Raw genomic sequence first — 116,204 nt, forward strand, 5'->3', positions numbered from 1 at the left:
AGAAAGCAACAGCATACATGACATGCAGGTCATGTTGCTTTTCTTTTACAAACTAGTCCACATATCTTTATATATCAGTTATTTAATCAAGAACTATATTCATGCCAAAGTTATTGGGAACGCTGTTTTTAGGATGATAGTTGAATTTCTATTTTTGGAACTATTTTGATTATTGTGAAATATCACATTTCAATAAAAGTGTATTATTTTCTGTTACAAGCTCTGTCCTCCATAGCTGTATGGTACTGCCTTTTATTGTAGAGAACGGTGTACTACAGGGATTTTTGCAGTATTTTCATCTTGGGTGGGATGGAGGGTAGGAAAATCCCTGCTGTACTACAATGGTTTCAGCTCTGTGCCACAAAGGTGTCCTGAAAAATGCACCAAGATATGTTAGGGTTTCAGACTTAATACCATTTTAACCTCTTTAAAGGGACCATTGCATCCATCTAGGTAGACTCAAAAGCTACAGTGCTGTTTTACTCCGCGTTCATTACTGATAATAATGCAAAAAATCCGACACAAATTGGTGGCGTTGTTCCTGTGCAGTTTGATGTAACACATGGCAAGAGCAGACGACGCATATTGGGAGTATTCCGGGATTCCCTCTCAGTAAACGTCACCTGGACAAAGCCAATCAGTGAGTGCCCTTTGGCACGTACGCGACCAATCAGGGAGTGGCTGGAGGGACCTTGGTAGCCTTGGCGGCTGACCGACCGACAGGCGACGGGTGTTGAGCCAGAATGCTAGGGGATGGCGTCTGCACTGTGGTCGGCTTGCGAAATGTTGTTTCTGATCAGTGGCGGACATGATCGTACAGCCAGGGGCCTAACACTGTGTTCCACGCAACATGGTCAAGTCAGAACTCACACTGGTAAGCGAGTCAGCGTATTTACCGAGGACTTTCCACTGCGCATATTGCGATCCGAATGCCAAGCAGACGACCTCGGAGACAATTGTCTGTGCTGCGCTCCCATTTGTGTGTCTGGCTTATGTCATCATAGTGTTAGCTGCAGAGGGAGAGCGAAGGAGAGGGAGGGAGGGGAGAGGGAGAGAGAAACATGGCAAAGTTGACTGTGAAGCAGTCAAGAACATTACCGTATCAGTCTCATACATACGTTCCCAGATGCGATAGTCCTTTTAAGAGTTAGTTGTCATCAGGTCAATTATCCAGAATCGCAAGCACAGAAATGGAGTTCACTAATATAGTCCCACTGAAGTTTTAGGATGTGTATTCTATCATTGCCGACTTATGTCTGAAGCTGAACGAACAAACCCCCTCAACTTCTGTAGGGGAAAGTAAGGGAGAGCCCAACATTTGGGTGGTCGAAAGAAGTGACAGGGCGCTGACAAGCTGGTGCATGATGAGAGAGGCGGTACCCGAGACGGGGAGGGAGAGGGACGACACAACAAAAATTCTTGTTGTGTCGTCCCTCTCCCTCCCCGTCTCGGGTACCGCCTCTCTCATTTGGGTGGTGTAGGGGTGTTCTGGACAAATCACCACGTCCGGTGCCCATTTTTGTGCAGTGTAATTTTTGTTCCGATATTTTTGCATGCTGTTGTTTTTGCTCCGATTTACCTTATGTTTGTGTGTTTGAACAGAAACAGTAAGGCTCCACGTGGCCATTACGTAAAGTACCATATTTTCTGGCTGATAACACGCACGTTATATGCCGGAATCTGACCTCTGGTCCCTTCCTCCATGTTATCATTGGTGCACGTAATATGCAGTGTTTCTGTCTTGACCAAGCCACTGTTTCATAGACACAACCTGTGGTTACTGGCAGAGTCATTCCAATGGGGGGCAAGAGGGGCAGCTGCCCCTGGTGCCATCGCCAGAGGGGTCGCCGCACAGCGGGTTCCGGGAGCCCGTCTGAACAATAAAATGAAAATCGAGAGATTTTTATTCCCGGAACTGCATATGAGTTTTCTCTTCTTTTTCTTTTTCGAGAGCGCCTATAGGGGGGTGGGGGGCTTCACGTAATTGTGCCCCAGGCAGGGGCTTACCTCGGGACGGCTCTGGTTACTAGCAGACATTCCAGTTTCGGATGACTGATGTTGGTGATGACCTTTAGCTCGTATCCAAAACAAGGGGAACAGTTGTGATTCGTAAGGGACCAGTTGAAGGGCAGCGTCTCCTAACCTCTTTTTGACAGCTGGAGGCCCTAAGTCAGGGGACATCTCTTACCTGTTCCAGTCTGCTGTGCTTTGTGATGCCCACAACAACATAGTGAGATGAAAAGGCCACACTGCAGAATTCAAGTTTATGATATCATGGAGCACTCGAAGGAGATCGGAAATTGAGCGGCGACGAGGGAGCTTGTTGGGAGCGAAGTTGCAGAGGTGTTCGTCGCTGAGCAGAAACTGGCTGAGTTGTCACTGAGAAAAGTGAATGAGAAACAGTGAGCCGAGAGGTCCAGAAAGCCCCTGTACCCCGACTTATAGAAAAGAACCTTGCTGAACGGGAACGTAGCATTCACTGTAGTGTGGCAGCAATCTCAACATGTAGGCTACGGTTGTGCACGTGTGCCTGGCAAATGAAACAGGACTGGAGAATCTTGTTGGAGGACCTCGCCACCGACAAGAGCTGTGGACGACCACTGGTCATGAGAAAAGCTGTTTTATGGTTGTGTTAGGTTGCACTGCAATTGGTGAAAAACTGATGCCATTGATTATCTTCAAGAAGAAGCTCATGCCCAAAGATCCGTTCCCTAAAGAAGTGGTTCTTGCCTGTAATAAGAGAGGCTGGATGAACAAAGCCATCATGTTGTCTTCAGACGAAAGGTATACATGGCACATTTCTTTCAGCTCGATGAAGTCTCACTTAGTCAAATCTGTGTACTGGGTGTGCTACAGCGATCACTGCGGGAGGACTGACAAAGAAGGTGCAGGCTGACGTCGCAATCAAAGAGTCGTTTAGAGCTGGTGTTCGTCACTGTTGGAAGCACCGGATGACAACAGGTCAACATTCTTACACAGCGTCTGGACGGATGCGAAGGGCAACATATTCAGAAGTGGCCCAGTGCATCCTGGATGCATGAGCGAATGTTTCCCAAGCAGTTGTGCATACTGACGTCAAGCATATTCCAGGCAGCGAAGGTAGAGCTGCAGATGACGAAGTAATAACAACGTCACACAAATAGGGTTCTTCGTTTTCGGGTTACACCCGATTTTTCACACTAGTTCCCCCCCGAACAAGTTTTCAAGAATTTGGGTAAAACCCGATATCTACCCGAAATTCTTGAGGTCCTTCAACTTGTCGTTCTACGTAAACCGTCCGAAAAGTGAATCAGAATGTCAGCAAAGAGAGCTATTTTCGGCAACCTATTTGTACTCTTTTTATAATCCCCTCCTGCAGGAGTTAAAGACGAGCTTTTATGGAACTCGGGCAAGCGTTTGAATACCGCAATCATTCACTGCCCCAGTTCCGAGAGGAAATATAAAGATTCCTGTTTCTCGTCCCAGTGCCACAGCAGTGGCTTGTTTCATATGCCTTTCGTTTCACTCGAAAATTCCCTGATGACGTATCAAACAGAGATCGTAGCGCTTGATTTCTCCCTGAATTGTCATGTGTAAATAGCACCCGATCTTTCCCTCCCGAATTTGAAAAATCATAAAACCCGAAAACGAAGAACCCTACACACAAAGTATCAGTGGTGATGGGTCACATGCGGCAACTTTTCCGCAGTGGTGGTGAGCAGTAAGATTTTGAAGGATTTTCCTAGGTGGTAGCACCCAACTACTCCAGCAGTTGTTTTATGTGCGTTACCAATAAACACCTTTTCATGGTAACTAATCTCAGTCGATGCTTCTTCGTTTTGCCACATTGTACGCGTCACTTTTATTTTTAAATTCGCAGTTTTAGTTTGTGTGCGTTGTTGGCCAGAAAATGTGGTAAAAAGAAAAAAAGAGTACACCACTACCACACCAGCAAACAAAAAGGACCTCTGTCATTCAGATTCATCCAGCTGGATACTCTCACTGTGAACCGCAACGTTTTTGTACCGAAAGCAGGACCTTGTGTTTGCACTTTTTTCTTTCGTGTGAGCACTGTGAAGCAACTGTAGTGTTGAGCAGCGTACAGATGTGGCCATACGGAGAGAAGACAGCAGGAAGGAGTGGGGGAGAGGGGGTTATTAGTATGCGTCCTGGGACGACTTCAGGGAGAACCGTGCCGACATTCGTCTGGAAGGGCTTCGGAAAACCCAGGCACAACCTCAGACACCACAGCCAGCCAGTGGTAGGATTCGAACCCATCACCTCCCAGTCTTCAGCACGACATTGGCTATCACCAACGAGCGGGACGCCTTAACCCCTTAACCCGCTCGGCCATGCCGCTGGTTTCACGTTTTTATGCATGTTTCCTATCTCGATGTTTTTATGTCGACCGTGGCACTCTTTTGCGTGGACCTTCCTGCAGCTGCCCGGGGTAAATGACGTCATGCGCCTCTGTCACGATCCCATGGTGATTGGCGCGAGAGGGAACACAATCGAAAAGAAATCACTACACTACTGCTCCCGCCGCTACTAATCTTATTTGGAACAGCTGGAAGGGTACTCATGGTAATTCTGACTGCTACCCTCTTTGTGCCCTTTGTAAAAAAAAAAGAGAAGAAAAAAAAAGAACTTTGGCGGCTTCGCATATGCAGCTTCGTCTTCCCTTTTGCACATTTGACTAACGTTCTGATGGAAAACGAAAATCTGATGGAAATGATAATAGTTAGGCCTGTCTAGTCTAACCTCTAGAGTTAGTATTAGCAGTACTGTCTAATGTCAGCATGTCAGCGTAGCTTTCGTTGCCATGGCATTAACACCAACAGAAGAAGAAAGAAGAAAAGAAGAAGCTGTTGTCGCCCCACCTCTGTGTTCATAAACATCTCTTCAAGATTACATTGAAATTTGTCATTCCTATTTATTTTTGCAGCAGTCAATGTTAAAGTTCGAAGAGGAGTCGGTGTTCATGAATGTTCATCATAACCGTCATAACCTCATCCCTTTACGGAGCCCTCCAAGCTCCCGCCATGTTGATTGGCAGCCATAATGTGTTTATACTGGAAGTAACGCTTTGATTTGAAGAAAAAAATACTTGCAATATATATTTTATCCTTCTCGATCACCTTTTGAGGATATGAGGAAAAATGTACACACGCTTGTATCGCGTGCCCTGCGCACGGGAGTGTATTTCTGTTACTGTGGATACACATGAAAAAGGTGAGTAAACCTTGTTTGCATCGGAGCAATAGCAGCCCTAAGTCAAGGGCGAATTTGCCGATAATCTGATTGATAAAACTCTCTTATTGGCTGTATGTATGTTACGAGTTCCGATCATCTGAAATGCGCGAGCGGGAGCAGTTCATAAGAGTTCGTTTAACCGTTGTAACGTGCCTTCACTTACTCAATTTTTCCTTCGGACAGTCTCCCAGTCAAAGCCGTTAAAAGGTTGCTCGTAGAGCGTTCCCTCAGGTTGATATACAAACAGAGCCCTTAACGGCCGCTCTATGTCTTCGGTAACGTTAGTACAGCGAGACAGACACGAGAGTTTTCACAGAAGAGGCCCCGTCGTCATCTAGCGCGATTCGTGAAATGGGTTCAACAATGTTGAGTTAGAATTTCGTGCTACTTATTGCACTGTACTTGCGAGCTTTCGCTACCTCGTTCTGACAGTGTTTTGTTGAATCAATTAAATCCACTTCGTCAACTTTAATTTGCCGCGAGCGCGGTTCGTTGTGAGTAAAGTTGGTGCATAGAATCAGCTCTATACTTTTTACAGCCATGTAGCCTCATTCTACACAGAAAGAAATGGTTGCTCTCTCTCGTAATCTAACTTTGAGGGCCAAATAGGAAATTGCCGAATACTTTCTTTTTGATATTGGGCTTAGACGTGGCTTATCAACGACGTTAGTTCTTAAAGGCAAGCAGCGGTTAGTTTATCAGATGACTACACATTATTTTTTCTTATATTTTATCCTTCCACGCGCTAATAGAGGGATGAGTGCGCACACTCAGCAAGCATAAGAGCAAAACTTATGTTGCCACCATGTCAAAGAGAAGCACCTTTTTGGGACAATTTCCACCTGATATGCATTCCAGTCTGTACAGGTACACATTATGCTCCTTTCAAATGGTAATACATTCGCATTAACTTGGACCAATTCGTGAACCTAGGACATCACAGGCACATATACCACTTGCCCTCAGCAGATTTCACATAATGCAATTAACCGTACCACGAGATTTGCCACTGTGTGTCAAACCTTCAGTGTGGTCGCTATTGAAGTCTGAAAGATTTACCGTGCCATTTACCATTTTTGTCCCAGTGTCGCATTGAAGCAGTGGAGGTACAGGAGAATGGCAGTGGCCAAGAGTGGCTAGTGCAGGCTGTGGTGTGAGCCTCTGATGGCGCAGAGCAGCTTTAGTGCACAGCAGCAAGACTCGGGCGGAGGAATATCCTTCCTGGGGCAGAGATCACCACCAGCTAAGCAACTTGGGCCAGGCAGTGTTTCTGACCTGGTAAGTTTTTGTTGCAGTTTTTCTGAAAAGTGCTCATCCAGGGGCACACAAATGAGAAAACCTTTATCCAAGAAGAGAAGAAAAAAGAAGTTTAAATTTAAACTCAGTTTTATTTGTGCTACGTATCTACATAAAGATATATACAGGTGAAAGAGCCAGTGGGATTAAGTTTCCACTTAAAGGTTCCTCCATAATGAATGCACGAGGATATAAGTGGGACAGTGCTGGCATCTACAGGGCGCCCAGCATGTACCGCATGAAGGGGCGCCAAAAAAGACACTTTTCAGGCAGAAAGAAGCCGCTCTAGGACGACGGAAGAGAGATGGAAAGTCAAGAATGCAGGGGGGCGGCACAGATTTCCCGGTTGTCCTCTGGAGGCGAAAAGTAGATGCCGGCTCTGACAGTTTCCCATAATTTGTTTTAATTTTTTGCGAGATTTAGTATACGAGCTGCCTTTGGCCTAGAATCAGAATTTATATGAGATGCGTAAATAGCAAAGTTACCTTTTTGCGTTGGTTGTTATTCTTCAGTATGAGCTAGTAATTGTTCATATTGTACATGTTATATCCTGCAGTGTTCAAGTATGAACAGTGAACTCTCAGCTGCACTGGGAATTTTCTGCCTATATCGTAATCGTCTCCATTAATCCACAACCTCTATATCGTTTTTTAAAATCCAATTCTCATTCACCGATTCATCTGCAATAGAAGCAACGGCTGAAGGGCTCGCGACACTTTGTCCGAGTTATACCAAATAAATATGAACCCGCATTCCAAGTTTTACAGCAAAGGGAGTAGTAGATGCATAAAAGATGGACACCACACCATAAATGACACACACGTCCGGCTCTCGCATCACTGCAGGCATCTCCACCAATACGCATTGTGAGTGAGGTCACACGCTCATGACATCACATGGGAATAGCCATAGCTATGGCTGCTCTGGCATCAGAGCTTGAGGCATACGTGCATTTAAGGGTTTCTATCTCGCCGAAGACGACACGTAGGAAAATAGTTCTTCCTTCCTCATTATTGTGGTGTGCAGTACAACGCATGCATGACGTAACGAACCACACATATCAAAATGCGCAAAACATTCATGATTAACTTAAGGTAACTTTAAGATTAAGCTGCAGTTTTCATCTTTTCTGCACCAGCCGGAGCCAAAACACCGTCATCGTACCAGCTCCAGCAGCTGCTCTAGCAACAGCAACCACGCAAGCAGCAACGAGAACTGCGAAGGTTCTTCCTCCTCCTCGTCTTCCTCGTCTAGTTGCTCCTCGTCGAGCTGCTCTTCATCTTCTAGCTCCTCGGGGGAGGAGGATGGCTGCGAGTTTGCTATTGTGCAGCAAACTCAACAGCAAGACCCACTCAAGCTGCGCATCGCGGCACGAAGGGTGTCGCGACAAAGTGCCACAATGGACGAGGGATCGGTGTCGTCTTCGGCTGTGCGGATGCGCATCAAGCAGCACAAGCGCAAGCGAAGGACGTCGCGTAGCAGGCGTATGCCACGCTGCTCCTGCATGGAGAACCGGATGCGAAGAGTATGTAGTTAGTTTGAGTCTAACCACGGTATTGTCGCTCAGCCCCAAGGGATCCCTTGTCCGCTTCAATAGCCTCTGCAGCGCTTACTACACGTGCAATGAGCATGTGCCCAATGCATTGAAAGAGCCCCTTGAAGTGCAGAGATCCCTCGGGGCTGAGTGAGAATACGGCAGTAAATGTTTCATTGCCAAGGGGGGAGCAGAAACAATTAATGAACTTAAAAAGGAAGCGTTGGAGAAAATGTACAGAAAAAGGAGATTCGCAAGCAGAAAGACATCAGTATCCAACTCCAGTATCAGCTCTACTGGATCTCAACCATGCTCCCCAGATTCGTTTTCTTCACCAAAGCAAATTCACAAATGACAGGTCATGTGGAAACTGAAAATTGAAAGTAACGTGCAGCGAGACGCATAGAAAATAGGAGTCACAAGGGTTGAGCAAAAGCAACCCACATTATATCGCATCGGGAAACAAAAGTAAAAAAGCAAAAAACAAATGAGGTAGCACAGCACTATACATGGTGCTGTCATTAATGCAGCCGTAGCTTCCTTTCCACCAAAACCCCAAGTTCGAACAATTCCTGCCACATAAATTCATTATAGTAGAGACATATAATTTCTTCTCGTTATGACATATATACCAAAATCAATAATAACGTTAGGATGCGCTAGAATGCTTCACACCTACAGTGCTGGGTCTCTGTAGTAAGGGCATTGACTTACAACTCACCCCTAAAAAAAATAAAGGCTCAACCGCAACAGGTGTTTTTCAAGCAGCCGAACGCCGAGCATTTCTCAGTGGCAAGCGGCGCTGTCGAGAAACGACCAAACCTAACCGCATGCGGTGTTTCCACAACGGTGGGTGGACGGCGTCTCATGCGAGTGTTTCCGTACTCGCTCAAGGAAAGAGACTCCACAACTTGATAAGCATTCTTATTACGAGTGAAAAAGTCTCAAACGCAGGTGCTTTTGAGCAATAACATAGTAAAATGAACGATACTGCAGCAGTGCACATGCACAGAGAAGGACGGCGACGCGTCTCTATCGTTCGCTGACGCTGTGGCATCAACAATCGTGACTGCCCACCGCTGGGGAAATGCCTCCTACAGTTGGGCATTAAAATGTCACTTTTGACTCATCTGTCATCCTGGTGCATTTCCTACAGATATGTTTGACAACATCCCCTAAAGAATTGAAAATTTTTATCAAACCCCATGCTGGTGTCAGTAATTCGGGGCTGGTGAGTCTGACAACGTATGTTTGTGGGCTGAACATAGTTACATGTGTCTGTACGATTTAAGTGCAGGTAAGAATTATTTGTGTGTGCTTGTCATCTACCAACGAGACTCGCACACATGGAGACTGGTTCTGATGATGAGATAGAGTTTCTTTTTCTTTTTTTTTTTGCTTCCATGCTGTAGAAGTTCATTGTTTTTGCGCGGAATTATGTTTCGCATTTTTTGTGTTTCCTCCAAAATCGCGAATTTCAGTTCCCGCGAATAACTCTGGCCGTATGACGGCGAAAATCATCTGGCGCTCGACGCTATACCCTGACTACCTTGACCCTTTCTACTCCATACAGCGTAGTTTAAGGTAGTTTAAGCAAGCCGCGGAAGGCTGTTTTATCCCATCAGGCAAGATGTAAAGAAACGAAAATTGATCACGTTTTTGTTACTCCTACAAACGCATTCCACTGTACGCCTTTGCCCATTGCCTTTTTTCCACTGCCCTGAGTGATAATGAATGAGAACTGCTAAAATGAATTGGCTGACCTGCACATAGCCAGTACTATGACCTCCTGCAGGGTCTCTAAAGGCCATTGTACAGGTCTTTTCCTCCCGTGTCTGTGAGGAGAGAAAAGGGATTGACCTAGAGCGCTGCCATTCCCGTGAACAACGGATGTCTTGATACGTGCCAAAATATGCCTCAGTCCTCAAACTCCTCAAACCACTCCTCAAACCACTCCTCAAACCACTCCTCAAACCAGCTTTGTTCAAAAACGCAAAAATATTTTCCATGCGGAAAAAAACACTTACACAGTAGTTGAGTAGTTCTGTCCTTCCATTGACTTTGTGATGTTTGCTTTGCGAACAGATGCAACAGCAAGGTGGGGAGTCACCGCAGTGCAGCTACACTCCATGCAATGGTAGCATTGCATCACGCCAGGCATCACGGTCCTGTAGCAGCAGTCGTTCCTCGAGCAGTTCCTCATCCAGCTCTGGCAGCTCCGGTTCAAGTTCATCAGGAAGTTCCAGCTCTGACTCCAGTTCTGGAAGTTCAAGCTCTTCGGGGAGTTCATCGAGTACATCAGACAGTGAGAGTTCGTGCAGTGTCTCCTCCAACTACTCCAGTTGCAGCAGGCGGCGACGTTCACCGCAACCACCAGTCAAGTCTCCCATACGTCAGTTCACCCTGGAAGAAGCCGTTCAGCCAACTTCAGCCATAGTAAACAAGGACGTGTCCATCGAAGAGGAGGGTAAAAACTTTGCTTCTCGACAACTGCCCACCCCTGCGATTCTTCCAACATTACCAACTTACCTCGGTGCAGATGCGAGTGCGAATGTGTCGCCCGACAGCGGAATTCAGTCGTGCGGCGAATCTCCGCAACGGTTGGGGTGCTCGAGTGAAGGCAATGTTGCTGAGGAAGTTGAAGACGTGAGGATGCCGCACCAAGATGAAAAGTGTGCATCTCCTCTTAGGATAACCTCGCCACTGTGGTCCGGATGCTCGGAAGCAACGTTACAGTCAACGAGGCAAACACCGAAGCAAGAACACCAGATACCTGAAATAGTGCAAAAGGAAAAGGTTTCATCCAAGTTCAACGGAAATGAGTCCTTGAAACAAACCGAGAAGTCGGAAGAAGTGAAAGCAACGTCGCCACCACGACTTCGGAGTCGTACCCAAGGACGTGGTTGTACCGTTGGGAGGAGCACATCGACACTGCCAGGCAAGGAAGCAGAATTGGGAACTAGAATAGGAGGTTCTTTGGATGGGTCGCACTGTGGTGATGAAATGTGCGACGGCGCCTGGCCGATGAAACGCAGTCCGAGAGTCAAGGAGAAGCTGGAGAGAACAAAGACACGCCGTAGCAATGCTCTGGGAGATAGTGAACTACAGAGGCTGGTGAGAGAGGTTCAGGACTCTATAGGGTCTCAGTTTCAGGAAACTGGAAGCGATTCAGAAACGAAGATGAGAGATGTAAGCATTCATGACATGATTGGACTGAAACAGGAAAAGCTGGATGCTGTGGTTGTGGTGGAACAGATGCTGGGGAAAATGGAACCAGATGTTCCAGTGGATCGTGCCAACGAGACTGTCGTGGACTCTAAAACGGAATCAATTCCTCAAGTTATTGAAGTGGAGAACGAAAAACCAGCTCCTCGGAAAAGAGGGCGCCCTCGTCTAGATCCCTCAAAAAGAAAATCCAAACAAAAACTCAACCACGAAAGGTTACCTGTACCCTGTGAAGAACATCATCCTTCACAGTTGAACAGCAGAATCGGTAGTGAAAGAGCAGTACCTAGCTCTTTTCATAATTCGACGCACGACTTATCGGAAAAGAACGGAAGAGAACCGGTTCATTTGGAAGCTTCACTTCCGGGAATCGATAAGAATGTTATTAGTCAACGAAACACGGACATTGAAAAGACTCGAGATGACTCCTCTCGGGACTCCAGCGCTGCGAGGGACAAGGAGTTCACCACGCCAGATGTGGAGAAGCTGCTTCTCGAGTGCAGCGTTGAAGAGCAACTTAACCTCCTGCACATGTGTCAGCGGAAGCTGCGCAAGAAAAGGTTCGCTCAGCCGTCACCACGTCCCAAGCACTCTGACCACCGGAAGAGAAATCGAGGGGCCAAAACACCTAAACCCACGTCAGCGACTCCGAGCATGATCCTGGAGGCTCTCGACTCTATTAGTGACACCTTGGCTGCAACTTCTCTGTCAAAGCAGACGATACCTGCAACTACGAGGTATGCAGGTTGTGTGCCACCAATGTTTCGTATCGTCAAGTACCTGAAACCTAAGCGTGTATCAGAGAGGCCATCGCGGCTCTCTGCAAGTGCTAGTCTGAGCGCTGGAAGTGGAAAAAAGCATGCAAGCTCCATCAAGATGGAAGCCCGGAAAGGCGAGAAAGAAGAGCCAAAGCAGAGTGCTCCTAAGAAGGGGAAGGGAAAGAAGAACACCCATTCTGTCTGCTCCGCTGAGTCGTCACCAGAAACGGAAAGTTCTTCGAGAGAGAGGTGTTTGCCCCTGAAGAAGAGGCACTGTTTACTCAGTGAAGAACATGGTGAAGGTAGCAGAGAGGACAGTTCACATGACGAGGATAGAGAAGTTGAAGAAACACTAAGCACAAAGCGTGAGGAAGACATACAAACTCATGTGTCACCTCTGGAGGTAAAAGAAATACCTATTCTGACGAAAGCAGCGAAGAAGATAATGCCACCTGTGGGCTGTCCTCCTTTGAAAAGAGAGAAAGGACGGAAGCGAGGACGGCTGCTCAAAGACAAAAAGGCAAAGCTTAGCACAAAGAAATGCATTCGGCCACACCCCGCACAACAGTCATCTTCGATCGATGAAGCTATTGAGTGCTGCATTCAAAAGTTCACGGAAGCTCTGGATACAGCAAAACTTCACGAAAGGTCACGGTCACGGTCTCCATTCAAGCGCATGGACGAAGAGAAACCTGCTGCAGACTTACACAGTGAGCCTCTGCCACTTCCAGAGAGGGTAGACAACGCGGACGAGATCGGCAGCGATGATGACGACGACGACTTGCCTCTCGCGAGCCTTTTGCCTCAGCCGGCGATTTGCGATGACGGCGGGAACAACGAAACATCGATCATCCGAGAAGACAGCGACTCGGACAACCCGCTGAAGAAGATCTCGCTGCTGAAGCAGAAGCAGCAGAAACTGCTGAAGGCGGTAGAGAAGGCAAAGAGGTCGAAACAACTGGAGGAGAAAGGAGAAGTGGGAGAGGCAAAGCGTAAGTATCGCAAGCGAAAGATCAGGAACCGCACAGGGTTTGTGAAGGTCAAGAGGAAGAAGGTGATCAAGAAACACGATGCGGAGGTTGTAGACGTGGAGGAGAAAGTGACTGTGGAAGAAGAGACATGCAAAGTGGGACCTAATGTAGAAGAACTCAAGGCAGACACGGAAGGAGCTAAGGCAGATGACAGTGGTGTAACCGATGACACAGTTTCCCAAGTGGACGTTGAAAAAGTTGAAGCCAAGAAGGAAGCTGATAAAGGAGAAAATGTAGTGGAAGAAAAAATGGCTGATATGGATGCTGGTGACGAGACAAGAGCTGAAGGGCAGCCAGCTGATGATGTAAAGAAAGAAACAGCCTCCAATGTAGTTACAGCTACTGCCAAGGAGAAAAGGAAAAATAAAGTACAGAAGGCAAGAAGCAGCCTGCCTCTTTCAAGAAAGAAAAAGAAAGCATACAAGGCTGCAGGTAAGCTACTACATAACAGCAGTTCGTTTCAGAATTCTTATTGATAGACTGTTAACTAATCAAATTCATAATATTTTTGTCATGGTCCCACATTTTAGTCTCAGCCTCCCAAGTCCCAACAAGCCTCTTGCGTTTCACGTATTTGTTATTCACGTACTATTCATATAATGACTGGTAATAATAATTGGAGCCCATGATGATGTAAATTTTCGCGTCTCACAGTGTCCCCCGTGATTGCCCACTGGACGGTAAACCAGTTGTCATGTGGACAAGTGGCTTACTTATTTGTACAATATCCTTTATGCTTGATTAGTCAAAAGCAGTGGAACTCGAAGACTCTAGCATATTTTTTTGGAATGATGAGGAATGCTCCCACCCCCATCAACCTGTGATGTGCCCAGAGAGGACAACATGCTAGACATTAGTTTGTGAAACAGTGAACAAAAGGGATGGTTCTTCAAACATTCATACAACTACTATGTATTCATCCCAGTGTCACTGGAAGCAGCACGCTGTGGGTTCGTTTCTTTAAGCACAGATCCATACTTAATGAATACTTCATAGTATACACGGTAAAAGCCGCGGATAAGGACATGTCCTGCGCCGATACACCTCGTACAAATGTGACAGAAAATAGAGGAAGGGAAATCATTCTTCTCACATTAGTTCGTAGGCAATCCCACACGCTTTCATGGTGGAACGCGACTACCTGGTCGTAGTACAGAGCTTCAACCTCGTAGCCCTGCTCGTGGGAGTGTACTTATTAAGACACGTCGCATGGTTACCGTCTGCATTCTGTAATGCTGGATAACCGACCGTGGAACATGTGGATTCTGCCGAACCCACTTTGTAAAACACTGGTCAAAAGCATCAGGTCATGGGCTTGAAACCAGATAATGAGGTCAATTTTTTCCATAGTACAAATTGCTCAGACAACATAATTGTGTGCACGGGATGCTAAAACAGTAGATACAGACTGCATGCTAATATTTCAACAAAAGTTGGAGAAACCACGGCTGGGCAAAATTATTCGACAGACCAATCAGTACGGCGTCGCCCATAATTACAGTTGTCACGCGATGTAAAGCCACAAATTATCATTGTCAGTCATAAGAATCACGTTTCACTCCAGGCAAATACAAGAAAGCACGAACCGACGCAGGAAAGGTGGTGGACACCATCAGAGAAGCCATCGAAGCTGTTGTGTGTAGCAGCAAGGAGAAAACTGCGCCATCCTTGAACAAGAAGAAAAATTGTGTCCCTGTGACAGAGTACAAAATATCGAGCAAATCCAAAAGTGTAGAAAGGAGGAAGAAGAAGAAGAAAGGAGCAACTGAACTGGACAAGAACAATCGAGAATCTGACTCTTGCGGAGAGCCTCCTCGGAAAGCACGCAAGGCCGAGTCAGTCGACAAGGCGAAGAAATCTGCCTCCCCCAGGTAGCCCTTTTCAAAAGCCTTTGTATATACAATCTTTTTATTAATAGTTACAGAATTTTTATTAAAAAACTAGCAGAGCAAGATAGATGCCGTTTTAGCATGTGGGTTGTACGGCCCAGCAAACATCCTGTAGGACAGCGTATGCAACTACTGGATGAGTAATTAGCTAAAATTTATTAACTATTAATTAGATGTTTCGTGGGAAATGCGAGATAGCAGCATTGGAGCCAGTCATCATTCAAATCTATCGTCCTTGTTAAACATCCTGAGATCTAATGTATGTATGAAATACACGTAGTGTGAAAACTTTGTGTTACATATTTGTGTGGAAATGTGGAGATGATTGTTCTATCGAGGAAATTGCATTGTAGCATTTCTGGTAGAGTCCTACGAATTCTTATTTGTATAAATGAATCAAATAGGTATTTACCTGAAGCTAATAAGAAGTGAATACTACTTATATTACCTAGCTGCATTCCCTGTGTTTTCTTGTGGCCTTTATGGGCTTTGGGGTGCAGCTTCAGAACTATTCCAGTATATTCAGTTTGAATGAGACACTCCTTCGATACGAATTAGGGTATTCTATATTTGGATTTGAGTTGAGTGCACAGTTCGGTATTTGAAAAATTGGAATAGTTACGCAGCCCTAACGTTTTTTCAAGATTTTCAAATGTCTCTGCCTGTGTGTGCATGCAGTTGAAAGTGCACCTGACGCTATTATATCCGTCTCTTCAGCACGCCTACCCCAGAAGATACACCGGTGATTTCAGTGACAAAACCATCATCGGGGTTCAGCGGCCAACGTGAGAAACGACGTCGCCGTAGGCGTCGTGAACACCAGCTTCCTAAGAAGAAATACTTGAAGGCCGGACTCTACTCCGACTGTTTCAAGGAGGACGGGTAAGAATATTTCTCTTTTGAGCGTGACAGTGAGGTTGAGAAATGTCTCACGTGCGAGGGCAATTATTCCAGGAATGCTGCAAAGGAAGGCACGGAAACGAGCGCTGCTTCTTCGAGCTTGCCCGAGCAGCTGAGTTCTCTCAATATCAAGTGAGTGTTGTGCCGTGCAATGCAAGCTAACAAAGTCCCAGTTTGTTCTCGATGATTGTTCTGCATTCCTTAGGTTATACTTTCTGTTATATGAGACTTCGAAAATACTACTACTCCAGTAATGGCAACAAGACATATTCACACTTTTTGCAATACCTTAGCATGGCCACAAAAGACAATAATGTAATTGCGTTGCAGTGACGGTTATTTATTCTGCGCACCAACAGCCACTGGCCTAAGCAGTGGGGATACAACATCAACGTGTAGTACATAGGGCCTGACTTTTTCGGGTTATATTTTACAGCAAGATCGGGGGGGGTAAATATCGGGTTATATTTTGTTTCAGTAATTCGGGTGTAATCAGGTTGAACTGAACCTGAACCACCCAAAGTCTAGTTGAATCGGATTGGATCAGGCGTAAATCTTTGGTTTACTCGGCATAATACACGACACACCAGTCGATACAGAGTATCAATATTTTGTTCATGCATCTAAGAGGCAGCAGGTGCCTGTTTTAATAGTTTGTATAAGCATACTTACGCGTTTACAATGGTTTCCAAAGTACTGCGGTAGTTGCAATGAGTTCGGATTATCCTGGTCCAGCAGTTTTTGGGGAAATATCGGGTTAAATCCTGTTTTTATGATTTGAATCGGGAGGTAAATATCAGGCCTAATCGGGTATTACCCTAAAAAGTCAGGCCCTTATCAACTAATTAAGCGCTAAAAATACAGTATATAAAACACCAAGAGGAGGAAAAACCACAAAAATTGTGGTTAGATAAGATACATGCGAAAGTTGAAACATAAAACATAATTCACTTTAATCACTAAGTCAACTAAATCACTGGGTCACTTGAACACAATAGACTTTAAGGCCCTCAAGGAGAAAAAGATGTCCATATTACCATCACTCATGCAATATGTATAGGGCCTGACTTTTTCGGGTTTTATTTTTGGTCAAATTCGGGGGGTAAATATCGGGTGATATTTTTCATTTGAAAATTCGAGTGTATTCGGGTTAAATCCCGTTACGGCATATTCTGTCGTCAGGAATTCAGGTGTATTCGGGTGATTTTTTTTTTGTTTAATAAAAATTTGTCTTAACATGGAACTAATGTTTAGCAATGTTATCAAACTTTATTTTAAAGCACGCTTATGAGTGTGCCACGCGACCCGGATGTTTTCGGGTAGATTCGGGTTAAACCCGAATTTTACAGATTTCGTTCGGGGGGTAAATATCGGGCGGATACGGGTTTAACCCTAAAAAGTCAGGCCCTAAATATGTATTGTAGATGATTTGCATACGTTGCAGCGGATTTGACTTATTTTCAATTTTTGGATAGAATGGTAGGGAACTTCTAGCGAGTCTTAAGGGAACAAAAAAACTGAACAATCCAATAGTACTGGTGAGCCAATGGTAGCATGAAAAACTTTGAACAAGAAAATCAAATCTGACATCTCTCTTCTACAGTCAAGGGGGTGTAACACCAACCTACATTGAAGCGTACGAGTAATAAAATTTACAATAATACTGTCGAGCCCATTTATTACGTTACAATCTTTTATATGAGAGTAACTCCGATATCACGATCAAATTATTGGTTCCCGTCAGCTTACCCATTGAAGTTAACGTAAACAATACATTGGTATAATGATCGCCGCGGAAGAGCTTGCCCGCGTTTAGCGATCACAATCTTCCTGGCTGCCAGTAAAACGTGTGAAAATCGAAAAGCAAGATTGCACCTTTTCACTGAAACAAATTGCAGTGGCGTTTTTAAGAGCTTTAGCCTCCGTGAACATTAAAGCGAGAATGCAGTGTGTTTATCCGTGCATTACTGCTTTGGTTTAGATGTGCACATTGCAAGGCGTGCTACTTCAAAACGACAGAAGGGGCTCGTAGGAAGTAGAGGAGGTTTCCCTCTCTACGTCATTCTCCTGCCCTCGAGTTTTCTTTCTTCTTTCTTCTTGTTTTGCTGCGTGCTACAATGGCGTCTGCGGTTCGGAGAGGCTTTTTGACGAGGAAAGACACGTGGCTCGACCCGAAGTTGCTCGTGCTCGGCAGATTTTGTACCGAGGCAAAACCTCGTTGCATAGTACCGTAGCTTCCAAACAGACAGGCAGACAGTGTCATCACCCAAACGTGTGCCGACGGACTACCCGTGGGGGAGGCGCTGAAGATATGGAGATGATGAGGGGAGGTACTGAAGGCTGATATAAATCCAAAAATATACGAGGGCACTGGCTGACAACATGCGCCAAAATTTTAAGTGACGGAACGCTCTCTGTGAGCGCAACCGATTGTTGTTAGTAATGATGCATTGTAGCTGCTAGTATTTTTTTTATTGTGCCTAATTAATTAATCGAGTGAGACTAATTAGTATTCAAGATAAAAACATTTCTTACCGAATAGAAAAAATAATTTGAGTGGATAAATATTTTCCATTTAAGTTTTTTGTTGTGTCAAATTAATTAAGTGAGACTAAATAGCTATTTAAAATGCAAACTTTTATTAATAAATAAAAAGTCATTTTTGAAAGGAAAACACTGTTTGTTCACATATTTGCTTGGCTTCATTCTCCTTAGTGCTTATTAGCAACAAGAATTGAGTGCCTTCTAGATGCATTTCGTGCAACCTTTTTACATCAGCAAGCAAAGAAACTTGAAAGGGCCATAGAAGTGCAAAAATTTCACCTTGCAAAATGTGGTTATGTTGACAGCAGTATAAAAGGGACAGGACTAGAGGTGTGCCAATATTCGAAATTCGGAATACGAACTGAATACATTTCCACTATTCAATTTGTATTTGAAAATTGATATTCACACTTTTTCAAATATTCAAATTTTTTAAACTCTTTCCTTACCTCGCCCATAGAGTGTCGATCACTCGTGATTGACGGTTTACAAGCGTCGCTGTTCGGCCTCTAAATATGAACAAGGGGTTACATCTGTTGGATACTATAAACACTACAGAATGAGTTTCGTTTTGACTTTTTGTTTTCTCGTGGTGGTGATTTATAAAGTTGGCTCTGTGCAAGGGAGGCAGTGTGGACATGTTATCTTGGTGTCGGTGGCGCATTCCCGCGGCAGATCTCTTTCGCTAATGCGCAATACGAACATTTGAATCATATTTGGGTTAGATTTCGTATATTTGAATGCAAATAACAGCTCTGAAGGTGCTAGACAATAAGATTTTTATCCTGAATGTGTGGTTACGTATAACTTGCACTATTGCCGTTGTTCACGTCTCAAAGCTAACCGGGAGGAATAGAAAAGTGGCGAAATAGCAAAATGTGATACAAGAACGAGAAAGTTGAGCATGAAAGTAATGCGTTATTTTCCACAACTCATGAACTTCTTGATCCAGAGTGTTGATATTTGCAGATATTATTTCTGACAAAATTTGCCACATTTTGTATATTTTGGAACTTGTAGATTGATATGTTTGTTCAAGATCCAGGCATATCTTCATGAGGATTCTGCTGTTTGCACCAATTTCTTTTGTATGTTCCAAAATTAATTTCGGAAATACATGGATAGCTTTGTTTCTGAGACTTACATTATTCAATAGGGCATTCATTTGGCTACATTTTTCTATATAGCAACATCTTTTGTAATGATACTGTCAGCCACAGAAAAAAATATATTTGTCAAGCCACCCAAAAATGGCCATTTTTGTGGCGGTAACGAAAGAGTTAATGTCACACCAGCTTATTACTAAGCCAATCCTGGTTGTTCGCTTGCATTTGTGCGCTGTGGACTGACGAACATCAATGGTACGTAAAGAGCGGCTAGAAAGGAGGTGAGCTGGTGATACCTGATCTCCATAAGGAACCCTGAGACCTTGGTAGAAACACACAAACACGATTCTCAAACACAGCTGAAAGTGTATTTTTCAACCCACACAAATATATACATCGAGGCATGCAAGTCATCCCCGTGCGTGAACCATACAGATGAACACGAAATTGACAGACGGACAGCTGGTTCAAAGAGCGCATTGGTGCACTGCTCCGTGCAAGAAATATGTAAACTGAAACCGATTAATTACTTGACAAAATCACTAAGTGTCGACATGTTTTTTTTTTTTCCCTTGGAATATTTTTTATGAAGGTCTTCATGCGTAAAACAGAGGTTCCATAAACGTGTGAAGTAAAACTGATAAGTTAGGATATTTACTTAATAAGTGAGCGTATGCAAATGAGCCATTCACTTGTTAGTTCCCAAGGATCTTTATCAAAAAGAAAGGTCTTAAATGTCGTCACCTTTTACGAATTATTCAGCCGGGGGACCTTTGTAAAACACCTGGCATAATCGAATAATCGATGACAGCGATAATGGGGGAGTTTAATGTGATGATATTTTAACATACATAGTTTCTACAACTGATAATTCTGCAGTATCTTTTGAGACTGCACCTACTGTTCTTTAGATGAAATGAAAGCAGCGCTGAAGACGAGAGTCGTGGAAACGATCACGTGTGACAAAGCACTGCCGCAGCCATCGTCATTGCAAGGATCACGGTTTTATAGTGCTAAACTATTCCTGTTTCAAACTATGCATTATTGTCAGGAACGATGGTCTCACGTGTGAAAGCACAGTGAAACTGTATAGCTCACCCCAAAACGGCAAATGCGGAAGGCAGTGCCGGTGCGAGAAGAGAGCACTTGCTGCATTCGTTTTCCTATGTGATAATCTGTGAGCTAAGTTGAACACATCTGTAAACGATCTCACATTCTGAACAAGTCATTCCTTTCAACTTCCACATTGTCTTGTCTGTTTCACCAGCACTACAGCAGTGCCAACACAAGTTTTCAGTGCCCATGAAGGACTTTCGAAGTGCAACTTGTTTTTATGGTTTGCCTCTTGAGAAGAACACATATTGTTTTATTGTAAAAATAATTTGACTGTACATGTACAGATAAGCATGTATGCCTTGTGGTAAGCCACAAATGCATATCCCTTATTAGCCCTTTACCAGTGCACGACCTGGGGCATTTTTCGAAGGATCAGCAGCACACAACTGTGGCAGTGTTAGTTTACTGGGACTTAATTGTTACTCTAAGAAGCCTTTATCCTATGATGTGGTGTTCGAAATTCGATTCGACATTCGAAGAGCAATTTTGCATGGTTTATTCTTTAGGCACGAATGAAGCCACAATTTACACTTTCCTTTCTCTCCTTCTCAAGAGGTGCAGGTGCCTCCCATTGATCTCCGCAAACAGTCTCCTGCGATGATTGGACAAATCGTTTGAGGAGTATGCCATGCATCTTGAGAAGGAGAAGAGAGGGCAAACATAAATTGCGACTTCCTTCGCACTTACATCACGAACGACGCAACAGATTACTCCCATTCCTTTTGTATTGCTTTTAAGTATTTTTTGTATTGTTTTTGTATTGCGACGAAATTGTTGTCACAGCAGCAACAGCAGCTTTCAATCTGCGAGGAGAAATTTTTTTGCACTTTACTGCCACTTTAACTAACTTGGAATTCAGAGGAACATTTCTGTGAGAACCTCGAATGCTACACTATGTATTATACTACAGCGTTACCTTGAACATGTTCTTCACTCAGCCTATATTGTGTCACAATTAATCAGTTGATGTTCGTGGATGTCAACTTGTGCGGGGCTTCAGAAGTAAGGGTGCCCCATTATGTCCATGAATGCTCTGTCTATTGTAGCACACTACTGCAGTGGGTGCAGAACATGGAATTGTCCCACCTAACTCCACCTGAAGCATATTCAGCATCAACTAACACAAGCACCACAGCCCGGTACATTGCTTCAGCACCCTTTCTTCCCACCTGCCTTGTGTCATTTCCTCTTTTGCTGCATGCTGTCAATCCTCAACCTCTACCCCGAGTGCTGCGAGTGCTACTCACTCGCAGTATGATTTCTCTCTTGCAGAGGAGTCCAGGCACATCAGCATGCATGAAATCTTAGATTGTTGATATGCACCATGCATAATAAGTAGGGCCTGACTTTTTCGGGTTTTATTTTTGGCCAAATTCGGGGGGTAAATATCGGGTGATATTTTTCCTTTGAAAATTCGGGTGTATTCGGGTTAAATCCCGTTACGGCATATTCTGTCGTCAGGAATTCGGGTGATTTTTTTTTGTTTAATAAAAATTTGTCTTAACATGGAACTAATGTTTAGCAATGTTATCAAACTTTATTTTAATGCACGCTTACGAGTGTGCCAGGCGACCCTGATGTTTTCGGGTAGATTCGGGATAAACCCGAATTTTACAGATTTCGTTCGGGGGGTAAATATCGGGCGGATACGGGTTTAACCCTAAAAAGTCAGGCCCTAATAATAAGTAGAGCCTGAAGTTTTAGAGTTTAACCCGATTCTTCCCCAAATTTGCACCCCTAATTGAAGGTTGCCTGTTTAGGGTGAAACCCGATTTTTACCGGGCAAATTGCCCTCACCGAGACGTCTGCATGAGTGCACACTAACTTGTTTGAAAGCAAACTCAGTTACACCTTTATTAGTTCTGAACCAGTTCAGTTAGTTTAAGTAACTGAGCTCAATTTCTCCCCGAATTTAGCGTACTGGAAGTTTTTCCACCCAAATTTGCATGGATTTAGAACACATGTTTATTTACCCAATTTTTACTCCCCGAATTTAGAAAAAATATTTCCCAAAAACTTCAGGCTCTAATAATAAATATACATTGCAGCTGTGTTTCTTCAGAGGTAAAACGTGTAAAAGATTGTGAATAAAATTTGCGTTAATTCAAAAGCTGTAAGTTGGGAGAAGTATGAAACATTAAAGGTAAAACATGTGCTCACCGATATTGCACAGGTCTATGGCACGAAGGACTCAAGGGCCGAAATGAATACATAATATGTGATGAACGTTGATAAACATGAAGATAAGCATTTGCAAGTTCAAGATTTGTACGGCATCAGCATATGACTTGCTAGCGTTATGTGATTTCCTAACACCTGTTATCGAACACTGTCTGTGAGACACTTTCTGACCTGCATACCTTCCAGTATGGTTTCAAGCTTCACTTGTTTGAATCACTGAAAATTATTTTATGTCATGACCACTGGCTTGTGCCTCTTATGCTTGTTGTGTGTTGTATTCGGACATAAGGATCTATACATTCACACAATCCATTACATTAGCTTTAATCGAGATTTGAGTCTGAACTCCAGCCTAGTTAAAGCACCCTCGATCTTTGGTTGAAGCTCAGTTTGCTTCTGTAATATGATGTTTGTAATTATTTGTAATAAATTTAGTTAATAATAATAATATTTATTTATTTTATTGTTATTTTAATATATTTATTTATATATTATGCTGTTCGTAATAATAAATAATAATAATGGATAAAATTTGTAATAAATTATTTCTAAAAAATTTGCCTGTTTCCTTATGCAGTGATGCCAGCAAGGAAAGCAGCCCGCAGCCGGGTGAGGATAAATCATCCCGACTCATGCCATCTCCCATCCATGCGGGAAAGTTTTTGAGAGAAAAGCGTTTGGATTTTGTCCTTCCATACGACATCTGGTGGTTACACAAACACAAGCAGGTGGGCGTGCTTGATATAATCTCTTTCTGTGTGCTTATATGTGTTATTCTGAGCAACAGCAGAATGTGCATTGTGCATAGGGCCCTAAAATGTGCGTTTTAGGGCCCTGAAGAACGTTGTCCTAACTGTTGTGGCTTCTTTTGTCTTCCATGTCAATAAGAACTTCTTTTTTTTTTTCCCATCTTTTACAGCTTCTGTACAGCTATGACCCAGTGAACAACTACAAGCGGATAAAGACAAGTAAGTAAAGCACAATGTGTTCAGCAGCATCGTACACTTCATTATTTTATATTATTAATATTATTGTTATTACTTCATATTAGCTTCACTTATTCATTACTGCTTATCATTAGTGATTTATTTTTCTTTTCTCTTTTTATTTTATAAATAGTACAGTGTGATCCCATTAATTCAGAATCTCTTAATTAGAACTTCCAAATAATTCGAACTGCACGGCCGCGCTTGACTACCAACTATGGATCAGACAGGAAGCGCCTGGCCACACTGACTGGCATGCTGTTGGCATGTCGGGGAAACGTTTATTTATTAACCGTTGGGGTTACTTATTAGTCATAAGGCTATTACTTACAAAAATAATACTTGCGCCAGATGAAATAGGAACAAAGAACGAGTTCCCATAATGGTGTGCACAAACGAGTGGAACGACGTTGCTTACTCTACATCGGCAAAGCAAGTATGTTTCACTGTTCTAAGGGGGTCAGAGACCCTTCCTCTTGACAATGCAGCCAACAAAAAAAGACGTGGATGACAACCAATTTCTGCTCAAATTCAGTTGGCGAGATACGTGTTTGCAGGGTTCGGAAGTGGGTCGAGCTCACAATCTCAATCGATGTTGATTGAGTCGGGACTAAAAAAACGAATCCAGGCATCTGATAACAATGAAAGATGAAAGTCACTGAAAAGGTTAGCTAGCTGTAGGACTCGAACCCACATCTTCTGGATTACCGGTCCAGGGCCCAGGGCATCAGTTCTCTCATGTCTAATAACAGATTTATTCCTGCTCTGAGATGTTTTCGTGCTCTCTTGTAAATAAATATGTTGGAATGAATTAGCCTCTCATATTTCTGCTATCGTGTGACCGGGAACGTGCGGAAAGGCCTAGCGAGCCACGATGTTTCTCCGATGGAGCTAGCATGCATTGCCAATGCATCAAGCCCTCAATCAGAGCAACTCCCTTTAGTTCCAACTCCTCTTTATACCAACTAATGTTTAGTCCCTGTTGAGTTCGAATTAACGAGATTGCACTGTAACTGCTGAGTAATGCCTTAAAGTGGCTCTCTAATCATACCAGAATCCTACCTAATTAATGCCATAGAAACATACATGTCTGATGTTGCATAAATTGTTGCTGGCTTTTAAGCTGATTAAATGAGGCGGTGTCCGTCGTTGAATGCAAGGGGCCCACATTCGCGCTGTAATGCCATGCTTCTGGTGATGACAAGATTTAGAAACTTACGTGTAATGTTTTTCTATCTCTGCACTAGATGTATATGTGGATGTAAAACCAGTGTCCAAGTATGATGTTCAGAGCTGCAACTGTAAGCTACCAAAAGAAAAGACTGAGAGAGGCTGTGGATCAGATTGTCTGAATAGGTTCGTAAAACATTAGTCTAACTCGTGTCTGCTTCTCTGAATATGACGGTTGTGTTGTCTGGAATTCAGGATGATGTATGTGGAGTGCTCCCCTGCACTGTGTCCCTGTGGTGAACAGTGTGGCAACCAGAAAATACAGAAGCACGACTGGAGTCCAGGATTGGAACGTTTTATGACGAAAGACAGGGGCTGGGGTATTCGTACCAGGGAGCCTATCAAAGCTGGTAAGTGTATGATCTTGTAAGGCATATATGTAGATGTTATGTTATATATTTTATAATGTAAGTACAACTGACAGGATGTGCGTGTGGAGTACGGGATGTGGAAATTTATGTACCCACATAAATTTCATGATGTTTTTGTCTTCGTGTAGAAGATTTATTATAGGTTGTTGATTTGAACCTGCAGCATATTTTGCAGTGTTTCAATTCAGCAGTTGCAGGTACGGTGGAATCTCACTAAATGGAAGTCGCTTAAACGGAATTAATTGTTAATGTTGTTAATTGTTAATTAATTGCAAAATGTTCTCGTTAATCAGAATCAAAATTTTGGCACCTCCAAGAAAACAAAACAGAAAGTGTAACTAACTGGATAGGCTTGGGTTTCAAGGTGCTTCCCAACTTTATCCGAGTGCCATCGCTACGTGCATCCTAATTTAAGCCTCTCCGCTTCCGGTGGTGAATGCAACATGGCTCCTCTAGGCTTATTTCCAGTAGTCCCTCAAAAGTATGCACACCATACCCTCACACTTGTGGCTCATGGGTTACGTGTTAAAGTAAAAAAAACAAAAAAAAACAGCAGTAATTTTTTATATTGGTCAATACGTGTATTTCTACATGCATGATGTAAAACCCCGAGACTAGGGAACACGAAGGGACAGACACAAACACGAAGTCTCAATTTCTAGTGTGTGTTTCTAGTTTTCGTAAAGTATGTTTAAGTAGTAAGTAAGCAGCAATGTACACAAGGGTTGTTTACAGATTGTGCACTTCTGGAAACAATCAAATACAGCATTTAACATCCTACACCACATTTCCTCTGTAAATGCAACATGTTTTTGTGGTTTTTTTGATTGTTTGTTTCTCTTTTTTCTGTTGGTATAGCAAAATACTTGTGCTGTGTGTGCATAGATATGTTAGACGTGAGACATGTATTCCACTGGAGCATGTCATTTTGCCCAAATCAAAAGAAAATTAGACTATGATGGCATTGAGGCAGCTATTTGTGACCGGACAATATTGTGTTGGTTTGAGACATTTTGGGTAACTGGATTGGACTGAATCAAGAATAAAAGTGGCATTCATTTCACATTACTTGCTTACCACAAGTCTATTACCATTAGAGCCTGAAGTTTTCGGGAAATAATTTTTTTGTAGATTCGGGTAAATCGGGTAAATAAACATGTGCTCTAACTTCATGCGAATTCGGGTGGATGGAACTTCCAGTGTGCTAAATACGGGGAGAAATCTGGCTCAGTAACTCAAACTAACTGTACTGATTTGGTAGAAATTGAGATGCAACTGCATTTGCTGCCAAACAAGTTTCATTCCTACAAGCTGCATTCTACAGATGTCTCAGTGAGGGCAATTTGCCAGGTAAAAATCGGGTTTCACCCTAATCAGGCAACCTTCAGTTCAGGGTGCAAATTTGGGGGAGAATCAGGTTGAACCGTAAAACTTCTGGCTCTAATTATTGTACTTTATCTGATTACTGCGCAGCACGTGTGACAAAGCATTGTCCGCATCCACTGTATGTATACTGATCTTATGCTGAGTATCTTCATGGGTGCACGTGTACTGAGTGTGTGCATGCTGTTGTGTGAAACTCCTCCATCCAGTACACAGTGCTAGGAACGCATGGCTGCCTCATTCAACGTGCATCACACAACACAAATTGAAAAACTATCAAAAGCTCTGAAGGAGCAAGTGGGGGTTTCTCTTCACAGAAATTTGCTTCATTGGTGTTGTACCCGGTTCGTGTGTATTGTACTGTATATTTAGCGCCTGACTTTTTCGGGATTTATTTTTGGCCCAATTCGGGGGGTAAATATCGGGTGATATTTTTCATTTGAAAATTCGGGTGTATTCAGGTTAAATCCCATTACGGCATGTTCTGTCGTCAGGAATTCGGGTGTATTCGGGAGATTTTTTTTTTAAATAAAAATTTGTCTTAACATGGAACTAATGTTTAGCAATGTTATCAAACTTTATTTTAATGCACGCTTATGAGTGTGCCACACGACCCGGATGTTTTCGGGTAGATTCGGGTTAAACCCGAATTTTACAGATTTCGTTCGGGGTGTAAATATCGGGCGGATACGGGTTTAACCCTAAAAAGTCAGGCCCTATGTATATTGTATTGTCGTACCCTGTTCTATTGAAGCCATACTAATGAATTCTGCACAGGCAAGTTCATCCTGGAGTATGTCGGAGAGATTGTGAGCGAGCAGGAGTTCCGACATCGTATGGCTGAGCGGTACAGGCACGATGAGCACCACTACTGCCTCAATCTGGACTCCGGGATGGTCATTGATGGGTACCGCATGGCCGGTGAAGGAAGGTTCGTCAACCACGGCTGTGACCCCAACTGTGAGATGCAGAAATGGTAGGAGGTTTTTTACCTTTGGTTTGCTCAGTGCGAATTCTGCATTGTGAGATTAAGTCTAGATGCAAGAGCGAAATTAAAATTTTGAACTATTTTTAGATATAGCATCACAAATGCTCGGGATTTATCTTTTATTTAACTTATTAATTGTTAGTAATCTCAGTCCTCCTACCTCCTAGCAGTGCACATTTGAGGTGGAGGAGTGCATACAGGGGCAGATCCAGCAATTTTCTGGGGGGGGGGGGGGCTCCAGTCTTGGCCAGCAGGGTCAATACCCAATCTAGGTCAATTAAATGCTATGTGAAGACAGAAATGGAGGAGGCTTGGACATCCGAACCCGAACAATTTTTTTGCTTGTCCTGAACCGAACCGGAACTGAACAGAAAAAAATTCATACAGTTACCGGTTTGGGAATCGGTTCAGAGGTGAAACAATTGCACTGCTGACTGACCTTTTTTTTTTTGCTCACCTGAAACGGTTACGTCACACCTTTCTCTTACAACCATGTATGGTGAGTGTAAGCTCGCTTTCATGTAGCAAAATTACTGCCCATGCGCCGGTTAAACCGGGACCGAAAAAATGGCTGTCAATGTCCTGACCGCTGACCGATTTTTTTTGTGTGTGTGTATGTGCGGGGGGGTGTTCTCCCTGAGCCAAACCCGAACCCAAGTGATATACCTGAACCAGTTCAAGCTCATAATTTTGGTTCAGTGGAGCTAAACCCGAACCAAACCAATATGCCTGAACCCGAACCCGAAACGGACCGAAAAAAAAATACAGGTTCCGATCCCTGCATAGAACATGAACATATATGTAAGCTCTGTCCTTGTGTGTCATCTGCACCACACTGGTCACTAGCAAATTTCAATTTCAATTAAATTTTAAGGCTCGAAATAAATTTGTTGTATTTGTCCATCTAACTGTCAAAAAGACTTGAGGAAATTAAGCCATATCTGAGTCGAAATGCATAACAAAAATTGAGCTTTACCTTTAAAACCCCTATGTGGCATACACGTATATTTTCCATGTGTGATTTTCCGTTAATTTGCTCTGTGATTAAAATCTGCTGGGACAGCAGTGGGAGGGTGACCGTCAACATCGTTGTTTGAAAAATTAAACAAAGTCAGTTTTTTGTCATCCTGAAAAACTGTTTGGCAGCTGTACGTGACTTGTTTCCGAAGCGATATTTCACTGTTTGTGCTCCATTTGATAAGAATTATTATTTGCACGCAGCAAAACCTGTCTGTCTGTCAGTGGCACAGCACTGCGCAACAAACCTAACCTAACATCGGTGATCTGTTATTGTAGGTCTGTGAATGGGGTTTATCGCATTGGACTGTTTGCCCTAAAAGACATTGGTAGCAACACAGAGATCTGCTATGACTACAACTTTCATAACTTCAACAATGAACGCCTGGTAAGTGGTACAAGTGACGACTGAAACCTGGCTGGTTTGTCCCGCGTACGTAAAAAGTGAATTTGACCAACACCACCTAGATGGAGAAAGTCTGCTCACTCATCTACGTGGCGTAACAACTAAGACTCAGCCAATCAGGATCGTGCTTTCAATGGCCGTAGCTAATCACAAGCGTGCTTTCAGCAGTCGTAGCCATGGAGAAGAATTGCCGTCGTCTGCTAGTAGTGATTGAACGTCCCCGCATACTAAATGAGAAAACTTTAAAATAAACCGCAAAACGGTCCCATATCTTTCTCAAAAGTGTGTTGCGCGTTTTGTCTACAGATTAAAGCAGTGATGGCCACTAACTACTTCTACAGTAGTCTAACTATAACAACTAACTACTTTGTGATTGAGCAGTTTAACTAGTAGTTCAACTACTTTTCAGGGGAGTAGTTAAAACTACTTTTTTAACTACTGCAATGTAGTTTAACTACATCTATAACTACTTAACGTTGTCCATCAACACCAATCCTTTGTAACACCTAAATATGAATCACAAGCAATAATAAACTTTGGCTCAAGCCATTGCTACGATCGTCAAATACAAAGCTTGCGGCGGGATTCTTTCTGTGCCTACGCGATAAACTAAGTTGCAGAATTGCGGCAAAATCGGACGTAGTTGACGCCTTGAGTAACCTAACCACTGTAGTTAACTAGTTAAAATGGTAGTTTAACTAGTAGTTGCCACTACATTTCTCCAAGTAGTTGATAATTACTTTTTAACTACAATCAGGTAGTTTAACTAGTAGTTTAACTACTGGCCATCACTGGATTTAAGTCTGCAGGTTCAAAGTTAGGTGCGTGCCAAAGTTTCCAATGTGAGTACAGTTTGAGAAGTAAACACTTGCTGTTCAAATGTAGAGGTCCCATAGTTGAAATGTGCCTGCCCCATGCATATTTCATTTCTGCCCCATGGTAGCCTGCCCCAGTTATAGTATGTGTATCGTAAACGTATGAATGGAAGCCGTCATGTTCACAGCCACACCCTCATGTGTCTTTGTAATTACAGCAAGTCTGCAAGTGTGGCAGCGAGAAGTGTCGTGGCTTCATCGGCGGGAAGACGCAAAGGCTGAATGGACAGAACAAAGATAAGGACAAAGAGAAAGAGAAGGATGGAACAAAGGGAACTTCGAGTCGGTCTATGCGAAAGCAGCGTCTCAAGCATAAGAAAGATGTAAGGAACGTTGCATGAAATAAGGACCTCATTATAATAATCCTGCTTCGTTCAAGCAATTAATGTGATAATTAGAGGTATGCAATCTCGGATTTGCGGGAAAAGTGCGGGTGCCACTGCGGGTCATACGGCTACCCACGTTCATGCTTTTTCGCAAAATAAACACACAAAAAGTCAAACTTCCATTTAGTTTAACAATAATTTGATGACCGTTCTTTCAGCAATGAAGTATTATGCATTTGATATACCAAATATAAAGTTGCGATTAAATGTCTGCAAATGCTTTTGGGTTTTTCTTCTTTGCACTGCAGTAAGCTAACTTGTGCAACTGGGCTGTACGCCCTTGTAGTGCGGGTCTGCGGATATATCCGCACGACCCGCGTGTAGGGTCGGGTAGCTCCAACCAGACTCGTGTGGCTTGGGAGACTGTATCTGCATGTGCAGTGCAGGTGTGGGTCGAGAATTACATACTCGTGCAGACCTCTAGTAATAATGTTATATATCACAGTGAGTCAATTATCATTGTCATTGACAGGCTTTGACATGTCCAGTTTTTTTTTTCCTTCTCAGTAAGTTTACTCAACTGAGTGAGGTGCAACTGGAATACATTTGTAGCCAAGTGTTGCTATTATATGTGTCATGTGCTTTGGGAAAATACCAGGTGGTCCAAATTATGCATTTGAAATAATTATTCGGTTGAAGTGCTGCACATAACTAGTTACTCTATTGTCTTGCAATTTCAATGAACATCATATTGCCAATCAGTACCAGCACAATTGTGACTTACAAGCAAGCACCAAAGGTCATACACATTGGTAGTCACTCACAACTTTACTTATTATACTTATCATTATTTGAAGCATCTGTATGATATGCCCGACGTGACATAACTTTGTCCCTGTATACAACTGTGTTATCGCATTTGTAACCAGTGTGGATCTTACATGATGGCTGCACATGCCTGGTATCTGCCACTCTTGTAGGTGAAAGCAGGCGGCACCACAGTAGGAGAACCAGCAGGAAGCCGTCCGGGTCAACAGCAGCTTCATCTGAAGCCTCTCTCTCACCAACAAAGATGCTTTGTGCAAAAGCACAGGTGCTTCCTGCTCAGGAACTACGACCGTTCCAAACGCTGCATGAGCCGAATGCCACGAGACAAGTGAGCTTCATCTTATTGTGTGCCTAATGTTTGTTGCCTTAAATGGGTGGGACTCCTACACAGATTTAATACGAAGGTTATGGTGTATCTCACTGTTCATGTTTTGGGAGAAAACCTTTTTCTAAGGCGTATTCATTTCTGTCTCATTTCAACTGACACCATAATGGTCAGTGTGTTGCATAACTTGTTGCTGCAACAGATCTCGCTGCACAACAAAAACGTCATCTACCTGGAGTGTCCTTTTGTCTCGTTCAAAATACAGGGGAGAATGCGGGAGACGACACCGGTCAAGATGTGGGTGATGTCCTTCACCAGACGAATCGCAGCAGTTGGGAGCTCTGGTTTCCCCTCTCCACATTTCGGTTTCGAAAAACTAGCGTTAAAGCTGCTTTCGATATCGAAGAGGTAGTCTCTGGGAATTCGCGCTTTTTTTTTCTTTTTCTTTTTTTTCACGTCTTTTCTGCTCCAACATGTGAGCCTTTTCAACCAGCTTCACATATCGCGAGAGAAGGGTACCTCTGTGTTGCGTATGGTAGACTGCATTAGTGGGATGAACTGCATTGAGATTTCGTCAGCGTGTTCCATGCAGCCTCCTTTGTGTACATCTTCATTTCTGTGTTTACATTGTGGGTTTGTCAGGGAATTTGCCAAAAGCGGCTCGAGTCTGGGGGAAAATCACAGGGAAGTGCCGTGACGATGCACCGCGAATCGCGAACACCCATCAGTGGTTGAGCGGCCACGCTGCAGCAACGTTGCCGCGAGTAGCAGTTTGCCAATACGACGAGCTCAGAGGAAGAAAAGTGGGGCAGCTTCACTAATACTCAATAAATGATCTGTTTTGTGATGGATCTGTATGAAAACGTAGCAGCAGGCACAGAGTTTCCTTTTGTTTTGGTCAGGGAATTTGTTTGAAAATAGTCAACAAATTTGAAGGCTGCAATTTGGTAGCCCCCCTGTGTAGCGTACAAAAGTTTTGAATGGGGATGCATAAGAGCAAAGGCTGCTGGAATTATCGAGGCTGTCTCTTCAGTGCCTCACCCCTTTCTTATCGTAGAGGATTTCGAAGTTTGTCTTTAACTGTACCTCGAGGATCTGAAATCGAGTTCTAGGTAAACTGTGGCAACTAACTTTTATTGCAGGCAATCAACTAGCAGTGAATCATCAGCGCACCGTAAATCGTCCCTGCAATCTCATCAACCCATGCAACCCAGTCAGAGCCAGCCTGCAGGTGACGATGCCGCAACGTGTCAGGAAGAGGCCTTTCGTACTCAACTCACGGCTCTGAGCACTGCACGCTCAGTTCGAACGAGGCGGCTGGCACGAGCCCAAGAAAATGTGGCGTTAGCGCGTACTGCTCGCTTGGCACAGGTCTTCAGGGAAGTGTACAGTGCAGTCTTAACATGCAAAGATGATGCGGGAAAGGCACTGGCAACACCACTTGTCAGTCTTCCATCACGAAGAAAGTGTCCAGACTACTTTGAGAAGGTCAGTGTCTGGAACTCTTTAAGAAATACTTTCCTTTCCTTGCATGTGGCAAGTGACAGACATTTGAATCGTTGTCGTTTTTTTTTTTCACCTCAATTTGCAATGAAATCTCTATTTGGTTTCAATTTTTGTCGCACTTTGTCACTGTTCCAGGTGACCAGCCCAATCGACCTCAACACAATCGAGAAGAACATCCTCACCGGCGAGTACAGGGACCTAGAAACATTTGTTGCTGATTTCAACCTTCTGTTTGACAATGCTGACCTCTACCATGGGAGTAGCAACGCTGAGCTTTCTTCAGCGCTCTCCAAATTAAGAAGGTGTTACGAAGAAGCAAAGTATTTGGTTGTGCCAGTGCTAGAAGACATCCTGGGAGAGCCTGTGCCGGCACACTTCACTTCTTATTCTTCTGCCAATGGCAAGTCAATTATTACCAGACACCTAATATATTTTCTAGCTATACGTAACAGTATGGCAAATGACATGGTTTTTCTGCTGCATCAAATCTCAAGTTCTGCGACATGGAATCGGAAGTTCTGCAATTCTCTGCAGCAAGTGCTTGCACGTCTAAGCTGACAGAGATGTACGAAGACAAAATCTTTATTAACTGAGGACACACATCCATAGTAAGGGAAGCGTGTGCACATGCACACACATACAAGCATATGCGCACACAAGACAGAAAGAACTCAAACCAGCAAATAAGTTTAATGCACTGTTTCAATGTGAAAGAAAGTTGATGTCGCAAGCTGTACAGGTTGCAAGCCTCTATTCGATAAAATGGAATGCAATTAATTACGTCAATGATACAAAACGAAGAGTCATTCAGAAAGCAATGAAGATAGCAACGTCCCCACATTGTATCCGCATTCCGCCTGTAGACCTCCCCCTTTCCATTATCAACTTTCTTTCACATTGAAACAATGCATTCAACTTTTTTGCTGGTTTGAGTTCCACGTAAGTGTGCATGTCTCGTCTTATTTTGCTCCACATACTCAGCGATTTGTGTCCTCGGTTGTCATACCAGCTAGTAGCTTGCTTATTGTTCCTTACTTCAGTATCTCTACTAACCTGTATGACATGAGTAACGTGCCTACATATCCAAAGTACTGTTGCGGATAAGCACCATATGGTACTTTGTGCTGTTTATGTACAGTAATGGCAAAACAACGATGCCCCGTCTTCATACAATGCTTCAATGCCTTACTCATGAACTCACTGCTTTGCACCTTTGCTTCCCAAGTGGGAATGCTTAGCAGTCGCACACGATGGGATATCACCGATAGGACCAACCAGTGTTGCCAATGTGAGATGCATGGTACACATTTTCATTGAACTGTTTATTTATTTATTTGCTTATTGTAATTACCCTCAGGGCTTACAGCATTGAAGAGGAGAGTGGTTATACAAGTGAGAATAGGCTACAGAGGGATGGTGTTCATTAGATAATAATATATATATTCATTCAGTAATATATACATTCATTCAGTTCATTATACAGGGTGTTTCACCTAAGGTGATGAAAAAATCTAACTGGCTACGTACTCGCCGGAGGATTGTCGGACTTTCGGCAATTACCTTCTGGACACTTTTGCCACCATCGAGGAAGGCTTTGGCCAATTTTTAATTGTGGGAAATTCCGTTTTCGTTTCTGAATGCACAGCATCGTAGAGCCCGGTTATGAACTCATACGGCTCATGACATATGCAAGCTTATTTACTCATTTATTTCTTTAGACTAAAAAAACTCCACAGCACCACACTTGCGGTCAGTACACTGTCAGTCGCAATACCAAAAAAAAAGACAGCAGTCCCTTTTGTTTGTTCGGCCCCTTGTGAGTCAGTGGGCACAGGGTCTGGGGGGGGGGGGGGGGTACATGAGCTCCGTGTTCTCCAAAAATGCGACAAAACCGGCGGAAACTGGGAGCGCTTGACTCAGGTAGAGAGGGGGTAAGCGATGCTGCGCATCATGCTGCTCGGCCCATTACCACGTGTCAGGAGTATTTTCTTTGGGAACTTCGTTGTATGGGTCGTGTGCTTCGGCAATCGGGCCGCAGAATTACTTCGTTATTTTGGTAGTTTCGTTGTAAAGGATTTCGTGATAAAGGTTCTAATTATACATTACGCCCTATGGAGCGCTGACCGGACCGTAAAAAACTTTCGTTAAAACGGTCTTTTCATTAAAAAGGCATTCGTTGTAAAGGACTTTGACTGTATATATATGTATATATATAAAAGGAAAAAAATAGCCAGAGCTCTTTGGCTGCACATATAGCATATGTTCGTAACTCAAACGTCGCCACGCCAGTACTGGCGTGGCGACGTTTGAGTTACGAACATATATATATATATATATACAGGGTGTCCCACCGAAAAAGGGCCAGGAGCTAAAAAAAAAAAAACGGAGTGCTTTACACAAATGCAACCAACTGTACGTGCTTGGCAGTTGTGTGGTCTATCAAAAAAAAATTTTTTTCATCGCCCCTTGTCAATTAATTAGCGGTAATTAATTTCCCAACTTTTCAATCATCGGTTTTAGCTCTCAGATGTCAATGAGGAGGTTGTAGTAGAGGTGAACTTACATGGCAGCGAAATGGTTCCCAAGAAAAAGTGGTCATAAAACAAACATGTCAGACTATGGGGGGTCATACTAACGAGAGTTAACTCTATCTTCAAGAGTAAACTGTTGAGCTGCGGGTTTTCCGAAATATAAAATGAGAAGCATTGCGTACCACCACTTTTAGAGTATGCTTATTTATCTGCTTTTACATTTTTCTTTAAATTGATTTCCAATTCATCCGTATATGGTGAGGTAAGTTTCGTGGTGTGACCAAAAAGAAACTGGGGGAAACTGCTGTCCTATAGTGCACAACTTTTGACAGCGCATTTTATAATGCAAATTTGATTCAGAACTAGAATGTGATGTCTGCAGGGCCCGATTTATAAATGAAGCAGAGATATTCTGTGTGGTCCTCTTGAAGGACAGAGTTCTACCGGTTTTTCTGCTTCTGCTCACATTTAGCTGATGATCAACTAGTGGGTTTGCTTTCCTTTATAGACAAGCCAAATGCAGAGGATGAAGAAGTAATTCGCTGCATCTGCAACATCTTCAAGGACGAAGGGCTCATGATTCAATGTGAAAAATGCTTTGTAAGTTTTGTTTCTGCTTCTGCCCATGTGAAGACTGCAAATCGTTTTTTCCTAAACAAATGTTGATACTTTTAGGTATGGCAACATTGTGACTGCATGGGTGTGGATGGAAACATCGAGAACTACCTGTGTGAACTGTGCAAGCCACGCGAAGTAAACAGGGTAAGCCATGTGTGTTTGTCATCCTCTTTTCATTGTTGCTCTTATGTGTTAGAAGTGCTGCCTCATACTTGAATGAAGCTTAGTATCTCGACACACTTTTGTGCTGTGAATGTGAGATTTATGTGTGGGACTCCGCTACAGGAAATACCATTTGGGCCCCCTGCACAGGGGACAGGGTACCAGTCCTTCCTGACACTGCTTAAAAATGGCTTGCAAGTAAAGCAAGGTAAGATTACAAATAAGACCTGTATCAAATGCATGTTTGGACACCATAGGACCCCGATACTTATTGTGGGAGGGCTCATTATTTCATTCCCCACATCACGACCAGCCATGGGGTAGAGTATCGCCCCTGGCGATGAAACTTCCCATTCATCTTCTCAAACTGAAGCTCTTGTTGTTGACGTAATAAGCTTGTGAGTCATGGTGCACAACTGTCACCGTGCAGTAACCACAAAACAAGACCTGCATGCCATAGTGAGATAACAGGAAGTTTTACCCTTTGGCAGTCATGCACAAGATGGGGTGACGTCCCATTTCTTTTATATTATCGTTTCCTTGATTGTTCTCAGCCAGCATTATACAGTTTTTTTTTTAGTCTTTCAGAGATGTTTTTAAAAATCTGTGGGAGCAGCACTGGTGCCATTTTTGCATGCGGGTTATGCAGCTATGCGGACATCCTGTGTGAAAGCATGTGTAACTACTGTACGACTATTTAGTTAAAATTTAATAAAATCCTTAATTAGATGTTATGGGGAAATACGAGAGAGTAGAATTTGAGGTAATCGTTACTTGAATCCACCCTCTTTTTTTAAAATCCGGAAACGAGCATGTACTTTCATATATAAATTGCCAAAGTTTTATATGCAAATGAGCCGGAACCAGAACTATGCTCTCCTTGAGAGCAGAAACGACACGAGTTTGGCCTCATCTGGGTTGCAAAGCAGTCTGTCTGGCCACCGACACAAACGTCCGTTGCCCTTTTTGAGCTCTAGAAGTGTGCGGCTTAAGTTTCACAAACGGCATGTACAGTTGACAAGCCATGCGGCATAAAATGCAGTAGTATGTCACTGCAGTAGAAAGTAGCAGGGTAAAAAAAGCAACCTTGGCAAATTTCTGTGTTCAGTTCGTAAAAACTGACATAATAAAACTTAAGTTAGATTACATTCACATCAGGAGGTGGTGAAAACCTAGTAAGAACCAGTGCTGTTGACCGTGTGATTCTAGGTGGCATAGTGTTTTTATTATATAATTTAATACTAAAACGTTTTCTGGGACACCCTGTACAGTGATTCTACTGTAGCATTGCAGAGATTGTGTTGGAATTACTCACCGTGTTTGCAACATCGTCTGTGATGTTTTCTTGTGCTTCGTTCTGACCAACAGGAGATTGTGTATACCTGAGAAAAGACAAAGATGCCAGTCCACTGCGACCCCTGTCGCGAGACCTGCAGGATGCGGGTGAGGAAGATGTGGCCGAAGCAGAAGCTGGGGGAAAATCTCTCCTACTTCGTAGCCTTCGTGGTGAGTCTGCCACGTCATCTACTGACAGTACAAGTGGGACATCGAATGACAAGGACAGTGCACTGCAAGACCACCTTGACATCTTCCGGGTGGAGCGACTGTGGAAAAACGAGAGGTACGTCATGCCCAGAGTTCTTCTGCTCATGGCCATACCTGCCAACTCTCCCGATTCATCCGGGAGACTCCCGGATTCGGAACGGTTTGTACGATTGTACGGCCGAGAAGCAAATGTCCCGGAAAATGCAGTTTCCCTCTCTATATCTCAAACGCCTGCTTTTTCTTTGGGCACACAGATGAAAACGTCAATCCAATACCAGCCCAATTGCCATCGGCATCGCTGCCGCTTCCCGGAGCCTCTGTGTTACAGAGTTCAGGGGTTCTAGTTCTAGCACTTCTAGTTTCCGGGCATTTTCTCAGTGTTTTCGGGCGACAAAGGTGCCCTTGCACTAACTGCTTCGACCTTGCATATCTCGCAAAGAGAACAGAGACATAGTTTTGTGTCCTCAGGTTCTTTTGAGAAAGTGTCATAGCCTTGTCACAGCTTTACACCCAGGTAGTTTCTTGGAGAGGGCAAAGTCTGTTGCTGCAAAACTTGTGCCCAATGAGCCTGCTGGGGTGAAGTGTGCTCCTGTTACATATGCAAATAAAAGCCACCCAACATCGGCTTTCTCTCTCTCTCCCCCCCCCCCCCCCCCACCGCTTTTGAAATCTCCCTAATTTGGATGTTCCCAAGTTGTCAGGTATGCATGGCCCAATGAAGGGGCTAAGAGTAGTAAGTTGGTATTAAATTCAGTATTCAAGAACAGAACCTGTAGCTCATATTAGAGTCATATCTTTGCTAATACTCTTATTTGAGTAGCAAGCAAAGGTTTCCATGTCTTTTCACTAATTATGTGTAGGGAGTGTCTTTCTTTTTTATCTATAGGCGCTAAGGGCGCTATTTTTAAATCTATAATTCGGGGAGAAATCGGGCGATTATTGTGCCTTCGGGTGTTATCGAGCGTCTCTCCTCTTGTCTATTAAGTCATTTCCTAATCTATCTTTTTTTGTTTTTCTGCGGGATCATGACCTTCCAGTGGTAATCCCTGAAGGCATAGACAGTGTTGACGCACATGGGTGTATTCAGGTGACCCCCCCCCCCCCCCCCCCCTCAATTCCAGACTTGAGCATAGGGTTCAATGGACCAACCCCAGCATGCACATGGCATTTGTCCACAGCGGACCGCCCCCCCCCCCCCCCCCCACCTCGGGAAAATCCTAGATCTGCCCCTGGGTGTATTGCTGGGATAAGTGACCCATTCTTACATGTGTTACACGTGGCGACCTTTGTTCATCTTCAGTGGAAACGTCACTTCAGGATTTCATAGTGACTGGAATTCGGGGAGAAATCAGGTTTAACCCCAATTAGTCGGAGGTCAGTTCGGGGGGGAATAGCCAGGCAGAACCCGAATTAACCCAAAAAAGTCACTCCCTAATGTACTGGCAAGTAGGACCTGCACATAGCTGAAATGGTTGTCAGTGCCATTCAGTCTTAAGCGATCTCAATGGAAAGACATGAACTGAGCTTGGAAAGAAACTTGGCTTAAGTAATTTTTTTGTGCTTGCGCTAATGATTGAAAAATAAAATATCCTCAAATACACAAGAAAGCAAAACAAAGGAGACAAAAAAATGTAGATGTGCAAAATTGGTGTTACCCCAGAGGCATTTGGTCCACCCTTACGTATCAATTACCAATTAATTACCAATTCTTCCGTGTGTATTTTCAGAGGTGAAAAATATCTGTTTGGTCACCACTACCTTCGGCCACATGAAACATTTCATGAACCAACGCGGAAATTCTTTCACAATGAGGTAAGTGCCACTTACACCGTCTGTTGAACCTTTATCCTCCTGCTATATTTAGATTGCTTAATTTTTTTTTTCTTTGTTGTCTGAAGGTTTTTAGAGTTCCACTGTATGAAATTGTGTCCCTCGACTGCGTGGTGGGCACATGCAGTGTCCTCGACTTGGCTACCTACTGCAAGGGACGTCCAAGAGGCATGCAGGAGAAGGATGTCTATGTCTGCGAGTATAGGGTGGACAAAAGTGCCCGTTTATTCTACCGCATCACGAAGCCCAAGTGAGTCGCCGTGTTCTGTCTCTGCACTTTGAACTATGAACAGTGTTCTGTCTTTGACAAGTTGAATGAAAAAAGTGAGCTGCTGAAGAAGATGCATAATGTAAAACCCCCGAGACTAGGGAACACGAAGGGACAGACACAACACGAAGTCTCAGACACAGCTGAAAATTTTACTTCACATACAAGAAATATGTACACAACCGAGGGAAGAGAAACAACCAGTTGAGGACAAAATAGGGGGTCAGTTCGGGAGAACGAGCAGTCTGCTCAAGGCCGGACCAAGGATTATGGATGGGTTGCTGACATAGTTCCCATAAGAGGTTATGCACAGGGTCTCTCTCAAAAGCCTTCTGTGATGGTCCACTTCAGAAGCCTTTACAATTGTTTCGTCCCATAGAGGGAAGCAATCTGAACATTCCTCCAGATGCGTAGCAATTTTGGAGTTCGAAGCTTTATTTTGTACTTTTAATGAACGGTCTCTCAAACGATCATTTAAGCAATGTTTTGTCCGGCCAATGTAACAGAAACCACTTCGAGACTTTGTGTTGTGTCTGTCCTTTCGTGTTCCCTAGTCTCGGGGTTTTACATTATGCAACACGCTTCCAGTCACATCAAATTTTTATTGTATCAGATTGGAAGTGCACCTCTTTATATCATTGCTAGACATTTCATGTTTGTATGCCTTATCACTGAACTCTCTCACCCTTGCTTCTCCACATTAGGTACCCGGTGTGCACAAAAAGCTACGCTTTTGATGCCTTTGATGTGAAGTTGACTCCGAAAAGAACCTACTCGGTAAGAACTATTATATTTCTACTTGCGAGGTGTCTGTAGCACAATATATTTGCAAGCGGTACTTCTGTCGGGGAGGCCTTTTCTTGCCATGGAGGCAGAAGAACACATCTTGGCACTTTTGTGCAGTTTGAAGCTGCCAAGGTGTCTGAGCAAATTCTAATCAGTCATTCAACTCATTCCATAGCCTCACAGTGTCCCAGTTGTCTATCAGAAGCGAGGTCGTTCCAGGGGTCATGGCGCGCAGAACGACATCACTGATGTTGATGTAAGTCACTTGCAGTGCGGCATGTTATTACATTGCGGTATCTAGAATTGTAAGAGGAGTGCGTTTTTGTCTCTCTGCAACTCAGAAGGCAGCCAAAAAGGACCACCTGGACAAAGTGGTGCGTCGCCTCACAACAGCGGCATCTGTGACGGCACACCCCGAAGATGAGGACCCGTCGTCGTACCTTCCTGCTGCAACACTTTGAAGGAAGAGTTTCACAGTGCATCAGGATCACCATTTCACCAGTGTGCAGAGACTCTACTCATACATATAAATATATACATATATATAAATATATATATACATACAAGGGCTTGGACCCAAGGAGCGACTGATGATTGTTTTTCACAATCTCGAAAGCAGCACTTGTGTCATCACCTGGGGAATTCTTCCTGCTATTTGGTTTCAGGTCTGGTCATAATTTCTAAAGCTCTGTAACTCTCCTGAGCACAGGCTTTTTATTGAGAGGGGGGATTTAATGGCTAACTTCCTGCCAATGTAGAGTTGTATAATCTCAATGTCATGACTGCCAGTATGTTCCAGTTGCACAGCTGCGGTGATGTTATCGATTTTAGTTGTTTTAATGGTTCCATGCTTTTCATGTGAAGATACCACACGAGTCCATTCATAACTTCATTTTTTTTTTTAATAATGGTGTTGCACATTTTGCAAATTTTCATACACAGCATGAAAACGCACCTACCGCACATTGCAGTGAACACCTGCTGCATGCTCCACACTCTTGGGGACTTTAAGTGCTGCACAGAAATTAGTTGTTTTAATCCGATGTTGTATTTTTTAGCTTTGTCCACAAACATTCATTTTCAGAGGAAAAAAATTGCACTGAATTTTGGCTTTGGTTATGTCTGCACCCATGAGATGTTGATTGATGTTCCGTTTAACTCTGTGCGCAAAGCAAAACAAACAGCATGTGCATGAATTTTTACGAATTTTTATCTGTGCCATTATGGTTTGTTTCCTGTACAAGTCATTTCAGTGTGGAGGTGGTTCTTCACAGTATTCACTTGCTGCTGCTGCTGCTGTGATGGATGTGGTTATTTATTTATTAGACTTTGTGTTACAATCATTGTGTTCTGCAGTATTTCGTCTTTCACATCTGTTTTCACTGCATTTAGTGTCTTGTCATAGACAAGGCCCAGTTCTCACGTTCTTCTTAGTCAAGTGCTGTCCGAAAGGTAGTTCTGAACTGCCAGTTTTGCATGGTTTCATTCTTAGTCCTGACATGGTCTACTGTTATCGACGTTACATTTTCACCAATATCTTCACATTCATTGATTCAGCACATTCTGTTTTTATATGTTCTTTCGTGTGTTGCAGATCAGTGTACATAATACTCAGTAATTTCCTCTTCACTGAATGTTCTTAGTTTGGTAGAAGCCCTGTAAATAAGCTGTAGCTACTTTAACTGGTGTTGATCTGAGTCCATGAGTATTAAATGTTATTTTTGAACAAAATGCAGGGTGTAATTGTCTTATATACAACACAGGTTCTCAATCCTTTTCACACCAAGGAACCGCTTTTGAAGGAATTATACTTTTGAAAAGTTCTAAGGAATGCACTGAGGATTTTTTTTTTTTTTTTGCCTTTTGTAAAACCACACTTACACATAGTGCTAGAAGAATAAAGCAACATGAAAATATGCCGCTCCAGTGACACATGTGCAAACGCAGAGGTGCACAAGTCTAATGACAAGGAAGAGAGGAGGTAAAACTGCACGACTGAAACTGCACAGCATGTGCATTGAACAAGACATCATCATACCACCATCTGTCATACTGGGCTTGCCAATGCTGGCCTGGATTGCATATTTGCAGGAAGCCAAGCCACTCAAGTTCCAGCAGCATGACGGTGTAGGTGGAGCGGCTGCCTGCAGAACCCTGTAAAGTAGTCCGTGGAGCAGTCCGTGGGTGAGAACCCATGATAAAGAACAATACACCTCTTGGAAGTCAGCTTCCTCCTCTTATCCCAAGGTTGCAGGCTCAATCCTGGCCGAGAACGCCAGCAACTTGGTGTAAAGGTACAAGTTGCATAGGTACTCGGTCTTCCAGGGGTTGAATACGGTGAGCAACACGCTAAGGTTTCGGCGCACATTAAAGTACCAACAAGTGGCCAAAAACTAATCCGCAGATACTGTGGCGTCACAGTTTGTCCCACGAAGTAAAGACACAAATTATCAGTTATATTATTACTCTGTTACGATTAAAAGCCAGCTTACTTGAAGCAGTGGTATAGAATATAACTCCGCAGTATTCTTCCCACCAATTTCCCTCGTACATTGTAATCTGCATGTTCAGAAGACTGAACCTGAATTAGTCTTAGTGCAAAGGAAAAAAAAAAGAACATTTGAGTGCAAATACTGTAAAAGAATGTAGTTTTGCAGTGTTCAGACAAATTTGTTATAACAATTTGTGGGTTCAGATTGTGGGTTTGTGGGACATTTGGGGAATATTTCGCAGTACGTGCTTATTACTGCTGCACCATGGAGTTACTCTTTGTATAGCATGCATGAGGGGTTGACAGGAGAAGTTCACAAAAGCAACTGGGCAACAGCCTTCGTTTCCTTCCGCCTTGCCTTAAATAGGCCCGATTCGGAGAGTTGGAGGTTGGGGAGCCCTTATAAGGCCGCAGTTTACAAGCAGATATTTAGGTCAATGCCTGGTTGGGCCCTGTGCCGTCATTCTTCTATGTGTGTTGTGACACTGATGGTGGTAGTAGATGCAGTGTCTCTATTGCTGTGTGATTTGCTGGGTTGATGGATCTTATTTGTTGCAAAATTCTAGGCTGGTATTTTCCTGTCATCTCTACCAATATTTTGGGACTTATGGGACTTCAGTTGCGCCAAGTTTGCGAAAACTACTGCTTTTGCAGTAATGTTTATACACTACCAGTCAAATTACCATTGTCAAATTATCATCCACAACTAGACGTTCAATACATGTTTCCTTACATGCTACATTATTTTCAGCATTCTACAGTGGCTGTTCTGCAGTTTCCAAACGTGAAACAGGTAGCTGCATTCAATAATATAAAAGTTTGTTTAATACCAGTAAACATTGTGTAACAGCACAAGGTTGTCACCAACAAAGAATACTCCAACGAGGTGAAATGTTAGTTCCCCCATATTTTGCAGTGCCACCATTAAATTCTTACCATTCTCATGTACATTACATGCCTTGCAGAAATTCCTGAGCCATATTTTTACCAAGACTTACTCACACTTCTATGTAGGTACAATGTCCTCAAAAGAAGTATCAATACATTGGCATATCCAAGTCAATGCAAGCACATAGTACACACAGGTGGTGTTTTATTGTTGAGGGGTCTGCATGCCCACATGGCGGCATGTTGCTCAGGAGAATCATGTATCCTGGCCAACTTCACAGGAAACTGTGCGCCCATTTGCAAGCTCTCTCAGCTCACACCCAATCAGAGTGCATCAGGTACAAGACTTGTGTTGGGACGAGGCTGGTGACCTTTGTGATCAACGAATCTTTGGACGAATACTCCAACACTGTGCTCTTCAGCCCTATTCGCAGACGGTGGCATAATTCGAATCGGAGAAATACAACGTACAGCCACTGTGTATGGTCTGGGATCAGGTAACGAAGCAGTACTTTGCGCAAGCTTCTTTACACTTGTCTACTTGGCACTGAGTGAGAGATGGTGATATCTTCCCCAGAGCTGCCATGAAATGGTGCTGCTCAATGTAAGGAACATCAAACCCACGATCCATAAGTGCTTCTAGCCCTGCCTAGAACAAGAAAATTCAAAAACAAGATTTTATTCAGAGTGAGACACATTTCCATTGTCTTTGCTCGAAATACCCCGGACGCCTGACCCGAGGCTTTCCCATCTGTTTACTGCTAATGGATCACTATATTTTTCATTTCTTCGTTTGTTTGTTTCTCGGTACTTCATCAAAGGTACATAACAGGGTGTCTAGCGCCGTTCTTCCGTGACTTCTGTGAAGTGTAAGTGTTCTTTATACGGTCAGTGTGTAACACACCTTGAAAGAATATGTGTCAAAGAGGCTGCATGTGGATATTCCTTATGCTTCCCTTGAGTATGGACACTCACTGCCTGATGTACTGCGTGTTACACACTTTCTGTAATCTCCAGCTCATGTTGAAACGATCCCCTATCGACAGTGTTGCGCACGAAGAAGCCATACTGAAATTGACTCTGAAGGGAGGACAGCAGACAGTAGAGGCAGTGTGGTCATTTCAGGCAGACAATGTCCAGCCAATGTTGAAGGATGGTGCTGTGTAGCTAAAGTTGCCAGACATCGTGATTCAGGGAGGACAAATCCCACTTATACAGTCACAGTCGAGCTGCCCCACAAGATTGCTTGGGCGACAGCGTTTTGTCCCGCTTTTGGCTGCAACCAGCCCCGAATGGAACAAAAGACGTGCCTAAACAGCTTTCAAGTATCACGTGGCCCTCTCATGGCTCGCACCTTTCAACGATCTAGCCCATGCAACTCCCTCACGCGTTGGCTAACAAGCCATTCCCAGACTCAATACTTTGTCAAAAGCAAAGCTTTGGGAGCAGGGTCTTGGTAAAAATGATCAATCATCGCAACACTGATGATAATGATGAATGGAAGTGCAACTTCAGCGAGCTCGGGGCAAGATCTTTGAGAACCACAAAAAGCATGTCAAATAAAAAAGTGAACAATGTAATAAAAGAACAGCACTGCGTGTAGGCAATGGATTTTTTTTACATACAGCACCCCCCACCTTCCCATCAACATGGATATCCCTCCTTGGATCAGAGGAATGTTGTCGCGTTGTGTGTGGCACGCGGGACTGCACTGTCTCCCTTTGGGAACAAATCTGATATAGCTCCTTTGCACACAACACCAACGAGAGAGGACTGTTGCACCACGAGCTAGAGATTACAGACAAGTGTGTTGCAAGAAGTACATGCAATGACATCCAGTCATAGCAATCAATACTAGCATATCGCTGAATTGAGAATAACACATGGAATGAGAGCTTTTGCATCTACTCAAGTGAGGCAGGCACAAACATGAGATGACCATTAGACCATGAATCTGTCTGCATATAAAGTCTACTACAAAAATTCATTCAGGGTGTCTACCAAATTGCAGTCTTCAAATTCCCTGACTTTTGCAGGTTTTCACTGCCAATTTCAGGCGAATTCCCTGACAAAACCAAAAGGGAACTTGGTGCCTGCTCCTACATTTTGATACAGATCCCCCATAAAACAGACCATTTATTAAGTATTAGTGAGGCTACCCTACTTTTCTACCTCAGAGCTTGTCGTATTGGCAAACTGCTACTCACAGCAACGTTGCTGCGGCATCGCCGCTCAACCACAGGTCGGCACTTGCGATTTGCCGCGCATCGTCACGGCACTTGTCTGCGATTTTCCCTGACATCAGCTGCTTTTTGGCCAAATTCCCTGACAATCTCCCGACTTTTCCAGTTACATCAAAATTCCTTGATTTCCAGGTTTTCCAGGTTGGTATAGACATCCTGAGTATCTATCAGTCTTCTACTCTTCGTGTTCAAACAATGAACGCATTATCGTGTGTCAATGGGCACAAACGCCGTTCCGGTAGGTGTCCTCTGGAAAGGCCTTTAGAGTGCCCATGTGTCAGGGGTATAAAAGGCCCTAGATTAACACAGCAGCACAGTAAAATGAAAACAGCCGTACTGGCATCCTTCACACACACACTCTGCACATGTCACTTACCATTTGACACAAGTTGGCAAGGTCTGCTGCTGTAAACCCTTCGGTAGCACCTGCTATGCAAGAAACGTTGATGTCTTGTATTGCCATCCTGGATAATACGGCCCTCAATATGTCAACGCGACCCTGTAATGTCATCATAAAATAAGTTTGCTGGAAACAGTCTTGGGAAGCAACTTAATTGCAAGTAAGCACTTACTGAGAAGTTATCCAGTAACTGTAATTAATAATGCCTTCTCAGAGAGCAACTTTCATGGAGACAGTTTCTAAACGAAGGTGCGACAAGTTTCTGAAATGATAGAGATAAACACACAATTCTAAAGCCAGCTCTGCAGCTAGTTGTGCCAAGTTAGTTACTTTAGAGTTCCGTTTGTCTGCCTAATTTCATTAACTAGTCGCATCTTCGTTCCCTGCCTGTCGCCAACAGGTATTCATCATGAAACTCAGGAAAATCAACATATGTACTCTAAACTCATGCGAATTCAGGTGGGAAAACTTCAAGTATGCTAAATCAGGGCAGAAATCAGGCTCCATTACTGTACTGGTTTGGTACAAACGGTGATGTAATTGCATTTGCTGCCAAACAAGCTAGTGTGCATCCCTACAGACGTTTCAGCGAGGGCAATTTACCGGGTAAACATTGGGTTTCACCCTATAAAGAGGCAGCCTTCAATTCGGGGCGCAAATTCGGGGAAGAAACGGGTTAAACCTTAAAACTTCGGGCTCTAGACATACAATGCAAAAGACACTGCTCACATGCTCATACCCGATACATTTGGGGGTAAAGTGACGACACAATCCTTATCAGAACTGTAATCAGTGGTGAATGTGGAAAGCCAATTTCCCTGCCACTTTGTTGCAATAAGATATAGCTGGGGAGTAATAATGAGAAACAATTACATTGAAATCTGGCAGAGGAACGTAGATGACGAGGTCGAGACGGCCTGGTCTGATGAGGGCATCATCAACAGCTTCAGGGTGACACGTCGTCGCCAGGACCATTACGTTTGCATGCTGCAGTACACAGACAAAGAAGGTAAGAAGGAGCATGACGACTACCTCCATTCTCAGCATTAATACGTACGGTACAGTAATCAATGTAAACTGCATTGCACTTCTGCTTCCTATTGCCCGATGTAGCACTTCATGAAGTAAGGCACAAGATTGCCCTTTATAGCACTGCATAACACATGGCAGCAAAGCATTGCTCATAAAGGAAGCTTGGGCCAATATGATTTGCTGTAAGACGCTGCAAGTGTGTACCAGACATCCTACACCCCCATAAGCGCAAGAAAAATACACTACCTCTCCTTTGTCTTCATGATGTGCTTGTGTTAATCCGCCACCTATGTCGAGAATATTTTGTCATCTCCAAGTTTAGCCTAAATCGTAACTTACTTATGCCATCAATTTCACACAACAAAGTGGACAAGACCCTGTCTTTTGAGGCAGAGTTGTCGCCCGAGCGTTTGCCACACAGGGTGTCGAGGTCATCCAGAAATATTATGCTCGGTTGTCGTAGCCTTGCCTGATTGAACACCTGCAAACACAAAGGAGGCCCAAAGTAAATACACCGGAAGAAATGAACTACTATTTTCATCACGTCAGTGTGTGGCTCTGCAGGGACTACAGAGAACTGAGTACAGTAGTGCCACAAAAATCAAGTGGGTTCATCAATGCCTTATTGTTTTTCCGAATGCAGAAATAAGCCTGCTACACAAGCTTGTTTGGTGTACCATTGCTAGTGCAAATTACAGAACAGAAGTAATGCCAGTAAAAGTTTATAGAACCAAAGAAAGAAAGGAACTAAAGCCAACCAACAATGCAATTTTTTCACAGTGTTTATACAAGGTGTCAGCACTTACTATGGACAGACTTTTATGAAGTAGAAAAATGCTTTTTTAATATTAGTATTACAATAAATTGTTGTATATCGTAGTTCGAGCGGGCTGCCTTATGACCGCACTAGCAGCACGCTGTGGCGTTGTAATCTTTTATTACAACTAAGAAGATTCATAATTCTGAAAGATAGAAGTTAGGTGCGTGGCAACAGCTGCTCCTTTTGGTTCACTGATGCGAGTTTCAAAGAAACAACTGAGCCACTACAATGCGCGAAAATGTGCACATTTTTTTCTCCCTCGGAGGTGGCCATCTTCACCTGGAATATATCGTCATGTAGTATAACTGGGAAAAAAAAAGCTTTTCCCTGTTTTATAAAGTGCTGTCCATAGATAATGCGGATAGCGTGTCTATACTTAGGATCCTGTGTTTTCGTATTTTATGTTTTTTGAAAATGGGGATTAAAAATCTGGTTTTATTTCAGGAGCCGTAAAACAGGGTAAAATCTGGTGATATTGGGTAGAAAAGTAGATTTTTGGGTAGAAAATAAAAAATTGTGTGCTTCTCTCATTTTAGATTGACAGAAGATGTGGAACAGCTGTGTTGAGTGTCCAATGCTTAGTGTTCTCCAGTGCCCGTACTGGTGGCCAAATTGGCACTTTTCCCAAGTTCATTTTCGGGTTTTACCCTCTACCCTAAGCGATGATGATGCAAATTGGGGTGTAAAAACGGCTTTTACTCTAAAACACAGGGCCCTATGTATACTTGCTGCTCGGAGTATCAGTTCTTCTATTAGTGATGTCATGGGCGCAAGTGACATTTCACAAAAGTACAGTTAAAGCAATGGTGAACACATTTTCATCAGATGTCATCCCTTCACAGCACGATCAAATGCTATTCGCCTGCTAGGCCATTATGAATATGCTAACAGTTGTCCATGTACATGCTCAACTTACACTAGCTATAACTTTTTCAGAATCTCCGACGTAAGGGGAATAGATATTGGCAGCAGAGATGGAGAAAAGTGTTGAACCCGGACACGATTGTGCAGTGCATAGTGCAAGCGATGTCTTGCCACATCCTGGGGGTCCCACAAGGAGCACTCCTCTGGGTCGAGTCAGGGCAAGTCTGGAGTAATGTTCAGGATGGAGCAGAGGTCCCTCTACTGCCTAAAAATATGAACCTGCATCAAACAGGAGCATTCTGAAACGCATTCATTCATTCTGAAGAACTTACAATGTGAAAGCCTTGGGTATACTCTATTTTGGCTCTCTTCATTCTTACATATGTGATTGTCCCAATTATTTTTGCTCCTGTTTCCACAAACTACATTTTATTGCTACATTCCCCTATATGAGCTGTACATTTTATTTGTCACTTTGCGTCTACAAGGCGAGAAAACAATCTACTTCACTTCTCAAAAATAATTTTTGCTAATACCTATGGAGCTACATTTCTATTTTTTGGTGTGTGCCCTTTGCAGCTCTTTAAAACTTTTGAAACTTTCGAAACTCTCTGTTGGCTTTTGAAGTTCCTGACAGCAGGGGTTTGGCAGGATTTTCATGTCAGTGGGTATTAGAATTCTGAAAATGGGAGTGGGGGGTACCTGTGTCTTCTTGCTTTTTTGCCTTTTTAGCAGATTTTGTTTCCTTCCTCTTCTTTTCTTTTTTTTTACAGGGGGAGAGGAGTAAAGTGATATTTTCTTCTGGACCAGCCAAACAGGCACTCTGATAGATAAGACAGCATAAATGCAGGCCAGCTGGCGTAAGAGATCCATGGAGAAATATAAGCCTGAGCTTGGGCAACTCTCAAGAAGGATGACACGTACGACATGTCGTCCTTCTCGAAAGTGTTGCCCAAGCTTAAGCTTATATTTCTACAGGCACTCCCATATCCTTTGATGCAATGAAATGTTTGAATGAATGATTGGAAAAAAAAAAAAAAAAAAGAGAGAGAAAAAGAAGAAAAAAAAAAAAAAAGAGACTCGCTATTAATACCAATGTCTCACATGTAACAATACAGCTTGTGGATGATACATGTGATGCTTCTTTTAATTACCATCTGCAGTTTCTTCCTAATTACGTCAACGCCACCCAAGGTGTTCCAGGAGGGGCTCGAACTCAGTTCAACAGCAAACTCGAGCCTCTGGCTCAGTTGGGATCTGACGCTGGCAATAGACTTCTTGATGTCATCTTTACTTGGCACCATGTGTGAATGTTCAGCTGCAGACATCAGGGTCTCCCGCAACATAGCCATCATGTCACCCAAGACAAATCCTGAGGTGTCAGTAATTAGGTGTGTGGTTTCAGTGCCAAGCTCTCCTTCAATGTCTCGAAGAATAGCTTCCCTCTCAGAGAGCGACAGGGCTCCTAGTGCTATCTGAATAATAAAGACAAAACAGATTCAACACATGTGAGATTGTACGAAACTGTTCACCAATACTTCATTCATAACAGCTTTTTCCCTTCTTCGTTATTTCTGCAATTTTGTTAAGGAATCATCCTTGCACCTGGCTAGGCTACTGAGAATAACACAATGAAACAAGAATCTTGTAGCATAAAGTAAAAGTGATAGATGAGTTCTGAACAAATCTACCAAGTTGTAAATTCCCTTTTGAAACACCCTGTATAACTGACTGCATAACAGCTGCATAGCCAAACCAAAATAGTTCATTTTGTCGTTGTTCCAGCACACATAGTACAGCTCCCGTCAAAGTTAATAATAACGCTGGAAAAAATTCAGTCACACTTCCGAGCGTGATAACAGCCACCCTGGGGGAATATTAAGTGAACAAAATCCTTGCATTAAACTATTAAACTAAACATTAAACTAACAGAATAAGTTTGTTCAATTAAGATTTCGGCATGGCCCGAAGGGTTGGCACAATCGTGCTCGGGAACGAGACCACATTTTTCCCAGTGTTATTATTAACTTTGACGGGAGCTGTACATAGGTGTTTTAAGGGGGTAAACTCGCTCTCCATGCATTAACTAGTTGATTCTCATTTCCAGCCTCGGATACTCCATCTCTCTTTCGACACTACTTGGCACATGCAGCGGTGGTGTAACCGCGGCGCTCCTCCACTACCTGCGCGATACCGGTCTCCTCAGCAGCCTGTGACATCACGGGTGGGACGGCAGAAGACTTCTGACCTCACATCGTCTTACTCTAACTACGCCAGGAACTAGACAACCCACTAAGGAATTATTTAACGAGGAATAGCAAGCTGTCCTTTCTGGCTGACTTTTGACTTGAGAGGCATAATATATTACCCACATTATAAATTGTTGGAAGTTACAGAGTGTGATATTGCGGCACGGAGAGACACCATGTGTGACGTCAGTGACAACACTGTGCCGACGTGGGAGTGTTCCCCTTTCACCTGATGTAGCAGCAGAGAAACATGGACCGGAGAGTTAACACAGAACCCAACAGCACAGCTGCATCAATAGATGACTTCAGAAAATCCCAGAGAGCTTAGCACCGCTTTGAACTATGGGAACTTGCTGGTAAAAAAGGAGGAGAATGTCTCCAAGCTGTTTCTGTTCCTTCTCTCTGCCGATTGTCCACCAGGAGTGAAGGTCAGCAAAAACGAAACGTGAAGAACTGTTCATTCCAGTAATCTCCCAGGATGCAGAGCGTATGCAAGGAGCACTGGGATTTTCCGAAAACTGTCTGTTCTGCAAGATCAGCCATTCCCAGCTGCAACATCAGCCAACATGAACTGACACAAATTACCCCATTTTGTTCCCGTTGCTCAACTGTGTATGCTGGCTCTCGCGGCAAAATATACATAACTTTAGTAATACTTCGATTTCAAGTGAAAAGGCTCGCAGGAGAATTGTTTCGAGTATGGACACGCCTGCAACTTTCCCTTTAAGGGAACAAGAAGTCTAATTCCTAACTTGACTGTTATGACCAATAAATCGACCTAAATGGGGCAGACACAGGGATATTCCCAGGATTACCATCTGCCAGGGTGTCCCGTGGGGTGGGCGATACAATATCTGTTGCTTTTGTGGCATTTTTAGCCTTTTTTAATGGTATTTTTCGCTAGGGGACATTAGAGGGGCGCAGAGGGTGGGGGTGCTGAGAAAATCCCTGGACAGCGGTACGGCTGCTTCGTACCTCTTTGTCAAATCTCCCTGGTCTTCGCATGGCCGCATCAATTGCATTTGGATTACTCGTTGTTGCGACGACAAACACTCTTCTCCTATCACTGATGCCATCCATGAGAGTTAGAAGCTGCGTCACAAGACGGCTCCCGGACCTCGAAGTTCCAGATCCGCGCTTGGCGCACAAGACGTCAACATCATCTATAAGCAGAATGCATGGGACAACTTCACTGATGGCAGACGCTTCTTGAAAGACTTTTCTCAGCTGCGCTTCGCTTTCTCCTGGTAAGGAACGGCACATTTCTGGACCACGAATTGTCATCAAGTGAGCTCCACTTTCACGAGCTACGTTGGAGACAACTGTCGTCTTCCCAGTTCCTGGGTGTCCCGTGAGGAGGACACCCCGGTGAAGTCGCAGTCCGATAGCCCGTAATGTTTCCGGGTACAGGTAAGGAAATGTACAGAGGTCCTTCAGTATTCTTGTTGGCAGGCACAATGCGTCCGCACAGACTTGCCTAGACAGTGAGCAATTCTTGAACTGTGTTTTGTCATCGAATGCAGATTTGTAGGTGACATCTTTTAACGTGAACTTGCAAGCTCCTGTAATCTTAAAAACGTTGGATGATGACGAGGTTGAATCGGATGATATTTTGTGAACGACGACAGTGTCCACGCGACACAACCGCGCTAATTGCCGATTAGCAGTCCTGCAGTCGATAAGGCACTCGTTGCAGACGTGATAATTGCGAATAATCCTAGAAATCCAATGCTTAAGTCGTTCTGGCGATTTTTGCCAACGCACAAGGTCATGAACAGACTCTAAAACGATAGTAACGCAGGCACTGCCTGCCGGGCTACTCTTCTCCAGTGGCTTAATGTATGATTTTATGTTTGTGGCGTTGTTTGGTATCGATACCGTCTTGTCGATATAGGCAATAGCAGACGTATATCGATGAGGGAATGCAATGCACAGAAAAGTTGCCTGTTCGGCACAAACTTCGACGAGTGATCCAGGGTAACAGCTTAGCTCAAGAAGGAAAGTCTCCGGCAAAAAGCAGTTTTGAGACCCTATGTTTAGTTCGTCTACACTAACACACTTGAGCTCCATTTGTCACACCGTCAATATTTCATCACTCTTCAGCATGCTTCACGACAAACCAAACAAACACACGTGCCTGCTGCAGGCTGCACATGGTTGACAGCACAGCACTGGGCACTGCTCTTGCTGCAGGGGTGAAATTCCTGAGGGCGCTACAAGCGGCTGGTTGTTTTGGTTTTGATTAGCATGGCGAGCATGTTCTCTCCTCGTACTGTGTTCGCTTTAAAAAGTATTTCATACAAATGTGTCACAAGAGGTTATGCCAAGAAGACCTCAGCAGCTGTGGCCTCAGGTAATGCCTCAGCCTTAGTGTGTTGCTGGTTTGAGTGCGCGTATCATTCCCAAGCCATACAGTGTATGATTATTGTATTTTAATGATTACATGCTTACCTGCACGTAGCCATTTTTCCAGTGTTTCGTTTCAATTCACACTTTTGGCAGATACTTACGACCTTGCTACAAAGTTATATTGCCACTGAACAACTTAAAATGACGCAAGTGAGCTAGCTGTGGAAAGAGGTACTATTCCCTTGAGCTTAAGGAATGCCCAAATATAAAACGATGAAGATTGAATCTTCTACACCTCATAGTTTTGTGTCTCGTCTCCAAAAGCTCGATGAAATATTACCTCCTCCCGCAGTACACCATCTCAACTTGTTATCAAACCTACTTTGCAGGTACCTTAACCTTGCAGACACAGAGGAAGAAACTGCCAGTTGAAACAGACCCAGAGAAGCTCACAACATACTGCTGCGGCAGCAACATCCTAAAGGAAGGCAGTGACATCAAGCTTGGGCCAGACTCCGACTATCCAGATTGGTTGTGGCAGATGGAATTGAATAGAGAACCAGACTACACAGACATGGACCCGAATACTGCCGAATATTGGGAAGTGTTGCATGAGAAAGCATTGCGGCACCAGAACAAGTTACGGAGCAAAGAGCCGCTACCAGAAATTCGCATAAATGAAAAGGAAAAGCTTAAAAAATTGAAAGCCCTCCTGTACCGTGCTCTAGCGGGAGACCATTATGACCCAGGGGTGCCCACTGACCAATACCAAAAGATTAGGGAACGACGAAAATATTAATTTCCACTCTCATTGTATCGTTTAGGTTTTGTTAATAGACTTCACGCGAAATAAAAACATCTTCTACATGTTAATGCAGTGGTTGTCTTTGCAGGACACCGCATGTCTGCATGCCACGGGACAAGTCAGTTGTATCTTTGGTAATGCTGGTCTGTGTCAACACATCTACAAATAAAGCAGCACCTGAGGGAAGGTACAGGGCTGAGCCAATTTCTCGTAGAGAGAGCATTTGATGCAAGTTTGAATTGTTGCCTCCTACTGGGAACGGGAAATTAGCTTCCAGTTTGAGAAGCACGCTAAATTGCGTTCTGTTTTTGCATGGTCTGTAGAGCTTTGTGGGACTTTGGAACCCGTGTTAGTAGCCCCTTTCATTCACAATCTGTACACGAGGACATAATCTCAACCACAACAGTAAACGCATATTATGCAGATACCAGCTGTTGAACGCTCGTGTTGCATGGAACTTGCAGCTATTGGTATGGCAACTTGTATCAGATGTCATGTGCCTCCTTGTACGAGTGAAGTAACCTTGGTGGTGCTCATAGACTAACCATCCTTTGCCCTAAGCCACTTGGTACCATTTTTATTTTTGACCTGATGGCCTAAAGGGACAGAGTATAGATCCATTAACTGGTTTTGGAGGTGAGTGTATACAACTGCATGTTATGTGTAGGTACCATATGCCAAATTTCCTCCACCAGAATGTCGTAGTCCTCAAGATAAAGAAAAAAAAGGCATCTGGTTTTGATTTCATGGTGATGTAGGCACGAGCTACTGCATCTTGAAGGACGTCACAGGGGTGTGTGACAGTAGGTGCAAAAAATAGGGTTATGTCATAACAGCTTAACATATCATTACCGACATGTGTCTAAAGCTGAAATATCAAGGCCCTACCTGTAGGAATTGCATAGGTAAAAAAAGTTAAGGGGGTGTTGGATAAATCACTGGACTACACTTTGAAGCAGAAAGGACCACTTTCACGTGCTCTTTATTTTTCTCAAATATCAGTAGTGAGGTTCTCATGAAGCTTAACTTATTTACATGTACTTCTTGGATGGCATACATAAAGAAGGTGTATGTCATATCTGTGTGTGAGTGATGAGACTCGTTGAAAACAATGCTGCATGCTATAACATGCATGGTGGTGCAAAAGGCCAATAAATTGCGACTCACGTTGACCGTCCGTATTTACATGTCAAGTATAATGGTGACAACACAAGATGTACAGCGAAACCCTACAATAGATACGATTTCTGGAGTCCTTAGGAGAGGGCTTTTCCTTCTACTGTCAGTTCTATTAGCTGCGACTGCCACAAGGTCCCGTGCGTGTCACGGTACTCTCATAACCCGTAAGCTCTGCGATGTCTGTTTAACGACAGTGTGTTGATTTGTGGACATCAAACTAAATGAATGAAGACTAAAACTTGTGAGCAGCATTGTGGCTTTACAATCGGCTAGTTATCTATGTTACTATTGCCAGTGTGACGAATTGCTGCCGAATAAGCTCATTCACACATATGTAAACTGTGTGTGTTTGTAAACAATTACTTTACCTTTCCTAAGTTTCCAATGTTGTCATTATGGAGCAAAATTGGGTCGTAGGGCATCTTTTGTACTCTCGTAAAAACCATATTATTGGGGGTTTCGCTGTTTGTGCAAATATGATGAAAATGGGCAGTGCTACTATCATGGAATTGCAGAACTCGTCGAGGCACTGGATGTAGTCATTGCTGGTGGTTCCCCATCGATCCACTGAGAAAAGAAAAGAAAAAAATACAGCATGAAATCGAGAGAAGGAAACACGTGAGCACTACACGGCACTACCTGAATCAGAGCATGTTCTGGCAACTGTGATGCTTGAAAATGGTCTTTAAGTAGTAGCTGCGAAAAGTTTGCGTGGGTTTGGACGGCTTCTTGCTCTTGCATAGGGTTCCCACACAGACGATACAAGTCTGAAATATCGTACGACAATGAACGTCACAGTTTTCCAGTCCTGTTCACAGTACCATTTGTCTAATTTTGTCGGAAGAAGGATACCGATATTTTGACCTTTAGAATGAGTAAAACTAACTTGAGGCTCCCTAAATTTGGTGTACTAATGTTATGAGGTATGATGATCATGGTTCCCACTGAGCTTTGTAACAAAAATTCGAGGGTTTTTCCAAGGACCTTTTGAGGTGCAGGCGTCATTTTGTCTGGGATGTAAAACACAGTTTATGACCAGAGCTTCAATATTTTGCAGAAATATTTATAAGCTACTGGTATCACATGAGAGAATATGTACATGGGGGCTGCACAATATCAGTTCACAGATGTGACTGACAACTACTGAATCTTGAAGATCATAGTCAGGGCCGGTGCTAGGGGTGTGCGGGGCCTGAGGCAAAGGCACATCGCGGGGCCTGTTTCACACCAACAGTAATGAAAGTATAAGAAATGATAAGATTTTCGCAGTGGGAGATTTTAGCAGTACGGGAAATGGCAGCAGGAGAGAAGGGTGCAAAATTCTTGGTATAGCTTGCAGGGTTGGCGGATATTACTTAAAAGTGGGACTTATTCTCATCACATGACAGAATGGCACATAACACATTCTTCTCTCATTTCTGTTTTAGTCGAAGATTGAGCGTGTGATTAAGTGCATACGTAATATTTAAAAGAAAAGTAATCCCTGGTTGAGGGCTTCGTGCGCGGGGCCTAAGGCGGTCGCCTTACTCCCCCCCCCCCCAATCCCCGGCCCTGATCATAGTACAGAAAGAAAAAAATTAATAGAATCCGTGCCATTCATTTCTTGCTGCTGATTCCTATTGCAAAGAGTGAATTTCCAGACGAATGTCGGCACAGTTCCCCCTGAAGTCGGCCCAGGACGCGTACTAACCCCCCTGTCCCCCACTCCTTCCTGCTGTCCTCTCTCCATCTGTCTACGTCTGTACGCCACTCATAGCCACAGTTGCTTCGCGGCGCTAACATGGAATAAAATAAATAAACATTGCAAAGAGTGCTGACTCCTGTGGTTTCAAAGCTACAGTTTCCGGCTCCGGAAACGCATAATTTGCACAAGCAGCTCCATGAGAACAAGAAAAAGATGCAAAACCCAGGGTTTTCAAGGACTGTAAATAAAATTCCAGGTTTTCCAGAAACTGAAAATGGCATTTTCAAATTCCAGGGTATTCGAGGGTTTCAAGGCCCAGTGGGAACCATGTGGTCATGCATAACAGAGACATTTATGCGATCAGCCTGCTTTCATTTGTGGGTCACTGCACTACACTGCGAGGCTACAGTCGCCTCTCTGGCTGTATCACGGCAACATTGCCGCCTGCCATTGGGTGAAAAACTAACGAGCCTCCATCCATACAGGGCTAGAGTGCCCTGTAATGCCACAACATGCTATACTTTGGTGCAGCCTTTTATGTGAGTGCTATTCCTTCTAGTGTCTGTCACAACCAGCTCTCACCAACTCCCCATAGAGCCCATAGTATAGCTAAATTCACACAACACTGGGCACACGACCAATAAGAGTGCAGCGATTGCTTCCTCAATCCTCCAATCAGAAGTCTTTCCGTCTGGCTCGCAGCCCGACCGGTTCTGGCTGTTGCTGACTTCTGCTTTCCATACTGGCCTGTACCGGCTACCCCTCACCTCTAAGTCTACTAGCTTTCATGCACGTCGTAAAGTTATTCCATGATTCCCAAACTGTGAAAAGTGTCGTAATGAACAGAAATTTATTTATACTGACACAATAGGCAGGTTGACACATATACATGCACTGAGCCTACTGAGTCCATTGCGTAGCGCTTCCTAGCACACTGGAACAAAGTTCAAACTTGCAAAACACGCATATCGACACGGCTTATTCCCAGCAACGAACAACTGTCACATACTTGCGCACAATTGCTTGACCATCATGTCCTTGCCTGCTACACGTCAAACATAAAATGCTACTGCTTCATGAATCCTATTTTCTTGTTACCGCTATGCAGATCTGACGGCGCTCGAACATGTCATTGAGCCAGAATTCACGACAACACTTCAGTTTGAAATCCGATTGGCTGTTCGTAGACCGATGCTTGTGGCGAGAAACAGTACAACACGATCAAAGACACCATAATACACGGATAAAACGGCAATCGGCGAACGCACTTGCCTCCCAACGAAAGACATCGCCAACGCGGCGCCCACCGTTCCGATTTCAAATGAAACCGCCGAAGGAGAATGCAGCACGCAGGCGAGGAAGCGCGAAGTGCCGTTTTCAAATTCTGGCAACGAATCCGGACACGCTTGTGGCGTCCGACCAATAGAGAGGCACGGATTGCTCCGTGCGCAGTAACACGCATTTTGATACAGATTTTGCGAGAGCTGTGGGGGGCTGTCACAACCAGTTTCACAGTGCACACAGCAGTGGTGTTACACTCAGTGTGGAACATGCTTAGAAAGCAGCAATAGCCAAACGAAAAATACAAACCCTTAAGAAGAGCAGATGCCCAAAGCTGCACATGAACATCAGGAATCTTGCTTGCAAGCTGCATCGCCGGCGTCACCATGTTCATACTCTCCTGTGGTCAGGGAACACAAACATGGCCATAAGGAAACCTTACGCAATCAATTCTGGTCACGATAGCTGCCCCCGTCACAGTTTGCTGGCAACGGAGGTTGTCAACCACCTTCGAGTAGCTCTTTCGCTCACTGGATTGCCATGACTGAAATCGACCACGTGTGCCTACAATGCGCTAAAATGCACTTACCCTGCTGTTTCCAAGGTTAAAAAATATGTGACCGAGCAAGACCAGCGAACACGAGGTAAGCCTGTTTAGATCCTCCGCATTGGCCATCTTCAGGGTTTCTCGAAGGTAGCGCCTTGTAAAGTCAGTTCACAAGTCAGTTATGCTCGTATAAGCTTTTAGAACAACGTCAAAACACTAAAGTGCCTTACTTTGCATCGTTGGATCGAGCTTGAAAGAAAGCGTTTAGCCCGTGAACGTAGTATGCAGCTGCCCTCAAGCTGTGGGACCTGTGGCAGGAAATCATGTTGTTTAACTCCTCTCGATTCCAGATCCAAACGCATATCAACACCTAGGCTACAAACCCATCGTGCACCAAAGGGGACTAGGTGTTTAGATTATGTGTAACAGTAGCCAGGCTACATAAGATAAAGCAAATCCTTTTCTGAGACTCGTAGTACGACCAGGGCTGGTTTGGTGCATGATGTTGTCCCTGGCAATCTGGGGAATTTTCACAGCACACAATGAAATTTGAACGGCAACAAATACTGACCTGGCTGAAAAAGATTAGAGGCAACATTTTTCAGTGCAAGGATGTCTAGAGCGATATTCCAACTTTAAAATGAAGAGCACTTAGCACAGCACAGAATGTTTCTAAACAGCACTATACTACCTAGATGCACAGAAGGAAGTGTCTCTTAATCAGCTGGACTCTCGCCCCGCTCTCTTTGTCAAAATTGCTTGGTCCATGGCCAAATCCAGTCCACCAACGCTCTGGCCCAAAGCTCTTTTGACCCGTTTGGACAATGTACGACTTTAGTCCTCACTGTGAGGTGACTCATTATTTCATTTCCCACATCACCACCAGCAATGGGGTAGAGTATCGCCCCAGGTGATGGAACTCCCCAATCATCATCGAAAAATAGAGTCGTTGTTTGACTCTTGTTGACCTAGTCGCTGAAAGAAATCAGCATATTTTATCATTCACGTGGCTACCTCCAAATTTTGCTGTCCCATGGTAACTCGCAGACACAGAGTGTGCAACAGAGGAACGGTGAATAAAGAGAAGTAGTCCAAGACATGCAGTCATGTCTCGATTATCCGGACACCTCGGGAGTCGTCCCTTTTTGTCCGGATAACGAATTTCCATATAACCGAATCGAGCAAACTTCCAGGGAAACCCGAAATATTTGGGAGACCTCTTTATAGATCCAGAAAAGGAAACAAGGAAAAGATTGTTACTTCAAAAATTCGTGCAAAGTGAGCTGTTTGAAATTAGTAGGCACGAAATCACGGCACCTGCTGCATCACCCTGCTGTTCAAAGAACAGTAATGTCTCAGAAAGTTCGTCTCGCGCACATGTTTTTGTCTTTTAGCAAATGTCTTTGGCATAGGCCAAAAGACAGGCGATGCTTTCGGACGACCTGGACATTGACGTTCACGTGTGGATTTCTTGCGCCTGGTGGATACAGGGCACCTCTCCCTCTTATCGTCTACCATCTCTACTGTGTGCCCGAAATACACCAAAAGGGAGTGACCTCTGAAGAAAGGGGAGTCGAACAGTACAGAATGCCGTGGTGAGATGCGGCCCTTTTCCGGAACAATGTGAACACAGCACATGCCAGGGATAGAGGACGTTGACACTTTACCGGATAAGCGAATCAGAATGACCTAGGTTCTGGAAGATTGGTCCCCGTATTTGCTGTCCGGATACGAATAACAAATTCCGGATAACCGAGACAAAATCCAATGGTAGCAGGTTCATTCCTGGTAATCATAGTCCGGATAACGAGTCCTCTGGATACCTGAACTCCGGATAAGCGAGACATGACTGTAGTTCATTTTCATTTTATCTATACTCGAGGTTCCCACTGAATTTTGTAACGAAGATTCAAGGGTCTTTCAAGAGCCTCTCAAGGCTCAGCCATCATTTTGTCTGGGATGTAAAACACAGTTTATGACCAGGGCGTCAACATTTCACAAAAACATTTATAACCTCTAGGGGCGTGTGACAACCTACAGACATCTCACGAGAGAATACACGAGGACTGCAAAATAGTGATCCGTTCACCAACGTGACAGACAAGGAGAACTGTGTAATACAACAGAGGGCACCATTCCTTTCTCGCTGCTGATTCCTATTGCAAAGAGTGCTAACTCATGTGGTTTCGAACTATAGTTCAACCATAGTTCTGACTACCATGGATCTTCGCACCACGGATCTGTTGACCATGGGGGATTGGTACGGTGCAGTTATTAGCAGTACGTAGCATTATCTCATATAACTGCTCCGTACCAATCCCCCATGGTCAACAGATTCATAGAATGCCAGGTGGGTTATGTGTCTTCATTCCACACCCTTGGGCACTGTTTTCCCTGAATGTCGCCCGTGAATGCCTTTTGTGCCAAGTACTGACCTCGCCAGCGTGGTCATTCATGTATTATGCTACAATGTCTTGTCAACTCATCCCTTGTCTGTTTGAAACTTATGGAGTCGTACCCCCTTTTTTATTTTATTTTATATGTTTGTACCAACCCTCGCTCTCTACCTTACAACATGTCTTATATATTCTGGAATTTTGTAACTTGATGTTAGACCTGAAGAAGTGCAGCCTTCTGCACGAAAGTCTCGTCTTATTAAAATTCAGATGCTCTCAACTGTATCTTTTCTGTTGCGAATCTCTATCGCCAGATACTTGCACATTGCTCTTCTACGTATACGATATCTTATACAGAGTATGAGACTGAAGATCGCGTGCACAACTAACCCATGTAATACCACCATACACTATGGGTTGTATGCTGGTGATATCATTGTCACATGAGACAGAGTCACAGGGTGTGTCTCCTGAGGGGTACATGGTGCTGCTAAAGGCACACTATGAATGACATCAGGAAGCCTCTAATCACACTAGTGTAACGTACGTGGAAGGTAGAGTGTCTGGGTTCAGCCTCGCCAGAAGTTCTGTTAACTCCTTGTCCCTGTACGGCATTCTTCGGTAGACGATCACCAGGTTGAGGCTGGCCAAGATGCGCAGCTCGGTTGATGCGTTGCTCTGCATGATCACAAGATGCTGGCATGAATCTCACTCGCGTGCCACATGACAAGCGTGCATTATCTACCCGTAAGACGGTGCTGAACTGTGCTTCCGCTGCTTCCATACAGTTCATGGACATGGCATACAGACCCTGAGTGTGAAAATCAGCATTACTCAAACATCAGTCATTTTGAACTAAGGACCTACCAGTAGAGTGTGCAACTGAGGCATATGTCTTGCGAAGAGCCTTGGTTCCTGACGGCAGATTTGCAATGCTTGAGCTGCCTAAGGTACGATGTTTAAGAAATCATTTTTCACAACAAAAAAGACACCCATGGTATTGCAAGCATACCTCTTGTATTGCGAGAGTTTTATTGCCCATAACGAGGCGGCACATAGCGATGTGCTCCAGCAAGAGGAGTTGGAACGAGTGTAAGATAGGGTTACTATCTACAACTGAAACAAAGTAAGGAAAGGAGGGATTTTTATAATTTGTAACACAACATAATGTAGTACTAAGCTTAACACAATACTTCACGTTTGACTAGTAATAATGCCTTACTTTTCAGCTTCTCTATTTGCATCAAAGCCTTGTCCGTGTATTTATGTGCTTTATCCATGTACCCGGCTTGCATGGAGTGAAGCACAGTCACCTGAGAGATTCAAAGAATGAAACATAACGTGACAGGTTTTAAAAAAAAAGGAAACTCGTAAAATGATACCCCCATTCAAAAACACTAGTCGGCACTTACAAGGTAAACCAGGACGCACATATGTTCCTTTGGCATCCAATGGAACATGTCGGCTGGATTACTGGGAACAGCGTCTGCGAAGGTTACTTCCATTTTAAAGCAACGGTCCAGTCCCGAACCAAAGCTAAACAAACTCTGTTAAATGCTTTCTTATGCGTCCATTTCGACGCAAAACTTACAGATTACGTTTTATTTTTATCACATCTCAAAACAGTCCTTGATCACCTTCATTTCAGTCGCACAGCCCTGAGATGTCTGCTACGGTACAGTAGCTCGTGCCTACACCACCATGAAGTTATTAACTAATTTATGTATTATAATTTATTGTCTTTGGTTTTTATTTGAAATAAATATTAGTATTATATTATTTGTTGATTATTAGTAATTTAATGTATTATTTATTTATTATTATTAATGGAACATATTATTTATTTGTATTGTACCTATTCATTTATGTTATTTCATTATGAAATGATGTTTGTTCTACTTCTTTATCTCAAAAACTATGATGCTCAGCTGGAGTAAATATTACATTTGGCGTATACACGTGGCTTACAGTCGGACACAACGCTAATCTCAAAATCGGCCGAGAGCTCCAGACCGTCCCTTTAAACCTGCTATGCTCAATTGTGGTCAGTTGCACTACATTCTTGGTGAACGAGACTTGGAGGGTAAAACCTCAACACAAATACTTCAGTTTCTGTATTTACATTATCTTAATCTTTGAGAACTGTCTTTACTAATTTTTGCGTAATAAACAAACCTAGCTTTTGAAGAAAAAGAAGAAGTAAAAAGAAATCAACACAGTTTTCTCAGTTTTTATCCCACGTGCAGAAGCTCACCTTCATCTGAATGAAGAGAAGTAATGGTCTGAATTCCCTGTTGAAGCTGCTTCAAACAAGGCTTGACACTTTTAACCTGGAAGGCCATTATTACACTCCAGGTTACTGTCATTTCCCTAACACAGCAGCAAACTACTTATGCAACAGAAATTACCTGCCCAGCAGACAAATAATGGCAAACTTGAAGTACAAGGAAAAACACTTTCAGAGCTTCCTTATTCTGCACAGAGCCCTGCCATGCTTCAACCAGCTGTCCTGCCTGGCTGAGCACCTGATGAACCTCAGCGAGCTTGCGGCCCACCATGAGCAACTAAAATATGGATCAATCAATAGCGTTTGAAGAACAGCACTCATTAAAAAAGAAAGGATCACACGGTAGTTGTCATACCATGCCCTCGCTGAGCAGAAATAAAATTCGAGTGTACTGCGCCCCCGCCACGTGCGCATATTCCGCTCCCATGCTCAGGAATCGGCAAGCAGTATTGTAATCCCTCTCGGCAGCATAGATTTGCTGCAACAAACAGAAAACAACTTGTAAGACAAGAGAGAGCACAAGATACATGTTGTGGATCCAGAGGATCCACAACAGGATTACACAGAGGATTAGGTGTGGGAGTTGCCATGCTTCAAGCAGTCATCGATCTGGGTAATTACTGCCCCTATTAGATCTATCGTCTGATCACCTTCTACGCCCAACTAGCCAATGAAAGAATTCTGTGCTTTTGTATGCCAGTTATGGGTGCTGCTGCAGGAGTGGTGGTCTTAATAATTCGAGAATTTGTGTGGAAGCGTGTTTCGGGAATATTTAGCGAATTCGTGTGGAAGTGAACGGAAGCGGAAATCGCGGAATCAGGGAGATCGGGGGTTCATGACAGTGCCGGCATACATATTCGTTTTCTGAAAGCAGGTATCTGCAATGCCAAGTGATACAGTATGCGAATAAACTACCGATGTTGAAGTGGCGTTTCAATTATAGCAGTGTTTGACAAGAGCAAATTTGAGAGAACAATGATCTTCAAGTAAGCCGATGTGTCTTTGTGGAGCTCATATCATCGCGAATTCCAATGCCCATACTTTTTTTATCCCCGCTACCTATATTTCGCAGAACCTTAATTTCGCGAAAAAACTTTGATTGCGAAAATTTCTACTTTGATAGTATGTTGCAACTTATGGATAGTTTAAAATAGTTATCAATTTCTTCTTTTATGCCAAGAGAAATCCCAAAACAGAGGAATAAACAGACAATTACCACAAGTTCTCGAGAATTTGTGGCAATTGTCTCTGTGTTCCTCTGTCTCGGGGTTCCTCTTCGTCGTGTCTCACCTTTAGCCTGCACGTTGATTCTTATCAACGTTTGTTTGTGCATCCGTTACTGTTCTGTTAACGGACTGTTACAGTTACTGTTCTGTCCGTTACTGTTACTCCGTTACCTGCAAAGCCGTTTGCCCTCATCTGTATGGATTTTGAATTATAGCTTTACCACAGCTAAAGTTGGGTATGTCTTATATACTCACCACAACTCGAAATATAAGTCTGCAGTGCCAGAAGGCAGAATTGCGAGACAGTTCGATAGCTTTAGTGATGACTTGCTTGGCTGCATTTGTCTGATTCTGAAAGTTCAAAGCTTCAATTATTTATTCCAAGCATATCCAACGCAGATATCCTACCTTTTTTTCGTACAAGTCAGCTAACGCGTTGGCTGCTTGAAACTTTACTTCATCCAATCCTACGATCTGTGGTCAAGTTGTGTTTAGGAACAAGAAGTAGGGAAATCATTACGAACTATTATAGTAAGTAGGTATAGTACCCACAATTGAGGCACACGTCAAAGCAGGCCACTCGTTAAAAGGATACATTTTGGGAGAGCCGCCACTGCAAATAAAAAAATGCAGGTATTATATATCGGTACCAGTTTATCACGTAACATGGGGTCATTACTGAGGCTTTCTAAACTTCTTACAGCCTGTTCCAAGTGAGACTGAGCAAGGTCAGTGTTCTTGCTGTACTGCAACAAGTGATTCCCGAGCTGGACGTGAGTGATGGCTTCAATTTTCGGTGGAGGCTTTAGGTGAAATATGGCTAGAAGACATCTAATGCAGTTCTTCATGTTTGGAGGGCTCATAGTCCGAAATTCTTCCGCTAATCCTAGCAATGCTAGATACGCGGCATCAGGATTGACAGCCATTTTGATAGTTCCTGGTTCCTGCACTTCACGCTACGGAAAAAGCATTCGCGACGCGTCGTTTGTCCGTTATCCAATCCAGTATCCAACATTCATCCAAAACTGTAATCCATCATAATCCAAAAACAGAAACTTGGCGGTAAAATGGACTGTGTCCGCTTTGTCGGATAGTCAACTGTGTTACTCTAAACAGAGCATTCAATCACTGAACCTTCACCGACATGGAGGAAGAAGCAGACCCGTTTGATCGCCAGGTAAGGCATTTCACCTCCCTTGATGTGATTTGCCTGCAGCTCGACACCATCACCACCGATTCCCCGATGAGGCAAAAAAATAACCACTGTGGACTATTAGCTGTATCCAGCTGTATTAGCTCATGCTTAGGTTGGAGAAACCATTGCACAAACCCGCTTAATATTATACCTCTCCTCTCGCGTATTGATGGTTTCAAACATGGTTCCTTTCAACGCACAACCACGGAGAAACCTTGGTCGATGCAGACGAATGCAGTCGCATTATTTAGGCTGCCGATTTTTTTCTTTCACAGGAAGCCGAAGAAGGAGACGTCGGGGAGAGAAACAGCAACGACGAAGGACATAAAGATGACGAGGCTGAGGAGGTGCCAACAAAAAAAACAACCGTGAAAAGAATCGTGCGCAATCCACAGCCCAAGCTGAATCCTGACAGGTGAAGTAAATGAAACTAAAAGCGATGAAAATTACCTCCAAATCTGCCATTTTTTCGGGAGTCATTTGCCAAAAAGAATCGTGCGCAATCCACAGCCCAAGCTGAATCCTGACAGGTGAAGTAAATGAAACTAAAAGCGATGAAAATTACCTCCAAATCTGCCATTTTTTCGGGAGCCATTTGCCAAAATGACAACGGTGCCGGCGCATCAACAGGAACAGATGTTGCACCGAGCATCTGTCTTTCATAATTAAAAAGTTCATTAGTCAAAATTACTCAGCACAACAACACAGGAGGTTGCTAGTCAAGCCATAACGTGGCCCACTTGTCCTAGTATATATCCCCATTTATTAAAATTGAAGGAAGGCTTTTCTCTACTTTATAAAATTGTGTCCATAGTTAGCACGGACTTTCTGCTTTTGCATTTAGGATGTTGTTTATGCATGCTGTCTACGACAGGCATGAATAAAAATACAGAAAAAGAACACGGAATTGGGTGGAAATCGCATACAAATGACACAAATGTGACCACTGGAAATTGTTTGTTTTACTTCTTACCGTAATTTCTCTCAATTATAGACTGAGCGGTCCAAAGGGGATTCCGGAACTATTAAGAATGTCTAAAAATATGAAGCTGAAAGGCAAGGGACACGAAGTAAGCAAACCTTTATAGATGTCCCTGTACAACGACACGAAACAATTGCAACGTGCCTCCTCTTTATTAGCTTCAGGATCTGAACCTGATAATGAATACGCTCAAGCACTGGGGCCATCGCCTGTTTCCCAAGATCATGTCGAACGACTTCTTTGAGCGGGTTGAGAGGTTGGGCACCAAAAAGACAGTTCAAGTATGCCCCTTTTGCGCATTCATATTTTTAATATTGGTATTTTTTATTTACGTTCCCTACAAATAAATCTTGCACCTCTTCTGTCCAATTAAGGGCTATGTAAGAAGGGTCCGGATGGGCTTGGAAAATGTGGACATCACTTCTGTTCCCAAGAGTCTGGACATGGTTGCGAGTGACGGCGAGGACGACGTCCAAAGAGGAATGGACGACCACCACAGGGATGCCCCGCAGGAAGATCTCTTCGAAAACCTTCTTGACAGCACCGTAAATGACGTCAACAGTGAGAGCTTGGCGTCCCCAAGCTACACTTTGCAAACACCAAAACCTCCCATGGTAATTTTTTACTGCGATCTTTTCTCTTTCTACACAGAATTCTAAATTGATACGTCTGCTCACTGCATCCAATTACGGTTTGGATAGTTTAGAGCAGAGGAGCCAGAATGCTGTCAACGACAATGGCTGCATGGGCTAGTTGGTACATGTCTGTAAAGTCAGAGCATAAAAAACGCGGACAACAAGTAGGACAGGAAAAAAAACCACACACGCAACACATACGGTCTCCTACTAACAGCTAACGTTTATAAATGTTAGTTGTTTGTAGGAGCCCGTATGTGTGTTGCGTGTTTTCTCTCTTTTTTTTTTCGTCCTTGTCCACGTTTTTTATGCTCCGACTTTACACACAGAAGACCATCCCCACAAGGGGGCAAGCTGAAGTCTAAAGGGCTGGGACTTTAAGAACTTTCCGATATAAAGGAATAAAGAAAGAAAGCCACAGAAGAACAACGTGTGGTACATGCTGTGCAGAATGGCTCCAGATGTGTTAAACAGCTTTGACTTGCGGCATTCAGTTAATTAGCAATTGTTAGCCTTGCAGACATCTTCGAGCAAACCAGTGTATTTTGTGTCAGAGGGGAAGTCCCAATACTGATGCATACATTTATGCAAAGTAACCAGTGTTCGTTAGTATTCAAAAGGCCCTGTTTGTAGTAAGCAAAATCCATGCAAGTGAATGTCCAAATTAACTAGAAATCTGCCTGATAAGAGCATGCACCCTGTCCAATCTCCATGCATAAATCCTTCCCCCCTCCCCCTAGCCTGAGATCATGGGGAGATGTCGCACCCCTTGCCCACCTTTGGACTTCCCTGGTTTACAGGAATCTTACATGCAGTGCAATACTGGGATTTGTTCATACCTAAACCAAGTCTGAAGTGGAACCATATTCCGTTGTCGTTATTTTGTATCATTCCTGTCTTGTTTCATCGCATCATAGATAAGCAAATATAATAATAATACATAAATAAACAAATGAACTTTTCCATGGGAATGACCATACTTGTATCGAATGCAATATACTTACGCACCTCGTACTGTAAATGCCCTGCTGCATGAAGTGTGATCAAGTAAACTTGGGGAGCAAGACGTTGACATTCTCTGCAAACCTAGTATCAGCTGAAATGTTATCGAAATTGCCTTTTCCAAATCCAAAAAGCCTTTTGCAACAAGGCAGGCATAACTATTGGGTGCAAGGGGTGAAATAGCAGACATAGACTTCAGGTGAGACCAGCTTCCGGGGGTCCAAGAGCCAGTGGCTACTGAAGTATGACCACTACGCCTTGCGTGTAATTTTCAGGAATAAAATAGTCTTCCGTAGTAGCTTTGCCCACACGTGTCTATCCTATGTGTCATGCATAATTATTCTTATTTTATTTTGCAGGTGTTTGATGAAGATGCCAAAGCTAGGGCGGAACGTAACAGGCAATTGGCAATTGAGCGTAGGCTGAAGCGTCTGGCCGAAAAGAGTAGCTTGTCAACAGAGAACAATCCCACGGACCAATCTGAAACTTCTCTGAACTCATCTGTCATCCAGGACTACTCTGAGCCCACAGACATTCACAGATCAGGCAATGTTCAAGCTAATGTGCCTCTTGAAAAAACCGCCGAGACCAATGACACTGCAGCTATGGCTTGCCAGGGTACCGAAAAAACGTATGGCGCGTCAGAACCACTTTTTGACAGCCCGATGGAAACAGACTAAATTTGAGTACAACCGCAGTGTTTTTCACAGTGAAGTGTGTTCTAGTGGTGTGGACTTCTTTTTATCGATACATTGTGCTTTATTTGGATCAACTGCTGCTAGCACGCCAAGGCAAAGCACGTGCTCAAAATAAAACTTTCGTTTTCGTCCTGGCAACAATGGTTGGTGTTGTTTCGCTTGTGCAGATTGCAGAGGCGCCGCCATCGACACCGAAACAACCTTGTAGTACAGTTCGGGGACCCGTTTAGCAGTTTTAAATCAACATAATCGGGATGTAAATGTTAGGGATTACTTGATAATGCACCGAAGCTGAAATTGGACTTCGTATTTATTTACGGGAACGATCAAGTGGCTCTCTTCTTGGAGGCCCGCTTCTTAAGTGAGTACATTATTCGTGCTACTGCTGTGCATTGAGCGATAGCTTTTTATCTGTACATGTAAACATTTTCTGCGATATAGTGCACGCATTAGCGATGTTTACATAATATGGTCGAAGGCGCGAGTGAAAGCGCTTTTAAGTTGCTATGTCTGTTTCCGTTTGTACGGAATTGTTATGCAACTTGCTCCGTCGCTGCGGAGAGACGCATTTTGTGCCCTTCGCTCAATCGGTACAGTAGGATACAATAACGGAGAGAAAGTGTCGAAATGTGACCCAGTCCTCACTTTGATTTCAGGCAGAAAGCAGTAGATGGGTGCTATGTCGTAATTGCGTTAGATCACCGGCGCAAAAATGAGTTGGGCACCGGGAAGCTCGAACAACAGTGCGCCTCAAATGACGTAAGTATTTTGCGTATTTTACCGAGTCACTGGAGTGTGACCATTGTTAACACCTGTCACTGTCACTATTTGGAAGGACGTAGCTCAGTCTAAGTGCGAGGGATTTATCCGTGTTGAGTGCACATATATAGCGCGTCACTGGATGTGTCTGGCAGTTTTGCGCAGAAAGCATTTTCCACACTCAGATCACAAACATGCGTTCCTGTGGTTGCTATAAGCTGACAAAGTACGAGAAACGTCAAGTAGTAAGTTATTGCTTGTGTGTGGTTACAAAGTTTCTTGTTATCTTATCAAATTTCCCTGGCATGCAGGCCTTTATGATTGAGGATCTTCTCTTTGTGTGCTGCTGCTTTGTTGATGAAATTCACTAACTAATATTGTTGTTAGTGCTGAAGTCCACTAACTAATAATTTCTTTCCACAGATAAAGTGGCACATGACACCTTTCTTTTGGAGATGATAGCTTACTAATATGCATGGCATGCCTTTGAAGTGTGACTATGATCAGTATGGTATGCCCTTGGGCATTTACGTTAAACATGTTGCATCATTGCAGTGAAATACGAAGCACGTAAGATGAGTTGACTCACTGCCAGCATGCTTGGTTTGTATCAAGTCCTTTGTGGCACCCAGCCATGCTGGCCTATGTCATTACCAACTGATCAGAGTGGCATAGCACAGTCTGTTTAAAATATCTGTTGTTTTAAGAGGAAAGTGCATAAACTATAATGCCTGTCAAGTGACAGAACAAATGATGGAAACGTAGAAGAGGGAAGTCCCAGAACGTTCCCTGTGAGTCCTAGTAGAGGTGTCAAAATTTCCTTGAGTGAATTCAGAAAAGGGGGTTAACATCAGCTCATTTTCTGAGGCTAAACACAGCACTCAGACATATTAGTTATGGGCTTAAATAAGCGTAAGTGAAGCAAAGCCTTTTCATACCAGCTTTGGCTTTGGCATTTGCTGCATTGCACAGGAGCATTTAGGACATCTGTAGAAGTCACAAATGAAATCAATTTTACCTGTTGCCTATTAGTTGTTGCCTAGACATGAAGTTTAGGTACTACTGAGACTGCACCATTTGAAATGGTTGGAAAAGTGCAGGATCTGGAAAAAAGGATTGCTCTCGCAGCTCGTGCACAGGGTCTGCTGAAAACATTGTTAGCGGCTCATACTGGCGTGGCATATATATGTAGCAGAACATGTTGGGAACGTGTATCTCATCTACAGGTCCAAAATTTGTTGCACAAAGTCTCACATGCTGACTGCTCATACAATCTGTGAGGTGTGCCAGATTGTTGTTATTCACAAATTTCTGATCAAAGCTATGAAGATCAAGCAACTGATGGCACAAGATTAGTTAGTACCCACTTTTCTCTTTTTTAAACTATGTGATGAGTTCATGTAGGACATCTTGCTCAATAATCCTCATCTCAAGAATTCTTTGTGTAAACAAATAGATTTATGTAAACGGATATTTATTATTTATTTCCCCTTCAATTTTGCGACCTCAATTTTTTGTGAATAGGGCACAAGGCACACTAAATTTTGTGAGTTCTAGATTCTGATAAGCCTGAGATTGCCCGTCGCACATTTGATCCAAGCGACATTAATTGCACATGATTGTGCTGCGAAGCAGTTTAATTGTTTACCTGTACGACAAACCGTGAAGATAAAGTTAGCTATTCCAGCATAACTTTCAAAGTGTCAAATCTTGCCAGACATTTTCACGTGCCCTTAAAATTTGCGTATCTTTCAACTTACAAAATTTTAGAAATTTAAGGGCCCGTGAACAATAAGTGTTTTACAGTAATTTCACTCTGGTGTGTACGCTGACACGATCTCGTTGTCTTTCTCTGCGTTACTGGATTTTAACATCGTGAGGCTTGCCAGAGAGGAACGTATATATATATATATATTGTGAGTGCAGACAAGAATCAGATGGACACAGTTTAGTAAGGCAAGATAGAAGTTAATACAAAATGCAATGGCTTGATGAGTTATACTTGAAACATTTTAGTTGTAAATTAATGACATAGACTATGGAACAAAATTTAACGAATATTTTAATGGCGTGTACGTTTAGTGTTCCGGAAAGACACTCGTAACAGCAGCACTGGAATCATTAAATGGCTGAGTATTGCCGTGCTGTATAAGAATTATTATTAGTACGCAATCATAATTTTTTTCACGTCGTTTTTCTCTTATACATAAGAGCAGTATATTCAGAGCGCACAGTGCGAAAGGTTTGGAAACCGCTGTTGTGCACACTCAAGCATGTTCAAGAACCATTTAATGGTTCCGCATGTACAGTAAGAAACATTCAAATCCTCTCAAATTGTTGCTAATGTTAGACATGGTACGGTAAAGTGTTGTCTGTTTTCCTCGGAATGTTCATGTTTTTTTTTGTCTCATTGCATGTTAACGCATTCTTGACGCTCACTACAGGAGGGAAGATGTTCTAACCACAGCGAGTACGGATGACCTGTTGCCGCTCGCCAACCTTGCTGGGCCCTCTTTGGAACAGGACACAAGTCTGCCGGCAACTGCCACCGCATCGCAAAATACTACCCCTCGTGACAGCCCATCCTCCACCCCGGGAATTGCGAGACGCCTTTCTGGTGTACCCGCACTGCGCTTGAACTTGGATGACACCACGTGGAGCACGGTTAGGCCTGTCAAGCCTATCAGCACCATTTCACGCGGTCCCAAAGATGGGGGAGCGTCACGAAACAAAAAGGGCATCAGGACAAAGGTAAGATGATTTAATTGTATCTCGGACAAAGTGATAAAATGTCCAAATGTGGTCATTCTGAAGACAGGATGAGATTATGCATGAATCGTAATTTCACGCGTATTAGCCGCGGCTTGTGCGGCTTTTTTTTATTTTTATTATTATTATTTTTTGCGGGCGCTCTGCGGCTTATCTGATGACTATTTTTCTGGGGTATTTTCCCCATACTCCGGTTTTAACGAAAGCGCTGACAGTGTCTCCGGAACAGCACCGCCCTGCCAATGCACGAACAGTGCGTAAGAGGGGAGCGTCCACATTCGAGTAGACTGACCTTCCTGGTACCTTCCCCCATGCAGCTTTAACAAAAGGGGTGATAGTGATTCATGTCTTCTGGAAGACCAGTAAGCCATCGATCCAGAAAGAAAAAAAGCATGCAGCAAGGGCACAATCCGATCTTAGTTGAACACTAGAACTGACCTCCTTTGTTGTACACCATGCCGACCCCGGGAATGTGGACCACAAGGTTTATGGCCTTCTCTACGGTCTCTTTTGTCATAAGACCCGCAGGAAGGGTCGAATGTGATATCCATTTTAATTGATTGATTTTATATCTGTTCCACTGGTTTACCACACATATCAGTCGTGTCGCATTGCCCGGAACTTATCTGCGATTGTGGCTTATCTACCGTAAAATGTTCCTAAAAATGGGTCCTGCGGCTTATCTGTGGTGCGGCTCATACGCGTGAAATTATGGTACTACAGCAAGTATTACATGCATTGGAGTACTACTTGCAGTGTTGTCACAGGAACAGCCACTCTGATACTAGAATTCAATATATTTTCATACTGTGTATAATGTACACAATATCACATGTGGTATGAACCCTGAAAGCTAGCCCGAACTCCAAAACTGCCCGTTCAAACAGTGTCTATTGTGAACTGTTTCAAGGGTAGCAAGTCCAATCTAGCAAAGTACAGCATTGATCAATAATTTTGTTGTTATAAAGTATGCTTTCCTGAGCTCATCTCTGCTTTAGGTTAGACTTGCAAAAGGGTACAACCCAGTAACAGTCGTCAACGGCATGCCTTTGTGGCTCTTCTTCGACTTTGCAGACGTCATGTCTCTGATGCTGCTGTTGTATGTAATAATGCACTTGAAGAGAGGCACAGACCCTGCATGAAAACTGGTGTATCATTAAATAAAGTTATTCCAGATGTTTCATTCTTTTCTAAATGTGTCTTTTGTAATCAACTCTTCTACAATCTGTGTAAGAATAGCACAGTTCTGTACCCCGTGCTAAAGAAGTTGTGTGCATGCTTGATATTCCAACCACTACCACCCAAATATTACCGACGGAAGGCCATGAGACGGACTTCGTTAGTTTCTAAATTGCAATATTGTGGTCTATTTACAGGCATCTAAAGTAATGGCCATTCTGCGACAGAGCCGAACTCCCGAGTTCCGGTTCCGCCTCGTCTTAGCTGTCCTGTTCCTCAGCATCATCAGCATAGTTGTTTTGACATGGCACTTACATGCAGCCTTCCAAGAAGCTCTGCGACTCTCGACCAAGTCCGACTTTGTGTCCGGAACGCGTGAACTTCGCCTCTTAGATCGAGGTGGCCGGACGTTACTCCTGGGCTCCTTGGGCCAGGCCATACCTCCCGCTCTTGAAGCGCACGTCTGTCCCTTACTTCGTCCCGGCTATTGTTTCGAGTGGAAGTACCGTGCCAGGCTGCGTGTTCATTTTGAGCCCAAGGACACTACCGGAGACGTGGTTTGTTACGGCGTCTACTGGCGCGCCGCTTCTGTTCACACAGAGTTGGTTGACTGCTACGACCTAGGAGGTGCCGAATGGTTTGGAATGGGCGAAGTGGAAAATTTGACGTGGCCATTGTCAGATTTGCAACTGAACACAATGGCATTCGAGACGGGGGAAGCGGACCCACTAGGATCTGTGTTGGAGCCCTATTGGCTTTCATCATTGGGTGTTTCAATCATCGCAAGTTCACATCAGTCGTTGATGTTTAGCTTCAACGCTTCAGGCAACAACAAGCTTTGCCTGGCAGCTAAAGAGGATTTAAATTATACGCTGTGCACAGGACCGGACATCCTTGCAATTCATAATGCATCACGACCTCACAAAGAGATGAATGGAACATCACTCGACGAGGAAGAAACATTCGTGAAGCATCCTGTGTTGGTTCCACGACGTGGTGACGATGGGAATTTGACGCAGGCAACAGTGCACGAGTATGCAAATCGTTTTGTGAATCATGGCTTCAATGGTGGGTTTGTGCTCATTAGGCAAGGTTGGCAGAAGAGTCAAGGGGACTTGGCATTTTCGAAGGAAGCATTTCCACATCCCGGGGAAATCGTAAGGATCCTGCACAACAAAGGAAACAGGGTGCTCTTGGATGTACATCCATACTTTTGTCTGAGTTCTCGAAACTTCAGGTGGGTGTCATATGTGATATCTACACACTTTCAACTTTTCTCTCTGCACTTCTGAGAATGTGGGAAACAGCAGAAACTTCACTGTCACAAATGCCAGCTATGTAAGGATTTCTGTTTAGTCGGCTTTATTGAAATGCTTTGCAAGAATTTTCTTGCATTGCAGGAGGATTATTTGATTGAACATAGGTTTTAAAAAATAGTTTAGGAAGGTAAAAATTTGGTCCCTAGACCTTAGCAAACCCCTTCTAATGAATTGAAACTTGATAACATCCAATCACAAAATTGTCACATGCCAAGACACATCAGTCCTGATAAGCTTTAATGTCTTTGGGTAGTGAAGACAACTAGACAAATCGCTGTGACTGCTTGCAGAGGACCAGGTTCCTTGTCAGGGATCCTAATCCCTTTTGTACCTGTCCCTCACTCCCTATGGAAATAAAATGAAATTAACTACACGTTAATGAGTCTCGGGCTTAATGGCTACAGATGGATTGACAATCGCGTAATGTCACAGGGCATGGTCAAAAGTCACACACAATAGCTGTGAATAAGCAAAACCAGGACAGTTTGTACCAAAGCAGGAACTTTGTGCAGTTTCTTTCATTATATATGTACACTATGTTTCTTCGATACCCTTTCTTCTCCTCATAAATTTCCAAGCATGCTTCACATCTTTGAAGCTCCATTTTATGAAATGGTCACATGGAACTTGGCAAGGTTCTACTGTAGACTTGCAAATCTGGACCTCCGTAACTCATGCTCATGCTCTCTAAAGCTCTCCTCAGATGATTTAGTCAGCTTAACCATCTCAAATGCAATTCCAATGTTGGAAGGATAAAACAAACCTTATGCATGTTGACTGCAAGTACAGTTTTGATGCATCATGCACTTTTTTTTTGCAACTGCATGCATCACGTAGCTGTTCGGTGTGCGAGGTTCTCGTGTGAGGTTCGTCAATCTTGGTTGCAGTGTTTTCATTAACTTTTGAGAAAGCAAATTTTTGCAAGTGTACAACATGCTTCCATTTAGAACTTTTGTTTCTCTTTATATTTATCGATTAATGCTGTTATTACCACATTGTATGAGCGTGTGAACAGTGCCATCCTGGGGATGTATGAGGAGTACATCATGGGGAAGACACAGGTTGAGCTTTAAAAAGCTCTTTCAGCTGTGTCATGCCAACTCATGAAGGTTGTTATACTCAGATCCTGACAGGCAGAGAGATTGCCATGCAGTTTGAGACACAATGGCACCAGGAAGTGTTAGCATTGTTGACATCAAACTACAGGATCCTGCACTTGTAGCTTTGGTGAAAGCACTGTATTGGGCAGCTGAAACATTATTACACTACAGTGGACTCTCGTTAATTCAAACCCTGATAATTCAAACTTCCCGTTAATTCAAACAAATTTGGAATTTTTGTTTGGCCTGCTATACTTGCAGTGTATTGAGAAGCTGCTTAATTCAAACAGTGCCTTTGCTTAAATCAAACTTTTTTCTCCGTTTTAAAACATTCCTGCCAGCAGAAAACAGCCAACACAATGTTGCATTCACTAAGCGGCACTGCATTGGCATTAAAGTCAGAAAAAGGAAGACACAGACTGTTCAAATCATCCATTAAGTGAATCAGTCTTGCAAGGAAAGTCAAAATGAGCTTTACGGTTTAGGGTAAAATGTCTTCACTCACAGTGGTAGTCTGACTATCTGGTGTGAGGAATAGTATAGTTTAGGTGATCAGTAGAGACCGAATTTTCATGCATATGCATATTTTTTCCTGAACATGGTTTACATTAGGGGTGACATGAAAGCACATTTGAGCCTTGTCCCAAACGATTTGTGGTATGTTTTAAGTGCATGTAAATTCATATTTCATACGTTGCTGCATATTTTGCGTTTTCTTTTTTTTTACCAGCATTTGGCGCATTATGGCCATAGTTGTCGATGCGCCATAAAAATCCTAATCATCATCATCATCACATTTTGCGTTTTTGCAGCATATTTCCCTGCTCGTCAGATATGACATATCGATCTGAACCATATTTCGCATTGCAAGCCGCCGATTAGACACTAGGCATCGTGCCGTCTGCTGTGATTCCTTCCCTGCGAGCGTCGACGCCACTCTGGCTGCGCCGAACGCAGCTTGTGCCCTCTCTGGCTGCCACAGAGAGTATGATGCGTTCTCTTCTCTGGCGCCTACCCATGCATCTGCCGCTTTTACACCGTTTCCTTACGATGCCGAGACCTAAGCCATCAATTTCATCCCTCTACAAGAGATGGACGACAGAGAATCCAGATTTGTGCACCAACGGGAAGATATTATTCTGCAGGATTTGCGAGAAGAAGGTAAGAAAGGAGCGTGCATGGAACGTTCAACTATGGACGAGTAACACTTAAGTTTCATCCCTTTCTATATTTTTGATTTAGGAATAGCAAGCCGACCTTCGGTCAGGCTGACCTTTCCGAAATAAACATAAGCCCTTCCCCTCATCCCTTGACGTATACAAGGCATGGGCTTTCATGCATTGGGGAGGATTACGAACGAGAATCTCTCAAGCATATGTGCGTAAATGGGGCTCGCTTTGCGGTGCAATGTACGCGCATAGACGCTTACTAACGACGCAAAATCAAGGTCGTTCTTTAGTATTTACTTCACAGAAATTCATTGCCACGGCTATTTATTCCTGTTTATTCCTGTTTTATTTGTGTTTATGTTTCCTGACTCAATTTTTCGTTTTTTCTGTCTCTTTTAGGTCAATGCAGAGTGGAAGTTCCAAGTGGACCAGCATGTGAGGTCGCAGTGCCACATTTCTGAAAAGGCAAAGAGGAGCAGGACTTCACAACCCCTACTTGCCCACGCTGCGAGCTCTCGCCCTGAGTTTGACGAATTTTGTGCAGACCTCTCTGAAGCCTTTGTCGCGGCTAATATGCTGTGGTGCAAACTCGAAAACCCGACGCTAAGAAAATGCCTTGAGAAGTATACTCACAGGAAGACACCAGCAGAGTCAACTCTCCACAAGAATTACTTGCCTCTTTTGTACGAGAAAGCCGTGAACGAAATAAGGTCTTCTATTGGAAACTGCCCAATGGGGGCTGCTGCAGATGAGACGACGGACACCTGTAGCCGCTACGTAGCGCATCTTGTTTTTGGAAAACTTGATGAAAATCAAAGGTCCAGGCCTTATCTGCTTGCGAGCTGAAAACTTGAGAAAGCAAACCACGGCATTGTAGCTAGATTCGTAAATGATGCTCTCAAGCTACTCTGGCCAGATGGGGGTGGAGAGAACTTTAGGATATTTTACACAGATGCAGCTGCGTACATGATAAAGGCTGCTGACACCCTGAAGGTTTTCTATCCGAACCTTGTGCACGTAACGTGTTTGGTGCACGGCCTCAACCGCGTGGCAGAGGAAGTTAGGGGGCTCTACCCACTTGTCAACAAGATGGTGTCGGTCGTGGAGAAAATTTTTGTGAAGGTGCCAAGTTGAAGAGAAACATACAGAGCAATGATGCCAGACGTTCCCCTGCTCCCAGAACCTGTTGTCACAAGATGGGGCACCTGGTTGGAGACAGTCGACTTGTATGCAACTCACTTCGACGACTTGAAGGACGTGGTGAACACATTCAGTTCCGAGGACAGCAGCGCTGTCAGAGAAGCACAAGCGCTCTTTGAAAACCCAGTGCTAGCTGTGGAGGTACAGTTAGTGAAAATGCACTTCGTCTTCCTTGCGCGAGCCATCCGGAAGCTTGAAACGGGAGGCCTCCTGCTCGTGGAATCCTTGGATGTGGTGAAAGGTGTACGCAAGGAGCTCGCAAAGATTACCAGTCCAGTCAGCGCAAAGGTTGTTAGCAAATTTGATGCCGTGCTACAAAAGAATCCTGGATTTGCCTTTCTCCGAGTAGTCTGCGATCTGTTTGCTTCGGTTCCTAAGGCCACCCTACCGGAGGTTGTGCCCGCACACCTACTTTCAGCTTTCAAGTATGCTCCACTCACAACATGCGACGTAGAGAGGTCATTTTCGAACTATAAGAACGTTTTGACTGACAGGCGCCAGAACTTCACTCCAGACAATATCGAACGGTATCTGGTGGCAAACATTTTCTTCGACAGTTCCAATAATTGAAACACGGCCTTGTATTTTTTTTTCTAATATCCCGCTTTTCGTTATCTTTCATTGTAACCCCAACATATCCGGTTAAATAAAAAGGACATTTACATTGAGAAACCACTTGTCTCGGTGGCGGTGTGCGAGATCGCTTCATATACGGCTCGAGTTTTTACCGCATACGTGTATATGACACGTTTTTACTGCATGTTGTGACCAAGTTTAGTGCATAGTTGCATGCATATTTCATTACTCTTTAACGCATATAAATCCGGTCTCTAGTGATCAGCAGTGCCCATAAGCAGTGTCACTACCCTGTACTGTACAAGACCGCAGTCGCTACCAGAAAATTATGCCACCATGACACAATATTCTCTTGTGGCATAGATTTAAATGCATGTCTGATAGTTCAAACTTACGATAACTCAAACGAAAATCACTGGTCCCCTGGAGTTTGAATTCATGAGAGTCTACTGTATAGGAGACTCTGGGCTTCCTGCACTGAGGTGACATTTAACATGGCCCCTCTCTCATCTGTCAAGCTATCCATCAGGAGCCACCATGCAAAATATTTTCGCTCTGTGATGTATCATAACTGCACAATCACATTTATAAAAACAGTCTGAGAAAACAGTCGCGGACGGCCGACGTGATCCTTGCGTGACATAGGGAAGTCCCCGTGCCATTTTTATTTGTTTCTTTCTTCTCAGCTCATGCGCCACTTACACCTGCTTGAGCTGTGCTGCGCTAGGTCACGAGTCACGTGCCTGGGGACCACGTTGCATCGCGACGTTCCCTCATTTTCCAATGTGCTCTGTACACGAGTGGATGATTTTCTAAAAGTGTGTGGAACTGAGGCCTCACGCACGCCTTTTAGGTCATGTGCACCCGTCGTTCTTTCGTGGGAGCTCATTTTATTTGTTGCAAAACACGCCACAGCGAAAAAGAAAAAAAAAAGATTTGGGGGGTCACCTCAGTGTGCTCCTTTAAAGGGACGGTTGGATCCGTTCCAGACGGTTTCGAAATTATAGCGACATTTATACCTCTTGGACCACTGACCACGGTATCGAAAATCCCATGCGAAATAGGGGAGTGGTTTGACTGTTGTTCGATAGAATGCGTGGCAAGAGCAGACACCGAATGTTGAGAGTATGAAGGAATTCCCTCTCTGGAAAAACGAGAAAATGTCACTGCCTAAGGATCAGCGAGGGTTCGACACTGAGAAAAGCAATGCCTCGGCCGTGCAGGCGTCTCATCGAGTTACGGTGCGTCTGGACTGCGCCTTTTTCCTTTGAGTGCCACCCTCTCACTCCTCCGCTTAGGGAGTGACGTCACACCACCGGAGCCTCTGCAGCTGCGGAAGTAGCACTGATCTGTAAAATTCGTTTATTTAATATTGAAGCACTTTTCGGACGAAAAAAACTTCTCGGTCGAAGCCGAACATAGTCGTATAGGTTTCGTAGATGGGTTTCCAAATGTGACTGTCCCTTTAATGAGGTTGATCAGGCCCTGTACTGATCAGGCACTGTACTGCTTCAACCTTACACTAACATGTTATTTTGAGCAAAAGAATACTTAGACGCAGGGCTGGCGTCTACGGGGCGGCCCTAGCGAGTGGCCCTAGCCCGATGGCGAGCCCACCTAAAGGGGCGCAAAAAAGACGCCTTTTTGGGAAACAAGAATACGGGAAGGGGGGGTGCAAATTTCCCACCTGTTCCCCCGGAGGCGAAAAGTTGACGCCGGTACTGCTTAGACACCCACACAAAATACATTTACGTCGAATAATGCTTGTCGCTTTATCTGATCATAGCATAACAGATTTTACCTTCATTACATTTCTTGATTTTTGAAAGGTTCGGCTGAATAGCATGGAGTATATATCACATATATTTGTTAACAGTTTACTTGATCTCTGCAAAGCATCACATGGTGTGTCTCTGGTAATTATCTGTAAATTATAGTGAGTTTTTTCTAGGTCTTTACAGTGCAAGTAGTCTGCCATAGCAGCTCCACTGCAATGCATTAAAATATTACTTTTTACTTTTATCCATGTGATCTGCTAAGTATGAGACTCCCTGCATGTTTGCACATAGATTTTGCAAAGTTCCTTCCTACATTTGTCAGTAATGATCACCCACATGGATATGCTGTTGTCTAAACTGAGGAACATTATTCAAAGCTTTTGTTGTGCCTAGGTCGAAAACCCATGAAATGTTGACCTTTAGGTAACTGTAGATCACAGTTTTCATTTGTTCTCACTCTGTGTTGCACAGGGCTGCTATGGATGGGGAGTACCTTCTGGCCGACCAGAATAAGGTTCCACTCTTGACTCGGTGGAACGGCAGCCTCTGCGCTGTCGTTAATCTCTTTGACGAACGGGCAGCTGAATGGTTCCTGCAGCAGCTCGAGCAGTTACGCTCCCAGTTTGGCATTGACGGATTTGTATTTCGAGGAGGTCAGGCTCGAGCTTTGCCATACGGGCAGGGCCGCTGGGCTTCTTCGTTTTTGGGCAAATACTTGGAAGTTGCCGCAAAGAGCTCACCTTACATTGGAGCACCTGGTGGCGTGAGTGCTGCTGGATTTGTGACCTTAGCTCCACAGCCATCTACTTGGGCTGCCCTGCAGAGCATCCTGCCTAAGGTATGCGAAAATTGCTGAGTCTACACTGTCTTTGTTTTGACATGTCTTTTGTTATGTGTTCTGGTGGTGCAGGTACTGACCTTAGGTCTCCTGGGCCATCGTGTGGTGAACCCAGGCTGTGTGGGGGGTGACCTGGTCGCCCCTGGAACTAAACCAGATCGAGAACTTTACTTTCGGTGGTGGCAGCTGGCTGTATTTCTACCTGTACTGCAGTTCTCGGTCCTGCCCAGTGATTACAATGACGACTTTGAACTTACAAAGGTATGACTCTTCATTGTTTGTTAAAGGAACACGGTGGCATTAAAGGGGCACTAAAGTACAAAAAAAACAAGTTCACCGCAAATTATGATAGACGCTATGTTAATTTCGCACTTGTTGTCATAATTGAAAGCTTTGATTCCGTTACGAAGCTTCAATCAGCATTATACCGGACTCTTTCTTCCTTCGACACTAAGCAGTGAACGTCGCTTCAGCTCGTGTATCGGGTATACATCGAGTGGTTTTAGTCCATGCTGTGCATGCACGCGCGTGCCACGCCATAGAGCAGTTCCGGCAAAAAAAATAGTGCAAGTTATGAAGCGGACTGGTGTCGCTGTCCGAAGGACGTGAAGATAATTGTTGTCAGTGCTACATTTGTGATAACTGTTGTCAGCTACAATTAAGTCAATCGATATTGAAAAATGCAGCAAAGCGCGTCATGCCGCGCATGTACGGAACACTACGACCGTCCCCGTTCCAAATCCATGCGCACACAATAGGTATGCGCAGACTTGTGCCCGTTACTCAAAAAAAGTAATTGATTACCGTTACTGTTACTTCTGTGGAAAAAGTAATCGATTACTATTACCAATTACTCGACTTCAAATGTAATTGAGTAACGAGTAGAAATGTAACGCGTTACTTCGGTCGTTACTCTGCATTCACGCAAATTATAACCGTCTTTGTATGCCTCAGAAAAAAAAAGGTTCAACAGCGGAACAGCCTGAAATAACAAGACAAACAAAAACACGTAGGTCAAGGAGATCCGTACGCCCGGGAAGACGTTGACCCGATTGTGGAAGAGCATTGCGTGGAGCTTCCCCATGACTCACTAAACCTCCAAAGCTTCAGGTGCCATCACACTGGTGTAGGAAGAGATTAGGGAGGGAGACTCTGAAATTCCAGAGCGTTATTACAATGACCTCCGCTTGCTGTAGTAGAACAGCCCAACAAAGGCTGATGGCACTAGGGGCTTGACTTGGGGGTGGGGCAGAACATCTGAAAGGTAAGCTAATCTCTGCCGGAAAAGTAATCGATTACTGTGTAATCGATTACGTACTCAGAAAAGTAATTGACTACTTGAAAAATTACTCAAAAAGGTAATTGATTACAAGTAACGCAATTACTAGTAACGCGTTACGCACAAGTCTGGGTATGCGCGCGGTTCTCTTCTGTTTCATTAAATGCTGCCAATCTTTGCTTCCTGAGGATCCCTTTAGTTGCCGTCAAAGACGGCTCTGTTTTCATTTCGTTTTGCTCCTAAACGGTAGCGCTGTGTGAACTAAGTTTGATTGCACTATACTAATTGAAACACGGACTTTCATTTGCGAGAAGAAGTTGTTTTTGCATTTTAGTACCCCTTTAATAGATGTTCTGAAAGGAGCACTGAGGTGGTGGCACCCCATAATTTTGGTTTTGCTGCAACACGTTCTGCAGCAAATAAAGTGAGCTCCTGAGCACATGTGACCTGCAGTGTGCACACGAGGTGTCTGTTCCACACACCTTTAAAAAGTTATCCACTCTTGGAAAGAGTGTGTTGGAGAAGGGTGTGTCGAGGGAAGGAAAAGGGTACGTCGTGACATCACCTATCCCACAGGGCATGTAACCCATGACATAGACCAGTGCAGCTGAAGCAGGAAGGCATGGAAATTTGCCAATGTCATGACAATTTACAAAACAGTCGGAGATGCAGCCCCGGACAGCCTGCACGATCCCCTCGATCGTGCAGGCCACACGATGCTGCTTTCTCCTATTGTTTTGCAAATTTGATTGTGCAGTGACAATATGCTATGCAAGTAGGTCAGCTGTCTCTGCTCCTCCTCAGTTTCCCTCTTTCCCTTATTTCCCATGGAGCAACCTCATTGGTCCCCCTCCCAAATAAGGGTGTACCACTTCAAGGTCGCGGTGCACGTGGGTTCTTCTGTGGACACATGCCGGTCTGCGGGTACCCCCTTATTGCTTCCTCACGAGTGGGTAGACACTTTATCACGTGGTTTCTCCAAACTCTACCCACTACTATGCGCAGAGACAAACTGTCGTGGCTAGAGCTGTGCAAATATTCGAAATTTCGAATATGAAATGAATATCTGATGCTATTCGAATGCTATTCGCAACCAATTTTCAGTATTCGAAAATTTTGAATATTTTTCGAATAGTACTGAAGTGAGCTATCGCTATCGCCATTCTGCAAGTTCGCTTCGCCTCATTACATCCAAGAGTTAGGTAAAGCCCACTTCACATTACCACTGTGGGCGTGTGGTGAAGAAAGGCAGGCAGGAAAGTAGAAAGCCACAGTTTATTGGGGCAGCGCGATCAGTGGCTGCCAGAGGACTAAACTGACTGGCACAGAATGCCCGGGAAGCGCATGTCGCGCGGCGCGTAGAGGTGGCAACTTAGTCTTCGTCGGCTGCCACACCACCATTGTTTTTTGGTGTGCGGCTCCATTCTGCAAGTCTGCTTCACTTCATTACACTCGAGCGCTATGTGAAGGCAGCTTTACACTCTGTACAATATTCTGTCACTAAAGTCTACAAATTTTGTGAGCTCATGGTCAACACTCTACTCTGGGCATTGCAGGTTCCAGTAAATGTACTCCCAACTTTCAGAGTTATGTTCAGTAACAGATGGAAATATCATGTGCAGTTTCTGAAAAAAGTACAGGAAATTCACAATGTAAACATAGAAATGAGGAGATGCACACAAAGTAGGCTGTATAGAAGATGTTGAGTAACTCTCAATGCAGTTCATCCCACTAATGCAGCCTACCATACGCGACATAGAGGGACCCTTCTCTCACGATATGGTATGCTGGGTGAAAAGGCTCACATGTTTGGAGCAGAACATCATGTAATGACACAACACCACAAAATATTTCGCCATGAGGTATTCAGAATTATTTGAATTGGGCCATTTCTGATTATTCGAATTCGATTCACCATCTGAAGAGATTATTCGGATTCGGATTTGGTTCGCAGTGTAAGTGAAATATTCGTAAACTATTCGCAATGAAAATTTTGCTATTCGCACAGCTCTACATAATACTGCTGAATAAACATCAAAGTAAACTGCAACAAGACTTAGTGTAGTCCATTACTGCTAGATGAAAATATTTGAAAGTTATTCGAATTCTTGGTTTTCAATATTCGTATTCGATTCACACTGAGTTTCAGCTAGCCGAAAACTATTTGCAGTCTAAATTTTGGTACTCGCATACCCCTAGTTGTGGCATATTTTTGCATGGTGACTCCTGATGGACAACTTGAAGAATAAAACAGGGTTTTGACCCATGTTAAATGTTTTCATCATTGGATGTGTTAAGTATCTGCTCTCTTACTCCTTCTCTGGCACTCCGAGTTTCATGCTCCTGGAGCAGCTATTAAACAGCACTTGAACGCTTGAACATGCTCGCTGTGCTGCCGTTTCTCCCTTTCTTTTTTTTCCATTCTCTGTGCTGTGCTGCCGTCAGACGTCCTGTGTTCTCTCTCTCTCAATGCACCTTCCTGGAGAGGAGGGAAGAGGTCACATGACGGAGCATGAAACCTCCTTTTCCTGCAGCTTCGAAAAGCAGTGGCAGGAACATCGTGTTTGCGTACGAAACTCTGAGTACGAGCGTCACCACTTAACGGTGTGAGTGCCAAACACACTTAATCCGGAGCACCAATCCGGAGCCAATTGCACCATTAATCCCTTTGAAGGGCATGGGCGCACTGGTGTGTCTGGAGTGACCGTGCCACAGCAGGTACGAGCGCACCAGTGCGTTTGAAGGTCTCGGTTTGAATTTTCGCGCCCTCTCTTTATGGTGCTGCGGCGCTGCTTTGAGAGTGATGTTTGGCTGCTCGAGGTTTCTCCGGGGAACAGTGGTGCCACCTGGGGGCTATTTTTACAAGTATACTGGTAATATCGCTGGAGTTCGAGCATCGCCCATACTGCAGATGGCAGCGCAGGGAAGCCGAACGCGCAGGAGGCATTTCGCCTGTGCCAACAAGCAACGCGGCACAATCATTTACGGAAGGACACTGAATTTATATGCGTTGAGTACGACGAAGGCCTCTGCGTACAGCCGTGCCATCAAGTAGTACCACACTCTCGTGAACCTTTGCAGACAAGTGGAAAAGCACAAAACATGTTCTGTTATACATAACCAAAGTGCAAATATAAGCAATATGACTCTCAAAGGCTTATGGAATACATACTCCATAAATAACTTTCCACAATTCATCGGGTGTGTATGTTGTTTATGAAGCCTTATCTGTTTCGGTACGCAGTTGTAATTTTTGCCCACCCTTCAAAGGGTTAACGTGGCAATAAAGAGGTTGGTGCTTGTGGGTCTCATAGGCTCCTAGGAGCACGTTTACTTATTCTGTACTCGATGCTTATTAGCTGAATACACTCGTACTGCAATGCAGTGAGAGGCAGAGGTGTGCACTGTTTCGCGATGCACGCCGACTGCGAGGTGTGCGGAACAAGGAGTTTCACATCAAAATGATAAATGAATACACGTCAGCATGACAAAATATCTCGTCTACCAATGAAGATGACGTATGGATTTGTAACAAGAATTGTTCCACTCGAAATCGTATTTTTGTCAGGAACAGCGTTGCAGAACATGCAATATACAAGAGATGGACTTCACCATCACACAACAGCACTGTTTTAACAGTCCCAACATTGCTCTAGCTTCTTGTGCGCACGCATCTGCAATCTGGCCTGTACCGCTCTGCTCCTGACTGCTGCTAGTACAGAATATGCGTCTCGGTGAGGTGTATCTTTACGTGTCACACCCAAGTCGGAGACAAAGAAATGTGGGAGGGGACGTTCCCGCAGTGGTATTTCCTTTGACAGTGCCGGAGGTGACATACCCTTGACGTTTTTCGCTGATTCGGAGGAAGGAAAGAGGAACCTCTAAATTGCCACTTTTCTTCACGTTTTAGTTACAAACAGCGCAGTGAGTGAACTCCGTTCCTTTTGCGTTCCTCTCATGGTGACAGGATCTTTCATACCACGAAGATACATTTTTGCACTTTAGTTACCCTTTAAAGAGACCGTGAAGACCCCCCCATGAATTCTGCATGCCATAGCACGCACGCAAGGTATTTGACGTGCATGCCCTTTAGAAACTCCTCAGCTCCTTCAGGGAGCCCAAGTCATGCTGACGTCACTCCTTGATGTTGAGTGCTCCCCGGAAGTAGTGCTGCTCCATGTCTGTAGCAGACATATTTTCAGTGTGAACTGAAGTCTCGCAGCTGCTCTCCACGCTGATACTATATCACACGGACAGTTTTACGTGACACCAGGAGATCGGGCCCGACCTCCATGGTGCCACTCTGCTCGTGACTGCTTTTTCAGGGTGTTTTTGTAAATTTAATTGTGCAGTGATGAGACACCACACAGCAAAATTACACGTATCCTTTATAGTGGCTCCTGTTAGACTTCAAAGCGTCAAATCTTGCTAGACATTTTTGCATGCGTTTAAAATTCACACATTTTTCATTTTGCGAAGTTTGCGAAAATTAAGGGATCACAAACAATAAGGGTTATACAGTATTCTTTGAACATGATTTTAACACCTTCCACCGTGACTGCAGGTCTCGAGAGTCCTGACGCAGTTCCGCAAGACTAGGGTGGAGCCAGCTATCCGGGAAGCTTTGATGCAGGACGCTCCCATTGTACGTCCCCTGTGGTGGCTAGACCCACGGGACAGCAACACGTACGGTGCAGGGCACCAGTTTGCAGTGGGGGACCGTCTCATTGTTGCACCAGTACTGGAACCTGGCCGCAACTCGACCTACGTGTACCTCCCGCACGGGTGGTGGTGCGAAGACCAGAAATTGCACAGAGGAGGAAAGTGGATCAGCGTTGCTGCCCCTCTAGAAAAAGTCACCTACTTCACTCGTTCGGAGAAGTGCTGATTTGGATTCCTCGGGAAAAGGTGCAGATGCTTCCACGGATCGCTTGCGATGGAACACGTGGAGGAACCTGACAGTGTCGTACTGTGTACGGCAGAGTATTTGTACGTGTGGTCACAGCATTGAAATCAGCAAGGATTGCTATTTTGCGAATGTATTCCAGTCAGCTCTGCCAAAATGTTGTTTGTAGCGAGCTGTTTCATGGAACGTGCTAAGTTGATCAGCTGCGTCTAAATTCCGAGTCACATAGTACTGTCAGATTATTTCTTAGTGTTACGAGCAAGCGGCTCATCAGGCTCTGCATAACATCAGCGGCAGGAATGCGACACACGAGGAACAGCACGTAAGAAAGGCACCGTAGAAAAGATAAACGTTTGTGTGGTGTTCAGTGGTGGCATTGAAAATGTCCGGACTTTAAGTGTTTGCAACATTAATGATGCGCAATGAAAATAATTCGTGGCAGAAATCATGTTAAGGTAGTCTGGCTCTCGAGATGTGGCAATCATGGACTGCTTCACTAAAGGAATGCATTGGCGGACCAGATGGGACCAAAGGAGGTTTGTCGATGTGTCACCACCACCACCTTGTCGATGTATCATCGTTAATGTGAATGCCAAACCAAGATGATTTTTTGTTTGGTCTAGGGGATGTACTCTTAGATACAGTAGTGATGGCTGGATTCAGAATGTCAGATAAAGGATAAACTAACTTAGAGCTGAGACAAGGTAAGACCTGTATGTTCCTGTACCTGTTCATGTATTGCATTGAAGCAGGAGGATATTATCGGTCAATATGATTGTTATCGCAGACCAGCAGCATTGGTTAATGATCTATGCATCACACACATATTGGAAACTATCAACATTTTCACTTGTAGGGTGTATCCTGCCTCGAATTTTGAAACAAAAGATAATGTATGCATGCATTAACAAAGCAACGTACGTGCTTTCATATGTCACCCACAAAAAGTTAACACCTTTGATGAGTGACATATCAAAGCACACAAAACTTTGTTTTCCCAGATGCAAATTCAGTCTTTTCGGGGTTGCAAGGTTTTGGGGGTGTTAGGGGGTGTGCCGGGAAGATCCGTGGCCGCAACCATACTTCTCAACATTTGCTCTTGCAGTACTATTTTCCAGGATTCTTTGTGTTTGGGTAACACAACACCACTTTATTTTAATGATGATAACAAGTGGGGTGTTTCATCACGATAGGCCATAGTCTACCCCATTACTCGCAGTAACATGCAGCAGCCATCCGCAGAACACAGAAGGCAGACAGGAATTGGAACACTGTGAGCACACTACATCATACCACATTCGATGTCTGTGGAATTCTGCTAGTAAAGTAAAGTAAACTTACTTTAGAGGTGGCACATGCCCAATGAAACGAATGTCTGATTTCACTGTATCCGATAATTAATTTTGTATGAGTTTGCTATAATCGAGTTCACCTGGAGGAATATGTGAAGTATTCTGCGTATTTTGCTTAAATACGATCAATTATTATGACAATATACAATAGAATACAATACAGACAATATACAATTATAATACAATATATGCAAATTATAATACAATAGAAGTTCCCAGAACATTTTGCACGAAATATTTATTCAGTTATACAATTCAACTGCTCCTGTACCATTAGAGTAGAATTAAATTTTTGTGGACCCGATCAATGTGTGTTCCAAGGTATTGTGTGGATTTTCAGAATTTCATAGCTGTTTGTATCGTGCAGCATTTTGGCAGAGCTTGCATTTGTCACTCTACACTGTACTGGTCAGTCTTTTTGCAGTGCTTGATTTTTATCCCTTTTCCTCGACTGTGATGATATTGTGTTCTTGCTTCCCTATTGTGATTCCTCGAACCTGGAGTCACTAGGTATTTAGTGACTCTACTCCAACCATTTTTGTACCATATCACAACTGTTTATAAATCAATTTTATTTGTGCATGCATTTATGGAGGGCAAGTGTTTGCACTACAATCATCTGCCCATGTATTTTACCGTGTTCACTTTGAGATACCTTTTACTTGATCAACATTCTTGTTATTCCTTTCATTGTGGGACCAAAGGTGATATCCCTTCATCCTTCCGTGTGTGAAGGTTGGTGCCCTTAACAACCGTATTTTGTCAAACTTTGAGCAGTGTCAGAAATTGTGCACCTGATAGAATATAGCTTTGCCAGCCATGTAAGTACCCATTAATCGAGTTAACACTGCAGATATTTTTATCTGGTGCACTTTGTAGCACATGACATATGGCTCTGTTGTGCAGTGTATTATTCCTTGTCATTTCGTGCTTGCTTTCCTGTAACTTTTTTTTTTTTTTTTACCGTGCAGTGACATATTGAAAGCATTGGTATATCTCACTGTTTTGTTAACCATGCCATATGCAATATTTGAGTGCATGTTTAGCAAGCGCATCTGAATGTAAGTTTTTAGGAAAGATTAAAAGAAAAAGGCAGTGGAAGGACTTTGTTGAGCTCAGATTTGGGCACTGCACTATGGCTAGCAGTTATTTATCCAGCCCGGCTCACTTCCTAAACGAAGAAACAAGATTTGGAAACATTCCCCTCCCTTTCTTTCCTGTGCATCCCCTACGGGATGCTACGTACAGGGTGCTTCTGTTGTATCAGCATTAGACACATCTCAGCAATGACACATGAAGCTGTTACAATGAAATAGTAATAATGAACCCCACCCTCACCCACCTACGTGCTTGGGATACTGGATGAACTACTGGTGACAGTGATGTCTAACAACAAAACAAAATAATCAAATGTATTGAACAAAATAATCAAGCACATATATACTTGTTTGTACTGCTCATGTACTGAATTACTAATTAATTCAGTGGATATTGTACTTGCTCAACATGTGTTATACTTGAGCACTTGTGCCTGTGTTGAGCTGTGAAATGGAGTATTATGTGAAGTTATATATATTTTTATACAGGATTGTTTGAAGGAATGAGTGAGCCACTGTTGGGATGTTTTACGAAAGCATACCAATGTTTATTATGTCTTGGGTTTTGAGAAGTCATAGGGCGCAGATGTTTCTGTGCTTGTAATGTGTTGCTAAGTTAACTGGACTGAACAGAATGTGTGGGAGCCCTTAATTAGCCTGCTTCAGAAAAGAGTGGTTCAAAGGGTTCGTGTTGTTGGTAGCTAATAAATGTTTAATTTGTTAAAAATTGTGTCTATATTACTATCAGCCTGCAACCAAACAAGGACAATCTGTCTGGAATGGCAATATTTTGAAAGGTTTGAATCTACAAATTCTTCAATTTTACTCATGTTTATGACCGGGTGATAGATACAAAAAATATATACACACACAGTCCAGCTGGGTGGCAGTAAAAAAAACAATGAATACAAGGAATTTTTTGGAGAATTACAAGGAACACTTTGGAGAATTTAACTTTATCAACACGAACTGGGATGCAGAGCCTGCGCTTCATCAGGTGAAATACAAATAAGAACATTTTACATTAAATTTTGCACTTTTTAACATGGGATTTAACATTTTACAACATATTTAGGCCCATCAGCCCTAACCTACGTAAATTACTAAGTTTGTGCGCCCAAGGTAACCTTTCGATGCACCGAGAGTGTGCTGACTGGAACCCTGGGACTCCAAGAACGCCTGCAGAAATTGCACAATTTTTACTCGCTGGTTGTCATAATCTATACTCAGATGCCATCATAATAATCTGAATCTTATCCACCGGATCCTCTGCCGGTTTAAATTGTCGTCGTTTCTATTGTATAGTGTCCATTGGTTGCACGCTTTGCTATCTCCCTTCTCCTCGGATGCTCAAAGCTCTTTACCCTCGCCTTGAAAAAATCCTGAAAATGGCCATGACTGGGATGATGTCTTCAGAATCTTACCAAATTGATGTCCTTGCAATGTGTCTTGCACTGTATTTTCCCAAAATGTAACTTTCTATGTGACGTAAAAATATTGTAAAATTAATTTATTGTTTTTGAGAAGCATGACATCATGTGGTACCCAGTCTAACAACGTGTCTGATAACATAACAGCAAGGTTGGTTTCCGTCTCCTCACCACAGCTACTCGCAGTCTCCCAACGTGGAGCGGGGAGCGGAGACCCGCGTTCTTGTTTGGTGACCAGCAGCTTCCCGTGACGTCACCTACTCTCCGAGAAACCGAAACTATATGAAGTTTTTTTGCGGGTTCTTCTGAAAATTTATTGAAGCTCGTAATGTTCACTGACAGCATTTATATTTTGCGCACTAGGATTCTGGGCGAGGTTTAATTATAGCACTATTAGAGCACCAGTGCTCTATGCACTTTGAGAACATTTTTGTATATGAAGCATTTCAATTGAGACAACGAGAACTGAATTTCATTTTAATGAATTCGTAACATAGAATGCTACTTCTCAACGTATTTTTCTCGTTATTTCGCTGTTATCTACTAGCGCCACGTGAAGGACGACAACGACGTTTCTTCTTGCACAGTGTCGCTCCCTAGCCAAGATTGCAGAAACCCTTTTATGCTTTTTTCTCAAACCTCGCAAGTCACAATGGCGGCGAATAACTATTTCGGGTTTGCGGCAGGAAATCCTCAATATGGGTAAGATAGTGACTTTTTTGAATGGAAAAGCTTGTTCATCGTTTTATTATATACGCAGGAGCGCTCTTAGCGAGTAGTTGCAACCGTAAAAACGCGTTTACTCCTTTAATTTGAAGTTGCCGGTAAGGATAGAACAAACGCGTAAAATGGCGACCCCGACGCACGTTGGAATAATAATTCGTCACCATTTGGTTTGTTAAAACACGAACACAAAGAACTTCGGTTGCGGAATACGATGCACCGTTTGCGTCGATAAATCACATCGGTGAAGTCTTCCGTTACGGCCGTATGCCATCCTTGCGCACTTCACTTTTGATGTAGTTAGGCCTAGCGTCTACTGTTCTGTAACTGAGAAAACGCGTTTTCTCTATCATGTTCGTAAAACATCATCGAGCAGAAATGTACATAGTTATTCCCACGTAATTATCTGAGTGTCGTGTGCCTGGACACTTGAGAAATGACGTAGCAGACGCAGTTCGCGCAGGCCTTTTTGTATTTTTTGTTTGGACAAGGACGCATTCGCAGAATGTACGAACGCAGATATTTGTTCGGCTTATGCTTCAGCCTGAAAGATTATGTTGGTGCGTTTGGGCATGATTTCTACGGTGACATTGGACACGGGAAGGAACGCATCTTGTTGACGTGACTCTCGCATCCTGCGCAGAGCAGAGGCGCAAAAATAAAGACGTCTAGCATGACGTGTGTGTGTGTTTGCCTGCCTGCCCTGCACCACGTGATATTTGGCTTGTTCCCAATCTGACAAAATACAGATGAGATTTTGCCAAAGAAACCATAGCGTATCATATTAATCAATGGGTGTCGCAAGTATGGTTTGCCATGAACAATAAATGCATCACATAATAATTGTAGAAGCGCAGCAGGTTTTGACACATCAGTTTTTCCCTTGCAGGAGGGAATTGAACCTTTTTTTACGGGCCTCTTGTGACAACTGTTTCATGTTCTATTAGTTTTCATTTGCATTGAACATGTGGTTGATGTGTGTGGTCAGCAAGGAATAGTAAGAGTAAATTTGTGCCAGCAGTCCAGCTTGCATAGCGAAAATATTTTTAGCAATCAGTTAGGTAATAAATCTGTGGGCTTTGACCACATCTGAAAATGTCTGATTGACTTGGGCACGCACATGATGCCTCCGAGTTACGATGCAGTGTGCCTTCGTGCTGTTACATTGCAGCGATTACATTGTGAAAACACTCATCATACGATTAATACCCATTCACTCAAGTTTAAAAGAATATAATGCAAATAATTTGCGTTAACAAGGCGTGAATGGGATTCAGCCTATTTGGAAATGGCAGTACAGTCATGGCTACCAATATGACTGAAGTAGCCGGCCCCAATACATCGCCTAAGCACTAGATGTAGGCTCACAAGTCTGGGAAAATTCTAACACAAGGCAGGAAACAGCTGCTGCTGAGTGCGGCAGCTTCACACAGAGCAAACGTTTGTCAAGGAACAGCAAATGCTCATAAGAATGATGGAATGACCTAGTCTGGCATTGGTTATAAGCCCAAAAGCAAGATAATTCACGTGGGTATTGATATAAGCTGTCCGATTCGTGAAAAAGTGAGAGGGGCAGTGTGAAGGAGTGCGAACGAAGTGCATTACAGGTGCTGCTCACATGCAAAGTGTGCTGAGCCCAATCAAATAGAGGGTTGTATGGCTGAGATAGTTTCTCACAGACGTCTGCACTGCATCGTTTATCTGAGTGATTATCGTAAAAAGATTGACTCGAGGAGTAAAAACAGGCCCATCATAACAAAATTGATTGCCAGTATGCTCCAGATCGATGTATCATTCACGTCATCTATGTACCATTCACCATACAAAAACCATTCACGTCGTCTGCTCCACAGTGCACGAAATGTTGCGCGGATGTCGAAGAAGGTGCAGCTTTTTCGTGAACACGTGCTGCACTCCCGCAGCCCTTCTTCCAATCGAATAGTCGAGTGTAGTGCAAAGGCTGCACCTCCGCTAAATTGAATGCGGGAACTTTCACTGTTTGCACTAGTTCACAAAGTGCAGCACAGTCGAAGACAACGATAGTATAACGTAAAACATGTTAAACGAGGGAGTAATAGAGGTATGTCAAAATACGTTAAGGGCAAAGCGATGTGATAGTAGCTGCAGAAACTGGAACAGCCTGTCAATGTCCCAAACTAGGGTCCACCATGTTCTTGAACGCCCCACTCTGAACTATATGTGGGAATATGTACTATGGACTACAATGGAATTCCATACTGTGGAATATGTACTACATTCCTTGCTGGTTCACTCAGGTTTAAGGCCTTGTAGATGACCTGTGGCTAGTTCATTGAGGGACTGTTAATAGAGATCCACTGTTTTAGAAGATATGGCTCCCTTTTCAGGGCGGCAAGCGCATATTCTGCTAGCCAAACCTACACTGCTGCAGCGGCGGCAGCTGCTGCGGCTGCTGCTGCCCCACAGCAGCAATTCACGCCCCAGCGTACTGGGCAGACCTACAGCACTTATGACAGCCATGGCACGACTGCGGCGGCAGCTTTCCATTATGCCGCTCCGAGGCAACAGGTAATAAATGTCTGTTGGGATGTATAGAGGGCGTTACTTTATGAAAATCTGCCCATGACGGCATGCCAGTCAAAATGTCAGTGTTGCAAAGGACGGTTGAAGCGGGCTCCAGAGGCGCCATTCAAGCAGCTGAGATTGCAGGGAGTTCTGCAATGACTGCTGTTTCAGTGTTGTGCATCTGGGGCGCAGTGTCTCATATGCTCTTTACACCACCATTTTGCCTGTCTTGTCTACGAGCTTCGTTTATTTTGCGTTTATAACTTTGTGCTACGATATTGAATCACTTCGTAATTTATCGGGACAGAATCTCCTTCAGAGCTTTATATGTAGACAATGCGATGTTCCATATGCCTGAGTAATTGCCAAGCATGGCATTCCAGTGCTAGTAGAGTTTGATAGGGCATATGAAAAGATAAATGTATTGAAAGTTGGGATGCTACCCAAATGGAACATGTAGATAGGAAAGGGCATTCCAGTCACACATGGGATGTCTACTTCGTAGACACCATATGACAAAAGCCAAGCAGCAGCAGCGGCAGCATACTATGGTCAAGGCCAGGTGAACACTGGCTACACTGCAGTTGCCACGACTGCCGACACCACCTCTTTTGGACAGCAGGCATCTAAGGCAAACTTCACGAGTGCCTACCGTGCTCCGACTGGACCTCAGGGACAGGCTGGCCCCAAAGCTGGTGCAACCACTCCTCAGCAGCAGTCAGCCGGTGCGACCTACCTATATTCCTCATCCGGCTATGCTGCAGCGGCTGCGGCTGCAGCGACAGGTGGCTACGCTGGTATGCAGAGCTCCGGCTATCACTGTGAGTTGTGGGCTAGACCTTGTTGCCGCACTGTAAAACCCTTGTGTAGAAGTGTAAAAGTGAACAGTTATCTCATTTTGTGTACGGGGCAGAGAGTTGAGCTGAAAACGAAGTGATCAACAGAATTAATTTGGTCGTGGTGGCATGCATGCTGGGAGCCCGTAGAGGGCCTTATGCTGTTGCCAGAGTTCGGAGCGGAGGAAAGCCCCTCTAGCTGGCACCCAGTTGTACAGGATGTTTCAGTAACCATGTCAAACATTTACAGTCTTGCCTCGTTAATATGAACACTTTCGTCCCCGACCAAAATCGTCCATAAAGCAAATTGTCCATATTATCGAATACCGGGGGAAATAACAAAAACAATGAAGGTTTACTGAGAAAGGGCTCCCGAATTCGTGCTCGCTTGCAGGTATACTACTTGGTTGCACGTCGATTTAAGCTTAGCAAAACGCCAGAAACACGCCTAGAGCCTGCTGCTCGTCACCGTTGTCCTAATTGAAGAGCCGTTTGTAGTCCTGCTTGAGCCATAGCGGATGTGACCGTTTGCTTGGCGTTGCTCAACTCGTTGAGGCCAGAGCCTGACAACTTGCCTAGACAACTGTACTGCCTCTGTTCTCGTAAGCTGCTGAGCGACTGCACTAAAGGCACAACTCCTTGTACAAGGGTCAATGGCCCGTGGACGTGTTCGGAACAGTTATACAGGATTTTCCAGGCCCTTCATGCCCACAAATAACCCCGTTTCCTCTTATAGTTCTTGTGGACGGCTGTGAAGGAAAGGGCATAGCTCCCTTTGTGTAACGGAACGTCCTTTGAAAAGTTCTCCTGTGGAATGTGGGGAGGGGATTGCCCTCCATACCGAGACCATACATAATGAGACAAAACTACATGGACAACAAGTGTGGACGAGTCTGTACTGTGCTCGACTATCCATTGTCCGAAAAGCGAGTTTCCATATTAACGGGACGAAAATGCATTGAAAAAGTTTGGTCCTCACAAAAATCGTCCATAATTGGACTTGTCCATATTAACGGGGCACGACTGTAATAGAAAAAGCACAACAAAAAAAATGGGATGAACAACATTTATTTGTAGGGAACTCTTTCCAAATGAGGCAAGAAACTTCGATTGAAAGAAATTTTATTTATTGAAAGACTAAGCAGCACAGCTCTTAACTGCAGCAGAATGGGCTGCATGTCACAAACGTATGTGACACAAAATGGGTTTTACGGTGCTGTAGTTTGCAGTGGACTCTCAGCAATCTAATTGTTCCGAAAAATGTTGGAGATACTTTCAGAGTGCAGTAAATGGTGCACATAAATGTGCGTGCTTGATACGTATTGAGAGTCCACTGTATGCAGCCACGAACATTGTGTGAATAAGTAGAGCCTTGCGGTTTAGGGTTAAACCTTATAAAACCCCTAATTCACATCACCATCACTTGGGCAAAACCAGGAACTGAAGTCGGTAAAGCAGAAGCTGAGCCACATACACAGGCATGGGGGATATTTTTTTTTATTCCACCGCAAAATGTGCCTTTTGCAGATTCCACGCAGCTGTTATAGGTTCTAATGTAAAACACAGTTTTTGCTCCCCGTTTGGAAGAAATTTAAATCCCAAAAAACACAAGGTTCTACGACTAAGCATGCATTTTGCACAGCATGCATGATGTGTTCAGTTGAAATATTGTAGGAATACGCAAATATGCCAGCCGTAAGTATTTATCAGGGCGACTGCTGAAGAGAACCTGTTTCTAAAGCTGCGTTGAAAAACAATATGCTTAAGAATAAGTTCTATCCACAGTTGCATCTTCCACTCCATTGACCGGCAGCCAGAACAACTCTATCAGTGGCGGAGGACAGGCAGCTGCCCAGACATACGGTGCCGGGGGTGGCAATAAACCCCAGAATACTGGCTGGACACCACCTTTCAAGCGAGGGGGTTTGGGCTTGGGAGCCAAATTGGGAAAGCCAAAGCCACCTCCGAAGCCTCAGCAACTGCATTATTGTGAGGTGAGTGGGTGAATGGGTTGGAATATGTTAGAAAAGTTTGTTTTTGCACATGAGAGAGGTTAAAGTGTGGAGGAACAATGGGACAAAATATCTGTCCACTCGTAAGGCAGCAATAAGGGGGTACTAGACCGGCATGGTACTCATGTGTAGAGCCCCTAGATTTCAGCGAAATTTTGCGGAGTTGGCCATGTTTTGCGGAGCATACCGTTTCCTGCAGAATCGTTCGGGTCCCCCCCTCCAATATTTCAAACAAAAAGCTCTTCCCGAACCACATTTTTCATACTTTTAACTCGAAAACAACTGATTATTCATGCGATTATCAAGCACAACACGGAGGGTTGGGCTTGGATTGGATCATGCTGCTGCCTTCTGGCCAGAGAAGTTGACATAATCCAATATAGAGCCAAAGAAAAATCATGCGACACCTTGGCTCTGCTAAGGCTATGCCTAAGACCCTACCAGGAAAGTCAGCATCCGGTTGGGTTTGCTCAGGTCATCCCTTGAAGACAGGCGCTAATATAAACATTAAAGTGGCATTAACTTATGCATTAGCTAGCGAAATTATGTGAGGTGATAGCGATGGTGGAAGCAGACGGCAAATCGTTCAGTGGGATTGGGTTAATTTGGAATTCCTACAAGCCGCGCTTTGCAACTGGAAACTGTATAGGCTGCCTATTGTTTCTAGTCAAATGCAAACAATAAATAAATTATTTTTAACGTTTTCTGATCTCATTTTGAGTTAGTTTTGTAAGCGAAAATAACCTCCAAGTCAAACTGAACACACCGGATATTGAGGTTGGAGTTAACGAGGTTCTGCTGTATATGTGGAAGCTATAATTGCGTGTTTGCGATCTTTGGCAGGTGTGCAAGATATCGTGTGCCGGGCCACAGACATACAAGGAACATCTTGAAGGGCAAAAGCACAAGAAGAAAGAGGCTGCCCAAAAAGCTGGGACCAACAGCACTGCACCTGGCGCTCCAGGAGCCCCCAGGGGTGGCACAGCCCTACGATGTGAGCTCTGTGATGTGACATGCACAGGGTCAGATGCCTACGCTGCACACATCCGTGGCGCCAAACATCAGAAGGTGAGTTGATATTGCATATATGGGCACAAAGGTTTAGATACTTTGCATTATCCGTAGCTACAAGGTAGCTGTGTCTTCACCATTAGACACCAAATCATCATCGTCAAGGTGTCATTTGGCTGAGAAATTATGGGGGTTTATCGTGCGCTCGGAGCGATAAATTGTGTAGGGGGCGTTGTGTGTGCCCAGTTGAGTGGTGCTTGGTTGTCTCATCTTGCCATGTCTGTGTTTTTGTGGCGCTTTATCTTTGTTAGGGGCATTGGTACACGTAGGCATGATTGGAACTGGCTGTCAAAGGAGCATGGAGGGACTGGGAAAAAAATACATGTCAGTAGGAGTAGAAATTAGGATTACAAGTCCCAGGACACATACTCGCACAGAAAGTGTGTGCAGCGTAGGATCAGTTGAGCTTCTTACCTTGGCTGCCACTCTGTGACGCCGCGACAACCGCCCAATAGTGAAACACGAGCCTTCTTTTTGCGGGCGTATTTGGCGCCCTACGTCTGAAGCAGGGCAGTGGACTGGCCACTTTTCTCCCGTGCGTAACAGACAGCGTTGTGAGTCCTTGACTGTACCGATCATGGGAGCGACGTTCTGAGGAGGCAATGCCTTTGTATAAATCCTTTGCTCTCCTCCATTACTCTCTCTCCCAGCTTTTCTTCTAGCCCCTCTCCTTGTGACTTCTATGGTCGCACCATGCCAGAAGGAGCGTGTCATGCAGTATAAAAAAACTAAATATATGTTCAAATTGCTTCTGTGCCCCTTTAAGCTATTGTAAATTATAGTCTACAGTCAACTTACTGGTTATTATTGAGAGAATTGTACTGGTCTTGCTTTCCCCCAAGGCGGGATATAGCAGTCCAGTATTTTTCTCAGTTCTGCTCAACTGCTAACCCTGCGGGCAACTTATTGAGTTTGCTAGCAACGCTATTGTTTGCAGCAATGTTACGGCTTAGTCTGACTGTTACGATTCCTGCATGGCAGGTAGTGAAACTTCATACCAGACTGGGCAAGCCCATCCCCCCAACAGAACCGGTTGTCATAGCACCAGCCGGAGGGACCAAGGCAACCAGTGGAGCAGCTGGTGGTGACGCAACAGCCGCAGCACACAAGGCAGCTTCTGCGGATGGTGCGGAAGGTGAAGACAAGGACGTAGATGCGAAGGATGGGGGAGATGTTGCTGCGGACGTGCAACCCGTGGGACAGGATTACATAGAGGAGATGCGTAACGACGAGGGCAAGGTGATCAGCTTCCAGTGCAAGCTGTGCGAGTGCCGCTTCAATGACCCCAATGCCAAGGAGATGCACATGAAAGGAAGGAGGCATCGCTTGCAGTACAAGGTAGAGAGCGCTGTCACTGTGTTGTGTATTGGGGTGTGCAAATCTGAATATTTGAAGTCGAATTGAATAATGAATCTAATGGAGGAAAAAATGTCGAATACTGAATCGAATGTCGAATAGTCATGCAAAGTTCACCATACAGTAAAACCCGCGGATAACGATATCTCGTATTACGATATCCGTTGTGAAACGATGGTTTATGATTGTACCGTAAAAGTGTACATTGTTTGTATGGGGAAACAACCCGCGTACAGCTATAGAGACCGTGGTTCCGTGTACTCGTATGAGGATGTTGGACACTGTCCCGTGAGCGTGACCTCGTGGCGAAAATCACCGTGATAAGATACAGTATCTCGATGATACAAATCTCATGGGCTAGATGAAAAAATTCTTATCATCCGAAATTCGTATCAAAAGAATTCAACCGAAATAAAAATTGAGGCAAGAAAGTAGACAGCGACTGTTCATCTTCCAGTACTGTCAGTGAAAGAGGTTGGTGGTAATGCTTTTGTGTCTCCCTATTTGGCCGATGTTGTTCAAATTCGCGACATGATTCAAACCGCCCAACACGTGCTTTCCACCAACGAGTTGCGCGACAGTGTTCTAAAGCGAGCTTCTCCTAAAGCACGCAGGCGTTAGGTGAAGCTGACATGCGGAATGATGACGTGGAATGTTGCCAGAAGTTGTCCTGATATGTTCCCTGGTTCCCTCCACGAGTTCTGGTTGCGGTTTTCTCAAGCCTGTTCGATGTTACACATGTACATGTGTTTTTTAGCATCTTTTCCTTTTCCTACACGCATGGTGGTGCGCGACTTTTCAGGACGCGCTATTTAAGTCAACCCTTAATTAACGCTGTAACCCGTATTCGTGATTGCCGTCAATATCGTGATACGCGAGTTTCACTGTACATGCTTTTTGCACCAAAACCTTGAAATTTCTAGCCCATGATTTTAGTGTAATTTTGCTGGCATTAACGGTCACAAGAGAGACACTTAATTCTTATGTGGTAAGCCCCTACTCTTTAATGTTACATGATAGTGTTACCTGCTTTTCATGTGAGTACATACTGGGGTTATTACCTTTATTTGAAAATCTGATGTCAGGCAGATGAGGCTGCAATTGTTCCACAGATCACTTGTGAAACAGATTGGGGTCCTGCCTCAGCTTTGTCATGAATGTCTTTTAGCTTCTTTGCTGGAATGTGTGTCTGGCCTGGGTAAATCACGTTGCTTAAATTTTGAATCTTTAAGACACCTTTTCTATTCCTGGGCTGTAGGCATTAAGAGTTTTAAACTCTACACTGGAGGGATGCTGTCTCTTCCTCAGGCAAAGTCTGTGCAATAAACTTGGGCTAACATTATTTTAAGCTAAACTACAATTCGTCTGTGTTGGTCCTACAGCACTGGCAATTTTGTAAAGCAGGCTTCACCTGATGTGGGGAAAGCATCAGTGTGGCCCACTTTCGGGAGTTGTCATTCGTATTCGGCGAATAGTTGAATATTTGGAAAACCAAATATTGAGTACTCGATTCGCGAATCGAATAGTTTGTGTGATTGATATTCGGTTGGAATTCGAGTACTAGAATATTCGCACACCCCTATCTGTGTAGCTTTGGTTTGCTGTGTGTTGTAAAGGCTTGTGAGGCAATAAGGGGGGTATTTGTAAACTGGCACAGGCCCACAGAGGGGACAAGGTGTGCCTCAACCTTGAAGTGTTAACCAAAGATTCAACTAGAATTAGGCTGAATCAAGTTCAGCTTGATTATACCCGAATTATTGAAACAAAATATAACCCGATATATACCCCCTGATTTTGCTGGAAAGTATAACCCGCAAAAGTCATGCCCAAATTATAATGCAGAACAGGGAGGCCAGGTGGGTTAGTTCGGTTATTTTGTCAGAAGTCTTAGCTGAATGTTTGCACTAGTATTTGTTTGACGTTGTTTTTGCCATATATGGTGATGGTTTTGTCCTCTCACATTTGTTGTTCCTTAAGTAGATGTGATCCTTAGTTAACAGCACTTGCGATGCACATACCTTTTGCCCTGCTGCAGCGAAAAAACACTGAATGCTTGTGCTTCAAATGACTTTGCTTGGATGTCGCTTACTTCCCACAGAAAAAAGTCAACCCAGAGTTGGTAGTGGACATCAAGCCGAGCCTGCGTCAGCGCAAGCTGCAGGAGGAACGCCTGCGGCGACAGCTGCGTGATGACTTTTGGAAGCGCAGAGAAGAGGACAGATGGCGTGACGAGATGAGGTGATGATTCTGTCATTTTCTTAGGCTTCTGCTAACTTTTCGATGTGTCAGGATGATGGAGGAGGAAGAGCGTCTGTACTGGGAAGAACGGAGGAGATTTGAAGAGGAGATGGAATGGTGCCGTTGGTACAGGCCTGGCCCTGGTATGCCAGCCATGCGTGCTCCAGGACCCCCCATGCCTCCAGGCCCACCAATGGTAGACGAGCTCGTTCTTTATGCGCAGGCCGTTGTTTTCGGATTTAAGGGCTTCTGTCGTAGAATTTAGGTCTTTCCGATCGTTTAGGTGGGTGACACTCGAGGAATCTTGTATAACATTTTGGCATTAGTTTGGTATTCGAATAAATTAATCAAATATAATTTAATCTAAGTCTGTCGAGGTAATGGCATCTTTCATTCCGCGAGGAGGCACCTTTAATCCGAAAACGCGAGGCTGTATTTACGCAGGTCTTGTTGCTGTAGATCAGGGGTCTCAAACATGTGGCCCACAGTGACCTATTCTTTGGCCCCAGGGCCCATAATGAAGAATTAACAGAACAGAGTAATTAGTAGTAAAATCGTATTTTCAGGCACTGTTTTTACACTTGAACGACGTAGTACTGCCCCGGTCCATGTTAGGCGGAGCACATGCATGTGTGCACTTCTTGTAGCTCACGAACGTTAACAAGTTCCGTGCACAGCAACCTGCCATTTGTGTGCACTTTGTTCAACTACCCCTGTAAGTACTGTGAGGGTTGAGATGGGCACGTCTTAATTCACAGTAGGTTAAGTAGTGGCACTAAGACAGAATAATTATGTACAAAGGTCATTGTATCTCTATTTTTAGGAGTCTCATTAAAGTAGCAGACACAAAATTGAAACTGTAAGCAAAGGCGAGAGTGCAGTCTATAAAATAGGAGATAATTTCAGTGCTCCTGAACATTGTCATAATCGTTTGTGAAGAACTACATACAGTCGAGCCCGTTTATAACGATATTGACGGGAACGCGAAATCTGATCGTTATATCAGAGTATCGTTAGAAACGAGCTTTCGAGAAATTGCCGCTCGGGTTCGCGTAAACGAAGTAGATCGCCACAAGTAGAACGCCGCTGAACATGCGCGTTTGTTGGGAGCACAGAAGCATTTTATCTAGCTTTAAATTGACGCAGCTGTGCGTCGAAAGCTTTTGATAACATAACTGCCGATACCGTGTGAGGTGCCGCACCTTTTGAGATCGACAACCTCGTCCATTGCTCGTCATCCAATGCCGTAGTCGTCATCATTCTCACGATCGGGACTGTGAGGTCCATCAGAATGCGCCTCCGCCACGGGTAATCCATCGACGCGTGTTTGGGTGGTGACACGCAACTGTCTGCCAATACACGTTTTCGAAGCCACAGGTTTTGCGCCAGTACGAAACCCGTAGAGTGCATGTAACTTGGGGTCGAACCACATGTCTTTCCTCGTCAAAAAGCGTCTCGGAACAACGGATGCCATCGTAGCAAGCACGCCGCAAAAGAAGAGAAAAAGCTTGAAGACGAGAGAACGATGTGGAGAGGGAGCAACCTCCTCTACCTCTCGCGAGCTCCTTCCGCCCTTTCGAAGTCGCGTGCCTTGCAACGCACACATCTAATCCCCGGCAATCATGCGTGGATAAACGCACTGCGTTCTCACTTTACCGGGCACGGAGGCGAAGGCTCTTGAAAATGCCGATGTAATTTGTTTTCAGTGAAACGGTGCAATCTTTGCTTTCTAATTTTCCGCGTTTTACCGGCCGCCGGGAGAATTCCGATCACTATATGCGAGCAAGCACCTAGGCGGCGATCGTTATATCGATGTTTTGTTCACATGTAGTTCAATGGGAGTGCTGACTGGAACCAACAATTTGATCGCAATATCGGAGCTATCGTTCTATCGAAGATCGTAATAAACGTGCTCGACCGTATTTTTTCTCGAGTCTTTTTTTTCGCGTCTTCGGTACCCGATTAGGAAAGGCAGCTTATTTATTTCTCTTCGTGCGTCAAGCGGAGCTTTTCCCCGATTAATTCTGCACACACTGTCTGCACCGCACCAACTATGCCACTCCAGTTCTACATTTTTATGGTACTTTTGGGCATTTTTTTATGGCAGTTTGACATTTTTTTTTTTTTTCGCGTGGCCCTCCGTGATGTACTCTAAGGTCAGTGCGGTCAGCAACTGGATTTGAGTTTGAGGCCCCTGCTGTAGATGGTGCGTTTGATTTTGAGTTTGAAGCCTTGTGCCTTTGTACAGGGCATGCCGATGCCCATGCCACGCCGTCCAGACTCCGTGGACGATCGCCACGTCATGGCCAAGCATTCCCAGATCTATCCGAAAGAAGAAGACCTGAGCAGGGTTCAAAAAATAGTCACTCACACTGAGAAGGCTCTCAAGTTGGTGTCCGACACACTGGCAGAAAGGTGAGATATTATTGTCTTTTTTTTTTTTTTTTTTGTAAGGCAACAGCTGACGGGGCAGCCTTCTCTGCAGCAACGAGGCCAAGCCCGAGACAAAGCCTGCTGTGAAAGATGAAAGCAAGGAAGAGAAAAAGCCCGAAGAAAAGAAGCAGAAGTAAGTACTTAATACGGTACTCTTAAAGGCGTAGTGCGGTTAATGGCGAAGTGTCTCATTGTTTATCACTGGTGCAGTGGAGAGGACACGAGCAACCAACAGCGCCTCCTTAAGGGTGTGATGCGTGTCGGGGTGTTGGCCAAGGGCTTGCTTCTTTCTGGTGACCTGTGTGTTGGACTAGTGGTGATGTGTTCGGAGAAGCCCACTCGGACCCTCTTGTCGCAGGTTTCAACTCTACTCACCAAGCAGATAGCCGTGAGTAGTCATTTACCTCGTTGCTACGGATCTCGCGTTCTTGTCACGAGGCGTTTTGAGAGCGTTTCTCAGCGACAAACGACTCTAAAATGCTCGAAGCTCACCACATGCAGCGTTTATACAACAGCGGATGGACGGCGTCTCATGCGAACGTTTTCGTAATTTCTCGGAGGAAAGAAACTGTATGTAACTTGATAAACGCTTTTATTACAAGTGAAGAATCTCAAACGCAGGTGCTTTTGAGTGATAACACGCTATAACGAACAAGATACTGCAGCAATGCACGCTCACAAAGCCATATTTGTTACGAATCCTGGCCCCGCTATTCACAAGGTACCCCGCTCCGTGTATTTAGACGGAGCGAACTCAGCATTCCGGTTGACGTCTTCATCGAGCTGTTGTACACTTTTTGTGTTTTGTATGTTGGACATTCGCGCAAGAATTGCGTTCTTAACATCGACAACAAACTCCTGTTCTTGTGCCGAACAGCAGTCTGAGCGATTCCGCGTGCCGTCATCTATGGGGGCTCCCGAAAACTACACATGACAGGACGGACCCATCCCGAGGCTAATTCCTGATTGGCCACTTGTGCGCGTCGTCCCCGCCTCTTCATCGCCTCTATTCGCCTCGGGCTTCGAGGGGAGCGTCGAGTTTCTATTGTTCGATGATGCTCTGGCTGCCAAACGCAGTGTCTGGACGCTGGAGAAACACCTCATGCAGTTGGCGCTTAATGAAGGCTGCTCAACAGAATCGTTGTCCCACTCGAGGGTTTTGCTTAGATGAGAAAACATGGAGTCTGCGAGCTTTCTAGAGAATGTCATTAATGACAATGACGTTAGTGTCTTGTCGAAATTTTCTGCAGAAGAGTAGTCGAAGACAACTTGTCTTCGTCTACAGTGCCGCAGAAAATTTTGACATTAACTGGCACCAACTCCCCTGCTTCATCCCTGTTGTTACATTAGTCTCATAGAAATGTTGACTAAATTTGTACGTTTGACTGGTATAAGCTGCACTCTCACTGTAAGGATCTTTGAAATGTCATGGATGTCTTGCTCTTTTTGAAAAAAAAATTCTACGGGGAGGACTCAACAGTCGAACAAAAGGAACAAGTTTCACAAAATGTTACTGGAACTCAAAAATAAAAAACTCAGAGTTACAAAAAAGTAACCCTGTAATTTTTTATTACAGAAAGTTGCTCCCAACACTGATTTATCACATTATCCACTGATGTCTGGTATGCATGAACTGTGTAGCGTAATCCGCGATTTATGCAACATGACTATGGTAGCCCAAATGCCATAATGCGAGTTTATGCATTGGGTCATGAGAGTGTCATGTAGACAATTGCACAGTCTTTTCTGAGATCGCAAGACTTGCTACATAAATTAGAGCTGTGCGAACATTCGAAACTTTGAATATGAAACGAATATCTGATGCTTTTTGAATGCTATTCACAACCTTTCAGTATTCAAAATTCGGGGATCGCGCAAGAGTCCGAATAATTGAGCAGTCCGAAAAAACTAATTTCGCTTCAAAATAAACTTTACTAAGCCCTAGTAGGCTGAAGAAATTTGTCGATGCTCTCCTAACGCGCTTCCAGCTCTGCCTGATAACATCAGCTTCTATTTCCCGAAGCGACATTTCGTCACTAAGTACACTGACAGAGGCACCACCGTCATCAAGGCCGCAAGTCGACTTCACCTAACGCATGCGTGCTTTAGGTGAAGCTCGCTTTACAGCGCGACTCGCGGGCGGACAGCACGTGCTGGGCCGTTGGCCAAAAACAAAGACGCAAAAGTGCTACGACAGAGCTCTTCTACTCAGAGGAATGGAAAATCAACAATCATCACTGCCTATTTTTTTGCCTCAATATTTTAGTTGGCTGATTTCTTTTGATACGAATTTCAGATGATACCAATGTTTTCCGTCACCCCATGAGAGAAATTCGCGGGTTGAGCAAACAGAGTCCGAAATATCGAGCGACGGAGCTGCACGGCGTCCGAAATTTTGGACGTTCTTATACACCACCTCTATGGGACCTGCAGCCATTCCGCGAACGAGTCCGAATAATCGAGCATGTCCGAAAAATCAGTCGGCGACTGTAGTGCTGAAGCGAGGTATCGCTAGCGCCATTCTGCAAGTGGCCTTCGCTTCATTACATCCAAGAGTTAGGTGAAGCCCATTTCACGTTACCGCCATGGTTCTTTCGGTGTACAGCTCCATTCTGCAAGCTTTACACTGTGCACAATGTTCTGTCACTAAAGCCTACAAATTTTATGAGCTCATGGTCAACACTACTCTGGGCACTGCATGTTCCAGTGAATGTACTTCCAACTTTCAGAGTTACGTTCAGTAACAGACAGAAAGATGTGCAGTTTCCAAAAAAAGTACAGAAAATTCACAATGTAAGCATTGAAATGAGGAGAATCACACAAAGCAGGCTGCATGAAACCTGTTGTCAAATTCTCAATACAGTTCATCCTACTAATGCAGTCTACCATACACAACACAGAGGTACCCTTATCTCACGATATGTTATGCTGGGTGAAAAGGCTCGCAAGTTTGGAGCAGAACATCATCGAATGAGCACAACACCACAAAATACTTCACCATGAGGTATTCGGAATTATTCGAATTGGGCCTTTTCTGATAATTCAAATTTGATTCGCTGTGTGAACAAATTATTCTGATTCGATTTGCAGTGCAGGTGAAATATTCATAAACTATTCGCAATGGAAATTTTGCTATTCGCACAACTCTAACGTAAATGGCTTATTTGGAGTTTTCCCCTGTGTTTGCCTCCTGCTGGTGTAGTTAGCCTTCCTCTCTCTCTCTCTCCTTTTTTTTTTCACCCTTATTAGTCTGTGTTTAAGAATCTTGCCATCTGAACAGCCTTTTAAAAGAAAAAAAAAATTGTTTCAGACCGTTGCTCCCGATGACAAGTACGAGGTCCGTCCCAATGCACCGGATGCCTCCGTGGTGGTGTCCACAGCCTCTGAACCTAAAGTGACGGTCAGGGTGACCCTCACCTCCTCTGTCATGCGGGAGACTGCAACAACCGGTGACAGCAGTGCTGGTACGAGGGGTTTAGATTGTGGCGCATGTCCCACTTTCCCTTACCCCACATTTTTTGCAGTCTATCTCATTATATCGTGACTTTCTTTTTCCTCTCTGCTACTCTTTCCCCTTGCTCACACTTATTGAAGGGTTTAGTTGATCTATCCAATTCCTAACCTAACTTTTCATCACCCAGTAGCGGAACAACCTGTGCAAAAATGTTGACCACCTAAGCTGTCTGAATTCACATAAATATTGGATTTGCAAGAAAGTTTTCCTGATGCTTATCTTGTTAGATTAGTGCGGGTGATGTTAGCTCTAAACATTCTCGTGTGCAGAGGATGGAAACTTTCCCATGCTTGTTTAGTGATAGTTTCCTGGTAGAGCTTTCTGGTATCGGTGTGATATTCTTAAAATGCAGCAGTTGGATTGTCTATGCTTGACTCTATTCTTCCTTCTCCTTTTCCCCCCTCACCATGTGACTGCTGTCAAGTCACCAGGCTCAGCCGCTGGCTGAAACTCAGCCCAGTGCTCACGTTGAAGCGCTTTCTCTGATGAAGTCCTGGGCCTGTGGTATCATGGGTGCTACGTGTCAGTTTACTGATAATACCCTGGAAATTGAGGTTAAATTTCAGTGCGCTTTCTCCACATGAGATGCGGAGCCTGGCCAGACCAGGCCTAATTACCAGTCAGCCAAAGCTAGTGGCAAATATGGATCAAATGAATGCAGTGGCACTAATGTGTGTGCTTCATATTGCAAGCCACTCACTTATTGCCACTCACTATAGTCTGAGTCTCAACTTCTAGGGACCTACCTTAAACAGTAAACTATGTAGGGTTCGTAAAGATAGCGCATGAAAATAAGGAAAGGCCCAGGATTTCCTAGTAGTTAGTGCGCAGAAGCTTCTGTTTCAGGAATGTCGAAGATACACCAGCTACAGTTACTCCAAAGTTTTCTTTTATCACTGAGGGTGGATCGAGTGGTTGCTCACCCCGGCCACTGTTTGTTTGTTGCTCTTTATATATGGGAAGTTATTTTTGCAAAAAAAAGTGACCTGAAATGTAAAGAAGTGTGGTGTGTGCTATAGATTCCCCGAAACAAAAAGACCTCTGGTCTGGAAGTGCCTGTGCCTTTTGGTGCGTGTGTAATATGAGTCTACAACATGACCTGCCTCATGGGAATGAAATGCTGATGGTCTGGCAGATACCAGTGCGGTTTTGGATTAGCATACTGTCCTATAACACACACCAGTCTTCCTAGATTGCTCTTATGAGACTAGTTAGACCTCCTCATAAGCCTCTCCATGTGTATTGCAGCATACTCTGTGACATGCTATAATTAGAGATGGGACGAATCCAGAATTTTCTGAATCTGAATCCAAGGAAGGATCTGCAAACCCATGAATCTTACGAATCTCGAACCTTTTGAAGCAGAATGATACCTTTGTTTAATGAAAAATAAATTAAACAATAGTTTCAGGAGAAAATAGACCCATATAGTTCTTAATTGCAAAGTATTTAACATGCTGCTCGTCGACTACAAGAAATACATAAATTCTCGAGTCTGAATTATTTCCATAGAAATAAGCAACAATCAGTAGCAAAACTATGTTACTTTTAAACTTGTAATGTAACAGTTCCTGCCTAAACTCTTTCAGTCCAGAACAATGTAAACAAACAAGAAAACACCCGTCGGCCAATGAAGCTTTCGGATCTGAAAAAGAAACAAACAAATGTGGTTGGTGGATTCGAAAGATTGGATTCGCTGTTTTGGGCACTGGGATTTGGATTCCCGAATCTCGAATCCCTGCCTAGGATTTGAAGATTCGGTTGGCACATCCCTAGTGATAATGATACAAGTTTGTAATCGGAGCCAGCCATGTTACGTTTCCTGCGGAGAGGTATTTGGGTGGGGAGGTCTGAGAAGTGTTTGAGGGAATTGTGTTGTGTGAGTTTGTTCTGAGTGTACCTGATAGTAACCAGCTGGCGATGTCGGACGAGAAGCAGTGCGAATATATGTACACGTATCAGTGCCTGGGAGATGACTTCCCCCAATGTCTGGTACATTGCATTTGCAGGTGACAGAAGGGGGGTCGGACTAGTGTATATTTGTGTAGGATTTGACCCCAGCCCCAGACTGACCCTACTTGATATTTCTTGCTGACTAAGTGTTCTGCTGGGAGAGAGCATGAACAGGAGGTGGTGCTGCATCCTAGTGGTTATGGGGTGAAGTAATATGACATACGTACATGATGTGCCTGTGCGTGCCATGTTGCCATGCTCTCTACCATCAGTTGATGTGTATGAGATGTGGAGTCTGCCCCCCATTCACAGTCGGGATCAGTTCTTAGAAATGGACCAAGGGTAGTGTATATTCAGCTTCAGTCTGCTGTGTGTGTGGAAGGATCCTTTTTTGCGGGGCAGGCTTCACATTTGCAAGTTTCCGTGCTTAGCGGAAGTGGGGGCAGGGGTCAACGTTAAGAGACGACCCCCCTTGACCTTGCTATGGGACTAACTTGGAACTCTCCTCCCTTGCCGTCTGGTTTCTAGACAGTGTAAAAGACCCGCCGGATGTTCTGGCCAGGCAGAAATGCCTGCAAGCTCTAGCCGCCTTGCGACATGCCAAGTGGTTTCAGGTTGGCCACCTTTTCAGCCTTATGTGCACTGTGCCTTCCCTGTCAAACTTAGTGCGCTCATGCTTAGATAGATTAATGTGTACTTTTCATTCTTTGAAACCTTCTTTTCCTTGCGGGGATTAGTTTCTATGGCAGACTTAATAGTGATTGGACAGTGTCCTTTACGCGGCGGAACACATTACATGGGGCTGGAAGGTTCAACACCTGCCGTTTGTACCCGCACGGAAACTCAAAAATTTGAAAAGCACATTCGGCAACCTGCAGGTCGAGGAGGCGTCCTAATATGTATTTGCTGTAAGAAAAGTCAGGGCTATAAAGCGCAAACTTTTGTGTTGGACGAGGTACAATTTGCTTTAACGTTTTGATGGTGACGCTCCTCAACTCCGCTCTCCTGCAGCGGTAAAAGAAACTGAAAGAAAACTACAAAGAAAGAACAGCCGGCGCTGTCTTTGTGAATTCCCGGTTTTCGTGTGATGTTTATAAGATGGAGTGGGACATCATTCAGACTGGGGAGAGGGACCCATCATGTTCAGCTGTAGCATGGCTTACTATGCATTCTCAGTAAGCATGGTGATGCTGCTTGCGTCCATCGTAATTTGCTAGCTAATCTTCTCAATCTTCACGTTAAAAAGTCTAGAATGATGTGCCTCGAGGACTGACAGTGGGTTCAATGTGCTAACGAGCTTCCTGTTCCTTTTTGCCTTTTTGTACCTTGCTTTGGTTTGGGATATAGGCCAGAGCGAGTAGTCTTCAGTCGTGCGTAATGGTCATACGTATCTTGAGAGACCTGTGCCAAAGAGTTCCAACGTGGGGAACGCTTGATCCATGGGTGAGTTTTTGCTCTTGGGCAAAAGCCAGAATCTTTGCTGATGTTGTCTGTCTTTGCAGGCTCTTGAGTTGCTTGTGGAAAAAGTTCTGAGCAGTGGTGGCAAGCCCATGGGTCCAGGGGATGCATTGCGAAGGGTTCTGGAAGCTATTGCTGGCGGCATCCTTATGCAAGGTGAATAGTGTTCTCCAGGAGCGTACCAAGTTGGCGGGATCGGGTTTAACCTGAAAAAGCCACTCCCTAAGCATATGGTAGTGTGTGCGTAGGTGAGGTGGAGTGGAAAAAACTGGGCTGTGCGAATAGTGAAATGTGTATGCCAATAGAAAACTTTTTATTTGAAAATATCATTTGTGGAGGTGCGGCCTAGAAATTGAGTCTTCTGCTTTAGCAATTAAGATAGAGAATGTTTGCGCTGCACGTCCTTTGCGAACGGGCATATGTGGTCTCTCACCGAAATAGAGATACAGGGCTTCCACTTGAATGTGCCTTTTTGATGATGGGCTTGCATATGACAGGCCTTCCAGACAGTAGTAAGCCTTCTTGCAACAGTTGGTTCTAATGGATGATGACCGTGCTACGGAATTCTGTGCAACAATTCTTTTCAGGCTTTACGTAATGTTGAAGCAACAAGGAGAAAAATTCTGCTGTATGCCTGAGCCTAACACGCACTGTGAAGTGCCTACTATGCCAAAATTCTATTCCACACTGGTGTCACAACAGTTTATGCACAGCCTGCAACCTCCTGTAGTAAACCACTATGCAGGTGGTACTTGTTGACTGCCTTGCTTACATTCGCTTGTCACATTGGGCTTGTTTCAGTCTGCCATGCATTGCAGTTGAGAATTGCCAGAAGTTTAGCGAGTGCAAACTGCAACTTCTGTCAACTACTTGTTGATGCATATGTATTTGCAGTAATCAACGTATCAATATTGCAATTGCAGTAATTAGTCCAAATATTGAATACTTGAGTATTCACAGTAGCCGATTCTGATGCTCTGCAATTGGAGCAGCAAACAAGGGGAACTTAGTGTGCCTTCATTATTAGACTCTCGTGCAATAACTTATCTTTAGAGCCTGAAGTTTTGGGGAAATATTTTTTTTCTTCTAAATTCGGGGGTAAAAATCTGGTAAATAAACACTTGCTCTAAATTCATGCAAATTCGGGTGGAAAAACTTCCTGTGTGCTAAATTCGGGGAGAAATCTGGCACGGTTACCCAAACTAATTGTACCGGTTTGGTACAAACTGTTATGTAACTGCATTCCTACAGACGTCTCAGTGAGGGCAATTTGCCGGGTAAAAATCTGATTTCACCCTAAAGAGGCAACCTTCAATTTGGGGGACGAATCGGGTTAAACCCTAAACCTTCAGGCTCTACTTACCTTTTACTGATCTTCCTTTGTCTGATGAGTGGTTAACCATGCAGGAGGCCCAGGGCTGATGGACCCATGCGAAAAAGATCCGGTTGATGCCCTTGCTGGCTTGTCAGCTCAAGCGAGAGAAGATATCACTGCTAGTGCACAGGTAAAGCTCTGCCCAAAAATACTTTTCACTACTTATCGACAGCTTGGAAAACCGCATGCCGAGCCGATGCATAAATGTTCGAATTTTTCTTTCAGCACGCATTGCGTTTGGTGGCATTCCGTCAGATTCATAAGGTGCTTGGCATGGACCCTCTGCCACCTCCCAAGTTTTCCCGCAACCCCCTGAACCGAAAACGTCGCCGTGACGCCTCTAGTGGGGAAGGCGACGTTGCAGACGGTGCGTTTGCTTTCTGTGTTTCTATGCGTGGCAGTGTGATTCACGTTTTGCCATTGCTGTAGGTGGAGATGGTAAGAAAGACAAGAAGGAAGAGGAGACTAAGGCAGCCACGGAAAACACTGCACCCGCGGTTGCAGTCAAGGCTTGAGGAAGCATGTGAAGCTAGTTGATGGCCCGTGTCCTTTTGCAACTTATTGCCCCTCACTCTATCCAGAACAAGAGGATATGTTACGAAACAACAGTGTTTATGGACAGTTCGTTTTCATTCGCGTTTTTCTTTTTTCACCGCCATTCCTTGGTCTCACCAGCTGTAGAGGTCGAGTACGACACACACACTGTACCGACTTGTCAGAGTTCTTCCCAAGAGCTTTGAGGTTGTCTACTTTTGGTTTCCGGTCATTGCAAGGCAGGACATAAGTAGCCCCACCGCTTGAAACCCATTTCTGTGCCACAGAATTCATCGTCATGTCAGACAATGCAAAGAAGCACCCACACTTCATCACATTGTTTCTTACTTGTGGAAACCAAAAGGAGTTGCATGTATGTTACTTTCATTCCCTGTGACAGTGTAGTATCACATTTTTGCCAATCATGGTAGTCACTACAAAGCACACTGTTGCAAACGAAGCATTGAGGGTTCGGAGAAAGTGCGTGATATCTGAAACTTTCACAGTTTGCAAAGGATCAGAACTGCACAAGGGTTCGGTAGTGTGGAAGGAAGGCACATTTTGGCCGCATGAATATGTGCCACGACTTTGTGCTATCCCTGTGAGGGAAGTGGATTTTTTTTTTTTTTTAAGGCACAGATAGCATTTCTTCATTGTGCATCCTTGTGTGTGTAATCTTATGCTGGCATGTAGTGTATTACCCTTTGCTGTATTGAGCTTTTTGTACCCCACCCTTACTGAAAAGCTGCAGGTTGGCACATTGGGGGACGTAGAACATGCCTGCCACAAATTTGGAGCACCCTGTAGTATGCATATAATTAAAAGCAGCAGTGAGGAACTAACGGTGGCTCTGTGTTATCCTTGTGTGGGTGGGATGTTTGGAGACTGAATTTTGAATTAAAGGGGGGGGGGGCTCAATGAGAATGGTTATAGTAATTGAAAGACAAACGATTTCTCTGAAATCGTTCATAAATCTTGGTATTTGTAAATTTGTAATTTTCAAGGGACTGGATGTGTTGCGAAGAAAGGAGAGCTTGGGTATTTTTTAAGGTACTTGGGTAAATGTAAGTACCTTACCTGCCCGAAGCTCATCACTTTTCTACCTTACTTGTGGATTATGCCTTGAACATAATGCATTGTAGCCTATATGTGGTTCTGTGCAAATCAAGTGCAAAGTTGTCTTTGTACAAGGTTCACTTCACAATGATGCCCTTGCCAAGACTATATGATTAGGCTGTGTTCACCACTGGCCCGTAACTTTGCTCTTTCCAATCACTTTGCCTGTGATTCGCCACGAGCTCTTTCGCGAGCATAGCAAGGTGGCTTTGGAGCGCAAACTTTCAATATATGAATAACGGTC

At 44.0% G+C, this 116,204-nt stretch overlaps 7 protein-coding genes across 9 annotated transcripts in view; 5 read left to right on the forward strand and 2 right to left on the reverse strand.

Annotated features, from left to right (window-relative positions):
- The window catches only part of LOC135388670 (galactose-1-phosphate uridylyltransferase-like), a 9,589-nt gene extending 9,378 nt beyond the window's left edge, over positions 1–211 (forward strand). Inside the window, exon 10 of the mRNA XM_064618372.1 lies at positions 1–211. This exon is cut by the window's left edge and continues 89 nt beyond it. The gene's annotated coding sequence lies outside the window, so the exon portion shown is untranslated.
- A 4,784-nt stretch (positions 212–4,995) lies between these two features.
- LOC135388664 (histone-lysine N-methyltransferase ASH1L-like) lies at positions 4,996–42,526 on the forward strand. 3 transcript variants are annotated; one of them, XM_064618365.1, is made up of 27 exons: positions 4,996–5,211; positions 6,318–6,510; positions 7,667–8,053; positions 10,148–13,508; positions 14,641–14,947; positions 15,683–15,847; positions 15,920–15,997; positions 21,678–21,770; positions 23,390–23,540; positions 23,732–23,780; positions 25,046–25,154; positions 25,224–25,378; positions 27,560–27,758; positions 29,067–29,175; positions 30,227–30,391; positions 31,375–31,550; positions 32,690–33,035; positions 33,189–33,453; positions 36,093–36,184; positions 36,260–36,346; positions 36,488–36,572; positions 37,733–37,985; positions 39,637–39,721; positions 39,808–39,989; positions 40,712–40,784; positions 40,969–41,049; positions 41,135–42,526. In XM_064618365.1, the coding sequence occupies exons 2-27, from the start codon at positions 6,397–6,399 to the stop codon at positions 41,252–41,254; spliced, it is 7,287 nt and encodes a 2,428-aa protein (XP_064474435.1). In that variant the 5' UTR covers positions 4,996–5,211; positions 6,318–6,396; the 3' UTR covers positions 41,255–42,526. The 3 variants fall into 3 exon arrangements, with proteins under 3 accessions (XP_064474435.1, XP_064474436.1, XP_064474437.1); XM_064618366.1 differs by having other exon boundaries at positions 41,138–42,526; XM_064618367.1 differs by lacking the exon at positions 21,678–21,770.
- A 1,560-nt stretch (positions 42,527–44,086) lies between these two features.
- On the reverse strand, positions 44,087–53,951 carry LOC135388668 (ATPase family gene 2 protein homolog B-like). The gene is made up of 8 exons (XM_064618370.1): positions 52,756–53,951; positions 50,686–51,006; positions 49,584–49,796; positions 48,187–48,328; positions 48,094–48,134; positions 47,689–47,802; positions 46,792–46,914; positions 44,087–44,821 (listed from the first exon to the last, which is right to left on the reverse strand). Exons 1-8 carry the CDS (start codon positions 53,848–53,850, stop codon positions 44,666–44,668), a joined length of 2,205 nt encoding a protein of 734 aa, XP_064474440.1. The 5' UTR covers positions 53,851–53,951; the 3' UTR covers positions 44,087–44,665.
- A 1,946-nt stretch (positions 53,952–55,897) lies between these two features.
- LOC135388669 (MAU2 chromatid cohesion factor homolog) lies at positions 55,898–66,488 on the reverse strand. Its single transcript, XM_064618371.1, has 18 exons — positions 66,236–66,488; positions 66,130–66,147; positions 65,943–66,008; positions 65,790–65,885; positions 64,664–64,786; positions 64,430–64,585; positions 64,276–64,351; positions 63,434–63,507; positions 63,244–63,334; positions 63,034–63,137; positions 62,889–62,966; positions 62,767–62,832; positions 62,569–62,699; positions 59,856–59,933; positions 59,668–59,779; positions 59,388–59,478; positions 56,753–56,880; positions 55,898–56,680 (listed from the first exon to the last, which is right to left on the reverse strand). Exons 1-18 carry the CDS (start codon positions 66,458–66,460, stop codon positions 56,615–56,617), a joined length of 1,779 nt encoding a protein of 592 aa, XP_064474441.1. The 5' UTR covers positions 66,461–66,488; the 3' UTR covers positions 55,898–56,614.
- A 72-nt stretch (positions 66,489–66,560) lies between these two features.
- LOC135388671 (TIMELESS-interacting protein-like) lies at positions 66,561–70,187 on the forward strand. Its single transcript, XM_064618374.1, has 6 exons — positions 66,561–66,711; positions 67,005–67,144; positions 67,724–67,799; positions 67,870–67,992; positions 68,086–68,325; positions 69,708–70,187. The coding sequence occupies exons 1-6, from the start codon at positions 66,679–66,681 to the stop codon at positions 70,026–70,028; spliced, it is 933 nt and encodes a 310-aa protein (XP_064474444.1). The 5' UTR covers positions 66,561–66,678; the 3' UTR covers positions 70,029–70,187.
- A 29-nt stretch (positions 70,188–70,216) lies between these two features.
- LOC135388666 (myogenesis-regulating glycosidase-like) lies at positions 70,217–91,365 on the forward strand. Its single transcript, XM_064618369.1, has 7 exons — positions 70,217–70,407; positions 70,703–70,805; positions 73,250–73,556; positions 74,951–75,990; positions 82,367–82,733; positions 82,806–82,994; positions 88,577–91,365. The coding sequence occupies exons 2-7, from the start codon at positions 70,759–70,761 to the stop codon at positions 88,898–88,900; spliced, it is 2,274 nt and encodes a 757-aa protein (XP_064474439.1). The 5' UTR covers positions 70,217–70,407; positions 70,703–70,758; the 3' UTR covers positions 88,901–91,365.
- Positions 91,366–93,390: 2,025 nt separating this feature from the next.
- On the forward strand, positions 93,391–115,686 carry LOC135388672 (zinc finger RNA-binding protein-like). Its single transcript, XM_064618375.1, has 18 exons — positions 93,391–93,499; positions 95,887–96,067; positions 96,570–96,885; positions 98,686–98,894; positions 99,756–99,980; positions 100,965–101,321; positions 103,438–103,577; positions 103,629–103,773; positions 105,826–105,992; positions 106,063–106,143; positions 106,221–106,398; positions 109,321–109,474; positions 112,006–112,091; positions 112,825–112,920; positions 112,980–113,091; positions 114,343–114,440; positions 114,536–114,677; positions 114,740–115,686. Exons 1-18 carry the CDS (start codon positions 93,420–93,422, stop codon positions 114,823–114,825), a joined length of 2,853 nt encoding a protein of 950 aa, XP_064474445.1. The 5' UTR covers positions 93,391–93,419; the 3' UTR covers positions 114,826–115,686.
- The last annotated feature ends 518 nt before the right edge of the window (positions 115,687–116,204 follow it).

The sequence above is a fragment of the Ornithodoros turicata genome, chromosome 3 (assembly GCF_037126465.1).
Source record: "Ornithodoros turicata isolate Travis chromosome 3, ASM3712646v1, whole genome shotgun sequence".
Classification (NCBI taxonomy): Eukaryota; Metazoa; Arthropoda; class Arachnida; order Ixodida; family Argasidae; genus Ornithodoros; species Ornithodoros turicata.

Excerpts from the sequence above, each read along its gene's own strand:
- LOC135388664 (XM_064618365.1), top strand. The coding sequence starts at position 6,397 with ATGGCGCAGAGCAGCTTTAGTGCACAGCAGCAAGACTCGGGCGGAGGA. Across the intron at positions 23,541-23,731 it reads GGTTACACAAACACAAGCAG|CTTCTGTACAGCTATGACCC; the intron begins GTGGGCGTGCTT and ends CATCTTTTACAG. Across the intron at positions 36,573-37,732 it reads TGGCTTGCAAGTAAAGCAAG|GAGATTGTGTATACCTGAGA; the intron begins GTAAGATTACAA and ends TCTGACCAACAG.
- LOC135388668 (XM_064618370.1), bottom strand. The coding sequence starts at position 53,850 with ATGGAGCTCAAGTGTGTTAGTGTAGACGAACTAAACATAGGGTCTCAA. Across the intron at positions 47,803-48,093 it reads ATCATGAAGACAAAGGAGAG|CATGCAAACGTAATGGTCCT; the intron begins GTAGTGTATTTT and ends TGTGTACTGCAG. Across the intron at positions 46,915-47,688 it reads TTCCTCTGCCAGATTTCAAT|GGTCGCGTTGACATATTGAG; the intron begins GTAATTGTTTCT and ends ATGACATTACAG.
- LOC135388669 (XM_064618371.1), bottom strand. The coding sequence starts at position 66,460 with ATGGCTGTCAATCCTGATGCCGCGTATCTAGCATTGCTAGGATTAGCG. Across the intron at positions 64,586-64,663 it reads TTCTGCTCAGCGAGGGCATG|TTGCTCATGGTGGGCCGCAA; the intron begins GTATGACAACTA and ends TCCATATTTTAG. Across the intron at positions 56,681-56,752 it reads CAGAACATGCTCTGATTCAG|TGGATCGATGGGGAACCACC; the intron begins GTAGTGCCGTGT and ends TTCTTTTCTCAG.
- LOC135388671 (XM_064618374.1), top strand. The coding sequence starts at position 66,679 with ATGGAGGAAGAAGCAGACCCGTTTGATCGCCAG. Across the intron at positions 67,993-68,085 it reads GCACCAAAAAGACAGTTCAA|GGCTATGTAAGAAGGGTCCG; the intron begins GTATGCCCCTTT and ends TGTCCAATTAAG. Across the intron at positions 68,326-69,707 it reads AAACACCAAAACCTCCCATG|GTGTTTGATGAAGATGCCAA; the intron begins GTAATTTTTTAC and ends TTTATTTTGCAG.
- LOC135388666 (XM_064618369.1), top strand. The coding sequence starts at position 70,759 with ATGAGTTGGGCACCGGGAAGCTCGAACAACAGTGCGCCTCAAATGAC. Across the intron at positions 75,991-82,366 it reads CTGAGTTCTCGAAACTTCAG|GGCTGCTATGGATGGGGAGT; the intron begins GTGGGTGTCATA and ends TGTGTTGCACAG. Across the intron at positions 82,734-82,805 it reads TGCAGAGCATCCTGCCTAAG|GTACTGACCTTAGGTCTCCT; the intron begins GTATGCGAAAAT and ends CTGGTGGTGCAG.
- LOC135388672 (XM_064618375.1), top strand. The coding sequence starts at position 93,420 with ATGCTTTTTTCTCAAACCTCGCAAGTCACAATGGCGGCGAATAACTAT. Across the intron at positions 93,500-95,886 it reads GCAGGAAATCCTCAATATGG|GGCGGCAAGCGCATATTCTG; the intron begins GTAAGATAGTGA and ends CTCCCTTTTCAG. Across the intron at positions 106,399-109,320 it reads TACTCACCAAGCAGATAGCC|ACCGTTGCTCCCGATGACAA; the intron begins GTGAGTAGTCAT and ends AAATTGTTTCAG.